At 49.7% G+C, this 104223-nt stretch overlaps 2 protein-coding genes across 2 annotated transcripts; both read right to left on the bottom strand.

Annotated features, from left to right (window-relative positions):
* Window positions 1–22839: 22839 nt before the first annotated feature.
* FBXL18 (F-box and leucine rich repeat protein 18) lies at window positions 22840–69401 on the bottom strand. Its single transcript, XM_060260747.1, has 5 exons — window positions 69173–69401; window positions 66600–66800; window positions 59401–60938; window positions 52101–52319; window positions 22840–23801 (listed from the first exon to the last, which is right to left on the bottom strand). Exons 1-5 carry the CDS (start codon window positions 69383–69385, stop codon window positions 23645–23647), a joined length of 2328 nt encoding a protein of 775 aa, XP_060116730.1. The 5' UTR covers window positions 69386–69401; the 3' UTR covers window positions 22840–23644.
* A 10248-nt stretch (window positions 69402–79649) lies between these two features.
* Window positions 79650–83118, bottom strand: ACTB (actin beta). Its single transcript, XM_060260751.1, has 5 exons — window positions 82961–83118; window positions 81707–81946; window positions 80784–81222; window positions 80492–80673; window positions 79650–79794 (listed from the first exon to the last, which is right to left on the bottom strand). The coding sequence occupies exons 1-5, from the start codon at window positions 83081–83083 to the stop codon at window positions 79651–79653; spliced, it is 1128 nt and encodes a 375-aa protein (XP_060116734.1). The 5' UTR covers window positions 83084–83118; the 3' UTR covers window position 79650.
* Window positions 83119–104223: the final 21105 nt, after the last annotated feature.

The raw sequence follows: 104223 nt of genomic DNA, 5'->3' as shown, positions 1-104223 counted from the left end.
GCCATGCCTGCTTTTACAAGTAGACAAGGCAAGAGAGTTGCCAGCCTCCAACCATTTCATAGGACTTGACTGTAAAGATAATAGATTTGTAATAAAGTTACAAACTGTTTAGAGCAGGGGTGTCGAACTCATTTGTAATGAGGGCCAGATCAGACATAAATGAGACTTTGTCGGGCCAGGCCGTGTGTGTCATAAATGCCAAGGAGCAGAGAGATGAACTTTATAAAGGACACAAACACAATTAAAGATTTTTTTTTAAACCTTAAAACATGCAGAAAACATTAGCACTCGTTGGTCTTAAAGGTGCTTTCTTTGTATCTCTCCCTTGGGATCCAGGGAGCTGGGCAAAGGAAGCTCTGGCTCTTTCCTGCCTTCCCCAGGGGACCAGGATAAGGAGGAGCCTCAACCAATAGAAGGAAGGGAGACTTGGCTCAGTAGCTCTGCTGTGCGATTGAGAGAGCCTGGCAAAGCAAGCTCTCCCACCCCCCTTCCTCCCCAAGGGAGAAGCCTCAGCCAATGGAGAAAACAGAGGCTTTGCTCTGTAGCTCCCGTGCGATTGAGCAAGCCTGGCAAAGCAAGCTGTGATGCAGAAGGAAGCAAGAAAGAGGGAGAAGGAAGCAGATGACAGCCAGTTGCTTGGGGCCAGATAGGAGCCCTCTGGGGGCCTGATTCAGTTCCCAGGCTGCATGTTTGACACCCCTGAGTTAGAGATTCTGATAGTCATTTTTCACGGCTTGTTCTTTGCATTTACCTTTTTCCTGTGATTCTCTCTTTGCCACAACCACCGAGTGAGGCTTGGAGATCTCCTGGAATTAAAACTGATCCCAGACAACAGAGCTTGTTTCCCCTGGAGAAAACGGCTGCTTCAGACAGCGGATTCCATGTAAGGTTGCCAGGCTCCAGCGGGCACCTGGACAGCTCCCACTATTACAATTGATCTCCAGAAAACTGTGATCAGTTCCCCCGGAGAGAGGGTTGGCAGGCCTGTGTTGGAAAATACCTGGAGACTTTGGGGGTGGAGCCAGGAGAGGGTGGGGCTTGAGGAGGGGAGGGGCCTCAGCAGGGTCCCCCCTTCTAAGCAGCCATTTCCTCCAGGGGAACCGACCTCTGCCAGCTGGAGATCGGTTGTCAAAGCGGGAGATCTCCAGGCTCTGCCTGGAGGCTGGCAACCTCTACCTGGAGAAGATGGCTGCTTTGGAGGGTGGGCTTCACTTGAAGACATCGTACTATGCTGAGGTCCCTCCTCAAACCCCACCCTCTCTAGACCCCACCCTAGGGTTCCCAGGTCTGTTAGAAAATACCTGGAGACTTTGGGGATGGATCCAGGAGAAAGCGGGGTTTGGGGAGAGGGTGGGGCCTCAGCATGGGACAGTGCCATAGAGTCCGCCCTTCCGAGCGGCCATTTTCTCTAGGGGAGCTGGTCTCTGCCACACAGAGGATCCCGTGGTGAAGCAGGAAATCCCCAGGCCCCACCTGGAGGCTAAGGCAATCAAATGGAATAATGCGGAAAAGTTTGAAGTTTGTCTGTGAAGTATTTTGAAGGAATGTTCTCTGCTGAAAAACGTATAAAGGTTTTTCGAAGCTTGCAGAAGCCTAGAGTGAAACGGCATCGCGTGCAACCCAGTCGCGGTTCTTTCTTGCCTTGCTGCAACTGAACATTACCCCGGCTCCGTTTGGAAGGAGCATTTGGAGCGCTTGAAGATAAAACAAACTATTGCACTACAGCCTGGACCCACCATTTCAGAGCGAACGGCATCGACTGCCGTCGAAAAGACTTGTGGGTGTGGGCATGGCCAGCGTTCTTATGATTCGAGTGTGATTCGTTTCGATATGGTTTAATAAGGACTTCTGGATTTTGCATAACATTTGCGATAAGTATTTGTGCATCGTTTAAGGCTGGCTTCTCACGGATGCTTTTGTGCTTTTTTCCTGCCCTGCCTAGAAGGTTGGCAACCCTACCCCACCCCGCAAATCCCCAGGCATTTCCCAACCCAAAGCTTGCAACCCTAACGCTGTGTCACAATATCGCTTCTCCAAAACCCTGCTCTCTCCAGGCCCCACCCTCCAAATCTTCAGAAATGTTCCAGCTCAGAGCTGGTGACCCTTGGGGGGGGGTGTCCTCTTCCAGCTGGCTTCCTCCCTCCCCTCAATCAGTCTTTCCCCCTCCCCTTCCTTTAGTGCAGGGGTCCCCAACCCCCTGTCTGTAGACCGGTCCTGATCCGTGGCCTGTTAGCAACTGGGCTGTGGGCTGTATAATTATTTCATTATTTATTACAATGTAGTAATAATAATAAGAAGAAGACAACGTTGGATTTATATCCTGCCCTCCACTCCAAATCTCAGAGCGGCTCACAATCTCCTTAAGAACATAAGAAGAACATAAGAGAAGCCATGTTGGATCAGGCCAACGGCCCATCAAGTCCAACACTCTGTGTCACACAGTGGCAAAAAATTTTATATACACACATACACTGTGGCTAATAGCCACTAATGGACCTGTGCTCCATATTTTTATCTAAACCCCTCTTGAAGGTGGCTATACTTGTGGCCGCCACCACCTCCTGCGGCAGTGAATTCCACATGTTAATCACCCTTTGGGTGAAGAAGTACTTCCTTTTATCTGTTTTAACCTGTCTGCTCAGCAATTTCATCGAATGCCCACGAGTTCTTGTATTGTGAGAAAGGGAGAAAAGTACTTCTTTCTCTACTTTCTCCATCCCATGCATTATCTTGCATTATCCTTGACCATGCATTATCCTTGACCTTCCTCCCCCACAACAGACACGCTGTGAGGTAGGTGGGGCTGGAGAGGGCTCTCACAGCAGCTGCCCTTTCAAGGACAATCTCTGCCAGAGCTATGGCTGACCCAAGCTGCAAGTGGAGGAGTAAGGAATCAAACCCAGTTCTCCAAAATAAGAGTCCATGCACTTAACCACCACAGCAAAATAAAGTGCACATCCCAAAACCATGCCTCCCCCCCAAGCCGGTCCGTGGAAAAATTGTCTTCCACGAAACCGGCCCCTGGTTCCAAAAAGGTTGTGGACCGCTGCTTTAGTGGACTTCAAGCAGGGAGAAGGCTTCGAATTCAAACTAAGCCAGCCGAGCTGAAGGTTTACAGGAAGAAATACAGCTTAGTGGCATAGCTCCAGCTTACTCCTGGGGCTTATCACTCTCTCTCAGGCCTCAGTCCTTTGGTTTTTATCGGCAGCGGTTTTTTGCAAACCCAACCGGCTGGCAGATACTGGGGGTGGGGGGTTTCGCTGCAGGAGCGAGCAGAAAGCCAATGGATTGGTGCACAATCCCTACTCCGCTCCACCTGAGGATGTCAGCCTCCAGGCAGGGCCGGTGTGTGGGAGTAGGCAAAGCAGGCAGCCGTCTAGGGCGCCACCTGGCTTAGGGGGCACCACTGGGGCTCCCCTCCCTGACGCATGACTCCGGCTCCTGACTGCTGTCACCAGGCGGCTCCTGACCGCCGGCCCGGCAGCTGTCCCTGGAGGCGCTTTATCTTCAAAGGGGGGGATTTCTGCCTTTGTTAGTATCAAGGGAAAGAAATGTTCACATCAAGCATTGGCAACATCTGCACTTTCTGCTTTGATATGCAAGGTCCTTTCTCATGGCTAGTAACAGCGTTTAAAGATGGCGTCAGTTCAGCTAAGCATTTTATTCAGTAAAGGGCCTACTAGGGACAGGGCCTTCTCTGTTACGGCCCCTTCCTGGTGGAATCAGCTGCCGGAAGAGGTGAGGGCCCTGTGGGACCTTGCTCAGTTCCGCAGGGCCTGTAAGACGACCCTCTTCCGGCTGGCTTATAACTAACCGGCACAGGAAACTAAGTGTAGTCCTATAAGATTTCTGCTATCCCTAATGTTTCAATGTTTTAAATGTTTTAACTGTGTTAAATGCTTAAACGTAATATTTTTATGTTGGATTTTATGTCGTGAGCCGCCCTGAGCCACTTTGGTGGGAAGGGCGGGATATAAATTATAAATAAACTAAACTGAAAAACTAAACTAAAGTTGCATCGGCTGACACTTGTCTTCTCCCATCACCAAGCTGCCCTCAACAAAGCCAAGCCACCCCCCTCTCCCCGATGTGTGATTTGGTCTCCCCCCTCATCCTATCCTGCCACCCTCCTTCCTGACATGGCCGGCAAGTGCTTATTCTCACATTGGTTTTTTTTGTTTGAAAAAAATTAAAATCAAAAACCAGTCAATTAAAAACGTGAAAAGTTTCAACTTTGCCGCTCTTCCATTTCCCTCTATTTTTTTTAATATATAGGAGTAGGCAAAGCAGTAGAGACAGGGCCTTCTCTGTTATGGCCCCTGCATGGTGGAATCAGCTGCCGGAGGAGGTGAGGGCCCTGCGGGACCTTGTTCAGTTCTGCAGGGCCTGTAAGACGACCCTCTTCCGGCTAGCCCACACCTAGCTGAGATGAGAAACTAAATGTAGCTTTGCCAGACTCCTGTTATACATATTTTTGTAATGTTTAATGGTTTTAAGGTTTTAACCGTTTTAAATGTTTTAATTGTTTATATATTAAAATACTTGTTTCATTTTATGTTTGACTATTTGTTGGGAGCCGCCCTGAGCCACTTGTGGGAAGGGCGGAATATAAATCATAAATAAATAAAAATAAATAAATAAAATAAATAATAATGGGGGGGAGGGGGGCACTAGTGGATGATTTGCCAGAAAGCCTCGCACTGGCCCTGCCTCCAGGTGGGACCTGGGGATTGCAGCTCATCTCCGGAGTGCAGAGGTCAGCTCCCCCTGGAGAAAAGGGATGCTTTGGAGGGTGGGCGGCATGGCCTTGCATCCCACTGAGGTCACCCTGCCCTCCCCAGGCTCCACCCCCAAAGCACCAGGAGTTTCCCAACCTGGATCTGGCAACCCAACCCTGCTGGGGTGCCAGGTCTGTGTTGGAAAATACCAGAAGAAAGAAAGGGAAGAGGGAGGAGGAAGAGGATGATATTGGATTTATACCTCACCCTCCAATTCGACACAGCCCTGTGGCGCAGAGTGGTACCGCTGCAGTCCTAAGCTCTGCTCACGACCTGAGTTTGATCCCCGGTGGAAGCTGGGTTTTCAGGTAGCCGGCTCGAGGTTGACTCAGCCTTCCATCCTCCCGAGGTCGGTAAAATGAGGACCCAGCTTGCTGGGGGGAAAGGGTAGATGACTGGGGAAGGCAATGGCAAACCACCCCGTAAAAAGTCTGCCGTGAAAACATTGTAAAAGCAACATCACCCCAGAGTCGGAAACGACTAGTGCTTGCACAGGGGACCTTTCCTTTCCTTTCCTCCGATTTGAATCTCAGGGTCTCAGAGCAGCTTACGATCTCCTTTACCGTCCTCCCCACAACAAACACCCTGTGAGCAGTGTTCCCTCTAAGCTGAGTTCGTGTGAGCTGGCTCACACTTTTTTTAGCCTCCAGCTCACACGTTTTTTGTCTTAGCCCAAGAAAAATGGCCCCAGAGCAAGCTAATTGATGCAGCAGCTCATGGCTTTCACGACAGGAGCTCACAAAGTAGACTTTTTGCTCACAAGACCCCGCAGCTTAGAGGGAGTATTGCCTGTGAGGAAGGTGAGGCTGAGAGAGCTCTGACAGAAGCTGCCCTTTCAAGGATAGCTCTGCAAGAGCGATGGCTGACCCAAGGCCATTCCGGCAGCTGCAAGTGGAGGAGTGAGGAATCAGATAAGAATCCCAGATAAGAATCCGCACACTTAACCACTACACCAAACTGGCTCTGATGGATTTGGGGTGCCTTTAAGGACCATGGTCTGAGGGATGGGCTGGATCCAAACCTCAGGAAAGCCTCCTACATAAATCTAATTTAAAAGAACGGGGAGAGAGGGCTGTGAAATCAGCAACAGAGTGCTCTTGTACCATCCCCATTCAACCTAGAGAGGAGGAGGCGATTCAGTTTATACCCCACCCTTCACTTGGCGTCTCAGAGCAGCTTACAATCTCATTTCCTACCCAACAGACACCCTGTGAGGTGGGGGGGGGGGCTGAGAGAGCTCTCGGAGAGAACAGCTCTGAGAGAACAGAAGAGAAGCCATGTTGGATCAGGCCAATGGCCCATCCAGTCCAACACTCTGTGTCACACAGTGGCCAAAAAACCCAGGTGCCTCAGGAGGTTCACAAGTGGGGCTAGAAGCCTTTCCACTTTGCCCCCCCTCCAAACACCAAAAATACAAAGCATCACTGCCCCAGACAGTTCCAATAGAATGCTGTGGCTAACAGCCACTGATGGACCTCTGCTCCATATTTTCATCCAATGCCCTCTTGAAGCTCTCTATGCTGGTAGCCGCCACCACCTCCTGTGGCAGTGAGTTCCACATGTTCATCACCCTTTGAGAGACTGGCCCATGACTGGCCCAAGGTCACCCAGCTGGCTGCATGAGGAGGAGGAGGAGTGGAGACTCAAACCCGGTGGGTTCTCCAGGTTAGAGTCCACTGCTCTTAACCACTACACCAAACTGGTTAGATTCAAATTGAGCAGCACTGTAGACAGGGCTGGCCCTTCCACTAGGGTGCCAGCCTTCTGGGGGTGCCAGATTGGGTGCCCCCATGTGACTTGGTGATGTTGTCAGTGCAGGGGGAAGAGGGGGTTCCAGAAGCTAGCCTTGCCTAGGGTGCCGGACAGTCTAGGGTTGGTCCTGACTGTAGAGACCAAAAAAATATTTTCTGGGTGTAAGATTTTGAGAGTGAAAGCTCCCTTTATTAGATTTCCCAGGGGTACACCGTTGCGGAAAGCCCCGTGGCGCAGAGTGTTAAAGCTGCAGTACTGCAGTCCTAAGCTCTGCTTCCGACCTGAGTTCGATCCCGGCGGAAGCTGGTTTCAGGTAGCCGGCTCGAGGTTGACTCAGCCTTCTGAGGTCGGTAAAATGAGTCCCCAGCTTGCTGGGGGGGGGGGAAGCGTAGAGGACTGGGGGAGGCAATGGCAAACCACCCCGTAAAAAGCCTGTGAAAACGTTGTGAAAGCAACGTCACGCAGAGTTGGAAACGACTGCTGCTTGCACAGGGACTACCTTGACCTTTACACCATTGCGGAGACTGAGATTTGATGCCGAGGCACACAAAACGGCTTCCTCGTGTATGAAGAAGCCCACATGTAAGGCGCTCTCCTCTTGAGCGCAGCTGGATCACCAAAACGGTAACAACTGAGCATGGCTCTTAGCTCCGTCCCCCAACAGTGCTGGGAAATAGACAAATAGATTGATTCCATTTATAAACTGAATATTCATAAATTGATACTCATGCACGGGGCATCGCCAACGGATACCTCTCCATTTCCCCTTGGGTGAGCTGTTGTTCTTAAAGCGTGGCATAAAAACTTCTTTTGAAAGCCTGAAGGCATTTACACGGGAGTAAAGTTAAGAAGCCCCATGGCGCAGAGTGGTGAAGCTGCAGTACTGCAGTCGGAGCCCTCTGCTCACACAACCTGAGTTCGATCCCAGCAGAAGCTGGTTTCAGGTAGCCGGCTCCAGGTTGACTCAGCCTTCCATCCTTCTGAGGTTGGTCAAATGAGTACCCAGCTTGTTGGGGGGGGGGGAAGTGTAGATGACTGGGGAAGGCAATGGCAAACCACCCCGTAAAAAGTCTGCTGTGAAAACGTTGTGAAAGCTGCGTCACCCCAGAGTCGAAAACGACTGGTGCTTGCACAGGGGACTGCCTTTACCTTTAAAGAGTACTAGCCAAGATGAGGCAATATTTTAACTAGCGTCGAGGTCAACAAGCCTTTAAGGGGCGCGAGCAAAGATGGCATTAGCCATAACCTCTGTTCTCATCCTTGGTTTTGGGAGCGGGATTTCCCCCCGCTTTCCTTTCGAAAGAGCCAAAAGCGGTTGATGATCATTTATCCTAACATGGCTTGTATTAATTTCATTGTTCTGAGATCTAATTTTTAACTCTCGAATCACTTTGGGAACCTCTCTCTCTCTCTGGTTGGTTTGTTGCTGGTTAAAATGCAGTGTAAACAATTCCACAAATGAAAATGCAGAGACGGCGAGCAAGCAGCCCGCCACAATGAAAGTGGATTTCAGTCCTCATTAAAAAAAAAAACTCATCTTCCTTCTCAGCTGGTTATTCTCTTCTCTTTTTTTTTAAACAACCCCTTCAAAACAAAGCTCTGCTTTCTAAAATTCAAAGCATCCTGCGTTCGCCACGCAGCTCTAGTATACAAAATACATACATGCATACATTTTTTTTTTAAAGGGCCATAAAATAGCTTGTATTTATTCTTCAAAACAAGCTTGGTGGGTAAATTGCCATTTTTTCTCCCCACCCCCTTTCTTTATTACAATGGCTAATTAACCGTTTTCCCTGCTTGGTAACCCCGTAAACAAAAAATGTATTTGTAACCAATTTGCAAAGCACTTTTACAGAAGGGGCCCGGAACGCTCTTGATTGTTTGATGCGTTCTGGCATTAATTGATAGCAGTGGCTTAACAAGAGAATCCAGTCTCCCTGGATATAAATATGTAGCTCCCCCCCACCCCCTGATTCCTTTCATCCGTGCTGTGAAATAACGTTATTTCCCCCCTCGCTCCAATAACCACCACTGACCCTTTCACGGACGCCCTTCCTGTCTTCTGTCCATTTTTCAAAGCACCATTTTTTCTGTAGCTGGCCAGAAATAATTTTTTTAACGATTACTACAATCGGGGCTTTTTTTTTTTTGAGCAGGAATGCACAGGACTGCAGGAACCTGGCTTGGTGTCAGCTTGTTGTTGCTCAGTGGCACAGTCGAGTCCGACTCTTTGCGACCCCATGGACCAAGTCACGCCAGGCCCTCCTGTCTTCCACCATCCTCCGAAGTCTGTTCAAATTTGTGCTTGTTACATCAGTAACGCTGTCCAGCCATCTCCTCTTTTGGCGTCCCCTTCTTCTTTTGCCTTCTGTCTTTCCCAGCATCAGGAAATGCTCCCTTCTCATTGGGTGGCCAAAGTATTTGAGCTTCAGCATCTGACCTTCCAGGGAACAGTCTGGGTTGATTTCCCTTAGGACTGACTGGTTTGATCTACTTACAGTCCAAGGGACTCTTAGGGGGTGTGGCCTAATGCAAGCACTGGCCCGAGGGTGCATGGTGCCCTAGGCAGGCTCCCTGCCCGCCCCCCACCCCCGCGAAGTCTCCTCCCGCAGGCTCTTCAAAGGATTAAATGCCACGCCAGCTGCATCGAAGTCAGTAAGGACCAGCCTCGGCACGCTCCCGTGATCGCGGGGGGAGTGGGCAGGCGAAGCGCAAGAGAGGGGGTGAGTGGCAGCAGGAGAGGCAGACAAACTAGCTGTTTGCCATGGGCACCGGGGGGGGGGACCCAATTTAGTACCCCCCACCTCCCGGCGCTTTAGGCAACTGCCTAGTTTGCCTAGTGGGCGAGCCGGCCCTGCCTAATACGTAAATGAGTTCCTGCTGGGCTTTTCCTACAAAAAGGGCCCTGTGTGAAACAATGATGATATCAGGGGATGTGGCCTAATATTCAAATGAGTTCCTGCTGGGCTTTTTCTACAAAAATGCCCTGTGTGAATCAATGCAGATGTTGGGGGGGCTAATATGCAAATGAGTTCCTGCTGGGCTTTTTCTACCAGAAAAGCCCTCACCATAATAATGTATTGGGGAAGGTGTGGGTGGGAATAACTCGAGTTGCCAGCTTCTAGGGTTGCCAGTCCCCCGTTTGGGGGGGAGCAGGGGATCTCCTGGTTTGGAGGCCCTCCCTCCACTTTAGGGATATCAGAAAGCAGGGTGGGGGATGTCCACTGGGTACTGCATTAAACCCTGTGGAGATCAGTTCCCACAGAATATAATGGAGAATCAATTCATGGAGTCCAAGAGATCAACGAAGTTGCTGGCAGGGTAGGAGCTTTCTATAAGGTTGTCAGTCTCCAGTTGGGGGCAGGGGATCCCATGGTTTGGAAGCCCTCCCCCCACTTCAGGGTTATCAGAAAGCGCGGTGGGTGGGAAACGTCTGCTGGGCACTCCATTCTACCTTATGGAGACTGGTTCTCATAGGGTAAAAGGAAGCCCGTTCGAAAACTACAAGGGACAGGGCCTTCTCAGTAATGGCCCCTTCCTGGTGGAACCAGCTGCCGGAAGAGGTAAGGGCCCTGCGGGACCTTGTTCAATTCCGCAGGGCCTGTAAGACAGCCCTCTTCCGGCTGGCTTACAACTAACCAGCACTGAAACACTGAAACTTGAAACTGAGTGTAGTTGCAAGACCGCCGTATGTCTTGAATGTTTTAAGTACATAACTATGTGAATGTTTAGATTTTAATTATGTAAATTATGGAATGTCTAATTTTTATGTATAATTTTATATTTTTATGTCAGATTTTATATGTTGTAAGCCGCCCTGAGCCACCTGGTGGGAAGGGCGAGATATAAATCTCAAATAAATAAATAAATAAATAAATAAAATGGAGAATTGATCCGTGGGTATCTGGGGCTCGAGGGGGGCTGTTTTTTGAGGTAGAAACACCAATTTTTCAGCATAGCATCTGGTGCCTCTCCTCAAAAAACCCCCTTAAATTTCAAGAAGACTGGACCAGGGGGTCCCACTCTACGAACCCAAAAAGGAGGCGCCCGTATTCTTCACTATTTCCAAATGGAAGAAAGGCCTTTAAAAGGAGCGCAGTCCCTTTAAATGTGATGGCCGGGACTCCCTTCAGAGTTCAATGGTGCTTGTCACGCCCTTGCTTCTGGCTCCACCCCCAAAGTCTCCAGATATTTCTTGAATTGGACCTGGCAACTCTACCCGGAATTATAGCTCAGCTCCAGATGGCAGAGATCAGTTCCCCCAGAAGAAAATGGCTGCTTTTAGGGGAGTGGACTGCATGATATTATACCCCACTGAAGTGCCTCCCTTCCCCAAACCCTGGCCTCCTCAAGCTCCGCCCCCCAAAATCTCCAGGTATTTCTCAAACTGCAGCCAGCAAACCTGATCAACAAGCCCCAATTCCCTCCACTTCTGAAAAGGCCCAAACGCTCCCAGGTGGCTTGCTGGGCTGAATTCAGCTCATAGCTCAAACCTGGGTGCTCTTCACAACATTTTTCTGCGCTCAGGTGAAGAAGACCGTAGATTTATACCCTGCCCTTCTCTTTGAATCAGAGTCTCAGAGCAGCTTACAGTCACCACAACAGACACACCCTGTGAGGTAGACAACTCCTGTGAGATTTATGGCTGACCCAAGGCCATTCCAGGAGCTGCAAGTGGAGGAGCGGGGAATCAAACCCGGTTCTCCTAGATAAGAGTCCACGCACTTAACCATGACACCAAACTGGCTCTCCCCAAGGTGGTCTTCTGCTCCCACAAGGGAGTTTTCACACATGCACGCCCCACCCCACCCACAGCTCAAAATGGTACTGATCCTGGAAACGTGTTCCATCTTAGTTTTGCAGGATGTATAAACAGGTTAGCCTCAAGGTATCCAATTGGTAATAAGTCAATAGTGTAGGATTAAGTACTAACAACTCAACTGAAGGAAAGAGAGGCTGATTAGTGAGGATGGCAGCTTCAGAATTGGGGAATATCTCGAAATTTTGGGAGTGGAGCCTAAGGAAGGTAGGGTAATTAATTAATAACAATTTTCGAATGCCATCATGTGAAGAATAGCCAGGAGATCCTAAGACTGTCTGGCAGCCACAAGTTCTGGCTCTCAGCATTATGCACCACAAGGCGGCGAGTGAGGCTTGTTTATAAGGCCGGAGAGAGCTGTGAAAGACTTGTCACTGGCCCAAGGTCACCCGGGGGCTGCATGTGGAGAAGTGGGGACTCAAACTCAGTTCAGAAAGCCAGTCTGGTGTAGTGGTTAAGTGCGCGGACTCTTATCTGGGAGAACCGGGTTTGATTCCCCACTCCTCCACTTGCACTTGCTGGAATGGCCTTGCGTCAGCCAGAGCTCTCGCTGGAGTTGTCCTCGATAGGGCAGCTGCTATGAGAGCCCTAGCCAGCATAACTGGAGCACCTAGGCAGTATGGTGCTGGGGGAAGCGATGTCTTCAGGGGACACCCACAGGATCAATTAAAAGCCTGGCGGAAGAGTGCCCTCTTACAGACCCTGCGAAACTTGGATAAGTCCCGCAGGGCCTGAATCTCCAACAGGAGCTCATTCCACCAGGTAGGGGCCCGAACCAAAAAGGCCCTGGCCCTCGCTGAAACCAGTCAGGCGTCCTTAGGACCAGGGATCACAAGATTCTCGACTCTGGGGTGACATCACGACGTTTTCACGGCAGACTTTTTATGGGGTGGTTTGCCATTGCCTTCCCCAGTCATCTACACTTTCCCCCCACCAAGCTGGGGACTCATTTTACCGACCTTGTAAAGATGGAAGGCTGAGTCAACCTTGGGCCAGCTACCTGAACCCAGCTTCCGCCAGGATCGAACTCAGGTCGTGAGCAGAGCTTAGGACTGCAGTACTGCAGCTTTACCACTCTGTGCCACGGGGCTCTTAACAGAAGTTTATTAGCTATCAAATTACCAGCACCTCCAAGCGTGTTCACCTATTTGTAGCTGCCCTCCCTTCGACTTATAACACCAATTTTGTTTTTAACCAGGGATTTAAAAAAAGAATCATATCCTCATCAGCCTGGGGTACAAGCCAAGGACGATTTTAAACTTCAAAAAGAAAGGGGGGGGGAACTACAAAGGGGAGGGGAAAACAAAGGAAAAGAGCGTATCCTAACCATTCTGTGCTACATTACTTAATTGTCAAATGGCTAATTAGCAATGCCCAATTTAACATTCTTGATACGTAGATAGATGGAAGCTCAGAAATTAAAAAGGAGGGGGGGGGGAGAAAGGCAAAGAAGATTAACTTTCAAAAAATTATTGAGAACAAAAAGCAGTAGGCACCCAGGCTTAACGTAAGAACACTGGAATGTTTTGAACGCTAAAAGTGAGAACAACCTAACAGCAATTAATTTGAGATTCCTTTTGCCGGCTTTCAGATCTAATCGCATAGAATTTTCACGGGGATTACATGTGTGACTTTGTAGGGAAAGATGCCAATGAATTCTAACAAGGATGCCAATCAACAAGGATGCCAATCTCCAGGTGCAGCCTGGAGATCCCCCAGAATTACAACTGATTCCTAGACTGCAGAATTCCTCTGCGGAAAACAAGCTGTTTTAGAGGGCGAATTCAATGATGTTATACCCTGCTGAGGTCCTGCCTTCTCCCTAAACCCCATTCTCCGGAGGGTCTATCCCCAAATCTTCAGTAATAAGAACATAAGAGAAGCCATGTTGGATCAGGCCAATGGCCCATCCAGTCCAACACTCTGTGTCACACAGTGGCCAAAAAACCCAGTGCCATTAGGAGGTCCACAGGTGGGGCCAGAACTCCAGGAGCCCTCCCACTGTTGCCCCCCCCCCTCAGCACCAAGAAGACAGAGGATCACTGCCCCAGACATAAGAACATAAGAGAAGCCATGTTGGATCAGGCCAATGGCCCATCCAGTCCAACATTCTGTGTCACATAAGAACATAAGAGAAGCCATGTTAGATCAGGCCAATGGCTCATCCAGCCCAACACTCTGTGTCACAGAAGAAAGTAAAAGAAGCCATGTTGGATCAGGCCAATGGCCCATCCAGTCCAACACTCTGCGTCACATAAGAACATAAGAAAAACCCTGTTGGATCAGGCCAATGGCCCATCCAGTCCAACACTCTGTGTCACATAAGAGAAGCCATGTTGCATCAGGCCAATGGCCCATCCAGTCCAACGCTCTGCGTCACATAAGAACATAAGAGAAGCCCTGTTGGATCAGGCCAATGGCCCATCCAGTCCAACACTCTGTGTCACATAAGAACATAAGAGAAGCCCTGTTGGATCAGGCCAATGGCCCATCCAGTCCAACACTCTGTGTCACATAAGAACATAAGAGAAGCCCTGTTGGATCAGGCCAATGGCCCATCCAGTCCAACACTCTGTGTCACACAGTGGCCAAAAAAACCCAAGTGCCATCTAAGGTTGCCAGCCAAGTGGTGGCTGGAGATCTCCCCGAATTTCTGCTGGTCTCCAGGTTACAGAGATCAGTTTCCCTGAAGAACGCAGCTGCTTTGGTGGGAGGACTCTATGGCATTATACCCCAAAGGTCCCGACCCTCTCTAGACCCTGCCTTCCCCTGGTACCACACCCCCCCCCAAAAAAAAATCTCCAGGCATTTGCCGATCTGGAGCTGGCACCCCAAGAGGTGGCAATCCTTCACACAGATGTTTTTAGGCAAATAAAAGTAGAAAGTAGCAAGACGGTCTGAACCAGGGATGGCCAAACTGTGGATCTGGAGCCACCTGTGGCTCTTTCACACATATTGTGCGGCTCTCAAAGCTTCCACCACCCCGTCAGCTGGCTTGGAGAAAGCATCTGTCTCTTTAATAAAACCACTTTTCCAAGCCAAGCTAGCCGGTGGCTTGGAGAATGCATTTAAAGTTGCTTTCTTTCCCCCTCTCCCCTCCATCTATTTTCCTTCCTTCCTTGGAGAGCATGGGGTTTGGGGATGGACCTCAGCATGAGACAATGCCAGAGTCCATTCTTCAAAGTTGCCATTTTCTCCAGGGGAGCCAGTTTGGTGTAGTGGTTAAGTGTGCGGACTCTTATCTGGGAGAGCCGGGTTTGATTCCCCACTCCTCCACTTGCAGCTGCTGGAATGGCCTTGGGTCAGCCATAGCTCTGGTAGGAGTTGTCCTTGAAAGAGCAGCTGCTGTGAGAGCCCTCTCCAGCCCCACCCACCTCACAGGGTGTCCGTTGTGGGGGAGGAAGGGAAAGGAGATTGTGAGCCGCTCTGAGACTCTTCGGAGTGGAGGGTGGGATATAAATCCAATATCTTCTTCTTCTTCTGCCGGCTGGATATCAGTTGTCATAGCGGGAGCTCCCCAGGCCCCGCCTGGAGGCTGGCAACCTTAGGTTTTTATTTAATGATTTATCTAATTGTATTGATGTTTTACTGCAAATTGAAACTTATATGTTGTGTGCCACCCTGAGCCTGCTTTGGCGGGCAGGGCGGGATATAAATAAAATGTATTATTATTATTATTATTATTATTATTAGGTTGTCTTGTTATTAGGAGAGCCAGTTTGGTGTAGTGGTTAAGTGTGCGGACTCTTATCTGGGAGAACCGGGTTTGATTCCCCACTCCTCCACTTGCACCTGCTAGCATGGCCTTGGGTCAGCCATAGCTCTGGCAGAGGTTGTCCTTGAAAGGGCAGGTGCTGTGAGAGCCCTCTCCAGCCCCACCCACCTCACAGGGTGTCTGTTGTGGGGGAGGAAGGGAAAGGAGATTCTGAGCCACTCTGAGACTCTTCGGAGTGGAGGGCGGGATATAAATCCAATATCTTCATCTACCTCACGGGGTGTCTGTTGTGGGGGAGGAAGGTAAAGGAGATTGTGAGCCGCTCTGAGACTCTTTGGAGTGGAGGGCGGGATATAAATCCAATATCTTCATCTACCTCACAGGGTGTCTGTCGTGGGGGAGGAAGGTAAAGGAGATTGTGAGCCGCTCCGAGACTCTTCGGAGTGGAGGGCGAGATATAAATCCAATATCTTCATCTACCTCACAGGGTGTCTGTCGTGGGGGAGGAAGGTAAAGGAGATTGTGAGCCGCTCCGAGACTCTTCGGAGTGGAGGGCGAGATATAAATCCAATATCTTCATCTACCTCACAGGGTGTCTGTTCTGGGGGAGGAAGGTAAAGGAGATTGTGAGCCACTCTGAGACTCTTCAGAGTGGAGGACGGGATATAAATCCAATATCTTCATCTACCTCACAGGGTGTCTGTTGTGGGGGAGGAAGGCAAAGGAGATTGTGAGCCGCTCTGAGACTCTTCGGAGTGGAGGGCGAGATATAAATCCAATATCTTCATCTACCTCACAGGGTGTCTGTTGTGGGGGAGGAAGGTAAAGGAGATTGTGAGCCACTCTGAGACTCTTCAGAGTGGAGGACGGGATATAAATCCAATATCTTCATCTACCTCACAGGGTGTCTGTTGTGGGGGAGGAAGGCAAAGGAGATTGTGAGCCGCTCTGAGACTCTTCGGAGTGGAGGGCGAGATATAAATCCAATATCTTCATCTACCTCACAGGGTGTCTGTTGTGGGGGAGGAAGGTCAAGGAGATTGTGAGCCGCTCCGAGACTCTTCGGAGTGGAGGGCGAGATATAAATCCAATATCTTCATCTACCTCACAGGGTGTCTGTTGTGGGGGAGGAAGGTAAAGGAGATTGTGAGCCGCTCTGAGACTCTTTGGAGTGGAGGGCGGGATATAAATCCAATATCATCTTCTTCTTCTTCTGTCTGCTGGAGGAGCCTGTACAGCTGAGCCCTCCCCCCCCCGTTGCTAACAGCAATGATGTAAAAACAGCAAACTGTGCCCGTCTTTTCTATAATTAATATCAACCAGGCCTCGGATTCAGCGGGATCTCACGGCAGCACAGCTCCTGAACCTTTCTGAGAGTTCCACCTCCTTGTCCGTTGAATAGTAGGCGCAGCTGCATCACGATCCCTGGATGAGCTCCACCACCTCTTTTCCTCCAAAATGGCCGCTGGTATCAACCCTTTAGAGAAGGGAGAGGTGGATGCAGTGAAGGAGCAAGAGTGGACAGCAGGGGCTCTGCACTACTGAGGTCACAGCATGCGCGGCCAATCACAGTCGGCACAGCCCATCCTAGCGTGTCACATTTTTGCATTCTTGCTATTCGGGAGCAGGGTCAAGCCACACACGGCCCAGCGAGAGAAGCACGCTCGGAAAGTTTCACCTTGCACCCAGCAAGTAGCCCTAACCTAGATGGCCCAGGCAAGCCTGAACAGATCTCAGAAGCTAAGCAGGGCTCGCCCGGGTTAATAGTTAGATGGGAAACCACCGAGGAAGACCAGGGTTGCTTAGGAAGCGGCAGGCAACGGCAAGCCACCTCGGAACGCTTGAAAACCCTACACTGCAGGGATGTCGAACTCATTCGTTACGAGGGCCAGATCTGATATTAATGAGACCTTGTCGGGCTGGGCCAGCTGTGTGCCTATTTAAGATTAGGTAGCAGAGATATAAACTTCATAAAGGACACAGACGAACACAATTAAATGTTTGTTTGTTTTTTTAAACAACTTTAAGATAAAGCTTTGCAATTGAGAAAGTCTGGCAAAGCAGGCTCTGCCGCCCCCCTTCCTCCCCAAGGTAGGAGCCTCAGCCAATAGAGAAAATAGAGGCTTTGCTCTGTAGCTCCTGTGCGATTGAGCAAACCTGGCAAGGGAAGCTGTGATGGAGAAGGAAGCAAGAGAGAGGGAGAAGGAAGCAGATGACAGTGAGTTGCTCAGGGGCCTGATAGGAGTCCTCCGGGGGCCTGATTCGGCCCTTGGGCCACATGTTTGACACCCCTGCCCCACAGCAGGGTGGCCAAACTTGCTTAACGTAAGTGCCACAGAATAATGATCAGATGTTTGAGAGCCACAAGATAAAGGAAGGTGGGGAGAGATGGAAAGAAAGCAACTGTAAATGCATTCTCCAAGCCACCAGCTGGTTTGACTTGGAGAAACGATTTAAAGAGACAAAGGCCTTCTCCAAGCCAGCCGATGGGAGTGTTGGGGGCTTCGAGAGCCACACCATACATGTGAAAGAGCCACAGGTGGCTCCCGAGCTGCAGTTTGGCCACCCCTGCCTGACAGGGTTCCCATAAGACAGCTAAGACCTGAAAGCAAAATATGTAAATGAGGGCACAGTGGTGGTGCTCAAAGCCTAAAAGCCGCTTTGAAGCCACTGGAACCAAAAAAGAAAATGGGGAGCACCCTGCACCCTCGCTGCATTTTCCTCCCAGATGGGGGGGGGGAAACCACGCTGGCACCACGTGGCACTCCACACACCCCCCCCCTTCCTGCTCCCAACATATGGCGTTCCGCTTAACAGCCCTCGGCCTCGTCGGCTGGGGACCATTAGGGCGGGCTTTTTCTCCCAGCGCAAACGTTGCCGAATATAAATTGTAATTAACGCCGATGCCAAAACGGCACTTAGAGAAAATAAGCACATTATTAACATCTGCTGAATCCTGCCTGGAGTGCGGTGGCCACGGCAAAAAAAAAAAAAAAAATGCTTCTTCGCATTAAGAGGATTTGCAGCAGGGACTGATGGGGAGAGCAGGAGCGAGGAGGAAGGATAGGAGAGCGGAAGGGGAAAGGGAGAGGCTAGGGGAGCAGGCTGACGGGCGGGATCGGGGCCTTGCTGTCCCAGGTATGTCACCTGGGGAGAAACGAGTGTCTACTGCAGCCAACAATACCACCGCTCAGCTGCTTGGCAACAGGACAGCTGTGTTTCCCGATCACGGAACTGAACAGAGGTGGCCAGACTTGCTTAACGTAAGAGCCATATAGAATAAATGTCAGGTGTTTGAGAGCCGGGAGGAAGGAAGGAAGGAAGGAAGGAAGGAAGGAAGGAAGGAAGGAAGGAAGGAAGGAAGGAAGGAAGGAAGGAAGGAAGGAAGGAAGGAAGGAAGGAAGGAAGGAAGGAAGGAAGGAAGGAAGGAGGGAAGGAGGGAAGGAGGGAAGGAAGGAAGGAATTGCAGATTTATACCCCGCCCTTCTCTCTGAATCAAAGAGACGCAGAGCGGCTTACAATCTCCTATATCTTCTCCCCCCCACCACGACAGGCACCCTGTGAGGTGGGTGGGGCTGAGAGAGCTCTCACAGCAGCTGCTGTTTCAAGGACAACCTCTGCTAGAGCTAGGGCTGACCCAAGGCCATTCCAGCAGGTGCAAGTGGAGGAGTGGGGAATCAAACCCGGTTCTCCCAGATAAGAGTCCACACACTTAACCACTACACCGAACTGTATCAACAGAAGTATAGTGCCCAGATCATGTGAAGTGATGGTATCATTTTACTCTGCTCCGGTAACACCTCACTTGGAGTACTGTGTTCAGTTTTGGACACCATATTTTAAGGATATAGACAAGCTGGAACGGGTTCAGAGGAGGGCGACGAAGATGGTGAGGGGTCTGGAGACCAAATCCTATAAAGAAAGGTTGAAGAAGCTGGGGATGTTTAGCCTGGAGAGGAGGCGGCTGAGAGGTGATAGGATCACTATCGTCAAGTACTTGAAGGACTGCCCTATAGAAGATGGGGTGGAATTGTTTTCTGTAGCCCCAGAAGGTAGAACCAATGGGTTGAAATTAAATCAAGAGTTTCCGGCTCAACATTAGGAAGAACTTCCTGACTGTTAGAGCGGTTCCTCAGTGGAACAGGCTTCCTTGGGAGGTGGTGGGCTCTCCTTCCTTGGAGGTTTTTAAACAGAGGCTAGATGGCCGTCTGACAGCAATGAAGATCCTGTGAATTTAGGGGGAGGTATTTGTGAGTTTCCTGCATTGTGCAGGCGGTTGGACTATAATGACCCTGGAGGTCCCTTCCAACTCTGATTCTATGAAATAAATGGGGGAGAGGTGGAAAAAGAGCAACTTTAACTGCATTCTCTAAGCCACTGGCTGGCTTGGCTTGGTGAAGTGATTTAAAGAGACAAATGCCTTCTCCAGGCCAGCCAGTGGATCAGGAATAGCTTTGAGAGGCGCACAATATGTGTGAAAGAGCCACATGTGGTTCCCGAGCCACAGTTTGGCCACCCCTGGAATAGAATCACAGTTGGAAGGGGCCATAGAGGCCATCTAGTCCAACCCCCTGCTCAATGCAGGATCAGCCTAGAGCATCCCTCACAAGGGTTTATCCAGCTGCTGCCTGAAGACTGCCAGGGTGGGGGGGAAAGCTCACCCCTTCCCTAGGTAGCTAATTCCACTGCTGAACAACTCTCACTGTCAAAAAGCTCTTCCTAATGTCCAGCCAGTACCTTCCCACTATAGTTCACTTTGCAGCAGGAGCTCCTTTGCATATTAGGCCACATCCCCCTGATGTAGCCAATCCTCCAAGAGCTTATAGGGCTGTTCTTACAGAGCCTACTGTAAACTCTTGGAGAATTGGCTACATCAGGGGAGGGGTGGCCTAATATGCAAAGGAGCTCCTGCTACAAAGTGAGCCCAGCTTCCCACCCTTAATTTAAACCCATTCTTGCTAGTTCCCTTCTCTGCTGCCAACAGGAACAGCTCCCTGCCCTCCTCCTCTAAGTGGCAGCCCTTCAATTACTTCAAGAGAGCCATCATCTCCCCCCTCAGCCTCCTCTTCTCCAGACCGAACGTTCCCGAGTCCTTCGGCCTTTCCTCTTAGGGCTCAGCCTCCAGGTCCCTGATCATCCTCATCACTTCATTCCACACGATGGTCCGTCTCGCACCCGTGCTGGGATGGCCCAGGAAGACGGCACCTGGAACACCTCCAGGAATACACCAGGGCTCAATTCCCACCGCTGTGATTTTGAACCGGAACTGAGGAATGGAGAAGGCAAAGACAGACAGATACAGAAATCCAGGCCACAGAAGACTTCCCGGTGGGGAGAGCCGTAGGCGCTTGGGTCACAAAAATCTCCACACTGCTGATGGGTTCCACAAAGTACAGATCCTAATTTGCTTTGCAGCTCTGTAAACAGAGGTAGGGTTCATGGCTTGGTGGCAGAGCATCTGCTTGGCGTACAGAAGGTCCCAGGTTCAGTTCCCAACATCTCCAGTTAAAAGGACCAGGAGGAGGAGGAGGAAGAGAAGATTCGACTTATACCCCGCCCTTCACACAGAGTCTCAGAGCACCACACAATCACCTTCCCTTCCTCTCCCTACAACAGTCACCCTGTGAGGGAGGTGGGGCTGAGAGAGCTGTGACTAATCCGAGGTCACCCAGCTGGCTGCGTGTGGAGGAGTGGGGAATCAAACCTGGTTCTCCAGATTAGAGTCCACCACTCTTAACCATTACACCAGAGCGGCTCACTGATGAGAACGACTTCTGCCTGCAGCCCTGGAGAGCCAACTGACCTTGATGGGACTGATGGTCTGAATTATTATAAGGCAGATTAATGTGTTCATTTGTATGGACTTTTGTGCTGGGGGTCTTGGTGTGCTTGTGTAACGCTGAATATTGATGCCCCGAGAGCGACCCACTGGAAATCTCATTCATCTCCCCTGCTTGCCCTTCGTTCTGCCTTCTGTGATTTGAATGTCTGCTGGTATCACCTTAAGGCAGGGGTGTCAAATTCATTTGTTATGAGGGCCAGATCTGACGTAAAGGAGACCTTGCTGGGCAGGGCCATATCGAGCCGGACCATGAGTGTACCTGTTTAAGATTAGGTAGCAGAGATATAAGCTTTATAAAGGACACAAACACAGATTTATATTAAAAAAAAAACCTTAAAACATGCTTAAAACATCAGCACTCGTTAGTCTTAAAGGTGCTTTCTTCGTATTTCTCCCATGGGATCCAGGGAACTGGGCAAAGGAAGCTCTGGCTCTTTCCTTCCTTCCTCAGGGGATAAGGAGGGGGAGAAGCCTCAGCCAATAGAAGTAAGAAAGGCTTGGCTCAGCAGCTCTGCTGTGCGACCCGTGGAGCCTGGCAAAGCAAGCTCTGCCTCCCCCCCCCCCATTCCTCTCCAAGGGAGGAGCCTCAGCCAATAGAGAAAACAGAGGTTTTGCTCTGTAGTTCCTGTGTGATTGAGAAAGTCTGGCAAAGCAAGCTGTGATGCAGAAGGAAGCAAGAGAGAGGGAGAAGGACGCAGATGACAGCCAGTTACTCGGGGGGCCTGGTAGGAGCCTTCTGTTTGACACCCCTGCCTTAAGGGCTAGGAACTTTTTTTTTTTTAATGAAAACTAAGATTCTCACAAAGGTGACGTCCGTGTACAGCCAACATCCCATTCTGCACTGCACTGCATACCGAACTGCAGGATACACTCCGCCCTGCATAAAACTCATCCTACCAGCCATGTGCAAAGTCAGCAAAATCCAGCATGCTGGAGATTTCTCCCGGAAGGCATAGATCTATTCCACGCACCAGCAAAGGCTGCCAAAGAGGAAGAAAGTCTCCAGTGAGATGAGGCAAGCAATTGGCTAGAGACCCTCCGCCCACCACTTAAAGAGAAAGAAAGGCTTGCAAATATAGCAAAAGGATGTAGAGAAACATTTATACACCATCGGAGAGGTGCACTGAAAATCCAATGAGCAGCCATTACCAGTGTTGCACATTTAAACACACACACACACAAACTTAACACAGACACAAGCTGGCTCGTGACGTCGACACAGAGTAACGGAAGCAAGTCACCAAGAAAAGGCGGGAAGGAAGGAAGGAAGAGGTCCGGTTCTGGCCACGTGGTTCCGTTGCACGCGACACCATTGTGGGACACTCTTCTCGGAAATTCTCATCTGCGTTCATGGGGGGGGGGCGGGAGGGGACATGCCTGTTGTGCCAGGGCCTGCTGCTGGGCTTCCAAAGCCCCCGTGCTGTACGGTGCTGTTGAAATGCTGCTTTATGGAAAGGAGAGTGACGTCTTTAAGAGCTGGATCGCCCGGGAGGAGGGGATTGGGCATGTAGGGTAAGATCGGCCCTGAGGGCATTCCTGGGGCAAGGCAGCAGTTCGACAAAATGGGAGGTACATTCCGCCAAGCCGAAAGAGACTGTCACAAGCACCACAGGACCGCAGGCGCTGGGCATGATTTGAGAGAGGTCCACTGGAGGGGATTTCCAGATGAGGTTGCGAACCAAGGTGGAGCAATCCGTAGCAGCCGTTTGGGGGACCTCTGATTCGCAGCCCCTGCCGCCAAGATGGAGTTGTCTTTGGGGAGGCTGTATTGTTTATGCCTGCCGTGGAAGGGGTAGGAAGGCCGCGGGAAATACACCGGACGGAGTTCAGGGAAGTTCTCCTGAATGAACCCCTCTCACCCGTTCTGCCCTGAACAAACGGGAGGTACACGAGAAGATGCAGTCGGCTCCTCCAAACAAAAGCGAGGCGGGACGGGAAAGAAGGGATTTCACCTTTAATAGTCAGCTCTGTACCTTCACATTCTTCTTTCTGAGAACACGTTTCTAGGCCTAACTTTTATTAGGAGGCCATTTAAACACAAAATCAGAACTCACGAGGGTTGGCCAATGGCACTTCCTGGCTGACCTCTTCGGGGGAGCAGTGACACAATACTCGGGGAAATGCCCGTACAAAACTGAAAGGAGACCACTGGCTTGGCATAGGGCACGGAGGACCCTCGTTGGGCCACGGCCCCGTGAAGCCACGTGGATGGATAAGGGGACTGGCTGTGTGCTATACAGACATCTGAACCCCCACAATAGATATGGTGGAGATAAACACGCGTGCGCACCTGTATGCGTTCACAAGGCCATTTAAGACACTCCAGCGAAAAACAGTCACTTAACGAGAAAAGCCGGCGCAGTCTGAGAACGAGTGACCAAGGGGACAACGGGGGAAAGAGGGCCAGTGTTTGTCCCAGTTAAGAGGCATTTAAAGTTGCCTGGGGCCTAACTTTAACGGCAAGGCGCCCCCCGTTTCCCAAATATAACCCACCACAAAGCTCGGCAAAGGTGACGGTTTAGAAATTAAAATGAATAAATATTAGAAGCTCAAGGCCGAGTCTTTGTCCAACGGATCCGTTCAGCCCACTCCACGTCCAGGCAGGCCTCCCCCACGATTGCACAGCGCCCGGTAAAGCAGCCACAAGGGTCGATAATGGGGAATCCCAGCCAATGATAAGAAGCCGCTTGCACATGCTCATTCCAAAGATTCCCCCCCGCACTCTTGTTATGATGCGATCACCACCACAGGTTCGGCGGTTCCTCGGCCACTCGGCTTTTGAACAGGGTGATCTCGTCCAAGTGCATCATGGGGACATCTCGGATGACCTCCGTCAAGTCCTCATGGAGGAGGGGGAAGATCACAATGTTTAGCGCGGGCCGGTCAGCCTGGAAACTAAACCAGACACAAGGTATTAGAATCAAAGAGTTTCCACTGGAGAGAAAGGATGGGCATGAACTGCATTTTTGTGATCTGGTTTATGGTTTGTGACCAACCCATGAACTGAACCATGAACTGATATGTCAGTCCATGAACCAAACTGGTTCGTATCAATTCCTGAGCCGTTTAAAGTTTAAGCCCCTGCTTTCTGTTCCCTGCAGCTCTTTGCATGGAGCAGAAAGCAGGGTTCAAATGGCTGGAAGCCAATTAAACCAAACAGCTGAGTGGCAGTCCCTGCCAGGGTAAATTCATGGAAGTTTGTGGCAGTTCTTCCATTTGAGAACCACGAACCAGCCAAAATTCATGAGGAACTTTCGTTTGCCAGCCAGTTTGTGCCCATCCCTAATAAATACATAAATAAAACAAGCAAGCAACAAATGCTCAGTCCCTCTGAATCCTGACGTAGGTGCACAACCCACTTACTGCTCATTTCAATTCCTGCCCTACCCCTCTCTTATGTAGCCCTTCCGGGCTCTCTTCCTTCTGCAGACTCCTGGAGCCCTCTGGTCCTTTCCGCCATCAATTTGCTGCCACGTAGACCACAAGCCTTCCCCCCACCCTGGATGTTTATGCATATAAATATATGGTGGTAGGGCATAAGGTAGCCTGAGTAGACCCACCAGCAGCAGGCTTGTAGTAACAGAAGCTGAGATCTGCTGCAACTTTCATGCAGACTCGATTTGGTTTTTTTTTAAGTCACTTGGCTTAGAGAGCCAGCTTTCTACGGGGAGGGCAACGTAGAAAAGACACTCAGAGGGCAAATAAAGATCAGACACGCTCGGAAAGCAGAAGGAAAAACATTCAGAACCGATCGGCCACAGGAGAGACAAGAGGGCGGGCAGGAAAGCAGCAAAAGCCACAGCCTTTGGATCGGACCACCATTTGTGGGATTGCCGCACAGCTTCCTTCAGCTAGGGGAACTTCTTTAGCTCATTTCCCAGGTTTCCCCAACACCATCCCCCTACATCAAAATCCGAGGCGCAAGTCTCCAGGGCCGGACCTAGACTATCCGGCACCCTAGGCAAGGCTAACTTCTGGTGCCCCCCCCCCCCGCACTGATAACATCAGCAAGTCACATGGGCGGCACCCGATCTGGCACCCCCAGAAGGCCAGCGCCCTAGGCAAACACCTGGTTTGCCTAGCAGCAGGGCTGGCCCTGCAAGTCTCTCTTCCACCCAAAAAGCTCCTCTCTTTTTGAACGGCAAAGTCAAAAGACTGCCCATCCTCAGCGCAACCCGTTGCTTGACATGCGTGTCACCGTTCCAAGCCTGGCTGCTGCTCACGGCGGTGACTCGCACAGATTCACCGTGCACAACCTCTCTCTGGTCTGACATCTCGGGGCTTTGGGAGAACAACTGCATGCTTCAAGCCACACCCAGCGTGGAGAGGGGGCAAAAGTTATCTCCCAGCAGGGTCAGAATGGAAAGGGGTAAGGCCTGTTCCCAAATTGCACAGAGTTGTAATGGGCAGCCGCCTCTGTATGTAGGTGCTTTGGGGCTGTAATAGAACTATTTGTTTCGCGCAGCACATAAACAGTTTTCTCAAGGCATGCAGCTCAGGAATTCCTGCTTTAACTCTACCTGCCCGGCACAGCACATCACCTGGGCGAATCTCCACAAAAGACCACCACCCTCCTTTCCATTTTACTTAGGAAATGACAGACCGTGTGCGCACCTTTTAATCCTCACCGACGCAGATCGAAAAGCAGCTTTCTATACCTACTGTAAATTTCAAAATGATCTCTCGACAAGCTTGCTGCCGCCCAAACGTTACCATCGGACACACATGCAGGGCACCCCAAACGTGTCAAAATTCTGCACCGAGAAGTCTGTTTGGAGGTTTCAGCCAACATCCCCCCCGATATTTAAGAGGTTAACTGCACAACCGTCCGGGGCTGCAAACTTGCCCTCTGCCTTAAAAGAAAAACTGGGATCCTCAGAAAGCAGAATTGCACCTCTGACCGCATTCTGGGTTCTCTCTTCTCTGTGCTCCCGTGAAGTCGCACCATATGTGGCAACTCTGATTATGGGAGCCCCAAAATTGTACAGGCTCCTTTAACTTCCTTAAAAATGGGTTTAGAAAAAGGGACGAGGCAGATAAACGGAGGAGAGATTCATCAGAGGCTTCGCTACATGGAGGCAGCACATCTCTGACTACCAGTGCCAGAAGGCAATACCAGGGGGAGGCCTCTATTTTCCATTTGTTGGTCCTCTTGGGCAACTGAAGAACACCGCAGATTTCTCTCTGAATCAGAGAGCAATCTCCGTTATTTTCTTCCCCCCACAACAGACACCCTGTGAGGTGGGTGGGGCTGAGAGGACTCTCACAGCAGCTGCCCTTTCAAGGACAGTCTCAGAGTGGCCTACAATCTCCTTTACCCTCCTCCCCCACAACAGACACCCTGTGAGGTGGGTGGGGCTGAGAGGACTCTCACAGCAGCTGCCCTTTCAAGGACAGAGTCTCAGAACGACTGACAATCTCCTTTACCCTCCTCCCCCACAACAGACACCCTGTGAGGTGGGTGGGGCTGAGAGGGCTCTCACAGCAGCTGCCCTTTCAAGGACAGAGTCTCAGAGTGGCCTACAATCTCCTTTACCTTCCTCCCCCACAACAGACACCCTGTGAGGTGGGAGGGGCTCAGAGGGCTCTCACAGCAGCTGCCCTTTCAAGGACAGAGTCTCAGAGTGGCCTACAATCTCCTTTACCTTCCTCCCCCACAACAGACACCCTGTGAGGCGGGTGGGGCTTAGAGAGCTCTCACAGCAGCTGCCCTTTCAAGGACAACTCCTGCCAGAGCTCTGGCTGACCCAAGGCCGTTCCAGCGGCTGCAAGTGGAGGAGGAGGAAGATGAAGATATTGGATTTATATCCCGCCCTATACGCTGAATCTCAGAGCGGTCACAACCTCCCTTTACCTTCCCCCCCCCCCTCCACAACAGACACCCTGTGAGGTGCGTGGGGCTGAGAGAGCTCTGACAGAAGCTGCCCTTTCAAGGACAGCTTCTGACAGAGTTATGACTGACCCAAGGCCATTCCAGCAGCTGCAAGTGGAGGAGTGGGGAATCAAACCCGGTTCTCCCAGATAACAGTCCGTGCACTTAACCACTACACCAAACTGGCTCTCTGGCTGGTGACCCTGTGAAACAGGAGGTTGGGCCAGACCGGGAGCCACATGTGGCGCTTTCACACATATTGTGTGTGAAACAATATCGAGAACAGACTAAAGAACGCAAATACACGTGCTGCCACTCAAACCCAAAGAAAACTCCCAGCCTTTTCTTAACTCCTGTACTTCCTGCTTAACAAAACAAAAGCCACCAGGAGCATAGGATATGTGAGGAAATTCATCACATTTCTGCCCCTTGTTAAAAGTTTTTGTTCTCTCGCCTTGCCGCCATGACAAAAATATTCATATCTGGAGGCAGCAGACTTTAATGCCTCCCCTTACCCACCCATTGGCAAGCTTGGAGAAGGCATTTGTCTTTTTAAATCACTTCTCCGTGCCAGTCAAAAGCATTTAAAGTTGCTTTCTTTCCGCCTCCACCCCACATCTATTTGCCTGCTTGCCTGCCTTTCCTTCGCATCTTGTGGCTCTCAAAAACCTGACTTTCATGTCTGAAGGCTTTCAAACATCTGACATTTATTCCATGTGCCTCTTACATTAAGCAAGTTTGGTTGCCCCAGGACTAGATGGACCACTGGCCTGAAACAGCAGGGCTCTTACCATCCTCTAAGAAAAGGGTCCGTGACCCGGATGATCCGGGGGGCAAGCCCAATCTTATGAGATCTCAGAAGCTAAGCAGGGTCAGCCCTGATTACTATTTGGATGGGAGACCTCCACGGAATTCTAGAGTTGCTAAGCAGAGGCAGACAATGGCAAATCACCTCTGAACGTCTCGTGCCTTGAAAAATCTTACAGGGTCGCTGCAAGGCGGCTGTGACTTGACGGCACTTCGTACACACAGGAGAGGGGTGTCATTGTTGCTTCACCTTTGCAGAAACCCAGGTCAGACATGGACTCAGCTGATGAGTTAGGTGAATGAGAGAAGAGGGCTTTTTCTGTAGCAGGAACTCCTTTGCATATTAGGCCACACAGCCCTGATGTAGACAATCCTCCTGGAGAGCCAGTTTGGTATAGTGGTGAAGTGTGCAGATTCTTATCTGGGAGAACCGGGTTTGATTCCCCACTCCTCCACTTGCACCTGCTGGCATGGCCTTGGGTCAGCCATAGCTCTGGCAGAGGTTGTCCTTGAAAGGGCAGCTGCTGTGAGAGCCCTCTCAGCCCCACCCACCTCACAGGGTGTCTGTTGGGGGGGAGGAAGGGAAAGGAGATTGTGAACTGCTCTGAGACTCTTCAGAGTAGAGGGCAGGATATAAATCCAATATCATCTTCTTCTTCTTACAGTAGGCCCTGGAAGAAGAGCCATGTAAGCTATTGGAGGATTAGCTACATCATAGGGGTGTGTGGCCTAATATGCAAAGGAGTTCCTGCTACAAAAAAAGCCCCACGGCCTCTATTTACACCCCCGAATAAGTGGCACACCTGCACAGAGAACCAGATTCTCTCAGTGCCTTCTGGCTCAGTCCTTTGGAGACAAATAATATATTGCTCACCTGGAGGCTTTGTGAAATGAGTTTTTTGTCCCTGACCCCAGCCATTCCTGAGCAGGCTAGTAAATACCTGGAAAGGCAGGTGTTCTGTTTCAGGGTGAAATACCTTGCCACATACCGGTTTAGACTCACCCCTCAAAGGCTTTTTTGACCTTCGAGTGAAGATTTAAAGGGGGCCCTGCCAGATGACACCCCCCCCACACACACACACACTACAATTCAATAGAGTATTTCGACAATGATGAGGATCCATGGGCGGCCATCATGCTAACTTCAGCACAAAAAAAAAAAAGGTTTTTGAGCTAAAACTTGGAAGGAATCCATTTCCCTTAATTGAATGAACAGAGGACGAAACGCTAGGAAAATATGGGTGTCGTCCAGCAAATGCATTTAATTTGGGGACAAAAAGGACAGCTACCTTTTAAAATTAATGGCCCGGCTCTTGGAAATTTTTGGAACTTTTACTGTATCACTCATATATATAAAATTACATCATATATATATATATCATTCATATGTGTATGAATAATGCATGTGTGTGCATATTTGCATTTGCTCTCGTTATCTCAGGCTTGTAAATACACTTAGCTGAGGAGACTCCCAACCACCTCCAGAAGAAGTCAGGAGGAAGAAGAATTGCAGTCCCCACCCCCCCCTTTTGGGGCACACCCCATCAACGTAAGGAACATGCAGAGCAGGGGTGTCAAACTCATTTGTTATGAGGGCCGGATCTGACATAAGTGAGACCTTGTCAGGGCTGTTTCGGGCCGGGCCATGTGTCTACCTATTTAAGATTAGGTAGCAGAGATATAAACTTTATAAAGGACACAGACAGAACTAAAGATTCTTTTTTTTAAAAAAAAAACTTAAAATAAAACATGCTTAAAACATTAGCACTTTTTGGTCTTAAAAGGTGCTTTCTTTGTATCTCTCCCATGGGATCCAGGGAACTGGGCAAAGGAAGCTCTGGCTCTTCCCCGCCCCCCCCCCAAGGGACCAGGAGGGGGAGGAGTCTCAATCAATGGAGAAAATACAGGTTTTGCTCTGTAGCTTCTGTGTGATTGAGCAAGCCTTGCAAAGCAAGCTGAGATGCAGAAGGAAGCGAGAGAGAGGGAGAAGGAAGCAGACAAGAGCCAGTTGCTCGGGGGCCTGATTCAACACCCCTAATGTAGATGATAGACAGATTACCACTAGAGTAATTATTTTCGAGGGGGTTGTTACATCCCAATAAAAACAGCTATGATCCAATAATTTCATGTCTTAACATGTACGCATTTAACAGTTTGGTGTAGTGGTTAAGTGCCTGGACTCTTACCTGGGAGAACTGGGTTTGATTCCCAACTCCTCCATCTACACCTGCTGGTGTGACCTTGGTCAGCCACAAGTTCTCTCAAGGCTGTTCTCCTCAAGAGCAGTTTCTGTCAGAGCTCTCTCAGCCCCACCTACCTCACAGGCATGGTTCCCTCTAAGCTGAGTTCTAGCTCACAATTTTTTTAGCCTGCAGCTCACACATTTTTGTCTTAACTCAGAAAAAGCAAGCTAATTTAAGCAGCAGCTCACACAACTTTCATGCCAGTAGCTCTCGAAGCAGAATTTTTGCTCACAAGACTCCACCGCTTTGGGGGAGCATTGCTCACAGGGTGCCTGTTATGGGGAGGAGAAGGGAAAGAAAAAGAAGATGATATTGGATTTATATCCCGCCCTATACTCTGAATCTCAGTGTCTCAGAGTGGCTCACAATCTCCTTTACCCTCCCCCACCCACAACAGACACCCTGTGAGGTGGGTGAAGCTAAGAGAGTTCTTACAGCAGCTGCCCTTTCAAGGACGATTCCTGCGAGAGCTATGGCTGACCCAAGGCCATTCCAGCAGCTGCAAGGGGGAGTGGGGAATCAAATCCAGTTCTCCCAGATAAGAGTCCGGGCACTTAACCACTCACCAAACCACTACACCAAAGGAAATTTGTAAGCCACTCTGAGATTCCTTTGGGTAGCGACGGCGGGGGAGGGTATAAATCCAATCTCCTCCATCTCCTCTTCTTCATTTAGTGTAAAAAGGAGAGGAATGGAGGTTAAGGGAAAATGTGCCGACACATCCCAGGTGTTAAAGACAAGGAACGGAGTAGGACAAGAGGCCACGGATTAAAGACTCCCAACTCTCCAGCCAGAGACGAGGAAGCTGTTAATATCAGATTGAGGCACCAGCAACACTTAGATCTGCAAAGCTACCAACTGAATCAGACCCAGGACTTAATTCTGACAGCTTTTGACCCTGCCCCCCCCCCCCCGCCCAGGTCCACTGCTGTTCCCTGTTCAGCTTCTACATTCAGAAACTAAATAACATTGTCGTCGTTAACAGTATTTGCCTTACGCGAGAAGGGGATGCATTTATTAGTCAAATTAACGGCCGTGAATGTACTTGGGCGTGAAACAGGATTTATAAAATTCCGAGCCAAGAAAGGCTCCGTTCTCCAAGACCCCAGTACAAGCAAGCAAATTAGGTCTGGTAGTATTTGATGATTTTGCATCGCTCTCTCTCTGCTTCTGCTGTTCATGAAGAGGGAGAAGGGTCTCGGGGCAGGGAAAAAGACACACACGCCTGCTTGAGATTTCACCAGGCCCCTCTGTATTCCTAGGCAGTTGCTTGACAAACCAAACGCGGATGACCCGAATGTCAAATTCTGCACCCCACAGCAAATTCCACACTTGTGTGGTAGGGATGGAGAGGCACACCCACGGCTCTGGGTTACAGCGAAGGGAATTTGAGCTGACGTTTAGGCAAACTAGGAGGAGGCTGCAAAGAATCATGTGCCAGGAAAGGCTGGGAGGAGAGCAGTGTTCCCTCTGAGGTGAGTTAGCGTGAGCTAGCTCACAGTTTTTTAGCCTCCGGCTCACACATTTTTGTCTTAGCTCAGGAAGGACAACCCCAGAGCACGCTAATTTAATGCGGCAGCTCACAACTTTAATGCCAGTAGCTCACATAGTAGAATTTTTGCTCACAAGACTCCGCAGCTTAGAGGGAACATTGGAGGGGAGGTAAGCAACAATATCAAGCCTCTGAGCAACCAAAAAAAAAAAAATACCCTGCTCAAGGATTCTATATGCTCTCCGGGGTCTGAGAAAGCCGATTTCCCCTTCCCCTCTTCCAGTTTTGCATTTTTTTCCTGCCTCAACAATCCCTATTCCAGGGCTGCGATCACACACACACACACTAAATAATGCACTTTCCAACTAGATTTCAATGCACTTTCCACTTTCCAACATATGATACTCAAGAAGACTGAAGTTATTGAAATGTATCGTTAGCACCAAATTGTTTGAATACGTTTTAACTGTTATACTGCGCAAGGTTTTAATCGATTAATGCTTAATATTTGTAAATCTTTTTTATTGTTGTGAGCCGCCCTGGGCCTGCTTCGGCAGGGAGGGTGGGATATAAATCCAATAAAATAAATGAATGAATTTTGCCGGTTCAGACAGTGAAGTCTGGTTGGAAAGTGCAGTGAAAGTGGACTGAAAGTGCATTATTTGGTGTGTGTGATCGCAGCCCGGGACCATATTCAGGTCGATTGGTGGGATTTTCACTTTCCCGATTTTTTCCCTAAGCCATTTCCCTACACACCTGGGGAGTTCTGAGCATACCGAGAGCCCCACGTGGTCTGCAGGAGCCCCAGTTTTGCAGCTTCAGTGTCTGGCACAGGGGCCAGCTGCTTTATGACTGGACACCCTGTGGAGAAACACCATTTTAGGCCTGTGCTTGTCTGGGAGTTGGGCTAGAGTCTATAAAACTCTAAGCAAGGCTTTGGCCTAGTCTATGCCTCCTTCCCCCTCCCCTCCTGTCTGGAAGCAGCACTTCCGAGGAGGCCTCCTAGAGAGACAGGAAGTCTTTCAGGCTGGTCTCCCAGAAGGCTGCAGGAGGGAAAACCAGTTCCTGGGCGGGAACTGGGTTTTATAGTAGAGGTTTTTGGAGGGAAACGGGCAGTTAAAAAGTTGCTAGGGGAAGCTGGCAGTCAGTTGAGTTTGATTTGAGTCTTGGAGACTGGTGAGTTGGTTCTGGATGGTATGGTCAGGGCCAGTTATATATTAGGGAAAGAAGGAGCGTTTATCCCTACTTTCATTTATTACTTCTGTTCACCCTGTATTTAAAAATGCCTGTAAATAGTTGCTTGTTTTAAATAAAATGTTTTATTTGTTGAAAAGGTAGTCCCTCCGTACCACCAAGGTTCCCCAACCGCCTTACACCAGGCTACTGCAAGAGGGGAGTCCAGGGAATGGGGAAGGCATACAGTTGGCAAGGGTGCCAATCCTCCAGGGGTCTCCCAAAGAAGGACTGTGGCCTCTGTGTTAACCAGGTGCTGGGTTGGCAGAGGACCTTGAGGCCACAGAATTGGCAAAGGGGATTAGGAGTCCTGTTCCTCTCGGTCAAGAGGAAAATTGAACAGGTGGTGGCAGCGTGCCCTAGTGGTAGGAAGAAGATAAACTCCCTCCAGGGGTTGGCAACTCAAAAGGGAGTTGACAGGACCTGGTCTGAAGGCAGAATCGGGCTGGTTCCGTCACACACCCTTTCCCTTCTCTACCTTACTTTTTCTTTCACCTTGCCTTATTAATGCCTTCCCCTTCTGTTCCCTCTGCCCAACCCATCTCATCACTAATAGATAAAAATATTTAAATGTCTGAAATATTTCAATTTACTTTGTTTTATAATTAGAAACGGAAATTGAAATGTATAATATTTTATGCTGTGCCCAAGCTGAATTGTATACCTTGGGGTTTTTTTTTAATGTCATTTGTTACTTATTTTTTGTTTTGTTTTGGATGTGTCTCTGACCACATTTAACTTGACTTGACTAGACACAGCTGTTTTTAAAATGTGCTAGCTTAGGGGTGGCCAAACTGCGGCTTGGGAACCGCATGCGGCTCTTTCACACATATTGTATGGCTCTCAAAGTCCTCACCCACCCCACTGGCTGGCTTGGAAAAAGCATTTAAAGTTAAAGTTGCTTTCTTTCCACGTTTCTCTCCCCATCTATTTTCCTTCCTTCCTTCGGCTTTCAAACATCTGACATTCATATCTTGCAGCTCTCAAACATCTGATGTTTGTTCCATGTGACTCTTACATTAAGCAAGTTTGGCCACCCCTGTGCTAGCTGCTTCACACTTGATGGGACACAGCAAAATTCACTGGCTTCCAAGCAAAGTCAAGGCACTGCTTTTCACCTTTGAAGTAGGCCAGGCTGAGAGTTTGTGACGGGCTCAAGGTCAAGTCAGCATTCGAACCTGGGTCACCTATATTACAGGTTTTTTGGGGAGGGAAATATTTACAGAAATGGGGAAATACTACACATCAAATCATATATGCCACAACAGCACTGGCTTTGTTAACAGTCTAGGGGAACAAAAGTGATATCCAAGAGATGAATAGTGTTTGTTGATGGCAGCCCGTAGGGTAATAGCGACTTGTTGGAAATCTGCCCGAATTTTTGACATTACATGATTAGTATTCTAAGTTATGACAAATACCTACAGCAAAAAAAAAAATTGACGTATCAACTTAGTCAAAAAATGTCAGACTTTTATGAAACGCGGCATTATTTTATTTCCTATAAGAATCAAAAAGGTATTCAACATCTATAAAAGCCCTTCCTCAAATTGTGAAAAAGGAATTAAGCATAAAGCACACAAAGAAATATTTTTAACATTGTGCCTTCAATGACTTCCTCTTAGCTATAGCTTGTAAGAAAAAATGAAAATTGTGTTAAATATTAAACCCACTGTCAGTAATTTGGTTCAACATTGTCTATTTTTGTATCTTATGTGTTTTTTGTAATCTTGTTTCTATGTTTGTAAATTAGAAGAGTTTCCTTTTTTTTGTTTTGCTTTCCTTGTTTTTAAATAATTGTTTTTTAAAACTGGGTCACTCAGGGGCCTAGTCTCTGTCTTTCCACTATACCAAACTGACTCTCTAGTCCTTGAACAATCTCCTCCAATGTGACCCAGGAGATCATGGAGCTCTGCAGTACCTCTTCTCTGCATGGGATGGAGAAAGCAGAGAAAGAAGTACTTTTCTCCCTTTCTCACAATACGAGAACTCGTGGGCATTCAATGAAATTGCTGAGCAGTAAGGTTAGAATGGATAAAAGGAAGTCCTTCTTCACCCAAAGGGTGACTAACATGTGGAACTCACTGCTGCAGGAGGTGGTGGCGGCTACAAGCATAGCCAGCTTCAAGAGGGGATTGGATCAACATATGGCGCAGAGGTCCATCAGTGGCTATTAGCCACAAGGTATAGATGGAACTCTCTGTCTGGGGCAGTGATGCTCTGTATTCTTGGTGGTTGGGGGGGGACATAAGAACATAAGAGAAGCCATGTTAGATCAGGCCAATGGCCCATCCAGTCCAACATTCTGTGTCACACAGCGGCCAAATATATATATATATATACACACACACACACACACACTGTGGCTAATAGCCACTGATGGACCTCTGTTCCATATTTTTATCTAACCCCCTCTTGAAGGTGGCCATGCTTGTGGCCGCCCCCACCTCCTGTGGCAGTGAATTCCACATGTTAATCACCCTTTGGGTGAAGAAGTACTTCCTTTTATCCGTTTTAACCTGTCTGCTCAGCAATTTCATCGAATGCCCACGAGTTCTCGTATTGTGAGAAAGGGAGAAAAGTACTTCTTTCTCTACTTTCTCCATCCCATGCATTATCTTGTAAACCTCTATCATGTCACCCCTCAGTCGACGTTTCTCCAAGGTAAAGAGCCCTAAGCGTTTCAACCTTTCTTCATAGGGAAGGTGTTCCAGCCCTTTAATCATTCTAGTTGCCCTTTTCTGAACTTTCTCCAATGCTATAATATCCTTTTTGAGGTGCGGCGACCAGAACTGCACATAGTACTCCAAATGAGACCGCACCATCGATTTATACAGGGGCATTATGATACTGGCTGATTTGTTTTCAATTCCCTTCCTAATAATTCCCAGCATGGCGTTGGCCTTTTTTATTGCAAACGCACACTGCCTTGACATTTTCAGTGAATTATCTACCACGACCCCAAGATCTCTCTCTTGGTCAGTCTCTGCCAGTTCACACCCCATCAACTTGTATTTGTAGCTGGGATTCTTGGCCCCAATGTGCATTACTTTGCACTTGGCCACATTGAACCGCATCTGCCACGTTGACGCCCACTCACCCAGCCTCAACAGATCCCTTTGGAGTTCCTCACAATCCTCTCTGGTTCTCACCACCCTGAACAATTTAGTGTCATCCGCAAATTTGGCCACTTCACTGCTCACTCCCAACTCTAAATCATTTATGAACAAGTTAAAGAGCATGGGACCCAGTACCGAGCCCTGCGGGACAAAGTGGAAGGGCTTCTAGCCTCAATTGTGAACCTCCTGATGGCACTTGGGAGGCTTTGGGGGGGTTTTTTGGCCACTGTGTGACACACAGTGTTGGACTAGATGGGCCATTGGCCTGATCCAACATGGCTTCTCTTATGTTCTCTGGATTCTCTTATGTTTTTATGTTCTCTGGATTCCCTCCTCTGTAGTAGGACAGCATGTCTCAAATGCATCTACCAAAGAAGTCCACCTGGCAGCCCTGCTCCCTCCGTTCAGAGGCCAGGCCAAGATCTCTCCGTTGTTCTTCTGCTCCAACTTGGCTGTTTTACTAAATCAAGAAAAGGTAAAGGTAGTCCCCTGTGCAAGCACCGGTCGTTTCTGACTCTGGGGTGACATCGCACCATGATGTTTTTACGGCAGACTTTTGACGGGGTGGTTTGCCACTGCCTTCCCCAGTCATCTACACTTCATCCCCCCAAGCAAGCTGGGTACTCATTTTACCAACCTTGGAAGGATGGAAGGCTGAGTCGACCTTGAGCCGGCGACCTGAACCCAGCTTCCACCAGGATTGAATTCCCACCGGCTTGGAAAATGCATTTAAATTTAAAGTTGTTTTCTTTTCCACCTCTCTCTCCATCTATCTTCCTTCCTCCCTCCCTCCCACATCTGATGTTCATGTCTTAAGGCTCTCAGACATCTGACGTTTATTTCATGGGGCTCTTACGTTAAGCAAGTTTGACCATCCCTGTACTAAGCATCCTTTACAGATGTGTACTACTGGCAGGAAAGACTGAAGCCTTGAAATTACTACTGGTGAAGATTAAAGTAGAAAAGTGCCAAAGCAGGATTACAGGTGAAAAGTGCCAAAGCAGGATTGCAGATGAAAAGTGCCAAAGCAGGATTACAGGAAGACAAAAGGTAATTATTACTGGGGAATGACACAACTTCGAGGTTTACAAGGATCCGCCATCAACCAAAAGGGAGATCGCAACCAAGAAATCAGGAGGTGGAGGACTGGGGAGAGCTGCCATGAAGGAATGAGAAAAGATTCCTAAGTATAGGGATGCGTTGCTGGTGTCCAAGATCAAGTTCATTCGCGCCGTGGTATTTCTCAGTACTATGTATGGGTTCAAAAGTTGGACAATGAAGAAAGCTGACATGAAGAAAGTTGATTCATTCAAAATGTGGCATTGGAGGAGAGTTTTACAGATATGGCGGACTGCCAAAAAGAGATACCATTGGGTATGCTAGCTAAATCTTTAAATCAGGCCCAAGTCATTTACTTCCTCTTAGGGGATGGGAGTGATCAACTTTCTCTGGATCTTGCTAAGTTTCTATATGTTACCAACCTTGACAGGAAGAAATTTAATGCTGTTAGTATTTGAAAGAAGATGCCCTTAGTTAAGTGTTGCCTACGTCAGATAATTTTATTACTATTTTGTTGGTTGTACATAGTTTTATATTGTTATGTTATATTTTAGCTTGGTGTTGTGTTGTACTGTTATTGTTGAGTTGTTGTTGTTGATTGGCCTAGAGCCGCAATAAACTGACTGACTGACTGATACCATTGGGTTCTAGATCAGATCAAGCCTGAATTTTCCCTAGAAGCTAAAATAACTACCCGAGGCTCTAATGCTGGGGTGGCCAAACTTGCTTAACATAAGAGCCACATAGAATAAACATCGGATGTTTGAGAGCCACAAGACATGAATGTCAGATGTGGAAGGAAGGAGAGGGGAGGGGGAGGCAGAAAAAAGCAACTTTAACTTTAAATGGATTCTCCAAGCCGCTGGTTGGCTTGGCGAAGTGATTTAAAGAGAGAAGTGCCTTCTCCGAGCCTGCTGACAGGGCAGTGGGGGCTTCGAGAGCCACACAATATTTGTGGAAGAGCCACATGCGGCTCCCGAGCCACAGTTTGCCCACCCCTGCTCTAATGTAATCGCATTATGAAAAGACACGAGCCATTGGAAACGACAATAACGCTTGGAAAAGTTGAAAACAACAGGAGAAGAGGGAGACCCAACCGGAGATGGACTGAATCAGTCAAGAAAGCAAACCGTTCTTAGTCTGTGGGCTGCTAATAAGAGGACTTAATTCATAGGGTCGCCATAAGTTGGAAGCGATTGGACCGCACTTCACATACAAGCTGGCTTTAATACCACAACTTTTTTCACAGTTGACTTGTTATAAACCACTTAGGGCAAGCTTCCCCGCCCGCTTTGGAAAGAGCAGACCTGTAAGCATTCTGATAAAATAAGTGACTAAATAGAATTGTCTTTCCGCACCTGAAGGAACTAGTACCTCCTTCCGGCATTTGAGAGCACTATCTGGCAACGCCCTCCTTCCCTTCAGCAGCCCTGTTTTAATATTTCTGGTAGTTATGGGGATTTAAATCAGCAAAGTTTTTTCTGGAACGAAGGCCCAGTCTACATTTACAGTGCAATCCTACGCGGAGTTATTCCAGTCGACATCCATCAACTCCGCACGGGGCCGTGCTGTTAAAATTCCTTCAGCTAATTTGGCCTTTCAACCAGTTAGGGCCTGAAATTTAAAACATCTCCATTCTCCGGAAAAAAAAAAAAAGCCAACAAGAGGCAGCCTGTCTGAGCAGCAACAAGACTGGAGTTGTATTAAGTCCTCCCCTAAAAGGGCCCAGCGTCGTTTCGATTCACCCTGCTGCTTTCCTTGAGAGGGAAAGGGGCAGAAGGCCGGCGGCTTGCCCCAGGTGCAGACGTGACAACACAGGTGGGCTGAGCCTGAAACGCCAGAGGCCACCTACTGCAACTGGCAGTCAAGGAATGCCTCTCCAGGTACGCAAATGAGTGCTTTCCACCTTCAAGGGAGGCCAAACTGTGGCTCGGGAGCCACAAGTGTCTCTTTCACACATATTGTGCGGCTCTCCAAGCCCCCACTGCCCCGTCAGCCAGCTTGGAGAAAGCACTGGTCTCTTTAAAGCCAAGCCAGCCAACGGCTTGGAGAATGCAGTTGAAGTTGCTTTCTTTCCACCTCTCTCTTCCCCCCCCCCCCAATCTATTTGCCTTCCTCCCATCCTGCCTGCGCTCAAACAACTGACATCCAAGCTTTGTATCCATTTGCACTCTTAACCCACCAGCTACACGCATTTCAGCCCGCTGTACCTGACCCCCTCGTCTGAAGAAGTGTGCTTTTAGCACACGAAAAGCCTGCGTTCTGAATAAAACTTGGCTGGTCTTAAAGGTGCAACTTCACTCCTGCTTTGTTCGACTGCTTCAGACCAACATGGCTGCCCGCCTGGATCTAACTGACATCCATGTCTTGCAGCTCTCAGACATCTGACGTTTATTCCATGTGGCTCTCACATTAAGCAAGCCTGGCCACCCCTGGCCTTGATCTTCCTCTCTGTTTCCACGGCTACCTCTGTGATGCCAGCTGAGCTCCTTTGGGGGAATGGGCAAGTCGAAAGGCTCAGAGAGCCCAGAGGCAAAGGCCTGGGAAGGGCACCAAGCAGGACAACCCCCGTCCCAAAACGCACTCCTAACATGAGCAGGCAGGCAGAGATGGAGAAGAGGGCGAGGAGCGGAAAGAAAAGACACCAAAATGCCGCTTCCGAGGCTCGAGGCGCCGGTCTGTCACGGCAAGCTCAAAACACACCGGGACGTGGTTTTCCCCAACGTCTCCTGCAAATTAAGACGTTATTTCGATAATTGGCCAATTAGAGCGTAATTTCGACTCGGGGAAACACTGGCGCGGGCGATGGTGGGTGCCTCCTGCCCCACCCTCCTGACATGCTTTTTTTTTTGCCATCGAGTCACAGCTGACTAGGCAGCAGGGGTGTCGAACTCATTTGTTATGAGGGCTGGATTTGACACTAATGAGACCTTGTCGTGTTTGTGCCTATTTAAGATGAGGTAGCAGAGATACAAACTTCATGAAGGACACAGACAAAAACAATTAAAGGTTATCAGTCACTGGTCTTAAAGGTGTTTCCTTTGTATCTCTCCCATGAGATCCATGGAACTGGGCAAAGGAAGCTCTGGCTCTTTCCTTCCTTCCTCAGGGGACCAGGAGAGGGAGGAGCCTCAGCCATTACAAGGAAGAGAGGCTTGGCTCAGTAGCTCTGCTGTGTGATTGAGGGAGCCTGGTAAAGTAAGCTTTGCCTCCCCCTCATTCCTCCCCAAGGGAGGAGCCTCAGCCAACGGAGAAAACAGAGGCTTTGCTCTGTAGCTCCTGTGTGACTGAGGAAGCCTAGCGAAGTAAGCTGTGATGCAGAAGGAAGCAAGAGAGAGGGAGAAGGAAGCAGCCAGTTGTTCGGGGGCCTGACAGGAACCCTCTGGGGGCCTGATTTTGCCCCCAGGCCGCATGTTTGACATCCCCGCAGAGGGTTTCCAAGGCTAGACACAGGAGTTTGCCCCTCTATGGCTACCCTGGGCCTACTCGCTGGTCTCCCATCCATCTACAAACCAGGGATGGCCCTGATCAGCTTTCACATGGACACTTTGGAGCCCATGCCAATTGGGCGCGTTCAGATCGGTTTCTGACAATATTGCTATTCCCAAAATTCGATAATGTTACCACGAAACTAGCTATATAAATAGTCAACTGCTTGTTGGGGGCTGGCTTGCCATAACCCTTTTTGGGAACTGTTGGACGTTGCAGAGAACTTTGAAAAAACTTTTTGAGTCAACAGAAAGACTTTTGAATCGGAACATAGGACCTAGAAAATACCTTGTGTCCCATAGGAAGGCTTATTTCAAACCCTACGGTCTGGAACGCTGCAGCCCCTCTCCAGCAAGCAAACGGCTCGGTGTCGTGCCTGGACTCTTATCTGGGAGATCCAGGTTTGACTCCCCCACTTGCAGCTGCTGGAATGGGCCTCGGGTCAGCCACAGCTCTCGTAGTTGTCCTTGAAAGGGCAGCTGCTAGGAGAGCCCTCTCAGCCCCACCCACCTCGCAGGGTGTCTGTTGTGGGGGAAGAAGATAAAGGAGATTGTGAGCTGCTCTGAGACTCTGATTCAGAGAGAAGGGCAGGGTACAAATCTGCAGTTCTTCTTCCATTCTAAGCGAGAAGGCACAGATCGCTCACTTCGAGTCCCTTCAAACACGCTACCAACCAGCTTTCTGGAGGAGAAGCTGCCACCCCAAAAAGCACTCTGCCTCACTAGGCACAGAAAGCAAGAGAAGCCGGGTTAGCGTCCTAAATGAGACATTCGCAGATCTTCCACGCTGTTTCTCTCCTGCGGAGAGGAAAGCCCCCACCCCACCCGCAGCCAAAGAAGCGGGAAGGCTGCCAGTGACTGCAACTCGTGCATGCCCCGGAGCAGGCGTCCCGTCACAACGAGCGCCTTCGGGGCCCTCGCGCCAGGCAAAGCCTGCCAAGGAGGAGCTTCCCTCTCCCCCCCCCCCCCCAGCTTCTTATTAATTCAAACTGACAGGTCGATTCAAGGGTTCCAAGAGAGCAGGAAGCCAAACAGACAGCGGAGGCTGGGACGAGATCCTTTTCAGCGATTCGCTGCGCCCAGGCGTTACGCTTTGTGCCACGCGGTGGGGCTGGGGACTCAAGCCAGCAGACAAGCTGAGGCTAGCGGGAGTGGGGTTGGCGGCCCCGGTGCCAGCAGTGGGCTGGGCACAAGATACCGCTTTGAAAGACGGCAGAGAACTTTCCAAGGTTAGGCAAGAGAGAATCTTTTAGATAGGAGCCAAGCAGGCCGTGCGTGCTTTCTATGCCACCGGGGCTGCTGGAAGGAGAGATGCAGAGAATTTCAGCCATTGATACCCAGAATCCTCCTGGCCCTGGGAACCAGGTGGTCCCGGACAGCCAATCCTGTGCAACTGCCTGCTATACAACTCCCAGTTGCTATACCAGGGTGGCCAAACTGCGACTCGGGAGCTGCGTGCAGCTCTTTCACACGTATAGTGCGGCTCCCAGAGGTTGAGGAGGAACTTAATGCAGGCTTGCTCTCAAGTAAGCGTGCTTAGCATCGGGACCTCAGTCGTCCTCTGAGTGCTGACCCATAGGTAGGTGACTATTTCTGCCACGTGTGAAGTGGGGCAGAAGGGAGAAATAGGCTTGCAAACTCTTCTCCTCCACCACAGAGGTCATCCAGAGACCTAGAGCAGGAAATGAGAGTGCAAGAGCCGAGGGAGCCACTGGAAGGAGGGATGGAATTAAAGAGGGTGGCATAGAGTTCCCCCTTAGTTTCATAGCTCTTGTAGGAGCTGTTTTTTACTAACCTTGGTGTCAAGGCAAAAAGAGAGGCATAATAATGCAAACGGTGGTCAGTTACTTCCGTGGTACATGTGTGTTTCCTTTCCCACTGGTGCCAAAAAATAATTCCCTAACCTTTCCCTATGCTGCTCTTAAGGGGACTGTTATTCCCAGCTTTTGTTTTTTAAAAAGTTTATTTCTAGCATCGTCACGTTTGAAGTGCATACGTATGTATTTTATCTTTCCACGCAAAGAAAGTATTAAGAGTTTTAATAAAGATGTTTGTGTGATATCTGTTCATGTCTTGTGGCTCTGAGACATCTGGCGTTGATTCTATGTGGCTCTTACGTTAAGCAAGTCTGGCCACCCCCGTGCTATACTCCCTAGGTCTGGGTAGCACAGGCCTGACAGGGGACCACCAGTCTGTCCTCCCCTGCATCAGACATTTGCCCTTTCCTGGCCTGGTCCAGCTTTCTGCTAGCAGCACCCACGCGGTGCCCATTTCGGGCCCTCCCTTTCTAACGTTGCACACCCCTTTCGGGTGTAGTAATTACAGCAAACAACACTCCTTCCAAAAACCACGCCCACCATCAGTCAGCCAGTGGCCGCATCCCAGCCACCCCTCCCCCACCAGGAAGTTATCCCGTTGCTCCAAGCCAAAATCCATAGGAACAGCCAGCCAAATTAAAAGTCCAACAGCTTGCATGCCCATTTGGCATTGAATGCTATTAATGAAAGCTATTTTCAAAGGTGCTTTGGAACAGAAAGTCTACCTACAGCCTCTTTCTACTTCGAAAATACCTGGATTCAACCAATAAAGAGAGCGGTTCACCAACTGGGGACAAAAGGGGCCTAGGAAATGATGGTTTGGCCTCTCCACAAGGCACTTGCCTCTGTAAGTCTCCTGGTGTGAAATTCTGGCTGGGGAGGGGGGCGCGTCTGTGGATTTAAAATAGGGCTGGGCCGGGTTGTACCCTTGGCGTTGTAGGAAGCAGCACTGAAAACAGAGCAGGAAAAAAGCAACGGTCAATCAGACATTTTTCTAACACCAACCGGGAGACGCAGATCCCTTTGGAAGGCAGAGAGTGGTGGAGGAAAATGGTAGCGCTTGTATTATAACCGTTCTCCACGAGGCACCCTGCAACTTCCGATTTGGGATTCTGCTTTTTGTCTAGCGTGGCTACACCTGAAACCTCAGTCGGGAGCATGAAGCCCAAAATTGTGGGCGCTGAGAAATCCAACGCTCTCTGCCACCACTCTCTGCCTCCAAGGTGGAATCACCCAACTTGGATTCCCATGATTGACCTTGTGCAGCAACTGAAATTTTATCTCCAGAACGGTTATAATACAAGCGCTACCATTTTCCTCCACCACTCTCTGCCTTCCAAAGGGATCTGCGTCTCCCGGTTGGTGTTAGAAAAATGTCTGATTGACCGTTGCTTTTTTCCTGCTCTCAGTTTTCAGTGCTGCTTCCTACAAGGCCAAGGGTACAACCCGGCCCAGCCCTATTTTAAATCCACAGACGCGCCCCCCTCCCCAGCCAGAATTTCACACCAGGAGACTTACAGAGGCAAGTGGCCTGAGACATCTCCCCCTACCTGTCCCTACCGGATGAAGAGCTCTGAAGAACTCAAAAGTTTGTTATGCCCATTTAGTGTCATTTGGGTTTGTTGCATTAAAAGGCACCCTGCAACTTCCGATTTGGGATTCTGCTTTTTGTCTAGCGTGGCTACACCTGAAACCTCAGTCGGGAGCATGAAGCCCAAAATTGTGGGCGCTGAGAAATCCAACGCTCCCAGAAGCGGAGAATCTCTCAGTCCGTGAAATTCTTAATTCCCACCTTCCCCCCAGCTCTGCATTGTCCAAAGAGGGATAATCGGGCCAACAATCCAGCTTTCAAAACTGAACTCTGCGCAAGGCGGGGTGGGTGGGGGGAGAAGAATCCCTCGTCCAGCGTGTCTCACTCAAAAGCGGTCGCTGGACGGGAGAAAAGCAGCGTTGATGACGACGAATGAGCTGAAGGGACCGAGGCTGGGAAGAGAAGAGAAATTAAATATTTACAGCTCGACTAAACGGAAATTAGAGGGGGTGGTCCAGGGGGGAGGGAGAGCGAGATAAATATTTTAAGAGTGTGATCACTGCGGAACGTGGGGGCAGGGGAGTTACTTAGGACAATTCAAGGAGATTTAACTAGACCAGAAGATGGAGAGAAGTGCTCCGTTTTCTCTCTGGTTTCTAGGGAGAGAGGGACAACGAATCCCTCTCCCTCTAAACACGGCAGGTGGAGACGCTCAGCACCTGCTCAGCTGGCATTTCGATCTGCTCTTGTTTCAAGCGGTCTAACTGTGAGCCATGGCCCTGAACACAAACCTGAGATGAATGCTGCTAAGTCACGGCAGGCTCATGGTGACCCCGTAGGGTTTTAAAGGGGAGAGACGTTCAGAAGTGGTTTGTCACTGTCTGCCTCTGGAGTTCTTCGGTGGCCTCACATCCAAGTGCTAACCGGGGCCGACCCTGCTTAGCTTACAAGAGCTGAGGAACGGAAGGAGCGAGAGGAGGAGTGGCCAAGCTTGTTTGACGTAAGAGCCGCATAGGTCAGATGTTTGAGAGCCTCAAGACATGAATATCAGATGTAGGCAGGCAGGAAAGAAGGAAGGAAGATAGACTGGGGGAGGGAGGGAGGGAGAGGTGAAAAAAAGCAACTTTAACTTTAAATGCATTTTACTATCTATCAGCTGGCTTGGCTTGAAGAAGTAATTTAAAGAGAAATGTCTTCTCCAAGCCAGCCAGTGAGGCGGTGGGGACTTTCAAGAGCCACACAATGTGTGAAAGAGCCACATGTGGCTCCTGAGCCACAGTTTGGCCATTTCTGATCTAGTCCAACCCCCTGCAGAATGCAGGAACTTTCACAAATACCTCCCCCTAAGTTCACAGGATCAGCATTGCTGTCAGATGGCCATCTACCCCAGAGAGCCAGTTTGGTGTAGTGGTGAAGTGAGTGGACACTTATCTGGGAGAAACGGGTTTGATTCCCCACTTCTCCACTTGCAGCTGCTGGAATGGCCTTGAGTCAGCCATAGCTCTGGCAGAGGTTATCCTTGAAAGTGAAGCTTCTGGGGGAGCTCTCTCAGCCCCACCCTCCTCACAGGGTGCCTGTTGTGGGGGAGGAAGGCAAAGGGGATTGTGAGCCGCTCTGAGACTCTTCGGAGTGAAGGGCGGGATATAAATCCAATATCTTCATCTACCTCACAGGGTGTCTGTTGTGGGGGGGAAGGGAAAGGAGATTGTGAGCCGCTCTGAGACTCTTCGGAGTGGAGGGTGGGATATAAATCCAATATCTTCATCTACCTCACAGGGTGCCTGTTGTGGGGGAGGAAGGGAAAGGAGATTGTGAGCCGCTCTGAGACTCTTCGTACTGGAGAGCGGGATATAAATCCAATATCTTCATCTACCTCACAGGGTGTCTGTTGTTGGGGGGGGAGGGAAAGGAGATTGTTAGCCGCTCTGAGACTCTTTGGAGTGGAGGCCGGGATATAAATCCAATATCATCATCATCATCAAGCCTCTGTTGAAAAACCTCCAAGGACGGAGAGCCCACCAACTCCCTAGGAAGCCTGTTCCCCTGAGGAACAGCTCTGTCAGGAGATTCTACCCAATTTTGAGCTGGAAACTCTTCTGATTTAATTTCAACACATTGGTTCTGCTCCTGCCTTCCGGGTCCGCAGAAAATAATTCCGCACCATCCCCATATGACAGCTTGGCCTAGCCCCATTCGGCCCTTGGCTTTTGGATGGGCTGCGGAACTGGGGGGCGGCAGCGTGAATAGCTTTAAGACAAGACCCTCTGATGTCATTCCAGAGACCCATCTTCCAGGCTCCTGTTAGATGGGCTGCTTTTCACACACACCCCCACTCTTGAGTAGCATCACTGCCTATGAGGAAAACTAACCAACAATTGGTACGCTCAGCGCCAGCCAGAATGGTGGAGCGTAAATACGTCCATTTTATGCAAATTGCTTACGTTTTTCAAAAAGGGAGGAGGGGGAGAAACCTCCCAGGAGACGAAAAGGACGCGAGCTAACGTAAAGACATCTTTAATGTCGCCCTTCTCGTCCAAGCACGTTTGCAGCAGGGGCTTCCCTCCCCATTTTTCTGCTCACAAGATGATCCTGCAAACCGAGCGACTGGAATTCTTTGCTTTGCGGGACTTTAGCAGCAAAGACACAGCTACGGGGAGGATGAGAAACGCTCCCCCATCGGTGGCAGCAGAGCCAGGGGTGGGGGGCGGGGAGCTGGCAGAGCTTTTAGCGAGGCCACTGCACCGCCTAGTGGCTGGCGAGGGGAACGCTTGATAACCAAATGCCCGGCTTTAAGCTAGGATGAATCTAGAACAGGGGTGGCCAAACTGAGTATCGGGAGCCACATGTTGCTCTTTCACACATATTGTGTGACTCTCAAAGCCCCCATGGCCCCATCAGCCAGCTTGGTGTAGTGGTGAAGTGCATGGACTTTTTATCTGGGAGAACCGGGTTTGATTCCCCACTCCTCCACTTGCAGCTGCTGGAATGGCCTTGGGTCAGCCATAGCTCTCGAAGGAGTTATCCTTGAAAGGGCAGCTTCTGGGAGAGCTCTCTCAGCCCCACCCACCTCACAGGGTCTCTGTTGTGGGGGAGGAAGGTAAAAAAGACTGTAGGCTGCTCTGAGACTGAGATTCAGGGTGAAAGGCAGGGTATAAATCCAATACCATCACCTTCTTCCAAAACACTTTTCCAAGCCAAGCCGGCTGGCAGCTTGAAGAATGCATTTAAAGTTAAAGTTGCTTTCTTTCTACCTCTCTCCCCATCCCTCCCTGCAACTCTCAAAACATCTGACATTTATTCTATGTGGCTCTAACATTTAGCAAGTTTGGCCACCTCGATCTAGAAGCAAGTACTGCTGCTATTCCTTCCACTGTAAAAAGGAGAGAAAAGATGACTGCGATTTGCCGGGGGGGGGGGAGAGTGAAGAGTCAGCCTACACAGTCCCTGTGCTTATGCTTTCCCCCACCTGTGGCCCTGCCCTCAAAACTTCCACCCCTTTGACACAGCAAACAGCTAAGGTACATGGAAGGCAAAGGAAAGGTTAAAGCACCTACCCACCATCTCTGCCCATTGAGTCACACAGAATCTGGGAAGAGACTAAGTCTCCTGCTGTTCAACTTAACTACTACCCAATGCCTTTTCAAATGTTTATTTTTCTACTGTAAGTTTTGGCGGGCTGGAGCCCTTTCCAGCACAAGCTCAGGCTAGGTTTAAAAAACTAGCTCAGCCCGCTCTTGCACAAACCAACGGGAGTTTTGTGGTACCTTAAATATCCCATAGGAACCATTTCACACCCCCGGCCTGCTTTTAAATGCTCTTTCCAACCTTTTTTTTTTTTAATTTTCAAATGCACGTTTACAGTCTCACATTTTCAACTGCACGTTTACAGTTTCCTTTTTAAAAATAATAATACGGGTATGGGTGGTTTTATTCTTCAATCCGTACTTGAGGACGATTTTAGTTCTATACTGCATCGCTGCTTTTTCTCCCTAACTGAAGAACCAAAGCAGCAAAGGGGTAGGAGTAGAAATGTTAATATAAATAAAATTGAAATTAAAAAAAAAAAAAAACCTTGGAGAAACAGCATGAGAAAGCACTCTGTTGAATTTTACTCAGCATCCATACCCGACTTGAAATGTGGGGATTATTTAAAAGACCAACACCAGCAGCTCCCATGCAATTTTGGTGCTACTACCTTTAAAGGGAAAGGTCCCCTGTGCAAGCACCAGTCGTTTCCGACTCTGGGGTGACGTTGCTTTCACGTTTTCACAGCAGACTTTTTACGGGGTGGTTTGCCATTGCCTTCCCCAGTCATCTACGCTTTCCCCCCAGCAAGCTGGGTACTCATTTTACTGACCTCGGAAGAATGGAAGGCCGAGTCAACCTCAAGCCGGCTACCTAAAAACCCAGCTTCCGCCAAGATAGAACTCAGGTCGTGAGCAGAGCTTAGGACTGCAGTACTGCAGCTTTAACATTCTGCGCCACAGGGCTCTTTAAAAACCTTTAACCCCCCCCCCGCCCAAAGATTCCCCCAGGGAATAATGAAGGCAACAAATATCAGAAACCCGAAGAAGTACCTGGATGCCACAGGGAATACTGATATTTGTCAGCTCCAATATATTCAGGTACCAAAAACACTGGGGGGTTCTGCTGCAAAACCCTAGCTGCTACCTTAAATGGCTTCTTCTTTCTTAAAAAGAAGAAAATAAGCAAATTCACACAGGTGGCCAAACTTGCTTAATGTAAGAGCCACACAGAATAAATGTCAGATGTTTGAGAGCCACAAGACGTGAATGTCAGATGTTGGAGGGAGGGAAGGAAGGAAAATGGATAAGCAAATTGGGGGTTTCTGCTGCACACCCCTAGCTGCTACCTTAAATGGCTTCTTTCTTAAAAAGAAGAAAATAAACAAATTCACACGGGTGTCCAAACTTGCTTAATGTAAGGGCCGCAAGACATGAACGTCAGATGTTTGAGAGCCACAAGACATGAATTTCAGATGTTGGAGGGAGGGAGGGAAGGAAGGAAAGTGGATGGAGGAGAGGTGGAAAGGAAGTAACTTTAACTTTAAATGCAATCTTCAAGTCACCAGCTGGCATGGTTTGAAGAAGTGATTTAAAGACGGACAGGGCAGTGGAGGCTTTGTGAGCCACACAATATGTGTGAAAGAGCCACATGAGACTCTCGAGCTGCAGTTTGGCTACCCGTTTTAATATTTCCTAGGTATGATTAAAATGGATTATATATTTTTGATATGTCTCAGCCTTTTTCTATTGGGGTATTTTTTCCTTCTTTCCCCTTTGCTGGTCCCACCCAGGTGAGGGCCTCCTTTTGTATCCCCTTCTATCTAGCGGTTCTGTTCGAGAGACCGGCGTGGGAAAGGAGCTTAACATTTTTTCAAAATGACTGCTTGCAACATCATTCTAAGCGGGGAGAGAGCCAGAGATGGGGAAAGGAGGGGAAGGAGCGGAACGGCTGGAGACCGGAGAAAACAGCTGCGCCCGTTTGCCTGGGAGGAGAAGCCGGCACAGGAAAAAGGATATTAAGGTTTAGACGTATGAAGTTGTGAGATATTGGACAGGCAAAGAATGAGAAAACCGGAGAAGGGATTTCTGGTTCTTCCTTTTAAAAAAGACAATCCCACAGATGAATTCAATTAAGAAAAGGAGGAGAGTTTTGCTGGGAGGGTGGAGAAGAAATCTGCTGAAATGGGGCCGGGGGGGGGAGGCCAGGTCTTGGCAGATTTCCCAATGGCTGTACTGCGGAAACAAGCAACACAATACTGGCTGGAAGCAGAAAGGAGCAGTTCTCTGTTGAGGCTTCTCTGCAGCTGTAAGACCAAAATTACTCAGTGGAAGCAATAAGAAGAATAACTATTGTGACAGCAGCAACCCAGTAAAAGAGCTGTATGGCAACAGACGACGTCTAACCTTTTAAAACGTGTCAGAGCATTTCGGCAATCCTTCGTACGAACCGATAAAATGGTCCCACCCGTTTTGGGATACAAAACGATAAGAGGTTTACAAGACGATGCGTGGGATGGAGAAAGTAGAGAAAGAAGTACTTTTCTCCCCTTCTCACAATACGAGAACTCGTGGGCAATCGATGAAATTGCTGAGCGGTAGGGTTAGAACGGATAAAAGGAAGGACTTCTTCACCCCAAGGGCGATTAACATGTGGAATTCACTGCCACAGGAGGTGGTGGCGGTTACAAGCATAGACAGCTTCAAGCGGGGAATGGACAAGCATCTGGAGCAGAGGTCCATCAGTGGCTATTAGCCGCAGCGTATTGTTGGAACTGTCTGGGGCAGTGATGCTCTGTATTCTTGGTGCTTGAGGCGGGGGGAGCAAAGTGAAAGGGCTTCTAGCCCCACTTGTGAACCTCCTGATGGCACTTGGGGGGAGGTTTTTTGGCCACTGTGTGACACAGAATGTTGGACTGGATGGGCCACTGGCCTGATCCAACATAGCTTCTCTTATGTTCTTAACTAGCCTAACTCACCTTAACAACTCACTGCATGTGGATCAGACACGGCAGGGTGGAGCTTACAACAGAGCCAAGAATGATTCTCGGAAGGCACAATCACTAAAACAATAGTAACCTTTAAGGAGTTTGAGTTCTCTTTTCTTTGTGTGTGTGTTTGCATGCCTGGTGACTTCTGGCAACCCCAATGGGAGTGTGGACATTTTCAGAGAGGTGGCTTGCTATTGCCTGTCTCTGCGTCCCGGCCCCTGGTTTCCTGTTGTACAATACCTTGCAGAGAATGAGATTATTTCGAGCAATTCCTATTATCATATTATATTTTTAATGTTTAAACATGTTCTGACATTGCTTAAAGATGACAACTGTCCTTATTAATATGTGAAGACAGATATTCTTATGTATGCCGTTTTATTCTGCTTTTTACTGTTACATTGTAAAGGCCGTTAACTTTTGCATTCCTGTATTTTAAAAGAAAATAATAATAAAAAGAAGCTCAAAAAGGGGGGGGGGGCAGCATCTTTAGCTCAAGGCACCCAGACAACTTCACAGACAAGGCTTTCCACTGCAACTGTCAAGCCATAGTAGCACCCTTGAGAAAACACATTTGCAGTTTATTCAGATGTCACACTCCCCGCTTTTATCATGGGATTCAGAGCGGTATTCGTAAGCACTACAGAAAGGGGAGAACAAGAAAAGCTGGGTTGCAAAGGAAGGACTGTTTCCTGCAAAGGAAGCTCCAACGTGTCACGCTTTCCAGAAAGGTAGTTCCTAAGTCTTGCAGCCGTATGCTGTTCTTAAACCTTCTTGTTGCTGGAAAGGCTGGAAATCTATTTTGAAAGGTAACCTTCAATAGTTCCTAGGTATACAGGTGTGCACTAGGCAACCCCCCTCCCCCCTCTTAATTCATTTTCCTGATCTCCTGAAGTTGTGGTCAGCGGGCCACTTGAAAGTAGCGTCCAGACCAGGGGTGGTCAAACTGTGGCTCAGGACCCATGTGTGGCTCATTCACACACATTGTGTGGCTGTCATCGGCCAGCTTGGAAAAGGCATTTCTCTTTTAAAATCACTTCTCTAAGCCAAGCCAGCTGGCAGCTTGGAGGATGCATTTAATGTTAATATTTTTCCCCATGTCTCCCTTCCTCCCCTCCATCTATCTGCCTTCCTTCCTGCCTGCCTTCCTGCAGCTCTCAAACATGTAACGTTCCTGTCTTGCAGCTCTCAAACACCTCACATTTATTCTATGTGGCTCTTATGTTAAGCAAGTTTGGCCACCTTTGGTCCAAACCAATGTTCCCTCTAAGCTGCAGAGGCTTGTGAGCAAAAATTCTGCTTTGCAAGTGACTGGCATGAAAGTAGTGAGCAACTGTTTGAGAGCCAGTTTGGTGTAGTGGTGAAGTGTGCTGACTCCTATCTGGGAGAACCGGGTTTGATTCCCCACTCCTCCACTTGCAGCTGCTAGCATGGCCTTGGGTCAGCCATAGCTCTGGCAGAGGTTGTCCTTGAAAGGGCAGCTGCTGTGAGAGCCCTCTCCAGCCACACCCACCTCACAGGGTGTCTGTTGTGGGGGGAGAAGATATAGGCGATTGTAAGCCGCTCTGAGTCTCTGATTCAGGGAGAAGGGGGGGTATAAATCTGCAATTCTTCTTCTGCTGCTGCATAAATTAAGTGTGCTCTGGGGCCATCCTTCCTGAGCGAAGACAAAAATGTGTGAGCTAGTTCACGCTCACTCAGCTTAGAACACTGGTCCAGACCACAACACTGTTCTGCCCATTCTCCTCTCACAAGCCACGAACAGAGGAGAGGGCGTGAGGGCGGAAATGCTGCCTCCTCTGTCCCCACGTTACTGCAAAGACGCCAGGCATGGAGCAGAGGCGGGAGAGAATGCAGAGGCAGGCCTGTTGCACTGAAGTTTGCAAGAGGAAGCCAAGGGCTGCTGTCACCTATCTAGCCCTAGTGGTGTAGCCAAGGACAGCTCAGGCCTGTTGAAAGCTAGACAAAATCGTTACCCCGGGGGAGCAAAAGAACCAGACGTCTGTCTTCTGCACTCACCTCCGTATCAGGGACTGCTGGAGGCTCTTGCAAGCCGTCAGGGACTCCCCCGTAAACATGTGCAGCATGACCACCTCGAGGCAAGCGGTCATGAAGGCCGCGACGGCGTCCGGCTGCAGTGTCCCCCTTCGGGAGATGATGCACAAGCGCTGGAGGGAGGAGCAGTGGCTCAGGGCCTGGAAGAACTGGCCGTTGGCGTTGAAGTAGGGCTGCTCAAGTCTGAGAAGAAAGACCAAGGGGGAAAAAAGGATCAGCCAGGTGCTGTGTGCATGGTTCATGAAACAACAGCGTTGGAGCAGGGGATCCGAAGGGAAGGGATCCAAACTGGACACAGCGCAGAACTCTCTGGCTGCTAAAGAGAAAAAAAACCTTGACTGGTATGGCCCAAGCAATCCCAATCTCATCAGACCTTGGAAGCTAAGCAGGGTCGACCTTGGTAAGTTCTTGGTTGGGAGACCCCCAAAGGAATACCAGGGCCGGGACGCAGAGGCAGGCAATAGCAAGCCATCTCTAAGTACTTGGATGGGAGACCCCCAAAGGAATACCAGGGCCAGGATGCAGAGGGAGGCAATAGCAAGCCATCTCTAAGTACTTGGATGGGAGACCTCCAAGGAATACCAGGGCCGGGATGCAGAGGGAGGCAACAGCAAGCCATCTCTAAGTACTTGGATGGGAGACCTCCAAGGAATACCAGGGCCAGGATGCAGAGGGAGGCAATAGCAAGCCATCTCTAAGTACTTGGATGGGAGACCTCCAAGGAATACCAGGGCCAGGGTGCAGAGGCAGGCAATAGCGAGCCACCTCTATGTCCAAGCCCTATTAGGGGGTCGCCAGAAGCCATCCAGGACTTCCGGACATCCATGCACACACACATACAAATGAACAAAAAAATGGGGTTTTTTTTAATTTAAAAAAAGAACTCTCTGGATGTTTTCTGTTTAGAACACCAAGCATTCCTCCTGCTCTCTTACAGAAGTGGCCAGAAAATTAACTAAATGATTGAACCTGCAGGAAAGGAGGCTCTTCTGAAGAACTCTGCACAGAATGCCAGACGTCCTTTAAACAGGGGGGTTACCCACACATTCGACAAGGTGGGTGGGGACATCTACACTGCCATCTTTCCTCCATCCTGTGTGATGCAGTGACTGTGCAACTCGTAAAAAACTTAAGAACATAAGAGAAGCCCTGTTAGCTCAGGCCAATGGCCCATCCAGTCCAACACCCTATGTCACACAGTGGCCAAAGAAAAAACCCGGAGCCCTCAGGAGGTCCACCACAGGGGCTAGAACTCCAGAAGCCCTCCCACTGTGGGCCCCCAAGCACCAAGAAGACAGAGCATCACTGCCCCAGATGCAGTGTTCCATCTATGCCTTGTGGCTAAGAGCCACTGATGGACCTCTGCTCCGTATGTTCAGAGGTTCTAAATCAGGGGTGTCAAACATGCGGCCCAGGGGCCTAATCAGGCCCCTGAGCAACTGGCTGTCATCTGCTTCCTTCTCCCTCTCTCTTGCTTCCTTCCACATAACAGCTTGCTCGCACAATTGCACAGGAGCTACAGAGCAAATCCTCTATTTTCTCCATTGGCTGAGGCTCCTCCCTTGGGGAAGAAGGGGGGGAGGCAGAGCTTGCTTTGCCAGGCTCTCTCAATCACACAGCAGAGCTACTGAACCAAGCCGCTCTTCCTTCTTTCGGCTGAGGCTCCTCCCACTCCTGGTACCCTGGGGAAGGAAAGAGCCAGAGCTTCCTTTGCCCGGTCCCCTGGATCCCATGGGAGAAACAGAGAAAGCACCTTTAAGGGCAAGTGTGGTTTCAAGCAAGTTTTAAGGTTTTTTAGAAAAAATATTTAATTGTGTTTGTCTGTGTCCTTTATAAAGTTTGTATCTCTGCTACCTGATCTCAAATACATACACATGACCTAGCCCAACATGGCCCAGCCCAACAAGGCCTCATTTATGTCAGATCCGGCCCTTATAACAAAACCCCTGCTTTAATCATTCCAGTTGCCCTTTTCTGCTGTAATATCTTTTTTAAGGTGCAGTGATCAGAACTGTACACAGTATTCCAAATGAGGCCTCACCACTGATTTATACAGGGGCATGATGATACTGGCCGATTTGTTTTTAATTCCCTTCCTAATAATTCCCAGCCTGGCACTGGCCTTTTTTATTGCAGTCACACACTGTCTCGACATTATCAATGAATTATCTACCACGACCCCAAGATCTCTCTCTTGGTCAGTGTTCGTCAGTTCGCACCCCATCAACGTGTATTTATAGTTAGGATTTTTGGCCCCAATGTGCGTTACTTTGCACTTGGCCACGCTGAACCTCATTTGCCCCGTTGATGCCCACTCGCCCAGCCTCGATAGATCCCTTCGGAGGCCCTCACAATCCTCTCTGGTTCTCACCGCCCTGAACAATTTAGTGTCATCTGCAAACTTAGCCACTTCACTGTGTACTCCCCAACTCCAAATCGTTAAGGAACAATTAAGGAACATGCTCCAGAGTTAAAGGTTGTAAGGAACGTCTACCCCAAGGCTGAGAGTATATTTAAAATCTTCCTCTCAGGAGCTTCTCTGATCAAAAAGCAAGGATCTGGCAATATACCATCCCATCCACCAGGCGACACTGTTGCTTAATCAACACCCAACTGCATTTTGGTCTCACGATTCCCTGAACTGCAGACAGATCCAGGTGGGCAGCCGTGTCGGTCTGAAGCAGCAGACAAAGCGGGAGTCAAGATGCACCTTTAAGACCGACACAACTTTATTCAGAACGGAAGCTTTCGTAAGCCCCTCTTCAGATGCGGAATCAGGCACAGTGAGCCTGAGCTGCAGTTATTCTTCGGACCGATTTAGCAGAGCGAGACAAGGTTTATCGGAATCTCTTGCGGGCAAAAGCGAATCCTGATAACCGTCCAGGGAGCCAGTTCGAATCCGCCTTTCTTCCTCTCTTATCCCTACCCATCATCAGAGCGGCAACAACTGCACAAAGCCGCGTACCAAAAGAAAACATTTCTCCTGGTGTTCCTGGGCTTTTTTTTTAATTTGGTAGGGTTGCCAAGCCTCAACTTTGTCTCTGAAGCACAGGTCTGGGGACTCATTTTTGGGCTGCAAGGTGAAATATCAAGGCCCCCAGTTAGCTCGCATGCTCAGTGGCTGCTTTATAGGCTCTGATGCAGGGGTGTAGAACTCATTTGTTACAAGGGCCGGATCTGTAATGTAATGTAAATGTAATGTAAAATTTTATTTATATAAATTGACATAAATGAGACCTTGTTGGGCTGGGCTATGTCAAGCTGGGCCGTGTGTGTTCCTATTTAAGATCAGGTAGCAGAGATATAAATTTTATAAAGGGCACAGACAAACACAAAGATTTTTTTTAAGAACTTAAAATATGCTTAAGACATTAGCACTCGCGGGACTTAAAGGTGCTCTCTTTGTATCTCTCCCATGCGATCCAGGGAAATGGGCCAAGGAAGCTCTAGATCTTTCCTTCCTTCCCCAGGGGAGCAGGATGGGGAGGGGAGCCTCAGCCAATAGAAGGAAGAGAGGCTTGGCTCAGTAATTCTGCTGTGAAACTGAGAGAACCTGGCAAAGTTAGCTCTCCTTCCTCCACTTCTTCTCCAAGGGAGGAGCTTTTCTCTGTAGCTCCCGTGCAATTGAGCAAGCCTGGCAAAGCAAGCTGTGATGCAGAAGGAAGCAAGAGAGAGGGAGAAGGAAGCAGATGACAGCCAGTTCCTCAGGGGCCTGATAGGAGCCCTTGGGGGCCTCATTCAGCCCCTGGGCCACAGGTTTGACACATGCCTGCTCTGACACATGCCTACCTGTTGATGCAACTGCATCAATTAGAGACTGTCGGCAATAATGTGCAACCAGCAGTCTGCCTGCGGTTGAGGTTTTGCCCAGGCTGCCTCTCCATGTTACCTTATCCTTCCGTTCGATTGCTAGGCAATCCCCCAAGGCCTTCGTCAGGAGGTCTTGCCTAGCCTTGATACAGGAAGGCTTTCGCGAAAGCAAGGAAACAAACGTGTCACCTAACACACACGAAGCGTATGTGCTTTTCCGGGGAACTGTGGACCCTCATGGGAACTTGCAGAACCGCTTGCATGGAATCTTACTATTGCCCCACAAAGCCCAGTGACATCCGCTGGGCTAGAATCTTTGTGCTGATGGGAACGGTGGCCCGGATCCAAGCTAGGGGCTCTCTCAGGGAACTGCTGAGCAATCAAACTTAAAAGAGGGTTGCAAAGCGAGTCGCAGGCCACCCCCTGTCCTTTCCGTGACTCTCTTTTCTATTTTGGAAACCAAGATCTGACCTTGGAAATAGAATCTTCCCATATCATTCATGAGCTGGTATTTTTTTTTCTCTTCTCTGTGTATACATGTTACACAGGGCTTTTTGTAGCAGGAACTCCTTTGCAAGGTCCCAGGTTCAATCCCCAGCATCTCCAACTAAAAAAGGTCCAAGCAAGTAGGCGTGAAAAACCTCAGCTTGAGACCCTGGAGAGCTGCTGCCAGTCTGAGTAGACAATACTGACTTTGATGGACCGAGGGTCTGTTTCAGTAGAAGGCAGCTTCTTATGTTCATATTAGGCCATGCCCCCAAGATGTAGCCAATCCTTTTGGAGTTTACAGTAGACCCTGTGCTGAGAGCCCTGTACGCTCTTGGAGGACTGGCTACATCAGGGGGGCGTGGCCTAATATGCAACGGAGTTCCTGCTAGCTAGAAAAAAAGCTCTGCAGCTTAGTAAAACTACAGTGAGCCAAGGGGTTACCTGAGAGTGTTTCTTAGACTCCCAGAGGGAGTAACGGAGGAGGAGAGGGTGGTCAAAGGCTGGAATGTAAACTCCGTATGCAAAGGGTGCACAATGGCTAGAGAAAAGCGAGCAGAGTACTTGAATTACAATGTCCTAAAAGAAGGAAGTGGGGCATGATTAATTGAGCTGGTCAGTGCAGCAAGATACGGTGGGGCAAGACAGAGGGCACCAACAAAGGCACCGCATACTCCAAGAATCGACATCCCTCTGAGAAAGGACTGAAACGAGGGGACAAATACGGAGAGAATTTTGGCAAGCACTGCAACCGCATTGAGCATCTTCGCAGATCTTTTTGGAAAATTGTTTGTAACCATTGTTAAGTGTCTGTTACACGGGTGTTATCATAAAGCTGCTGTATAAAATACGGAAGTGTTTACAAAACTGTAAAGAATTGTATACTATTTAATAGACAACAATTTGCTAGCACGGTGAGTTTACTCGATATTACGGTTTTTGTTACTCCTGTGGTTCCAGTGTTTGTTATTGTTGCTTGGAGTTCACAGCAGGGGCTTCTGTGCCCTTTGTGTGACGTCTGTTGGTTTCACAAAAACAACTGCTTAGCCAAGGCAGGAAATGGAATGCTGAACTAGATGGGTACCAATTGTCACAGTTTGCCTTCGGTGCCAAAACCCCTTGGGCAGAGGTGTCACTAGGGTGGGTTGCACCCTGGGGCCAAGTGCGCCCTGCTGGCTGCGCAAAAGCGTGGGAAGGCAGGAAGCCCCTCTCCCTCCCTGCCCGTGTTTTGGAGGGAGCTGCGCCCTCTCCGCCTTGCGCAAGCGTCGACGGCCGCCTCTAGTTGCTGCCCGCCCAGAGCCCACGCCTGGGGCAGAGCGGGCGGATGTGCCCCGGTCGGTAGACGCCGCGAAGCCCCCTTCCCTTCACAGGCCCGCCAGCACCCAGGAGGAGCCGCCCGCCAGCCAACCACCATGTGTCAGGCCTTGACTCAGCCGCGTCCCAGCGCCATCCCCCTCTCCTCCGACTCCATGGGTGACTCACTGCTCCAAGCGCGGGCTCCGGGCGGGCAGCAACTAGAGGCGGCCGTCGACGCTTGCGCAAGGCGGAGAGGGGGGCCAATGAGAATGCTCTGGGGGAGGGCCGATGGCCCCCTTGGCCCCGCCCCAGTGACGCCGCTGCCCTTGGGAAGGTCAGTAAACCAAGTAAATTTGGACTTGGGGGACACCGTACCTCAAAGGCTAGGAACTGCTGCTCTAAGGTGCAAAGGCCTTTTCTAGCCCTACTGTCAGAGACCCTCTGGCTGCCCGGATGTATAAACCAGGGATCTGCTATGTGCAAAAATGTGTGAAGGGAGAGTTCCTCCCTTGCTTTAAAAGCCTGAATTAATTGGAGGGAAGCAGGGGGAGGGAACCACACCGCTACACCTTTAGTTGGGGGCACAACCCCACTCTGGGTCAAAACCCATCAGCTGAACATTGAGTCAAGCCCACCCCATCTAATCAATTAAAAGGAAAAGCAACTGTTAACTTCCAGTGCTCTCCACCACAAGTGCACATGAAAACAACATCACTGGACGAAGAGGAGGAGGAGAAGATTGGATTTATACCTCGCCCTTCACTTGGGAGTTTCAGAGCAGCTTACAATTTCCTTCCCTCCCCCTCCCCACAATAGACATCCTGCGAGGTAAGTGGGGCTGAGAGAGCTCAGAGAGGAGGAGGAGAAGATTGGATTTATACCCTGCCCTTCACTTGGGAGTCTCAGAGCAGCTTACAATTTCCTTCCCTCCCCGCAACAGACTCCCTGCGAGGTAAGTGGGGCTGAGAGAGCTCAGAGAGGAGGAGGAGAAGATTGGATTTATACCCTGCCCTTCACTTGGGAGTCTCAGAGCAGCTTACAATTTCCTTCCCTCCCCGCAACAGACTCCCTGCGAGGTAAGTGGGGCTGAGAGAGCTCAGAGAGGAGGAGGAGAAGATTGGATTTATACCCTGCCCTTCACTTGGGAGTCTCAGAGCAGCTTACAATTTCCTTCCCTCCCCGCAACAGACTCCCTGCGAGGTAGGTGGGGCTGAGAGAGCTCAGAGAGGAGGAGGAGAAGATTGGATTTATACCCTGCCCTTCACTTGGGAGTCTCAGAGCAGCTTACAATCTCCTTCCCTCCCCCTCCACACAACAGATATCCTGCGAGGTAGGTGGGGCTGAGAGAGCTCAGAGAGGAGGAGGAGGAGGAGATTGGATTTATACCCCGCCTTTCACTTGGGAGTCTCAGAGCAGCTTGTAATGTCCTTCCCTCCCCCTCCATACAACAGACACCCTGAGAGGTAGGTGGGGCTGAGAGCTGCTCATGGGAAAACAGCTGAGAGTACCTGGGACTGGCCCAAGGCCACCCAGCTGGCTGCATGCAGAGGAGTGAGGAATCAAACCCAGCTCTCCCAAATTAGAGCCCATGCTCTTAACCACCTTGCCAAACAGGCTCAGCGCATCGTCAGCCCACAGCCCGTACAGGCGAGGAAAAGCGCCGCGCCCTCACCTGAGATCTCGCAGACATTTGCAGTGTTTCAACATGTCCATGAGGGCCGCCATGTACGCCACTTTACCCATCATGCCCAGGTTGGCCAAGGAAAGAGTCCGGAGATGCTGGCACCGGGCCCCGATGCTGATCAGCCCCAAGCCGGTAAGGATATTGGGCAGCTGGGCCAAGGTGAGACTCTGCAAGAAAGCCAGCTGGCCGATGGCGGCCACGTCCGAGTCCCCCACGTGCTGCGCCCGGCCGCAGGGGGGCAGCGAGTTCCGGATCGCCGGCTCATTCCTGGGCATGGCTGAGGAGAAACTGGACCCGATCAGCTCCAGCTTCTTCAGATAGGGGAGGCTGGCGAGAAGAGTCCAGAAGACGGAGGGCTTGGTGTTCCCCAGCTCCAGGCAGTTCCTGGGCCAAGGCTGCACCCCGATCCGGACTTTCTTCCCGAAGCCTTGCGACGGGGCCCCGCTCGCCGGCTGCACGGACGGCTTGTCGGCGGCCAGGGCAGAAAGGTCAGCGACAGCACAGACAGGCAGGGCCAGGGACTGTAGGCGCTTCAGGCAGGCGAGGAGCTGGCACAGGTGCTCGCCCGGGCCGTCGGCGCTGTGGTGGTGGGCGGCGGAGAGGTTCAAGTGCCGGAGGTTGCAGCAGGAGGTGACGAGGGTCTCCACGATGCCGCTGTCGATGTCGTCCTCCGCCTTCCGCAACAGGGAGCCCGGCGACAGGCAGTGGACGCAGCCGCTGAGGTTCAGGCCCACCAGGCTGCGGAGGTCCTTGCCGCCATTCAGGACCCTCTGGACCAGCTGGCCCCCGGACAGGCTGCAGCGGCTGAAGCTGAAGTAGACGGGGTTGCTGAACTTCAAGTGCTGGAGGAGGCTGGAGCCGTTCATCCACGACCTGGGGAGCTGCAGGGCGTCCAGCGTCACGTTCCGGGCCATGGAGTCCAAGAGGTTCTTGACGGTGCAGCTCTCGGCGAAGCCGCCGGGGGCGGAGATGAGGAAGGCGTGGAGCTTCTCGGGCGTCCGGTCGCTCAGCACCGCCAGGTAGAGCCTCACCACCTCCTGGTTGACCAGCCCGGGGGCGAGGCGGGCATAGAAGACCCGGAGGTTCTGGTAGTGGGGCACGTTGCTCTCACCCACCATCAGCTGGCCGGAGAGGATGAAGCGGGAGCGGTCGAGGATCTCGAAGTAGAGGAGGAGCTTCTCCAGGCTGGTGCAGCAGGGCACCACCCCGTAGGACGGGGTGTAGAGGGTCTGCTTCAGCTCCAGCACCCGGCTCAGGGTGGCCTTGCACTCGCTGCTCAGGTGGGAGGCGTCGAAGCCCGGGTTGACGTCGATGGTCAGCGAGCGCAGGCGCTGCAGGGCCGAGAGCATCTTGGAGAGGCGGAGGGAGGTCAGGTGGCAGCCGGACAGGTTCAGCCGCGCCAGGTTCTTGCAGTGGATCGCCTGGTCGACGGTGGAGCCGGGCAGCCAGTAGCAGCCGGCCATGTTCAGCTCGTGGATCTCCTTCCCGATCTCCCGCATGAGCTGCTTCACCTTGTCTTTGTCCACCTGAGAGGAAACAACCGCACAAAGCCCCCCCGACTTTAGGAACCCTTGAGGGTGGAAAGCGCCGATGAGTCATGGCTAACCTAGGGCGACTCCTGGTAGGGCTTGCAAGGCAAGAGACGTTCAGAAGTGGTTGGCCAATGCCTGCTTCTGTGCAGCAACCCATCGGAGCACTGAGCGAACCCTACCTGGCTTCTGATATCTGACAACGTCAGGCTAACCTGGCCCATCAAGTTGCAGTCAACTCATGCATAGTTTTCAAGGCAAGAGATGTTCACAGAATCACAGAGTTGGAAGGGACTTCCAGGGTCATTTAATCCAAGTGTCGCCAAACTGTGGCCGGGGCACTGCATGTGGCTGTCAAAGCCCCAACCCTTTGGAGAAAGCACTTCTCTCTTTAAATCCCTTCTCCAAGCCAAGCCAGTCAGCAGCTTGGAAAATGCATTTAAAGTTAAAGTGGCTTTCTTTCCTCCTCTTCCTCCCCCATCTATTTTCCTTCCTTCCTTCCTGCTTTCAAACATCTGGCATTATTTTCATGTGGCTCTTACGTTACACGTTTGGCCACGCCTGATCTAGTCCAACCCCCTGCACGATGCAAGGAATTCACAAATACCTCCCCCCACCCCCCACACACGGTGACCTCTGCTTCATAACCAGAAGATGCAAGGGGGAGGGGGACATACCCTCCAGGAACCCTGGCCAAACTGACCAGGGGAAAATGGCTTCCTGACCCCAACACGGCGATCAGCATTTCCCGGGGTGTGTAAGAAAGGGCCACAAGAACTAAGCACTGATGCAACCTTTCCTGTTCAAAGCTGTTTTGCCCTTGCCTGCATCTGCGTGCCAACCCTGGGCTTCCTTGGGGGTCTCCCATCCAAGTTCTAACCGGGGCTGACCCTGCTTAGCTCCTGAGATCCGATGAGATGAGGCTAGCCTGGGCCATCCAGATCAAGCCAAGAGAGGCTCAGGGGTGGTTTTGTCATGGCCTGCCTCTGCATGGCAAGCCTGAGCTTCCTTGGGGGTCTCCCATCCATGTCCTAACCGGGGCTGACTCTGCTTAGCTCCTGAGATAAGACTAACCTGGGCCATCCAAGTCAGGGCTCAGGAATCCTTAAGAAGCCTAAGTGATACTGAGTCCAGGGTTTTTTTGGTAGAAAAAGCCCAGCAGGAACTCCTTTGCATATTAGGCCACACCCCCCCTGATGTAGCCAATCCTCCTGAAGCCTACAGTAGGCCTTGTACTAAGAGCCCTGTAAGCTCTTGGAGGACTGGCTACATCAGGGGTCTGTGGCCTAAGATGATATTGGATTTATATCCTGCCCTATACTCTGAATCTCAGAGAGGTCACAATCTCCTTTGCCCTGCCCCCCACAACAGATACCCTGTGAGGTGGGTGGGGCTGAGAGAGCTCTCCCATAAGCTGCCCTTTTAAGGACAACCTCTGCTAGAGCTATGGCTGACCCAAGGCCATACCAGCAGGTGCAAGTAAAGAAGAAGAAGAAGATATTGGATTTATATCCCGCCCTCCACTCCAAAGAGTCTCAGAGCGGCTCACAATCTCCTTTCCCTTCCTCCCCCACAACAGACACCCTGTGAGGTGGGTGGGGCTGAGAGAGCTCTCCCAGAAGCTGCCCTTTTAAGGACAACCTGTGCTAGAGCTGTGGCTGACCCAAGGCCATACCAGCAGTGCAAGTGGAGGAGTGGGGAATCAGACCCGGTTCTCCCAGATAGGAGTCCGCGCACTTAACCACTACACCAAACTGGCTCTAATATGCGAATAAGTTCCTGCTGCAAAGAAAGCCCTGCCTAGTTCTTATAGGAAAATGTGGACTGTTCAATAGTGCATGCCCACCACCTGATGACTGCAACGCCAAGTGACACCTTGAGAGCTTTAGAGCTCATTTGCCGCAAGGAAAATAGCACAATGCTAGTGACACACAACCCACCTCAAAGCTGCATGCTGCTTCTGCGCCTGTCAGCGACACCTCAGCCTTCATTGGGCTACAAAGAAGAGACGGGCTAGGAGCCACAAAAATGGCAGAGGCCAGTGAAATATTTCGCTAATGGCAGCTGGGAAGGGTGAAGTGCTGCCAACAGGTTTAAAAGGACGCATGAATACATATGAAGACCGTGTCCTGGACAGCCCACACAACTCCAATCTTGTTAGATCTTGGAAGCTAAGCAGAGCCGACTCCGGCAAGTGGTTAGATGGGAGACTGTCCTTGGAATACCCAGTCGGAAGGCAGAGGCAGGCTCTATTCATCCACCTCTTTGAATATCCTCCATGCCCCCAGTAGGGGTCAGTCACTAGAGGTTGGCACGATTTCCAGGTGCGTGCATGCACACACACAAATACAAAAAAAGAAAAAGTCCTGACCTGGATAGCCCAGGCAAACCCAATCTTATTGGATCTCGGAAGCTAAGAAGGGTCGACTCTGGCAAGTACATGGATGGGAGACCTCCTTGGAATACCAGAGGTGGGGGGCAGGGGCAGGATTTATTCAGCCACCTCCCCAAGTTTCCTCCAAGCCCCCAGTAGGGATCAGTCACCAGAGATCACTGTGACTTCCATGCACACATAAATACCAGAAAACCCCAACCACAGAAGAAGCTGCCTTCTACCAAATGAGACTATTCGGGTCAATGTTGTCTACTCAGACAGGCAGCGACTCCCCAGGGTCTCAGGTGGAGATCTCGCATATCAAATACTATCTGGTTCCTTTTAACTGGAGATGCTGGGGACTGAACCTGGGACCTTCTGCATGCAAAGGAAAGGCTCTTCTGCTGAGCCGGAGCCCCCCTCTTCCCCCCCAGGCCCTGAGAACTGCTGACCATCGAGATAATAAGAAACCTGTGCCAACAGAAGCTTGAAGGCTTTCAGAGAGAACCTGAGTGAGAAGGACAATCCACAGACCTCTGCGTCTGTTTCAAACTGGGGGGGGAGCATGGGGATTGGATAAGCATATGGAGCAGAGGTCCATCAGTGGCTATTAGCCACAGTGTATTGTTGGAACTCTGTGTGGGACAAGTGAAGCTCTGTATTCCTGGTGCTTGGGGGCAGGGGCACAGTGGGAGGGCTTCTGGTGCTCTGGCCCCACTGGTGGACCTTCTGATGGCACCTGGTTTTTCTGGCCACTGTGTGACACAGAGTGTTGGACTGGATGGGCCACTGGCCTGATCCAACATGGCTTCTCTTATGTTCTTATGTCTGGGGCAGTGATGCTCTGTATCCTTGGTGCTTCGGGGGGCCGCAGTGGGAGGGCTTCTAGTGTCCTGGCCCCACTGGTGGACCTCCTGATGGCACCTGGTTTTTCTGGCCACTGTGTGACACAGAGTGTTGGACTGGATGGGCCACTGGCCTGATCCAACATGGCTTCTCTTCTGTTCTTATGTCTGGGGCAGTGATGCTCTGTATCCTTGGTGCTTGGGAGGACCGCAGTGGGAGGGCTTCTAGTGTCCTGGCCCCACTGGTGGACCTCCTGATGGCACCTGGTTCTTTGGCATCTGTGTGACACAGAGTGTTGGACTGGATGGGCCACTGGCCTGATCCAACATGGCTTCTCTTATGTCTGGGGCAGTGATGCTCTGTATTCTTGGTGCTTGGGGGGGCCGCAGTGGGAGGGCTTCTAGTGTCCTGGCCCCACTGGTGGACCTCCTGATGGCACCTGGTTCTTTGGCATCTGTGTGACACAGAGTGTTGGACTGGATGGGCCACTGGCCTGATCCAACATGGCTTCTCTTCTGTTCTTATGTGACACAGAGTGTTGGACTGGATGGGCCACTGGCCTGATCCAACATGGCTTCTCTTATGTTCTGATGTTCTTATGTGTGCCTTTCAATACATTCAGCCTACTAGACAAAGCTTATTCCGGAGGGAGGGGCAACAAAAGGCGGGGGAACGGCCTCAGAGCAGCTTGGTCAGAGCCATCAGAATGCATCAGCTGGATGCCTCTGGTCTAAGAAGGGAAATGCCAGGAGAGATTTATTTAAGATTGTTCAGATCTTCCAACTCCTGGCCTCAAGGTGACTTCCAGTGCAAATATTTACAGAGGATGTTAATGACCGGTAATGAGTTCTTAGAAGGTCTGCAAAAACAAAAAAAGCTACTGAGCTGAACGTTCCTCTGCCTTTTCTAAAAGGCATTTAAAATCCCCATTAAAAAATACCACAACAACCACATTAAAACCAGCTCAGCAGGAACAAAACAGGATGACATCCCTCCTTCCTCCTCCCCGGTGTTTGAACTCTTGGCGTTTTCCCCGTTTGTGATTTCTTGACACTGCGTGATCTGTGAATGCAACAAATGCCTTAAAAAGTTTTTTATTTTATTTTACTTGAACTGTTGTCTTTTTAAAAATCTTTTGAAGTTAGTCTAAACTCTGGTTTTAATAGCTTTAAAGAGGAGATTTTAAGCGGAATGTTTCCATTCATTAGCTGCTGCCTTGGTGACCCTATGGGGACAGAAAGGCGGGGTAAAAATCTTGTTAATAACAACATCAGCAAGAGAGAAACAGCATTCGGAGTGTAGCTGACCAGACTCTCTCTCCCCACTGCCAGGTGGAGGAGATGGGGCTGGGTAAGGACCCTAACATTTGCCTCACCTAGGGTTGCCAATCCCCAGGCGGGTTTATATAACTTTTCAATTCAATTCATAGTCCAAAGTTCATAAATCAAATCAACTCCAAAAGGAAACCCAATCCTGGATGCTTGAAGTCAACAGGTACCTCTTCAAGCAAACAGGACTTCAAGCATCCAGGGTTGGATTTCCTTTTGGAGTTGATTTGATTTATGAACTTTGGACTATGAATTGGACTGAAGAGTTATATGAATTATGAATAATTATGATTAAATGATGTTTTGAGTGAGTACAACAAAATTACTTGGAATATATTTACACAGCGTTTTGTGAGTTTCTAAATTATGTGTACACTGTGGTTCCCTGTTGTGTATGAATCCCCAGGTGGAGACAGGGATTCCCCCAGGTTGGAGGCCCTCCCCCCGGGGGGGGGGAGGGAATGTCTGCTGGGCGCTCCATTATTCCCTATGCAGACCCAATCCCATAGGGTATAATGGAGAACTGATTTGAGGGTATTTGGGGCTTGGGGGGGGGCTTTTTTTTTTAAATAGAGGCACCAAATTTTCGGCATAGCATCCAATGCCTCTCCTCATAATACCCCTCAAATTTCAAAAAGATTGGACCAGGGGGTCCAATTCTATGAGCCCCCAAAGAAGGTGTCCCTAGCCTGCATTATTCCAAATGGAGGGAAGGCATTTTAAAAGGAGCACAGTCCCTCTAAATGTGATGGCCAAAACTCCCTTTGGAGTTCAATTGTGCTTGTCACACCCTTGCTCCTAGCTCCACCCCCAAAGTCTCCAGCTATTTCTCGAATCAGACCCAGCAACGCTAGCCTCACCCCCTACAATCCAACACCCAAATGAGGACAAGGGGATAAGTGAAAAACAAAGGCATTCTCTCCAAAAAAGAAACATCTCAGAGAGTGTCTTTTGTCTTAAAACAGGTAACACCTGTAAAAACACCTTCTCTATATATATCCAGCCCCCTCGCATGAACACAAAGAGCTGAATAAAGCCCAACGCTTCCAGAAAGGGCCAAACCACCTGGCTCCTCCCTCACCACGGCGCTTCCCTGGGGATCTCCCTCACCTGGTAGTCCTTGTGCAGGTTCACCAAGTGGGTGAGGCTTTTGTCGAGACTGAGAGCAGCCAGTTTCCTGCACGCTCTCCGGACGTTCAGGATGAGGTCGGAGACTGGGATGTACCTCAGGATGTGCAAGAGGATCTCGTCCGAGAAGTCCATCAGGTTCATGCCGTTCGAGAGCTCCTCGCCGCCCTCAACGGCTGCTGCCTGCAAGAAAAGAGAACGCAAGGCTCAAGTGGGCATGCAGGAAGTCCCAGGTTCCATCCCCAGCATCTTTGAAGGATCTCTAAAGAAGGAGAAAAAGGTATTGGATGTATACCCCACCGTTCACTCTGAATCCCAGAGTCTCATAGCAGTCGCAAACTCCTTTACCTTCCCCCTCACCCCACAACAAACACCCTATGAGGTAGGTGGGGCTGAGAGAGCTCTCCCAGAAGCTTCCCTTTCAAGGACAGCTCTGCGAGAGCTATTGGCTGACCCAAGACCATTCTAGCACTGCAAGTGGAGGAGTGTGGAATCAAACTCGGTTCTCCCAGATAAAGAGTCTGTGAACTTAACCATTACACCAAACATTTAAAAAAGAGATGATGTGGGGAGAAACCTATCAGAGACCACTGCCAGTTAGACAATATTTCAGGGACAATATTGACCCTGGAAGACCAAGGGACTGACTGAGAATAAGGCAGCTCCACATCAGAGTTTACAGGCATGGGGTGAAGAGACACAGAGTGAAACGATGTGTTTGCACAGAAAGAACATCTCTAGATAAAACATCTCATGTAGCAAATCTGGCAGAGAGGTGACTAGCTGGGGAAATGTCATGTTTCAGTGGTAGAGCGCCTAAGGTCCCCAGGTTTAATTCCTGGTCTCTCCAGTTAAAAGGATCCCAGGTCATAGATGACAGGAAAGATCTCTACCTAAGACCCCAGAGCGCCACTGCCAGAGAAAATAGAAAATATTGATCTGGATAAACCTGACTCAGTATAGGGAAGCCCCATGGGTCAAACACATGCTAGTTTAGATGATCCACAGCTCAGGGGTAGAGTCAGAAGGTCCCAGGTTCAATCCCACTCATCTCCAGTTAAGAGCAACACATACCAGGTGATGTGAAAAGGCCTCTATCCTGGAAAGCAGTTCCCAATCACAGAAGGCGATACTGACCCTCAACAGACCAGGAGTCTTGTTTACATTTTACAATGAATGCATGTACATGCAAGACAGTTGTAAGAAAGAGCCAAGATCCACTCATTTCCAGGACTTGGAAAACATGAGGTTTAAATCATGTGTTTAGCAGTATTTGCCTTGAAAGTAACATGTGAATTACTTAATGCATGTATAAAGAAAAATCAAGTATTTGCACATTGTATGTTTGTTCATAGTACCTAGCATAGGCAGTTTCATGTGTTCAAGCGTACATGCTACTATTGCAGAACTAAAGACCCACCACGATTGCACCTGTTTGAACACATGGTATTATTATATTGGTATAGAGTTTGCTTTGCACATAAAAAGATCCTTGGTACAACAGCTAGTATCTTCATTTAGGCAGTAACAGGTGCTGAGAAAGACCTTACTCCACTTGAGTAAATAAAGCAGCGGTGGCCAAACTTGTTTAAAGTAAGAGCCACAGAGGAAAAACCTCAGATATTTGAGAGCTGGAAGACATGAATGTCAAATGTTTGAGGGAGGGAGGGAAACAAATTGAGGAGGGAGGTAGAAAGAAAGCAACTTTAACTTAAATGCCTTCTCCAAGCTGGCTGATGGGGCTTTGAGAGTCACAAAATATGTGTGAAACAGTCACGCGGCTCCTGAGTCACAGTTTGGCCACCCCTTATCTAAAGAGTCACTGCAAAACTAAACGGACCATTAGGCCACCTGACTGGGTATGAGACACCTGCCAATCTCCAGGAGTTCACCCACAATTGCCACAATGCTGCAGAAACTAACTGGGTGGCCCTGGCCTAGTCACACACCCCCTCGGCATAATCTACCTCAAAGGGTTGTTGGTAGAGATGCCAGCCTCCAGGTGGGGACCTGGGGATCCCCCAGAATCACAGCTCGTGTCAAGACTGCAGACGTCACCTCTGGAGAAAACGGATGCTTTGCAGGGTGGACTCTATGGCATTCTAGCCCACTGAGGCCCGTGTCTTCCCCAGGCTCCATCCCCAAACCTCCAGGAATTTCCCAGCCCAGATCTGGCAACCCAACCCTACCCCATCCTCCGCTAGAGGCCAGAAAGGACCAAGCAACCCTAGCAACGGAGAGGATAAAATGGAAGAGCTTTATGTTCCCGTGGAGGTGGAAGGTTTATTTCCAATGTGAAATAAATAAACCTTTACATATTCTGGATGAAAGCCCTCCCTCCGTTCCCCCCTCTCACAAATCTCCAGGCTGGAGGTGACAACCCTAGCCTAGTGTGGGGCGACTTTCCTATGAGGGGGCTGCAAAGGGGGCTTCCTTTACGGTCAGGGTGGTTGCCATGGCCACCCACGAGAGGCTCCGTCTGCAAAGAAAAGAGGAGGGGAGGAAGGAAGGAAGCCACCTAGGCCGCGGTTGCCATGGTAACCGAGGGTTCCTACCTCTTCGCCGCAGGAGGCCATGGTCCCCGGCAGGCCCCCGAGGGCGCTTCCCCCGCCGCCGAGTGGAGGAGGAGAGGATGCTCGGCCACCACAACGCCGCTTCGCGCAGCCTCCCGCCCCGCACGGCTTCCTCCCTGCCGGCTCAGGAGCAGCGCTGCGTTTCCGGCGCAGCCTGGTCCTCATTTCCTCCTCCCTCTCCGAAGGCTCGTCCATCGTCGCCGCCGGCTTCTCCCGCGCCGCCATTTTGAGAGGGGGGGGGGCCAGGAAACCGCCGGGGCCATCTTGAGAGGGGCGTGGCTCCTCCCCTCGGCGCCCGCCGCGCCCCGGCCGCCATCTTGAAGGTGGCATCGCCTCGCAGCTCTGCCCTTTTCCACGTCGCAGTGCTTTCATTGTCTGCTGCTGAATTATAATACATAATAAATATATAATCATAAATATAATCATAAAATATATTTATGTAATAATAAATATAAAATAAATATATAAACACATAATAAATATAATCCAAAGGTTTCTTCCTCTACCACTGAAGTGTAAAAAAATGACCTTTTTCTAGAGCGCCATTTTTGACTGTGGCGCTGAAGGAAGAGTGTGGCCTGCTCTACACACACAACCTGAAGAGGGGGGGAAATGAGAATTTCGCACATCTTTAGACTTCATTTGCAGAATCCCACAGTAGCACCTGCAGAAGCCAGCAACTGGGGATAGGGTTGCCAACTCCAATTGAAGAAATATCTGGGGACTTTGGGGGTGGAGCCAGGAGACTTTGGAGGTGGAGCCAGGAGACATTAGGGGTGGAGCCAAGATCAAGGCTGTGACAAGCATCATTGAACTCCAGTTCTGGCCATCAAATTTAAAGGGACGGCACACCTTTTCAATGCCTTTCTTCCATAGGAAATAATGAAGGATAGGGGCACCTTTTGGGGGCTCATAGAATTGGACCCCCTGGTCCAATCTTTTTGAAACTTGGTGGGTATTTTGTGGAGAGGCACTAGATGCTATACTGAAAATGTGGTGCCTCTACCCCAAAAAACAGCCCCACCCCCAAGCCCCAGATACCCGCAGATCGATTCTCAATGATTTTCTATGGGAATAAATCTCCACAGGGAATAATAGAGTTCCCAGCAGACATTTCCCTCCCCTCCCCCCCGCTTTCTGATGACCCTGAAGCGGGGGCGGGGAGGGCCTCCAAACCGGGGGATCCCCTGTCCCCACCTGGGGATTGGCAACCCTAACTGGGGGCTTGATTCCATCCATCTCTTCATCATCATATAACAGTGCAATGGCAGTTGCATTTGCCTCATAAATATTTTTTTAAAATCCCGAAATTATATTTAAAAATCATTTAAATCCTAAAATCCAGAATGCATTTGCCTGGGCTGGGGGGAAATTGTTTCCCGGCCACAAAGGGACAAACAGCATTTCCCTGGTCATGTAGGAAAGGGCACCAAGAATCAGGCCTCACAGGAGTGGAGCTCTGGAACCTCTAAATTTTATTGTGCTTTCTTAACCCCACCCCCCACCCCACCCCCCAAAATTGCTTCTGTTCAAACCCCGTTAGAATTTTGCTGAACTCTTCAGATTTGACAAACTTTCTAATATTTCCCTCCACAAAAAAATGGGAAAACAACTAAAACATATAAAGAAGACGGAAATCTTCATCAAACCACTGTGGCCACATAGCAGAAAGCAATTTTAAAAGTATGATGGGAGTAAGGTTTTATTGTGACAAATATAATTCCAGAAGCATTTTAAAGCAGTTGCGGAGCTGATATAATTTAGTACACCTTCCGGTGGTATCAGAGATGTGTGGCATATGCAAATGAGTTGTGCTAATGAGCTCCAGCACCTCTTTTTCTACAAAATGACCCCTGATGAGAGCCTTCCTGCCCTCTCTCATGATCTGCCTAAGTTCACAGAACCAGCATTGCATAAACACCAGCAAAAGAGCACAAACTGGAGACTGTGGACATAACAGGTACAGTTGCAAAATCTTGGCGCTTGAGGGGGGTCAAAACCACCTTGTCCTTAAGGCAATCTAGGTTTTCCTTCAGGTAACTGTAGCCAGCAATGCTTCAAAGGAATACAGGAAATGTCAGTTTTGGATCTATGGAGAAGTGCCCCTTTGGAAACAGCTGTCTGTGTTGTGAAAGGATGCCTCCTTGTTTTGCAGACTTCTGATATTTTGTGATTGGTGCCACATGGCAGGGGAATCTAACCTGGGAGAACCAGTTTTGATTCCCCACTCCTCGACATGCAGCCCACTGGGTGACCTTGAGCAAGCCACAGTTCTGGCAGAGCTGTTCTCCCAAGAGCAGTTCTCTCAGAGCTCTCTCAGCCCCACCGACCTCACTGTGTGTCTGTTGTGGGAAGAGGAAGGGAAAGGAGATTGTAAACCACACTGAGACTCCTTCAAGTAGTGAAGGGCAGGGTATAAATCCAATCTCCTCCTCTCTTGACCCCCATTCCCCAAAATCCAGAAATGCCCTCAGGTTCAATAAGATGTGGGATCCTGCCTCAGAGTCACAAATCTAACAGCATAATGTAAAAGAAGCTACAAAAGCAATGTAGAAGCTCTTCGCAATAACAGGATGCCCCTTGGGCTTATGGTTGAGCACTATTTTATTTTAAAAATAATGCCTTACCTTTTTCCCTAATGAAGACCAAAACCTAAGCACTTGGGGGTTTGGGCCACTGTGTGACACAGCGTGTTAGACTGAATGGGCCATTGGCTTGATCCAACACGTTTTCTCATGTTCGAAAGCAGTTTATGCATCATTCTTTGCTGAAGCAAAGACTGCTTTTATCGCTGTTTCAATCTATCTGTGCACTAGTCTTTTTTCCCCTTGCGAGGGGGCTAAAACAGCATACCAGTTATATAATAATTACCACCCAATTTTAGTATCCCACACACAGAGAGAATGGTTCAAAGCTCTGATTTCTTCACAGATTCAAAGTGAACAAAATGGCTGCCACGCGGTTCAGTGACCTGAGGTATTTCTAAGCAGCAAGTGTAGCCACTGAATTCTGGAGATTGGTGTGGTGACACGTGAGTAAGTGGACTACAGATTCCAGTTGATCATGAGCAGGGAGCACACCTGTTCTGTAACATTATTTAAAGAGTGTGGTTTAGCCTATATGCAAAGAATTCTCGACTTGGGAATTAGTGTTTTGGTGTTTCCTAGACTGTCCTAACAAATTCTGGAAGGTAGGCCGTGCTTAGCCAGAATATCCATTCCTTCAAGAGTGCAGGACAGACAGGTAAAGAACAGAGCCAGGGAAAAAGAAGTAATATGTCTTAAGTTAAATATGTGCTGTAGCAGTCCATCCTCCATCAGCTATATATTGATGACTTGAATACATAGTTCAGTGGCTGTGTCTGGTTGCCACAGCCAGTGTTCCCTCTAAGCTGCAGTCTTGTGAGCAAAAACTCTACTTTGTGAGCTACTGACATTAAAGTTGTGAGCTACTGCATAAATTAGTGCGCTCTGGGGGCATCGTTCCCGAGCTAAGACAAAAATATGTGAGCTGGAGGCTAAAAATCTGTGAGCTGCCTCACACTAACTCAGCAGCTTAGAGGGACAACTGTTCACAGCTGCACTTTTCCCAGAATTCCTGTAGGCAAGACTTTTTTAAAAAGGTGAAACCCTGCAAAGCCCTCTTCTGCAACATTATGGGGAGGCAAATTGGGCAACAACCCCTTTGCACAATCCAGGAATCCCACGGAAGGTCCTGCTAGCCTGGGGCAATCTGTGAAGGAGAGACTTAACACTTCTTTATGTCCCTTGCATATAAGAGCCTCCCCAGAAAAGCTTAACTGGAGCTGAAATTCCAGTAGGCATTGCATTCTCAAATGCATCTTTGCAGCCATAAGGGCTAGAACAGTGGTCCCCCAAGGGTGCCCACAGGTGCCATTACGTCTGCCAAGGACTTTTAGAAAATGGGTGGGGCTTTTACCCAGAGCTTCTGATTGATTGTGTGGATCAGGGGTGTCAAACATGCGGCCCAGGGACTGAATCAGGCCCCCAGAGGGCTCCTCTCAGGCCCCTGAGCAACTGGCTGTCATCTGCTTCCTTCTCCCTGTCTCTTGCTTCCTTCTGCATCACAGCTTCCTTTGCCAGGCTTGCTCAGTCGCACAGCAGAGCTACTCTCTTCCTTCTATTGGCTGAGGCGCCTCCCCCTCCTCATCCCCTGGGTAAAGAAGGAAGGAAGGAGTCAGAGCTTCCTTTGCCCAGTTCCCTGGATCTCATGAGATAAATACAAAGAAAACTTCTTTAAGACCAAGGAGTGCTAATGTTTTAAACATGTTTTAAGTTTTTTTTAAAAACGTAATTATGTTTGTCTGTGTCCTTTATAAAGTTTATATCTCTGCTTTTGTTGTTGTTCAGTCGCACAGTCAAGTCTGACTCTTTGCGACCCCATGGACCAAGTCACGCCAGGCCCTCCTGTCTTCCACCATCCTCCGAAGTCTGCTCAAATTCGTGTTTGTTACATCAGTAACGCTGTCCAGCCATCTCCTCTTTTGCCGTCTCCTTCTTCTTTTGCCTTCTGTCTTTCCTACCATCAGGGTCCTCTCCAGGGAGTGCTCCCTTCTCACTCAGTGGCCGAAGTATTTGAGCTTCAGCATCTGACCTTCCAGAGAACAGTCAGGGTTGATTTCCCTTAGGACTGACTGATTTGATCTTCTTGCAATCCCAGGGACTCTCAAGAGTCTTCTCCAGCACCACAGCTCAAAAGCATCTATTCTTCTGCGCTCAGCCTTCCTTATGGTCCAGCTCTCACAGCCATACATTACTACAGGGAATACCATCGCTTTGACTATATGGACTTTTGTTGGCAGGGTGATGTCTTTACTTTTTATTATACTGCCCAGGTTCGCCATAGCATATCTCTGCTACCTAATCTTAAATAGGCCCAACTAGGTCTCATTTATATCAGATTTGGCCCTCATAACAAATGAGTTCAATACCCCATGTGTAGAGTAAAAGGCACTCTGTTAAAAAAGACTGGGGGGGGGCTGTATTTGTGTGTGTGTCTCTGCACCTGGAAGTAGTGGCAGCTTCTGGTGACTGACCCCTACTGGAGGGCTGGAAAATATTCAGAGACGTGGCTAAATACAGCCTGCCCCTGCCTTCCCAACTGCTGGTATTCCAAAGAGGTCTTCCACCCAAGTACTTACCAGAGTTACCCCTGCTTAGCTGCTGAGATTGGGTGTGCCTGGGCTATCCAGGTGAGGGCACACAGTTTCTGTTTGAAATGTAAAGTTTCTATTGGAGTTTATATATAATCTTGATCCAACATTTTGTGGTTGGTTCCCTCTCCTATAGTAGCCATTCTGCGATTGGCTTCACTTTCTGCGACAGCCATTTTGTGTCTGTGTCCACCACCCTGTTTCATAAATTTAAACAGCATTTATAATGTGCCTGTAGAGGGAAAAAAAACCCAGCATGGCATACGGCAGACTTTTCTGCTTCAGCAGAAACACAGGCGTACACAGCCTGGCGTGTACGTTATTCGCATCGTATTCCAAAAGCACAGTTACACCCTTCTTAAGCTTACTGACATCAGTGGATTTAAAAGGGTATAACTGTTTCGGACTGTACTGAGAGTCAGTTTGGTGTAGTGGTGAAGTGCACAGACTCTTTATCTGGGAGAACTGGGTTCGATTCCCCACTCCTCCACTTGCAGCTGCTGGAATGGCCTTGGGTCATCCTTGAACATCTTCTCGATATAGAGTCCCAGGTTCAATCCCCATGGCCTCCAAGCTAAAAGGATCAGGTAGGAGGTGGTATGAAAGACCTAGACCTTGGAGAAGCCGCTGGCAGTCTGAGTCAACAATACTTTGATGAACCAAAGGTTTGAGTCAGTATTAAGGCAGCTATAGTGGCTCCTAGATTAGTCTTAATATGGTTTCAATGTACTGTACACAGCAGCCCCGTGGCGCAGAGTGGTAAAGCTGCAGTACTGCAGTCCTAAGGTCTGCTCACCTGAGTTCGATCTCGGTGGAAGCTGGGTTCAGGTAGCCGGCTCAAGGTTGACTCAGCCTTCCATCCTTCCGAGGTGGGTAAAATGAGCATCCAGCTTGCTGGGGGGAAAGTGTAGATGACTGGGGAAGGCAATGGCAAACCACCCCGTTAAAGTCTGCCGCGAAAACATTGTGACGCGACGTCACCCCAGAGTCGGAAACGACTGGTGCTTGCACAGGGGACTACCTTTACTTTTTTAAAAGTACTGCACCCATCTGTTTTTTAATCAGTCTGTTCTTATAGTTACCCCAACTCAAGAAAAAGTCAGGTCTATAAATACCTTAAATAAGGTAAAGGTGCAAACACCAGGTTGTTAACCAACCCATGGGGTGATGTCACATCAGAACATTTTCTTGGCAGACTTTTTTATGGGGTGGTTTGCCACTGCCTTCCCCAGCCATCTACACTTTACCCCCAGCAAGCGGAGTACTCATTTTACCGACCTCAGAAGGATGGAAGGCTGAGTCAACCTCGAGCTGGCTACCTGAACCCAGCTTCTACCGGGATGGAACTCATGTTGTGAACAGAGCTTGTACTGCAGTTTACCACTCTGCACCACAGGGCTCCTCGCCTTAAATAAGACATTAATATAAAACAGAAACAGGACTCTTCTTGATAATCCACAATGGAGCTTAAATTCTATTCCCGAATACGTGGTCTAAAAAAAAAAAGAAAATTCCCTTGTTGGGAGCCGAAGCTCATACAGAAATACTGCTTTGGATATTCTTCCGGGACAGTCAAACTTGCAGTATAGAAAATCATCATTCTGTAAAAAGAACTGTACTAGGAACAAGATATGGGGTAAACTCACAAGCAGGGCTTTTTTTGTAGCAGGAACTCCTTTGTATGTTAAGCCATACACCTCTGATATAGCTAATCCTCCTGGAGTTTACAGGGCTCTTAATACAGGGCCTACATAAACATAAGAGAAGCCATGCTGGATCAAGCCAATAGCCTATCCAGTCCAACACTGTGTGTCACACAGTGGCCAAAAACCCAGGTGTAACCAGGAGGTCCACCAGTGGGGCCAGGACACTAGAAGCCCTGAGGTGGGTGGAGCTGAGAGGACTCTCACAGCAGCTGCCCTTTCAAGGACAACCTCTGCCAGAGCTATGGCTGAACCAAGGTCATTCCAGCAGGTGCAAGTGGAGGAGTGGGGAATCAAACCGGTTCTCCCAGATAACAGTCCACACACTTAACCACTACACCAAACTGGCTTTTGGTACCAGAGACTGGTTTTGTGGAAGGCGATTTTTCCACGGACCTGGGGGGCGGGGGTGATGGTTTCAGGATGATACCATTGTGCATTTTATTTCTATTAGTCTGGTGTGGTGGGTTAAGTGTGCGGACTCTTATCTGGGAGAACCGGGTTTGATTCCCCACTCCTCCACTTGCACCTGCTGGAATGGCCTTGGGTCAGCCATTGCTCTTGTAGGAATTGTCCTTGAAAAGACAGCTGCTGTAAAAGCTCTCTCAGCCCCACCACCTCACAGGGTGTCTGTTGCGGGCGAGGAAAGTAAAGGAGATTGTGAGCTGCTCTGAGATTCTGAAATTCGGAGTGGAGGGCAGGATATAAATCCAATGTCTTCTTACGATTATTACTATTACATTGTAATATATAATGAAATACTTATACAATTCACGGCCCAGTTGCTAACAGTCCACAGACTGGTGGTTTGGGACCCCTGTCCTAGATCAAAGGTTCCCCCCCCTTAAAGTACTGCTTTGCTCTCCCAACATCAAGCTGAAAGGAGCAACCCAACAGAAGACCAGACCTTCACTGTAGGTACTGAATTTCATCAAGGAATGGAATACCAGAAAAGCACAAGCAGCAAACCATTGATCTCTAAACTCTGGCTCAGGTGGGCAGCCGTGTTGGTCTCAAGTAGCAGAACAGTTTTGAGACCAGTGGCACCTTTCGGACCAAGGAAGTATAATTCTGGGGATAAGCTTTACAAAAGCTTACCAATTTTTATTCAAGGTGTATACACTTTGTGAATAAAACTTGACAGGTCTTAAAGGTGCCACTGGATTCGTGTGTCATACCTGAGCCCAGTTTAATTCTAGGTATAAGCAGGGATTTTTTTGTAGCAGGAACTCCTTTGCATATTAGGCTACACCCCCCCCCCCCCGTTGTAGCCCATCCTCCTGGAGCTTACAGTAGGCCCCGTACTAAGATCCCTGTAAGCTCTTGGAGGATTGGCTACCTAAGAGCATGGCCTAATATGCAAAGAAGTTCCTGCTACAAGCCCTGGGTGTGTGTTTTCATGCACACACTCAAGTTCTTCAGGCATAGCGCGCAAACTAGAGCTTTTATCTTGAATAAAACTTTGATGGGCTTTAAAAAGGTCCCACTGGACTCACGTTGTTCTGCCCTTAACTCTGGAGATGTGTATTTTGCTTCACCTTGCTGTAACTTTTGCACTACTTCAGACCCAGGACTGGAGTCTGAGTATCTTCGATGGCTACAGGACAGCAGCATTATCACATGAAGGCTTTTTATCATGGGACAGCCTCCCTGGGCCAGTGACTCTGCGGTAGCTTTTATTGGGTCTGCATCTCAAGACAATTCTAACTGGATGCTATCTTGAAAGACAGGAAAGGTTCCCCTGTGCAAGCACCAGTCGTTTCCAACTCTGGGGCGATGTTGCTTTCATGGCAGACTTTTTACGGGGTGGATTGCCACTGCCTTCCCCAGTCATCTACACTTTCCCCCCAGCAAGCTGGGGACTCATTTTACCATACCAACCTAGGAAGGATGGAAGGCTGAATCAGCCTCAAGCCAGCTTCCTGAAAACCCAGCTCCAGCTGGGGATTGACCTCAGGTCGTAAGCAGCACTGCAGCTGCAGCTTTAACACTCTACACCATGGGGCTCTGAAAGACAGCCCTTCCTTTAAAGGTTGGGGTTCGAGGATTCTACTTACACGCAGTAGCTGCAGCCGCGTTATTGCAAGCTCACGTTCCAGCCGCACGGACAGAAGCAGATAAGCTTCCAAGCAGACGTGTGCTCTGGTAGAGAAAGGACTGTTGGCCTAGTATTGAATTTTCCAGGCCAGCAGGGTTTCGAAAGCTACTCGAGACTCCTGTAAACTGGCACAAACTTCTTGGGTGTCGAGATCGTACTTGCAGCAAAGGGCAACTATAAGTAGTACTTGAATAAAGGATGGTGTGGGGTTGTTTGCTGCCTCGGAAGGCTGGTCCAGAGCAGGTTGAAATTAAATCAGGAGTTTTTTGAGTAAACTTCCTGACCGTTGGGAGCAGTTCCCCATGGAAGAGGCTCCCCTCTGGAGGTGGTGGGCTAGATGGCCCTCTGACAGCAATGCGGATTCTTAGGCAGATCGTGAGGGGAAGGGTTGCATCAGTACTTAGTTCTCATGGCCTCCTCTTCTTACATGCCCAGGGAAATGCAGGTTGCCACTTTGCGGTCAGGAAGTAATTTTTCTCCAGACCAGTTTGGCCAGTGATCCTGGAGGGGGTTTTTTTTTTGCCATCTTCTGGGCATGGAACAGGGGCCACTGGAGTGTTGGAGGGAGGGATTTGTGAATTTCCTGCATTGTGCAGGGGGGTTGGACTAGATTATGGGGAAGTCCCTTTGAATTCTATGATCCTACATCTAATCCAATGATCCTATAGTCTAATCCTTTCGCTTCTCCTTTCTAAGTTAAGATTCTCTCCCCGCCCCAACAAAAAACCAAACTCCAGCCAAATATCTTACTATTGTGTGCATCTTTTATTCAGAACTGTTCTTAAGTCAGTGTACAGTTTTGCCCCCTCCCCCCTGTATCCTGTGTACATACTGGCACCAGTTTGTGTAACGACTCCCCTACGGGATGGGAAGGGGGGGGGGGTTAGACTGTAAGCCTTCACATCTAGGTTGGGAAGAAGAGAGACAGCCACAGCCCCCTTTTTTTTTTCCTTTTTGCTTGAGCAAAAAAACCTTCTAAAAGGACCGAAGTGTGTGTTTTTGTTTTAAGGCGCAGCATACAGCAAAGACACTTGTCGGGTTACATAATTTACACACAAGCAATACCTCCGCTAGGACATCGGGTGGTTATTTCTGCTCCCTTTGAGGCTGGGCTGCTGCCTCCAGTAGAGGCTGGCTTAACTCCTCTCAAATGCATTATACAATATTGGAATGACAATTTTAAAAAAACAAAAACAAATGTACAATCAAAAGTCCTCAGATGCATTGTAGAACTTTTTTTGGGGGGGGGAGAGGGGGCATTCGCTCCAACACTTTTCTTTTTAAAAAAAGAAAAAAGAAAAAAAAGACTGCCGCCGTCAACTTTTCACCTTCCAGTTTTTATATCCTGAGTCAAACGCCAAGAAAACACAAATAAAGCCATGCCCAATCTCAACTCTCGTTTTATGCGCAGTTACGGGGGATATTTTTGTCAAAAAAGAGAGAAAAAAATGTTATAATGGTCATATAACTAGTCCTTTTTTGTGGTTTAGAAGCATTTGCGGTGGACAATGGAAGGTCCGGATTCATCGTACTCTTGCTTGCTGATCCACATCTGCTGGAAGGTGGACAGGGAGGCGAGGATGGAGCCTCCGATCCAGACAGAGTATTTGCGCTCTGGGGGGGCAATGATCTGCAGGGAGAGAAAGCAAGAAAATTGAGGGATGGAGGCATGCAGAGAGGCAAGGCCCAAAAGCTTGGTACAAGTTTGCTGTCATGGTTAAGAGAGCCAGTTTGGTGAGGCGCTTAAGTGTGCAGACTCTTATCTGAGAGAAGCAGGTTTAATTCCCCACTCCTCCACTTGCAGCTGTTCAAGTGGCCTTGGGTCAGCCATAGCTCTCGCAGAGTTGTCCTTGAAAGGGCAGTTTTTGTCAGAACTCTCTCAGCCCCACCCACCTCATATGGTGCCTGTTGTGGGGGGAGGAAGATAAAGGAAGCCAGCCACTCTGAGATTCTGAGTGGAGGGCAGGATATAAATCCAATATCATCATCTTCTAAAATGGTTGATCCTTGTCATGATGTCACAAGATGGCTACATGAACTTGTTCTCCCCCGCCCCCCGGTCAGGAAGATGCAACAAAAAGCTGGCACCACAAATAGGGTAACGCCAAAAGCGCCTTTAAAAATTTGGGCTGTTGGGGGATCCTTTGCAGGCCCAGAAGAGCAGTCCCACACCTGGACAAGACCATTCTTCAAAGCCGCTGATCAGCTCCCCAAAACCGACCCCTAGCTCTCAAGATATTGTACACCTGCGCAACCATCTTGGTAGGCCAGAGCTCCCGTCCCCTGCAAACGCACACGGCATTATGTCACCACTATAGAAAGCCTACCTTGATTTTCATTGTACTGGGTGCCAGGGCTGTAATTTCCTTCTGCATTCTGTCAGCAATGCCGGGGTACATTGTGGTACCGCCGGACAGGACAGTGTTGGCATACAGGTCCTTACGGATGTCGACGTCACACTTCATGATTGAATTGAAGGTGGTTTCATGGATACCGCAGGATTCCATACCTGGCAGAAAGGTAGCGGATTACAGACTTTAGCACCAGGCAAAAGGACCCGTAGTTGTGACAATTACACCTTCCAAAAAAGGGGGTTTTACAGGACGCCTCCCAACTTACCTAAGAAAGATGGCTGGAAGAGAGCTTCCGGGCACCTGAACCTCTCGTTTCCGATGGTGATCACCTGGCCGTCGGGAAGCTCGTAACTCTTCTCCAGGGACGAACTGGACGCGGCGGTGGCCATCTCCTGCTCAAAGTCGAGGGCGACGTAGCAAAGCTTCTCTTTAATGTCGCGCACAATTTCTCTTTCGGCGGTGGTGGTGAAACTGTAGCCTCTCTCGGTCAAGATCTTCATGAGGTAGTCGGTCAAGTCGCGGCCAGCCAGGTCCAGACGGAGGATGGCGTGGGGCAAGGCGTAACCTTCGTAGATGGGCACAGTATGGGTGACACCATCCCCAGAGTCCATCACAATACCAGTGGTACGGCCAGAGGCGTAGAGGGACAGCACGGCTTGGATGGCGACGTACATGGCTGGGGTGTTGAAGGTCTCAAACATGATCTAAGGTGGAAAAGCAAAGCGATACAGTTAAGACACCGGCAGGCTATAATGTACTCCAGTCATGCTCAGAGGATAAGCATCCATATCCACCACTGAGGAAATCAACCCATGCCAGTCAAACACGGGGAACGACGCAACTGGTCAAGTTGTTAAGGATTACACTTGCGCTGTGCCAGTTCCCCATTTCACCACACTATGTGTTATGAGGTCAACCAAAGCAAGTCAGAGTTAGTTGAAAGGCTGCAAGAGCTTCAAAGTGATCACTTAGTGAGTCAAGAAAGAAAGCAAGTTTTCAGGACAGTGAATTAAAACAGAAACCTTTCAAGATCCAGCAAGAGAGAGATTCAGACCAGGAAAGGAAAACCCCTGCAGAGATTGGCAAAAAAAAAAAAAAAATGAAATGAAATTGAGATGAATGAAATGTTGACAGATAAGCTATTTGAACTGGAGTGTATGGGTGGAAAATGCGCACAGTGTGTTTTACCTGTGTCATTTTTTCTCTGTTGGCTTTGGGGTTCAGGGGAGCTTCTGTTAGCAGCACAGGGTGTTCTTCGGGGGCAACTCTCAGCTCATTGTAGAAGGTGTGGTGCCAGATCTTCTCCATGTCATCCCAGTTGGTGACAATACCGTGTTCAATCGGGTACTTCAGAGTCAGGATACCTCTTTTGCTCTGTGCCTCATCACCGACATAGCTGTCCTTCTGGCCCATCCCGACCATCACACCCTGAGAGGAGAGAAGGCATGGGGCTCAGGAATCAAGACTGAGCAGAACACTTCTGGCTTGAGCCTCGCACCACCAAAAAAAAACACACCAAGGCTGCCAATTGGGAGCTTGCTTTTAACAAAATCCTGACTTCTCCCCAGGCCTGTATCTAGGATTTTTTTCTGGAGGGAGTGCCGGGGACCAGGAGAGATTGTGTCTGGCTAGGGCTTTTTTTTCCTGTAGAAAAAGGCCAGCCGGGACTTATCTGCATTAGGCCACATCCCGACATCACCATTGTTTCACAGGACTTTTTGTAGAAAAAGTCCAGCAAGGAATTCATTTGCATATTAGTCCACACCCTCTGAAGCAAAGCCAGCTGGAACGCTCAAAAAAGCCCTGTGTGTGGCAGATCTGGGAGGGGGCACTGCCCCCATTGCCTCCACCTAGTCTCAGCTCTGCTTCTCCCCCTTTTCGTGTGGTGTGCGGTTTTACACGCCTCGTAAAGGTGGATTGTGAAAGGCAGCAAGCAGGGGAAGGGCTCCCCTTATCTTTGCTGGCAGAGGTCAAGGGGATCTGACCTATCCCAAGCAAGCTTTGGCACTTCAGAAGATGAGGTCACCCAGTGGCTTAGGAGTAGATTACTCTAAAAACTCTCTCCCTTCCACCATGTTTCCAAAGCATGTTATTAGCTACCATCTGTGCCAACTTCCCATTAACCAAAAGAACCTTTCATCAACTACAGAGTTGACTTCAGGCTACAGTGTAGTACCAGGTACTTAAAAAAAAATTTTCCGATCAGTGCTGGGAATGAAAGCCCCAGAGAACTGCTGCTAGTCTAGCTAACTAAAACTAGGTTAGGCCAACTAGTAAATCCGGCTTAACACAGAGTAGCTTCTTATGCGTTCTTCAGGCTGTCACAAGCACAGTCATGTAAACAGGGTAGAAAAAATTTGTGGAGTGGAAACGTGAAAGTTAACAGTTTTGTTTTGCCCTGAATTGAACACCAAGCAAGCCGGAATCTCCATCTGTACATACCTGGTGCCTGGGGCGACCCACGATGGAGGGGAACACAGCACGGGGAGCGTCATCCCCAGCAAAACCGGCTTTGCACATTCCAGAGCCATTGTCAACGACGAGTGCGGCAATATCATCATCCATGGCGATCTTTGAGAGGGAAGGGGGGGGGGAAAAAGGTCACACGATTGAAGAGTCTGCAACTGACGCAAGAAGAGATCTCAATTGCAAGCCACCTAATGATGTTCAGTGCGCCGGAGCACGCTGCTGCGCTACAGCTGGCCCAACCCCACCCACTTCCTTCCCGACATCTTCGGGTTTTGTCATCTCGGGAGCACTTCCCCTTTTCAACCACTAGAGGGTGCGCACTGCATCTTCCTACCGATTCGGGACAAAGGAAGTCCTCCGCTGCACACTGTCTGTGTTATTACCATAAAAGGGAATGGTGAGAGCCAGCTTTTGGAGGGTTTGATCAGAGAGGCCACGCCCTTCCCTCCCTCCCCCCTCCTCCCAGAGAGCACTGAGTGAGCATATGTCTGGGCGCCACTCCCCAAGAGAGAGGAACACACACACACACACAAAAAGGGCCTGGTCTAAAATGTGTGTTGCAGACAGAATGGAGGGGGGGATATTATTGGCCCCAAAAGCTTCAAATTGAGGATGGGTCACCCCGACTCATCGCAGCTCAGATCAGCTCCCCAAGTTAGTCTTGTCTCTCGCAAGCTGATAGGGTTGGGTTTTTTTTAAACATTAACTCATTTTTTTAAAAAAAGGCATCTTGAAGACACCTACTGAATTCTCACGGATCTTTTTCTTGACAAACCTGTTCCTCTTCACAATTGATTAGCAGTTTGGGGTGGTTTTTTAAAAAAAGTTTAGATAGTGGTTCTTACTCCCCCCTTCCCTCTCGCTAGGATGGTATGATCCACACCATGCCAGATAAAGATATGCAGTTATAAAATAATTTCCGGGCTCAGGAAGAAAGGGACCCGTCTAATGTTGCAGGTTAGCCCTTACAGATAAAACACAATCCCAGGTTTCACAGTGCCTGGTTGGGGGACACTTGTCTCCTGCGCACAGAAAACCAGCAACCTGTTCAAAGTCTAATTTGAAAACCAGAACTTCCCTTTTCCTTGTATAACCTCCCCTCCAGACCTGAGCAGCTGGCTCTATTTGGACCCCCTCCCCTTCTCTAAGCAACCTGCTGTTGGGCCAGCCTGGTTTAGATCTTACCCCTCTACGAACCCGGACAATTTCCCAACCGAATGTTCATGAGGACTGGTCACCTGCCAGTTAAGATGCTGGGACCCATAAACCGCAATTAGAAGCTGCCATTCCAGCAGTAAGCATGCGCCGGAGCAAATTGAGGCTACAAGGATAAGAGAATCCAGCCCTTTGCTCTGAACCTGGGATTGTGAAGGCTCTAAGTGGGGGGGAGGGTGTGTGGATTGTATCCCCTTGAAGGAAGAAAGGCCTCCAAACCCAGGCTAGGTGCCCCCCCCACAAGCGATGCCCCTCCTTCCTTCCCAGTAGGGCAGGATCCCAAGGAAACAAAGACTCTCACAGCAGTAGGAGGGGCAGCCCCTTAGCCAAAAGGCACCCTCGTGATTGATTTCCTTTCCCCACCCCAGAAGGCGCCGCCCTCTTCCTCCCCCCAATTCCCCACCTCCATGTGCTCGAATAAAAAAAAAAATGCCGGCTTTAACCACCGGAAACAGCCCGCTCCCCCCTCCCCAAGTCACACCCTATCCTTCCCTGCCCCCCCACTTCGAAAGGGGCTTAGAAGGCAACGAGGGGGGGGGGAGACGACGACGCCCCCTCTTTTTAACAAGCGGGCTCTCGCTTCCTCCCCACTTTCTGAGCTGCGCGCAGCACCACCTCCCCGCCGACCTGGACCACAAATCCTCTTAGAGAAGGGGCCCTTCTCCCAGCAAAAAAAAAAAGGGGGGGTGCAGTTTAACAAAACCCAGAAAGGGTTTTGCAGGCAGCCCGGCAAAGCAAGCTCGCCTAGGCGGGGGAGGGTGTCGCAAGGACAGCCGCAAATGCCAAGGCACCCCGACCCCCACCCACTCACCCCCCGACCCCCACCCACTCACCCAAAATGGCTGTAGCCAAGAGGCCTGCGCCTTGTGGGAGAGGACGGCCTCTCTCGCCCTGCTTTCTCCCCCCCCCCCTTGCTTTGCTTGCAAGAAGTTCGTCGCACGTCGTACGACTCTTAAAAGATCCAATTAGAACCAAGCGAGAGAATCGCCTTTCAGGGCCACGCCGAACAGGGCAGACGGAAGACGCTAAGTTGGGGGGGGGGAGAGGAGACATGCGTCAACAAGTGCGATCGTGCATCCGGCTTTCTTAAGAGTAAAGCCCCGCTGCGCCGAACTGAGAGTCCAGCCGCTTCTTCCGTTTTAGCATTAGAAAAAAAACGGGCTAGGCTAAACCCAAACCCGAATTGTCAAGCCTTACAGACCGCACCAGAAGGCTTAGATCTCTCTCTCCACTAGAGTCAACAGGCAACCTCAGGTCAAGAGCCACCTTGCTAAATTAACGATTTACAGTACTGGTCTAGAAACTTCACCATTATCCTCTTCTTCTCCCCCCCCCCTCCCCCGGTTATCCTACGGCACCGTCCGCCTGCCTTCGCGGCGTCCCATTCATTCCAACAGGCTCGCTCCAAGCGAGGTCATGCAGCGCACGTTTTCGGGCGGACGTCATCAACTTTTCTAAGGAACCCCCCCCCCGTTCCCTCCTTTGCAATACCGCTTAAAAGCAACCGCGCGCGACCCCTCCCACGCAATGCGACCCAAAGCAGCCCAGCAATGCAATGATCCCCCAGTCTCCCTTTTGATTTGTTCGCTTTTGCAAATAATCGCCTACCTTTTAAAAAGTTGCAAGGTTTTGTAAACAGGAATCTGCTTTTTGGAACCCTTGAAGGGAGGGGACGGCGGCGGCGGCGACGGCTTGCAGACCCACCGGGGTGCACGGAGGAGCGAGGGCGAGCGCGGCTTAACGGCTAGGTCCTCCTGCGCCGCGTCGCCGGGTTTTATAGGAGCGGCGCGGCGGAGCTCTCGCCATAAAAGGCAACTTTCGAAACAGGCCGCTCCGATTGGCTGGGCCCCGCTCACTCACTCACGACTCTCTCTCTCTCTCTCTGCACATTGCAGCATTTCCCCCACCCTTGCAACGAAAAAAAAAAAAGTGTGAGTGGGGGAGGGCGTTTGATGCTTTTCTGGTTTTTTTGCATTGGGTTCCTCTCATGGGCGCAGTTTCTGCTCTTCTCTTTCTTCCTTGCAAAGATGGGAGCCCACATCTGACAGAGATCTAGAAGGGTGCAGGACTTGAATTGCATGTGTAACATGAATAGATTTTTGGGGTTTTTTTGCAGCGACTGTTCTCTCTTCCCTCTCATTCTTTCCCAAATGGGGTGGGGGGGGGGGGACAAGGCCTTTGGGAAACATGGGCCGTCTCCACGCACTTTTGGGCAGCAAAAAGCTTATTCTCTTGGCCTGGACACACACACACTCTCTCTCTCTGTTGTCAGATTCAGAAATAATATGGGGAAGCACTTCCAGAACATGGTTCCAAAAGAATAAGTCTAACTGAACTTAATGGTTATTTAAATTCCGAGTAACCACTTCTTTTGGGGAGCATGCATTACAATTCCAGTTCTCTGCAGGCTCCTTGGGAATGAATAGACCTGAACTCTATGGCCCTTTTGCTCTGGATCAAACTCGACTTGGCCCTTTTTTGCTCTGGATGAAACCGCCGCAGCATCCGGCAGGGCCAAGGTTAGATGAGACCGGACTTCTGAGCAAACCTCCAGAGAACCGGGGAAGGGGGGGGGGGCTGAGGTGGGGGAGATTCTTGGGTGCCTAAACCAAAACAGTTGCCCATTGTGCTCGATGCAAAACAGCAGCCAGTGCCTCCTCTGAAGTGCGGCTGGGCACACTTCTGAAGAGTTGTGAGAGTGCAGGAGATTGCGCCGCACCACACCCTTACCCCTGTGCATTGCTCGGAAGCCAGTGCCTACTGAGCTTTCTCACTTTTAAGCATACCTGGGACACATTAGATCTAAGCCAGCATCCCCAAGATGGTTCTATAACAGCTCCCCATCCGGGTCTGTTGTACTAAGCGCAATGGAACGCTCTCCCAGGCCAAACAATCTTAGGTTGCGCTCTTAAAGGTGTCTCTCTCAGAGCCCTTGGACAAGGATACCTTCCCCCAGTCAATTGTCCAGGGAGAGATGATAACTGGAGAGAGCCGCGTAAGTGTGCACGGCACATCCGCTGTGGATGCTCAAGGCAGCATCCCCTTCAAATAACCTCTGCGTTTGCCGCCGAAATATACCAGATTGGAGATGACACATCCAATGCGTTTTCTTCACGGCAGGCTCGCTGGGTTTAAAAATCCAGAAGACTCCCAAGGTTGTTGCTTTCTCTTCCAGGCGCCGGGGGGAAAGAGCCCACTCCTGAACCTCCACATGCCTGAGAGGGTTCCAAAATAAGACCGCATCTCTTAACGTAAAGGATGCCTCCCTAAATAACAAAAACCCCAGGATGCTTGCCTCTGAAACTCTTTTCCCGGTGTGTTTCTTCCCAGTGATCAGGTCTGCTTTAAATCAGCCGAATTCAACCCCAACGGACGAAAGGTATAGGGTTTTCAACTTATAATGTGTAGCGTCGGCGTAGCACGCATCTGATGCGCCAAGCGTTTTGTTCATGTTGACTGAGCAGTCCACGCTGAGCCGGTGTGGCCACGTGGCTCGTGTGCTGGGAGACCCAGGTTCGTAACCCTGCACAGCTTTGAAGCTCATGGGGGGACGATAGGGTCGGTCCTCTCCTGACCTACCTCACAAGGTTGCTGTGAGGACAAAGTGGAGGGGGGGAACCCACATACACCACTCTGAGCTCGAGGGTGATGAAGAACGTGCCGCTGAATTGCGGCTGATTCCGGGAGACTCCCTTCCTTGGGGAGTTCCAGGTGTGAGACGAGCAGATGTGGTTTGCCATTGCCTTAGAATCCTAGACTCCTAGAATCCCAGAGTTGGACCAGGAACTTTTTGTAACTTGAACTCATTTGCATATTAGGCCACACCCACATGATGTGGCCAATCCTCCAAGTGCTTACAGGGCTCTTCATACAGGGCCGGCTGTAAGCCCCAGGAGGATTGGCTACATCAGGGGTGTGTGGCCTAATATACAAAGGAGTTCCTGCTACAACAAAAGCCCTGAAAGGGGCCATGCAGGTCATCTGGTCTAACCCCCTCCTCAATGCAGGATCAGCCTAGAGCAGCGTTTCCCATTTGCAGGGTCGTTACCAGGTACCGGGCCATGGAAACCTTGCTACCGGGTCAGAAGAAAAGCCAAAGCTAGCCCCGCCCCCAGCAAAGCATGAGGTCTGCTCTGCTTCCTTCCTTTCCCATCTCTCTGTTGTGCAGAGAAAAGCTAGGCTTGAAGACTGACGCAGGCTGCAAAGCCTGAGCTCCATTTTCCTTCCTTCCACCCCCCAACTTCTCTGTGTTGTGCAGATAAAAGCTAGGCTTGAAGACTGACACAGGCTGCAAAGCCTGAGCTCCATTTTCCTTCCTTCCATCCCTCAATGTCTCTGTGTTGTGCAGATAAAAGCTAGGCTTGAAGACTGACACAGGCTGCAAAGCCTGAGCTCCATTTTCCTTCCTTCCATCCCTCAATGTCTCTGTGTTGTGCAGATAAAAGTTAGGCTTGAAGACTGACACAGGCTGCAAAGCCTGATCTCCATTTTCCTTCCTTCTATCCACCAACATCACTGTGTCGTGCAGATAAAAGCTAGGCTTGAAGACTGATACAGGCTGCAAAGCCTAAGTCCTGTTTTCCTTCCATCCCCTAACTTCTCTGTGTTGTGCAGCGAGAAACTGGGCTGCTTTTAAAGGCATGGGAAACAGCCAGTAAAAAGCTGCAAGCCCCTCATAAATATCCTTTTTGGGATAACTGCAGAAAAGCTTGTATGAACTTCATATAACTTGAAATTAATTCATTAATTGCAGTACAATTCTCTGCTACCTTTCACAGCAATTTCCCAGTGTTTCAGCCAAGGAAAAGTATGAAAAACAGCTGTCCAAAGATTTTCTTGAAACCAAGCAAGCTTGGTTGCAGCTTGAGGCAGGGTTCCAGTAGTAGCAGCTGAAGGGAGGGCCTACTAAATGTGTCAGCATATTTTTGAGGTAGAGCAGCTGCCAGGGCCCAGTGTGGGTGGTACACAGCACTAGCATTCCTGATGGCAATGGCAACAGCACTCCCAACTGCATACAGTGGCCAGTGCTGTTGAGGAAGGGGTGTGTAGGTGGTGCAGGCAATTGAACATGGGCATTAGGAGTGCTTGCAAGCTGGAGAACACACAAACTGATAGGTGCATGCAGGTGTGGGGGTGGAAAGAGCGGACCCTGGGAATATATGAAAAAGTTGCAGACTGCCCACTTTCCACCCCCATTTTGGCTCAGCATGAGTTTCAGAGAGATTTTTTCGGAAAACGAAGTTACTTTAGAAGAAGAGGCAGGTTTGGGGGAGTGCCCCGGAAGTGACATCACTTGGCCCTTGACCTGGAAGTAACACCACAGGAAATGACATCATTCATGTCTCCCAGCTCCTCCCCTAAAGTCCACCCCCAAATTTTAGTGGGCCGTGAAGGAGAAGTATACAAATAACCGGGCCACAGGGGGAAAAAAGTTTGGGAAACCCTGGCCTAGAGCAGAGGTGGCCAACGGTAGCTCTCCAGATGTTTTTTTGCCTACAACTCCCATCAGCACCAGCCATTGGCCATGCTGGCTGGGGCTGATGGGAGTTGTAGGCAAAAAACATCTGGAGAGCTACCATTGGCCACCCCTGCTCTAGGGCATCCCTGACAAGTGTTCGTCCAGCCGCTGCTTAAAGACAGCCAGCGAGGGTCTCCCATCCAAGTACTGACTGTGGCTGAACCTGATTAGCTCCTGACCCCTGAGGGGGTGGGGTCAAAGACTGGGAAAAAGTGGACAGATACATCATCTGAGACGGAAGCTGAGACTTGTCATGGCTGCAGGGGGATTTTTCCAGTGAGGCCATTCTCCACTCAAAGCTGAAGGACTTAGCTATTGAGCAATACTAAGATTCATTTTCCTTTTTGGGGGGGATATTTTTGTATTTTTATGTGCATGTGTGTGCACCTGGAAGTCATGGCGACCTCTGGTGACTGACCCCTACTGGGGGCCTGGAGGATATTCAGGGAGGCGGCTGAATAAAGCCTGCCTCTCCCTCCCAGCTCTGGTATTCCTTTAGAGGTCTCCCACCAAAGTACTTGCCAGAGTTGACCCTAATTAGCTTCCAAGATCTGACACAATCGGGCTTGCCTGGGCTATCCAGGTCAGGGCAGCTCTACTAATATTTCTGCTGTTTTTGCCGTCAAGCCACAACTGACTGACTTTGACCCCACAGGGTTTTCGAGACATTCAGAGGTGGTCTGCCATTGCCTGCCTTTGCATAGCGACTCTGGTATTCCTCGGAGGTCTCCCATCCAAATACTAGGCAGGGCCAGCTCTGCTTAGCTTCTGAGATCTCTCACGATCAGGCTAGCCTGGGCTATCCGGGTGATGGCTCTCCTACCACAGACAGAAATGATAAGACGATTTGAAATAAACCAAGAGCCGCTTCTCCAGAAAGGTCCCACCGGTTCCCAAATGCTTGATTTGCAGGTCACAAGTTTCTGAAGGGACTTGGAAGCTGGGAGTGGGGCTGTGGCTCAATGGCAGAGCATCTGCTTGGCATGCAGAAGGTCCCAGGTTCAATCCTCAGCATCTCCCAAACCTGGGGGGTTTCTCATGTTTCAAGAACCCTATATTTATAACTGTGGCTGGTCTTGTGGAGTGCATGTTTGTATCCATATGAAGGCTAGCGCTCGCTATTAGACAGAAGCAGAAGGTTGAATTTAGTTTCAGGGGGGCAGCTCTGTTGTGGTGGTGCAGTAAAAGTACAAGATTCGAGTCCAGTGCCACCTTTAAGATCAACAAAGTTTTATTTTATTTTTAGACGTGTGTGTGTGTGAGAGAGAGAGAGAGAGACTGCATGCCTGGAAGTCAGGGTGACTTCTGGTGACCCCTAATGGGGCTTGGACATTTCATAGAGGTGGCTTGCTATTGCCTGCCTCTGCCTCCCAGCCCTGGCATTCCAAGGAGGAATGCCAGAAATACTTGGCAGGGGCCACCCTGCTTAGCTTCTGGGAGCTGATGAGATCGGGTTGGCTTGGGCTATCCAGGTCAGGACAAATAGCAACAAAGTTTTATTCAAGGGACAGGGCTTTTTTGGTAGCAGGAACTCTTTTGCATATTAGGCCACACACCCCTGATTTAGCCAATCCTCCTGGAGCTTATAATAGGCCCCGTACGGATTGGCTACCTCAGGGGTGTGTGGCCTAATATGCAAAAGAGTTCCTGCTACCAAAAAAGCCCTGTCAAGGTATAAGTTTTCATGTGCACACATATTTCTGCAGATACAATGAAATGGAAGCTACCAGTCCATACAAGTAGGTAGGAATTGAGCCATAAAATTCGCATGCAACATTATGAAGATGTTGAACACATTCAAAGACCAAACAGCAATAACAAGCTTAGTTCACGTGGTCACCCTTTGTTTGGGTTCAATTTGGGGGAGATGGAAACATAGTGAAGGAAATAAATATGTCAAAATTGGAGACTGATGGGCAGATGTATCCCTAATTGTGGAATGCTGAAAGTAATGAACTGAGATCCAGCTAGAGTATTAGATTTACAGGGTATAAGATTCGGAGAGTCAAAGGGCCCTTCTTCAGAGCATTGAATATTAAAATCTTATAGTCTGGAAAGGCTGACCTTATTTTTCAATTTGTGCATCTCCCCCCCCCCAATATCATGGAAAAGCCCCCCCCCTCTCACCCCCAGCAATTCTAAGCCAGTTTGGTGTAGCGGTTAAGTGCGTGGACTCTTATCTGGGAGAACCGAGTTTGATTCCCCCCTCCTCCACTTGCACCTGCTGGAACGGCCTTGGGTCAGCCATCGCTCTGGCAGAGGTTGTCCTTGAAAGGGCAGCTGCTGTGAGAGCTCTCTCAGCTCCACCTACCTCACAGGGTGTCTGTTGTAGGGGTGTGGGAGGTAAAGGAGATTGTGACCGCTCTGAGTATAGGGCGGGATATAAATCCAATATCATCATCTTTTTCTTTAAAGAGCGCACACTACGTATTTTTTGCATTCTTCATGTTGGTATCTTGTTGGTATATTGCAGTGGGTCGCTGTAGGAGCTACAGAGTCCCTGCCCCAAACCTCACTGAATTCACCCTAGGGTTGCCAACTTCCAGATGGCACCTGGAGACCTCCTGCTATTTCAGTTGATCTCCAGGTGGCAGAGATCAGTTCCCCTGGAGAAAAGCTTTGGAGGGCGGACTCCGTGGTGTTATACCCTGCTGAGGTCCCCCCCACCCCCCGCCTCTCCAAACCCTTCCCTCCCCAGGCTCCACCCCCAAAAAATCTTAAATTTCCCAACTCAGAGCTGGCAATCTTATAAATTCCCAAGGTGGGCTTAGATTAAGCCAAATTTAGAACCATAGAGCTGGAAGGGGCCATAGAGGCCATCTAGTCCAACCCCCTACTCACTACAGGATCAGCCTAGAGCATCCCTGACAAGTGTTCATCCAGCCACTGCTTCAAGACTGCCAGGGAGGGGGAGCTCACCCACCTCCCTAGGGAGCTGATTCCACTGTTGAACAACTCTTCCTGTCAAAACATTGTTCCTAATATCCAGCTGGTACCTTCCGGCCCTTAATTTAAACCCATTCTTGTGAGTCCTCGTTCCTCTCCTCTGCTGCCAACAGGAACAGCTCCCTGCCCTCCTCCTCTAAGTGGCAGCCCTTCAGATACTTCAAGCGAGCAATCATGTCCCCCCTCAGCCTCCTGTTCTCCGGATTGGACATTCCCAAGTCCCTCAACCTTTCCTCCTAGGGCTTGCTCTCTGGGCCCCAGATTATCCTTGTCGCTCTTCCTCCAATTCTGCAGCAGGGACTGGATAACCCTGTCCTGTCCTAGAGAACTGTGGAGATAATGCTGGCAAAGCCCTTGTAATACTTAAGAACATAAGAGAAGCCATGTTGCATCAGGCCAGTGGCCCATCCAGTCCAACACTCCGTGTCACATAAGAACATAAGAGAAGCCATGTTGCATCAGGCCAATGGCCCATCCAGTCCAACACTCTGTGTCACATAAGAACATAAGAGAAGCCATGTTGCATCAGGCCAGTGGCCCATCCAGTCCAACACTCTGTGTCACGTAAGAACATAAGAGAAGCCTTGTTGGATCAGGCCAATGGCCCATCCAGTCCAACATTCTGTGTCACGTAAGAACATAAGAGAAGCCTTGTTGGATCAGGCCAATGGCCCATCCAGTCCAACACACTGTGTCACATAAGAGAAGCCATGTTGGATCAGGCCAATGGCCCATCCAGTCCAACACTCTGTGTCACATAAAAACATAAGAGAAGCCATGGCCCATCCAGTCCAACATTCTGTGTCACGTAAGAACATTAGAGAAGCCATGTTGCATCAGGCCAATGGCCCATCCAGTCCAACACTCTGTGTCATACAGGGGCCAAGAAACCCAAGTGCCATCATGAGGTCCACCAGTGGGGCTAGAAGCCCTCCCACTGTGCCCCCCCAAGCACCAAGAATACACAGCATCCCTGCTCCAGACAGAGAGTTCCAACAAAAGGCTGTGGCTAAAAGCCACTGATAGACCTCTGCTCCATATGCTTATCCAAGAAGTCTAAATATAAGTATTCCATATTATGATTCCTGCATTCGCCCTCCTCTACAATCTGAGGCAAAACATCCCCGGAATCCACAAGTGGAAATTTAATAGGGCCCGAAAGGTATTTGCTCAAAGTCCAAATGCTAATTAAATAAACTCGTACAAATTCTTGATGGATAGACATCAAGATCTGGTAGCTGACCAAAATAATTTCCAGCCTGCTATCAACGACCTCTGGCAGCCCTAAAAATGCCGTTTCTTGATAAGATCTCAGTAGAAAGTTAAACAATACCAGTTTACCGTCTTTGGCTCCCTCGTAGTCCCAAAATGGCTAAAATATTACGTCTAGCCCTTCACCCGAAGAGGATCGGCCTTTTTCATTGTGGGGTCAGTGAGCTGGTTTTCATGTTCAGATAACAGCCGGTTCCAAATCGGTACCCATCTTAGCTCTTTATGGTAGGGAAACTGTGAAGTTAATCTTACGGGGTTTGATGCATGATTTTCCAAAACTCAAGGGCAAGTTTAATGTACACGTCGCAACAGCCCTGTGGCATTTTAATGTGCTTTCTTGCAAGAATTCAGAATCTCAGCTTCCATTTTTTAAAAAAAAAAAAAAGAGGTAAGTTTCCAGTCTTCATGAAAGGGCCATAGGCTAATAATCTGAAACCTTTCTTTCAGAAAGGCTGTGAGTACATTTTTGGCCAAAATGGATTCTTTCCCAGTCTTCATGAGTTTTAATTCCCTGTAACCAGCTTTACCAGAGTTGTGAGACCATTTGGGATTGCTACCCCGGACATCTTGTGGCTGCTGTCCTCCCCCCACCCCCTACCCAAGTCTTCCCACTCAAGTTTAAATTCTCTCTGTTGTTGGGTTGCCAATCCCCAGTTGGAAGCAGGGGATCTCCCGCTTTGGAGGCCTTCCCCCCGCTTCAAAGTTATCAGAAAGTGGGGGGGGGGGGGTACCAAGAAAAATGTCCGCTGGGCAGATTCCCATAGGATATAATGAAGAATTGGTCTGTGGGTATCTGGGTCTCCGGGGGGGCGGGTGCTGTTTTTTGAGGTAGAGGCACCAAATTTTCAGCATAGCATCTGGTGCCTTTCCTCAAAACACCTTCCGTGTTTCAAAAAGATTGGACCGGGGGTCCAAGTCTAAGAGCCCCAAAAGAAGGTACTTTGGAGGAGAACTCTGTCAGTATGATAGAGAAGAAGGAGAACGAGAAGAAGGAGACTGCAGATTTATATCCTCCCCTTCCCTCTGAATCAGAGATTCAGAGCAGCTTACAATCTCCTTTATCTTCTCCCCATACAACAGACACCCTGTGAGGTAGGTGGGGCTGAGAGAGTTCTGACAGAAACCGCCCTTTCAAGGACAACTCCTATGAGAGCAATGGCTGACCCAGGGCTATTCCAGCAGGTGCAAGTGGAGGAGTGGGGAATCAAACCCGGTTCTCCCAGATAAGAGTCCACACACTTAGCCACCACACCAAACTGGCTCTCAGGTCCCTCTTCTCCTCAGACCCTATCCTCCCGAGGGTCTGCCCCCATATCTCCAGGAATTTCCCAGTCCAGACCTGGCAACCCATCCACAACGGGTCGGGTCCAATGTTCCCTCTAAGCCGTGGAGTCTTGTGAGCAAAAATTCTACTTTGTGAGCCACTGGCATTCAAGCTGCAAGCTACTGCATAAATTAGTTTGTTCTGGGGTCAGCTTTCCTGAGCGAAGACAAAAAATGGGTGACCCAGAGGCTAAGAAACCCCTGTGAGCTAGCTCACACTAACTCTGTTGAGCGGGAACAATGGTCGGGTCCATCTCTTTTGTTCCCCCATTCACCCTGCGGCACTAGGACCGGCTCCGCCACTGGGCAAACTAGGCGATTGCCTAGGGCGCCAAGCTTCTGGGGGCGCTAAATTGGGTGCCCCCCCCGTGTGACTCAGTGTCGTTATCAGTGCAGGGGGGTGCCAGTCAGTCTAGGGCTCCTATCAGACCCCTGGCCGGCACTGAAGGTACTTGACTTATTTAGGGGATTTTGTCTGCCATCTTTCCAATAAAAAACAAACCAGCGACCAAAACAGACCAATAAAAACACCACGCCAGGGCACGCGTGTAAGCAGCATAAAATGGTCTCCAACGATACTGGGAGAACAATCCTCAAGCTCAGAGCGGATCAGGAAGCAATGAAAAAAGATAAAGGAACCTCTTGCAGATTTCAGGCCGGAGGGAGTGCCCTTTTCGGCTTCCTGGCAAGAACTTCCTCTCCGAACGCTCAAGCCTCCTCCTCGCAAACTGTTTCCTCCTCTTGCTTTGCCTACGCCAGAGGAAGCTGCGAGATCCACAGGCTGAGGCAAGAGCAAAGACAAGGGGGGGGGGGAAACACGAGTCAACTTGACTGAAGGCCTCGAACCAGGGTTGCCAGCCCTGGCCTCGGAAACCCCTGGAGGTTTTTTTGGGGGGGGGGTGGAGTCTGGGGAGAGCGGGGTTGGAAAGAGGAAGGACTTCAGTAGACTATAATGCTGGGGTGTCAACATGCGGCCTGGGGGCTGAATCAGGCCCCCAGAGGGCTCCTATCAGGCCTGCGAGCAACTGGCTGTCCTCTGCTTCCTTCTCCCTCTCTCTTGCTTCCTTCTGCATCACAGCTTGCTTTGCCAGGCTTGCTCAATCGCACAGGCGCTACAGAGCAAAACCTCTATTTTCTCCGTTGGCTGAGGCTCCTCCTTTGGGGATGAAGAGAGGGAGGGAAAGCTTGCTTTGCCAGGCTCTCTCAATCACGCAGCACAGTTACTGAGCCAAGCTTCTCTCCTATTGGCTGAGGCTCCTCCCCCTCCTGGTCCCCTGGGGAAGGAAGGAAAGAGCCAGAGCTTCCTTTGCCTTGTTCCCTGGATCCCGTGGGAGAAATGCAAAGAAAGCACCTTTAAGACCAACAACAGCTAACGTTTTAAGCATGTTTTATTTTAAGCTTTTTAAAAAAAATCTTTAATTGTGTTTGTTATAACGTTTATATCTCTGTTACCTAATCTTAAGTAGGGATACACATGGCCTGGCCTGACAAGGTCTCATTTATGTCAGATCCAGCTCTGGTAACAAATGAGTTAGGCACTCCTGCTATAATGCCGTAGAGCAGGGTTGGCCAAATGGTGGCTTGGGAGCCACATGTGGCTCTTTCACATATGTTGTGTGGCTCTCAAAGCCTCCAGCACCCCATTGCCAGCTTGGAGAAGGCATTTGGTTCTTTAAATCACTTCTCCAAACCAAGCCAGCTAGAAGCTTGGAGAAGGCATATAAAGTTAAAGTTGCTTTCTTTCCACCTTCCCCTCCATCTATTCCCTCCCTCCCTCCCTCCCTCCCTCCCTCCCTCCCTTCCTTCCTTCCTTCCTTCCTTCCTTCCTTCCTTCCTTCCTTCCTTCCTTCCTTCCTTCCTTCCTTCCTTCCTTCCTTTCTTCCTTCCTTCCTTCCTTCCTTCCTTCCTTCCTTCCTTCCTTCCTTCCTTCCTTCCTTCCTTCCTTCCTTCCGGTTCTCAAACATTTAACGTTTATTCTATGTGGCTCTTGCATTAGGCATGTTTGACCACCTCTGCCATAGAGTTCACTTTCCTACGCAGCCATAGAGTCACCTTTTCTCCAGGGGAACTGATCTCTGTTACCTGGAGACCAGCTGTAATTCTGGGAGATCCCCACCTGGAAGTTGGCAACTCCACCTACCGCAAGCGTGGGCGAAAGCCCTATCTTCCCTCACCACCTCCAGACTTCTGAAGGAAGGGAAGCAAAGAGATGGAACTCTGAAGAGTCTAGGTTGATGCATACTGGTCTGGTACCATTCAAGGTCAACTTTTTTTTTTGTAGCAGGAACTCCTTTGCCTATTAGGCCACACCCCTGTGATGTAGCCAGTCCCCCTGGAGCTTACAGTAGGCCCTGCACAAAGAGCCCTGGAAGCTCTTGGAGGATTGGCTGCATCCGGGGTGTGTGGCCTAATATGCAGAGGAGTTCCTGCTACAAAAAAAAAAAGCCCTGGTCAAACTACCCCTTTCAAACTAGTCCAAGAACAAAATGACTAGCAAGTTGCGCAGGGATGCAAGTGACGTCTTCACTGCTCAGGAATCAGGCCCAGGCTCCTGATGGACCAGTATGCCTGGTAGGTCTACAACCCATGGGGTGTAGCGGTTTGCAGTTGAACTCATGAAGCTGCCTTCTATTGAATCAGTTCCTCAGTGGAACAGGCTTCTTCAGGAGGTGGTGGGGTCTCCTTCCTTGGAGGTTTTTAAACAGAGGCTAGCTGGCCATCTGACAGCAATGAAGATCCTGTGAATTTAGGGGGAAGTGTTTGTGAGTTTCCTGCATGGTGCAGGGGTTTGGATTAGATGACCCTGGAGGTCCCTTCCAACTCTATGATTCTATGATTCAGGGGTGGAATTCTAGCAGCACCTCCTTTACATATTTGGCCACATACCCCTGATGTAGCCAATCCTCCAAGAGCTTACAAAAAAGAGCCTTGTAAGCCCTTGGAGGATTGGCTACATCAGGGGTGTATGGCCTAATATGCAAAGGAGCTCCTGCGAGAATTCCACCTCTGGTGTCGAGTAATCCAAAAAGTGAAAACTGCTCCCTGTGCACAATGTTTGGAATAAGGACACAGTGCAGGCAGCAAAGGGGAAGCCGCTGGCCAGTTTCTGGAAGAGGAACAGAAAGGGAAGCCACCACTGGCTTCTTGCTCCCCTGCGCTTGCCACACAGACCTCAGCTGCTCGGTGGTTTCCTGTTTCCTCTGCAAGAAGCAGAGGAAAGGCAGCATCGATTGGCCAACCGAGGTTGCAACCTTTTGTTTCCTTTTAAGGTGCTCTTCCTGGACGGGGAAGGGAAGGGGCCCGTCCATCAGACACTGTGAAGCCTGCATTCAGCAGTGTAGGGGTGAGCTTGGAAATGGAGTGGGGGGGGGGTCAGGGAAGGAACCGTGGATCGATGGCTCAAAACAGGAGACCCCCCCCCCAGGGAGACCCCAGTTTGATAGAGTTGCCAGGTCCGACTTAGGAAATACCTGGGGACTTTGGGGGTGGAGCCAGAAGACTTTGGGGGTGGAGCCAGGAGCAAGGGTGTGACAAGCACGATTGAACCCCGAAGAGAGTTCTGGCCATTGCATTTCGAGGGACTGTGCTCCTTTTAAATGCCTTCCTCCCATTGGAAATAATGGAGGATGGAGGCACCTTCTTTTGGAGCTCATAGAATTGGACCCCCTGTTCCAATCTTTTTTGAAACTTGGGAGGGTTTTTTTTGAGGAGAAGCACTAGATAGTATTCTGAAAATTTGGGGCCTCTACCTCGAAAAAACAGCCCCTCTAGAGCCCCAGATTGATTCTCTATTATTCTCCAGGTGGACCCATGACAGATAACTCATATAAGACGGATTGGGTGGCCCCGTTAGCCTGCCTGCAGCAGCAGAAAAGAGCAGGAGCACCTTCAAGAGGAACAAAATCTGTGGCAGGGGATGAGCCCTCTGAAGAAGGGAGCAGTGACTCACCAATGCTCCCGCCCTGCCACAGATTGTGTTCCTCTCGAAGGTGCTCCCTTGCTCTTTTCGACTGATATAAAACTGGTTTAGATTTGAATCCTCACGTAGATGTGCTCTCTGTTTCATTGCAGCGGGGGACGGGGTGGGGAGGGGAGGGTTGCCAGTCTCCAGGCAGGGCTGGATTAACTATTAGGCCAAGTAGGTGCTGGCCCATGGGCTCCCATGCCTTTACGGGCCCCGGGCCAGCTTTCCCCCCTGCCTGCAGCCCTCCCACCCTCTATGCGCAGCCAGCAGCTGAGCTGCTCTTTGCCCGACTTGCCTGGTGCGGCTGCTGCTGGCGTTGTTGCCAAGTTTGCCTCTCTCTGCCTCTCCCCAGCAGCTTTGTCAAAGGGGCTTTGGAGAAGGGGCCTGCAGTGCTGCAGCGGGGGCCGTGGGTGGTGGGGCAGGCACTTGGACTCTGAGATAATTTGCAAGGGGTCCCCGAGATTTTGACTGCCTAGGGACCTCCATATGGTTTAATCCGGCACAGCCTACAGGTGGGACCTAGAGATCTCCAGCTTTTGCAACTGAACTGCGGCTGGCAGAAATCAGTTCCCCTGGAGAAAATGATCAAAACAAGTGGAAGCAGTGCAATCAATGGAAATAGCAGAAAAACCACCAGAAGCAACGAAATTTACACGGAAATGTGTATAAATATGTTTTCGTGCAAGCTTAAATGAAACTTAAGCAAAACAAAACTAAGGAACACTGAGCTTTCAACATATGAATTTTCCCACACAGTTTTTCAGTAGCCCTATAAATTGGCTTCCTTCGAGTAGACTCAGTTGTGAGTGAACGCTTTTTTCCTCAGTGCCCGACTCCTAACGATGCGGAGAGGGTAAGGAAGGAACCGCTTATGAAAGGACTCCTCACGGTTTCGATCACTTCGTCAGCCTCCTTCTCCCAACATTACACGGAGCCTCAGCTCAATTTTTTCAACATGGGTCTACACATGCTCTCATCAGTTGCTGCTGGCTCTCCGGCAGCAACTGATGAGACCCATGTTGAAAAAATTGAGCTGAGGCGCCGTGTAATGTCGGGAGAAGGAGGCTGATGAAGTGATCGAAACCGTGAGGAGTCCTTACATAAGCGGTTCCTTCCTTACTCCCTCTGCATCGTTAAGAGTCGGGCACTGAGGAAAAAAGCGTTCATCCACAACTGAGTCTACTAGAAGGAAGCCGATTTACTGGGCTACTGAAAAACTGTGTGGGAAAATTCACATGTTGAAAGCTCAGTGTTCCTTAGTTTTGTTTTGTTTAAGTTTCATTTAAGCTTGCACTAAAGCGTATTTATACACGTTTCCATGTAAATTGTGTTGCTTCCGGTGGTTTTTCTGTTATTTCCCCTGGAGAAAATGACTGCTTTGAAGGATGGACTCTGAGGCCCCACCCTTCCCCAAGCCCCACCCTCTCCTGGATCCACCCCCAAAGTCTCCAAGTGTTTCCAACACAGGCCTGGCAACCCTAAGTTAGAGATGACAGCCTCCAGGCGAGGCCTGGGGATCTCCAGGAATTACAGCTCATCTCTTGACTACAGAGATCAGTTGCCCTGGAGGTCCCTCCCCTCTCTGGGCCCTATCCCCAAACCTCCAAGAGTTTCCCAACATAAAGCTGGCAACTGTACTCGCCCCATCCCTCACCCACCAGCAACCCTAGGAGGGGACAAATTTACTGCATCCGTCTGCCTGGGGTGGAATTCTAACAGGAGCTCCTTGGTATATTAGGTCATACAGCCGTGATGTAGCCAATCCTCAAAAAGCTTACAAGGTTCTTTTTTTGTAAGCTCCTGGAGGATTGGCTACATCAGTGGGGCGTGGCCTAATATGCAAAGGAGCTCCTGCTAGAATTCCACCCCTGCGTCTGGCACCTTTTTAATCTTACTCTTCCTCCAAGGAGGCTAGGAAAGTCCAGGATTGTGGCGCTTAAGGAGGGTTTGCCAGATCAGACCAATGGCACAATTTTCCATTGTGCCCAGTCAGAAATTCCAGGGCATGGATGTTAAAACCTCCCCCCTGAGCTGCCCACTCCCCCGCTACAGAGCCACTGCAGTTAGGAGCTTTTAAGAGAGCTGGTTTGGTGTAGTGGTTAAGTGTGCGGACTCTTATCTGGGAGAACCAGGTTTGATTCCCCACTCCTCCACTTGCACCTGCTGGCATGGCCTTGGGTCAGCCATAGCCCTGGCAGAGGTTGTCCTTGAAAGGGCAGCTGCTGTGAGAGCCCTCTCAGCCCCACCCACCCACCTCACAGGGTGTCTGTTGTGGGGGAGGAAGGTAAAGGAGATTGTGAGCCGCTCTGAGACTCTTCGGAGTGGAGGGCGGGATATAAATCCAATATCTTCTTTAAAAATATCTTCTTTTAAAAGTGCTTTACATTGTCTACATTGCAAACTTACAGGGCTTTTCTTTTTTTGTTTTGATAGGAAAAGCCCAGCAAGCACTCATTTGCATATTAGGCCACACCCCATGATGTCACCATTGTTTTGCACAGGACTATTTGTAGAAAAAGACCAGCCGGCTGGCTTGGTATCAGGGGGTGTGGCTGCCACACCCTCTAATGCCAAGCCAGCCAGAACTGTGTTCCTGCTAAAAAGAGCCTTGCAAACTTATATCATAAGAAACCATGTTGGATCAGGCCAATGGCCCATCCAGTCCAACACTCTGTGTCACACAGTGGCCAAAAAACCCCCAAGTGCCATCAGGAAGTCCATCAGTGGGGCCAGGACACTAGACGCCCTCCCACTGTTGCCCCTCCAAGCACCAAGAATACAGAACATCACTACCCCAGTCATAAGAACATAAGAGAAGCCATCTTGGATCAGGCCAATGGCCCATCTAGTCCAACACTCTGTGTCACACAGTGGCCAAAAAAAACCAGGTGGCATCAGGAGGTCCACCAGTGGGGCCAGGACAATAGAAGCCCTCCCACTGTTGCCCCACCAAGCACCAAGAATAAAGAGCATAACTGCCCTGGACAGAGAGTTCCACCTATATCTTGTCGCTAAGTGACAGCCCTTCAAATACTTCATCACCTCCATAAGAACATAAGAGAAGCCATGTTGGATCAGGCCAATGGCCCATCCAGTCCAACACTCTGTGTCACACAGTGGCCAAAAACCCCCCAGGTGCCATCAGGAGGTCCACCAGTGAGGCCAGGACACTAGAAGCCCTCCCACTGTGCCCCCTCTCAAGCACCCAGAATACAGATCATCACTGCCCCAGACAGAGAGTTCCAACAATACGCTGTGGCTAATAGCCACTGATGGACCTCTGCTCCATATGCTTATCCATATAGCCCATTGATTCTGCAGAGAGGAACCCTCTCCCCCCTTCACTGGAAATGCTAGCAGGGCTGCTGCCAATCTGAGCGGGCGATACTGAGCTAAAACAGCCCAATCATCTGACCCAGTGTCTGGCGGTTTCATTCCAGCCCTTGCATGCACAGCAGAATGCGTTTGACTTCTCCACCAAGCTCTCTCTTCCCCTCTTGCCGTATTTTTTTACCAGTATAACCTGCTCCTGGAATTATGGTTTTCTGAATGCGCTGAGACAAGCCTGTCGAGCCGGTCATAAAAACCGCAGTGGGCAGGAGGAAAAGCAGCCGCGTCTGTCTTCGGGTTGGCCGCCGGTGACACAAAACCAGGTCAAGAGCTCCTGCTTAATCCGGCTGCTTGAAGGCATCACTCGAAAGCGACCAGACTTGAAGGCCCCTCCTAAATCGTTCTAGATATAAACTGAATATCTGGCCCAATGTGGCTTACTCTTCCCCTCCGCTCATGGCACAATTCCCAGAAACATGGAGAGATTTATAAAGTGTGGCTGTTGGGTGGAAAGATCATTCCAACGGCAAGATGTGGCTCCAAAGACACCCTCAAGGAACTGGGCGGCTGCAAATGTGATTATTACGACACTGCTCTGCATAGCTCTATCTGAGGGGAAAGAAAGCCAGTAAGTACTGAGAAGAACTTTGGCAAATAGAAGAAGAAGACATGGAAGTAGTGACAGACTTCACATTTCTGGGATCCAAGATCACTGCAGATGGTGACTGTAGCCATGAAATTAAAAGATGTTTGCTCCTTGGAAGGAGAGCTATGGCAAACCTGGACAGTATAATAAAAAGTAGAGACGTCACCCTGCCAACAAAAGTCCATATAGTCAAAGCGATGATATTCCCAGTAGAAATGTATGGCTGTAAGAGCTGGACCATAAGGAAGGCCGAGTGCAGAAGAATAGATGCTTTTGAGCTGTGGTGCTGAAGAAGACTCTTGAGAGTTCCTTGGACTGCAAGAAGATTCAATCAGTCAGTCCTAAGGGAAATCAACCCAGACTGTTCCTTGGAAGGTCAGATGCTGAAGCTGAAGCTCAAATACTTGGGCCACCAAAGGAGAAGGGAGCACTCCCTGGAGAAGACCCTGATGCTGGGAAAGACAGAAGGCAAAAGAAGGGGACAGCAAAAGAGGACATGGCTGGACAGAATTACTGATGTAAATCATGAATCTGAGCGGACTTCAGAGGATGGTGGAAGACAGGAGAGCCTGGGGTGACTTGTTCCACGGGGTCACAAAGAGTTGGAGTCAACGGTGTGACTGAGCAACAACTGAGAAGAAAGTGCTACCTCCTGTCTTCTGCTTTGAGGCTCCCACCCATAAGAAATTCAAGTTATTTTCATCCCCCAGAGATGCTGGCCTCCAGGTGGGACCTGGGGATCATAAGAACATAAGAGAAGCCATGTTGGATCAGGCCAGTGGCCCATCCAGTCCAACACTCTGTGTCACATAAGAACATAAGAGAAGCCATGTTGGTGGATCAGGCCAGTGGCCCATCCAGTCCAACACTCTGTGTCACATAAGAACATAAGAGAAGCCATGTTGGTGGATCAGGCCAGTGGCCCATCCAGTCCAACACTCTGTGTCACATAAGAACATAAGAGAAGCCATGTTGGATCAGGCCAATGGCCCATCCAGTCCAACACTCTGTGTCACATAAGA

Source organism: Heteronotia binoei, chromosome 20 (assembly GCF_032191835.1).
Source record: "Heteronotia binoei isolate CCM8104 ecotype False Entrance Well chromosome 20, APGP_CSIRO_Hbin_v1, whole genome shotgun sequence".
Lineage (NCBI taxonomy): Eukaryota > Metazoa > Chordata > Lepidosauria > Squamata > Gekkonidae > Heteronotia > Heteronotia binoei.
Note: the sequence above shows the minus strand (reverse complement) of the source record. Positions and strands in the feature narration are given on the sequence as shown.

What these genes read in the sequence shown, in the direction of transcription:
- FBXL18 (XM_060260747.1), bottom strand. Translation starts at nt 69,385, where the DNA reads ATGGACGAGCCTTCGGAGAGGGAGGAGGAAATGAGGACCAGGCTGCGC. An exon ending in AAATGTCTGCGAGATCTCAG is followed by an intron (nt 52,320 to 59,400) that starts GTGAGGGCGCGG and finishes CTTTCTTCTCAG; the next exon opens with ACTTGAGCAGCCCTACTTCA. An exon ending in CAGCAGTCCCTGATACGGAG is followed by an intron (nt 23,802 to 52,100) that starts GTGAGTGCAGAA and finishes TGTCTGGTTTAG; the next exon opens with TTTCCAGGCTGACCGGCCCG.
- ACTB (XM_060260751.1), bottom strand. Translation starts at nt 83,083, where the DNA reads ATGGATGATGATATTGCCGCACTCGTCGTTGACAATGGCTCTGGAATG. An exon ending in TGGGTCGCCCCAGGCACCAG is followed by an intron (nt 81,947 to 82,960) that starts GTATGTACAGAT and finishes CTCTCCTCTCAG; the next exon opens with GGTGTGATGGTCGGGATGGG. An exon ending in CCAGTACAATGAAAATCAAG is followed by an intron (nt 79,795 to 80,491) that starts GTAGGCTTTCTA and finishes CTCTCCCTGCAG; the next exon opens with ATCATTGCCCCCCCAGAGCG.